The sequence below is a fragment of the Bos javanicus genome, chromosome 16, assembly GCF_032452875.1.
Source record: "Bos javanicus breed banteng chromosome 16, ARS-OSU_banteng_1.0, whole genome shotgun sequence".
Classification (NCBI taxonomy): domain Eukaryota; kingdom Metazoa; phylum Chordata; class Mammalia; order Artiodactyla; family Bovidae; genus Bos; species Bos javanicus.
In genome coordinates this window covers 1,382,467-1,526,645 of record NC_083883.1, presented here as the reverse complement: position 1 = coordinate 1,526,645, position 144,179 = coordinate 1,382,467, and the positions used below count along the sequence as shown (strand labels likewise).

The 144,179-nt window shown below is 44.7% G+C and overlaps 2 protein-coding genes and 1 non-coding gene across 20 annotated transcripts; 1 reads left to right on the top strand and 2 right to left on the bottom strand.

Moving 5' to 3' along the window:
• Positions 1 to 17,855: 17,855 nt before the first annotated feature.
• Positions 17,856 to 17,965, bottom strand: LOC133228332 (U6 spliceosomal RNA). Its single transcript, XR_009730184.1, has one exon. It is a non-coding gene; the product is annotated as a U6 spliceosomal RNA (small nuclear RNA).
• A 61,439-nt stretch (positions 17,966 to 79,404) lies between these two features.
• Positions 79,405 to 82,391, top strand: MYOG (myogenin). The gene is made up of 3 exons (XM_061381868.1): positions 79,405 to 80,035; positions 80,826 to 80,907; positions 81,505 to 82,391. Exons 1-3 carry the CDS (start codon positions 79,490 to 79,492, stop codon positions 81,624 to 81,626), a joined length of 750 nt encoding a protein of 249 aa, XP_061237852.1. The 5' UTR covers positions 79,405 to 79,489; the 3' UTR covers positions 81,627 to 82,391.
• Positions 82,392 to 88,665: 6,274 nt separating this feature from the next.
• PPFIA4 (PTPRF interacting protein alpha 4) lies at positions 88,666 to 141,157 on the bottom strand. Of its 18 annotated transcripts, none has more exons than XM_061381852.1 (30): positions 141,030 to 141,118; positions 125,845 to 126,248; positions 122,478 to 122,579; positions 121,930 to 122,094; positions 121,508 to 121,582; positions 121,232 to 121,321; positions 120,490 to 120,681; positions 120,049 to 120,195; positions 119,659 to 119,793; positions 117,738 to 117,821; positions 117,219 to 117,350; positions 116,833 to 116,895; positions 115,864 to 115,955; positions 114,164 to 114,272; positions 112,432 to 112,640; positions 110,745 to 110,985; positions 110,260 to 110,295; positions 109,906 to 110,039; positions 109,436 to 109,602; positions 107,560 to 107,656; positions 106,994 to 107,075; positions 106,244 to 106,444; positions 105,515 to 105,577; positions 104,904 to 104,930; positions 102,971 to 103,146; positions 98,350 to 98,447; positions 97,520 to 97,695; positions 95,307 to 95,375; positions 91,422 to 91,599; positions 88,666 to 90,568 (listed from the first exon to the last, which is right to left on the bottom strand). In XM_061381852.1, exons 2-30 carry the CDS (start codon positions 126,076 to 126,078, stop codon positions 90,357 to 90,359), a joined length of 3,786 nt encoding a protein of 1,261 aa, XP_061237836.1. In that variant the 5' UTR covers positions 126,079 to 126,248; positions 141,030 to 141,118; the 3' UTR covers positions 88,666 to 90,356. The 18 variants fall into 18 exon arrangements, 17 of the variants coding, with proteins under 17 accessions (XP_061237836.1, XP_061237841.1, XP_061237842.1 ...); XM_061381857.1 differs by having other exon boundaries at positions 88,666 to 91,280; positions 125,845 to 126,458; positions 141,030 to 141,116; XM_061381858.1 differs by having other exon boundaries at positions 88,666 to 90,917; positions 125,845 to 126,458; positions 141,030 to 141,116.
• Positions 141,158 to 144,179: the final 3,022 nt, after the last annotated feature.

Below are 144,179 nucleotides of genomic sequence, written 5' to 3'. Positions count from 1 at the left end.
AAAGCAGTCAGCAAGAAAAAAATATATAACCTTTAAATAAATGATACCTAGACTGACTCCTTTTTTCATCAACAGTGAAAGTTAGAGGATAGTACAATAATATTCTTTAATGTGATAAAGAAAATTAAATCTATTATAAATCTATTATATTATCATGATGCTGCTACTGCTAAGTTGCTTCAGTCATGTCTGACTCTGTGTGACCCCAGAGATGGCAGCCCACCAGACTCCCCCATTCCTGGGATTCTCCAGGCAAGAACACTGGAGTGGCTTGCCATTTCCTTCTCCAATGCATGAAAGTGAAAAGTGAAAGTCAAGTCGCTCAGTTGTGTCTGACTCCTAGCGACCCCATGGACTGCAGCCTACCAGGCTCCTCTGTCCATGGGATTTTCCAGGCAAGAGTACTGGAGTGGGGTGCTTCCTTCTCCATTATATTATCATATGTATGAAAATAACATCAATGACAGATATAAAAACATTAAATAACTCATGGAATAAAGACATTTTTAATTGAAATTTAAAATATTTAGAAAGCGTTACAGACAAAACATTACATGTTAAACTTGTGAAATACAATTAAAGTGGTACTTTAAAGAAAAATTATAGTCTTAAATGCCTATATTAGAAAATAAATCAGAAGGAGGATCAATATGGGTAGAGGTGTAGGATGTGGAGCTTACCTCCCACAAATACATCAAAAATACATCTATGTGTGGAACAATTCTCATAAAACATCTACTGAACACTGGTAGATGACCTCAGACTTCTGAAAGAGCAAGAAAACCTCCATGGAACTAGGTAGGACAAAAGGAAAAAAGGAGAGAGAGAGAGAAAGGAATCAGGATAGGACCTGTGTTCTTGGGCGGGAGCTGTGAAAGAAAAACGTTGCCATACCCTGGCAAGTCCCCAGCCAGGATGGAAGGGGAGCTTCAGAGACTTGGAGGACAGCACAACTGGTTTGTGTAAGGCAAAACAGAGAGAGACTTGCTCAGATGTTCAGTACCATCACCATGCACTCCCCAGTCTGAGATACTTGTCTGCCAGGGCAGGCAGGGACTGAGTGCCAAAGCTGGGGCTTTGGAGGTCAGACATGGGGATACAACTGGGATTGACTGCATAGAGACAGCCTGAATGGACAGGAGAGGGGTGCGGTTACAACCAAGGGTATATGCAGAAGAAACGTGGGCCAGCATCTCTTTCCGGAGAAGGCAACGGCAACCCACTCCAGTACTCTTGCCTGGAAAATCCCATGGATGGAGGAGCCTGGTAGGCTGCAGTTCATGGGGTCGAGAAGAGTCGGACATGACTGAGGGACTTCACTTTCACTTTTCACTTTCATGCATTGGAGGAGGAAATGGCAACCCACTCCAGTGTTCTTGCCTGGAGAATCCCAGGGATGGGGGAGCCTGGTGGGCTGCCATCCATAGGGTCTCACAGAGTCAGACATGACTGAAGCGACTTAGCAGCAGCAGCAGCCATTGAATTACCCATGACATTTTTCACAGACTGGAACAAATAATCCTAAAATTTGTATGGAATCATAAAAATAAATAAATAAATAAAAAAACCCAGAATTGCCAAAGCAATTCTCAGGAAAAAGAACAAGCCAGGAGAAATAACTCACCCAGATTTCAGACAATACCACAAGGCTACAATAATCAAAACAGTGCGGTATTGGCACAAAATCAACCATAAAGATTAATGGAACATAATAGAGAGCCCAGGAAAAAACCCACACACACGGATAATTAATATTTGACAAAGGAGGCAAGAATATTCAGTGGGGGAAAGACAGTCTTTTCAGCAAGTTGGGCTGGGAAAGTTGCACAACTGCATGTAAATCAATGTAGTTAGAACACATCCTCACACCATGCACAAAAATAAACTAACAATGGCTTAAAGACTTAAACATAAGTGGGAGAGGGAGAGGGTGGGATGATTTGGGAGAATGGCATTGAAACATGTATAATATCATATATGAAACGAGTTGCCAGTCCAGGTTCGATTCACGATACTGGATGCTTGGGGCTGGTGCACTGGGACGACCCAGAGGGATGGTATGGGGAGGGAAGAGGGAGGAGGGTTCAGGATGGGGGACACATGTATACCTTTGGCGGATTCATTTTGATATATGGCAAAACCAATACAATATTGTAAAGTTAAAAAATAAAACAAAATTAAAAAAAAAAGAGAGAGGGAAAAAAAAAGTCATGAGATTAAAAAAAAAGAAAACAAGACAAGACACCATAAGATTCCTAGGAGAGAACATAGGCAATTATGTTAATTATGTTTAACATAGGAAATTAAGTTTTTTTAGGTCAGTCTCCCAAGGTAATAGAACTAAAACCAAAAATAAACAAAAAGCACTTAATCAAACTTACAAGCTTTTTCATAGCAAAGGAACCCAGAAACAAAACAAAAAGACAGTCTATGGAATGGGAGAAAATATTTGCAAACAATGTGATTAACAAGGACTTAATTTCCAAATATACAAAGCTCATGCAACTGAACAACAGAAAAACAAGCAATCCAGTTGAAAAATGGGCAGAAGATATACAGATGGCCAATAAACACATGAAAAGATGCTCAACATTGCTAAAGATTAGAGAAATGCAAATCAAAACTACAATGAGGTACCACCTTATACCACTCCGAGCAGCATGATTAAAAAGTCTGAAAGTAACAAATGTTAGAGAAGATGTAGAGAAATGGAACACTCCTACACTGTTGGTGGGAATGTAAGTTGGTGCAGCCACTATGGAAAACAGTATGGAGGTTTCTCAGAAAACTAAAAATAGATTTACCATATGATCTGCAATCCCACTCCTGGATATATATCTGAATGAAACTATAATTTAAAGAGATACACATACCCCTATGTTCATAACAGCTCTATTCACAATAGCCAAGACATGGAGACAACCTAAATGTCCATTGACAGATGAATGGATAAGGAAGATATAAATGAGGGAATAATACTAGCTATAGAAAAGGATGGAGTAATGCCTTTTGCATTAACATGGGTGCAAGTAGAGATTGTCATACTAAGTAAAGTAAGTCAGTCAGAAAGGGAAAAACAAATACCATATGATATAACTTGCATGTGGAATCTAAAATATGAACCTGGATACAAAGCAGAAACAAAATCACAGAAAGAGAGAACAGATCTGTGGTTTCCAAGGGAGAGGGATGGGAGAGGATTGGACTGGGAGTTTGGGGTTAGTATATGTAAACTACTACATATAGAATAGATAGGCAACAAAGTCCTACTGTATAGCACAAGGAATTATATCAATGTCCTGAGATAAACCTTAATGGAAAAGTAATATAAAAAAGAATGGCTCAGTGGGAAAGAATCTGCGTACAATGCAGGAGACATGGGAGATTATTGATATTTCTCCCGGCAATCTTGATTCCAGCTTGTGCTTCTTCAAGCCCAGCGTTTCTCATGATGTACTCTGCATATAAGTTAAATAAGCAGGGTGACAATATACAGCCTTGACATACTCCTTTTCCTATTTGGAACATCTGTTGTTCTATGTCCAGTTCTAACTGTTGCTTCCTGATCTGCATATAGGTTTCTCAAGAGGCAGGTCATGTGGTCTGGTATTCCCATCTTTCAGAATTTTCCACAGTTTACTGTGATCCACACAGTCAAAGGCTGTGGCATAGTCAATAAAGCAGAAATAGATGTTTTTCTGGAACTCTCTTGCTTTTTCCATGATCCAGTGGATGTTGGCAATTTGATCTCTGGTTCCTCTGCCTTTTCTAAAACCAGCTTGAACATCTGGAAGTTCACATTGTATGTACTGCTGAAGCCTGGCTTGGAGAATTTTGAGCATTATTTTACTAGCATGTGAGATGAGTGCAACTGTGCAATAGTTTGAGCATTCTTTGGCATTGCCTTTCTTTGGGATTGGAATAAAAACTGACCTTTTCCAGTCAGGTGGCCACTGCTGAGTTTTCCAAATTTGCTGGCGTATTGAGTGCAGCATTTTCACAGCATCATCTTTCAGGATTTGAAATAACTCAACTGCAATTCCATCACCTCCACTAGCTTTGTTTGTAGTGATGCTTTCTAAGGCCCACTTGACTTCACATTCCAGGATGTCTGGCTCTAGGTGAGTGATCACACCATGGTGATTATCTGGGTCGTGAAGATCTTTTTTGTACAGTTCTTCTGTGTATTGTTGCCACCTCTTCTTAGTATCTTCTGCTTCTGTTAGGTCCATACCATTTCTGTCCTTTATCGAGCCCATCTTTGCATGAAATGTTACCTTGGTATCTCTAATTTTCTTGAAGAGATCTCTAGTTTTTCCCATTCTGTTGTTTTCCCCTATTTCTTTGCATTGATCGCTGAGGAAGGCTTTCATATCTTTCCTTGCTATTCTTAGGAACTCTGAATTTAGATGTGTATATCTTTCCTTTTCTTATTTGCTTTTCACTTCTCTTCCTTTCACGGCTATTTGTAAGGCCTCCCTAGACAGCCATTTTGCTTTTTTGCATTTCTTTTCCATGGGAATGGTCCTGATCCCTGTCTCCTGTACAGTGTCATGAACTACAGTCCATAGTTCATCAGGCATTCTGTCTTTCAGATCTAGTCCCTTAAATCTGTTTCTCACTTCCACTGTATAATCATAAAGGATTTGATTTAGGTCATACCTGAATGGTCTAGTGGTTTTCCCCACTTTATTCAATTTAAGTCTGAATTTGGCAATGAGGAGTTCATGATCTGAGCCACAGTCAGCTCCCCGTCTTGTTTTTGCTGACTGTATAGAGCTTCTCCATCTTTCGCTTCAAAGAATATAATCCATCTGATTTTGGTGTTGATTATCTCTAGTAATTTTCTGGCGGAGTCTTTAGGGTTTTCTTTGTAGAGGATCATGTTATCTGCAAACAGTGAGAGTTTTACTTCTTCTTTTCTAATCTGGATTCCTTTTATTTCTTTTTCTTCTCCGATTGCTGAGGCTAAAACTTCCAAAACTATGTTGAATAGTAGTGGTGAGAGTGGGCACCCTTGTTTTGTTTCTGACTTGAGGGGAAATGCTTTCAATTTTTCACCATTGAAGATAATGTTTGCTGTGGGTTTATCACATATGGCTTTTATTATGTTGAGGTATGTTCCTTCTATGCTGGCTTTCTGGAGGGTTTTTATCATAAATAGATGTTGAATTTTGTCAAAGGATTTCTCTGCATCTATTGAGATAATCATATGGTTTTTATCTTTCAATTTGTTAATGTGATGTATCACATTGATTGATTTGTGGATATTAAAGAATCCTTGCATCCCTGGGATAAAGCCCACTTAGTCATTATGTATGATCTTTTTAATATGTTGTTGGATTATGTTTGCTAGAATTTTGTTAAGGATTTTTGCATCTATATTCATCAGTGATTTCCATAAGCCTTTTATTCTCCATCAGAGGTCAGATAGACTGAAAACCACAGTCACAGAAAACTAACCAATCTAATCACATGCACTATGGAAGGGTCATGGTGGAGAGTTCTGCAAAACGTGGTCCACTGGAGAAGGGAATGGCAAACCACTTCAGGATTCCTGGCTTGAGAACCCCATGAACAGTATGAAAAAGCAAAAAGATAGGACACTGAAAAATGAACTCCCCAGGTCGGTAAGTGCCCAATATGCTTCTGGAGATCAGTGGAGAAATAACTCCAGAACGAATGAAGAGACAGAGCCAAAGCAAAAGCAACACCCAGTTGTGGATGTGACTGGTGATGGAAGTAAAGTCCAATGCCATAAAGAGTTATATTGCACAGCAACCTGGAATGTTAAGTCCATGAATCAAGGCAAATTGGGAATGGTCAAACAGGAGATGGCAAGAGTGAACATTGAAATTTTAGGAATCAGTGAACTAAATGGACTAGAATGTGTGAATTTAACTCAGATGACCATTATATCTACTATGGTGGGTAAGAATCCCTCAGAAGAAATGGAGTAGTCAACAAAAGAGTCCAAAATGCAGTACTTGGATGCAATCTCAAAAATGACAGAATGATCCCTGTTCATTTCCAAGGCAAACCATTCAATATCACAGTAATTCAAGTCTATGCCTTGACCAGTAATGCTGAAGAAGCTGATGGTGAATGGTTGGTTCTAAGACGACATACAAGACCTTCTAGAACTAACACCCAAAAAAGATGTCCTTTTTATTCTAGTGGACTAGAATGCAACAGTAAGAAGTCAAGAAACACCTGGAGTAACAGGCAAATTTGGCCTTGGAGTACAGAATAAAGCAGGGCAAAGTCTAATAGAGTTTTGCCAAGAGAACGCATTGGTCATAGCAAACACCCTCATCCAACAACACAAGAGAAGACTACACACAGACATCACCAGGTGGTCAATACTGAAATCAGATTAATTATATTCTTTGCAGCCAAAGATGGAGAAGCTCTATACAGTCAGCAAAAACAAGATCAGGAGCTGACTGTGGCTCAGATCATGAACTCCTTATTGCCAAATTCAGACTTAAATTGAAGAAAGTAGGGAAAACCTCTAGACCATTCAGGTATGACCTAAATCAAACCCCTTATGATTATACATTGGAAATGACAAATAGATTCAAGGGATCAGATCTGTTAGAGTGCCTGAAGAACTATGGATGGAGGGTCGTGACATTGTACAGGAGGCAGGGATCAAGACCACCTCCAAGAAAAAGAAATTCAAAAAGGCAAAATGGTTGTCTGAGGAGGCCTTACAAATGGCTGTGAAAAGAATAGAAGCAAAAGGCAAAGTAGAAAAGGAAAGATATTCCCATTTGAATGCAGAGTTCCAAAGAATAGCAATAGAGAGATAAGAATGCCTTCCTCGTGATCAATGCAAAAAAAAAAAAAAAAAAATAGAGGAAAACAATAGAATGGGAAAGACTAGATATCTCTTCAAGAAAATTAGAGATGCCAAGGGAACATATCATGCCAAGATGGGCACAATAAAGGACAGAAATGGTATAGACCTAACAGAAGCAGACAATATTAAGAAGAGGTGGCAAGAATACACAGAACTACACAAAAAAGATCTTCACCACCAGGATAATCACAAAGGTGTGATCACTCACCTAGAGTCAGACATCCTAGAATGTGAGATCAAGTGGGCCTTAGGAAACATCACTACGAACAAAGCTAGGGGAGGTGATGGAATTCTAGTTGAGCTATTTCAAATCCTAGAAGATGATGCTGTGAAAGTGTTTCATTCAATATGCCAGCAAATTTGGAAAACTCAGAAGTGGCCACAGGCCTGGAAAAGGTCAGTTTTCATTGAAAACCCAAAGACTGCTCAAACTACTACACAATTGCCACATACACTAGTAAAGTAATGCTCAAAATTCTCCAAGCCAGGCTTCAACAGTATGTGAATTGAGAACTTGCAGATGTTCAAGCTGGATTTAGAAAAGGCAGAGAAAACAGAGATCAAATTGCTAACATACATTGGATCACTGAAAAAGCAAGAGAATTCCAGAAAAACATCTACTTCTGCTTTATTGACTACAACAAAGCCTTTGACTGTGTGGATCACAACAAACTGTGGAAAATTCTAAAAGAGATGGGAATACCAGGCCACCTGACCTGCTTCTTGAGAAATATGTATGCAGGTCAGGAAGCAATAGTTAGAACTGGACATGGAACAACAGATTGGTTCCAAATAGGGAAAGGAGTACATTAAGGCTGTATATTGTCACCCTGCTTATTTAACTTATATGCAGAGTATATCATGAGAAATGCTGGAGTGGATGAAGCACAAGCTAGAATCAAGACTGTGGGGAGAAATTCCAATAACCTCAGATATGCAGAAGACACAACCCTTATGGCAGAAAGTGAAGAACTAAAGAGCATCTTGATGAAAGTGAAAGAGGAGAGTGAAAAGTTGGCTTAAAGCTCAACATTCAGAAAACTATGATCATGGTATCTGGTCCCATCAGTTCATGGCAAATAGATGGGGAAACAGTGGAAACAGTGGCAGACTTTATTTTGGGGGGCCCCCAAATCACTGCAGATGGTGACTGCAGCCATAAAATTAAAAGACACTTGCTCCTTGGAAGAAAAGCTAGATAGCATATTAAAAAGCAGAGACATTACTTTGCCAACAAAAGTCAGTCTAGTCCAAACTATGGTTTTCCCAGTAGTAACATGTGGATGTGAGAGGTGGACTATAAGGAAAGCTGAGTGCAGAAGAATTGATGCTTTTGAACTGTGGTGATGGAGAGGACTCTTGAGAGTCCCTTGGACTGTGAAGAGATCCAGCCAGTCCATCCTAAGAGATATCAGTCCTGAATATTCAATGGAGGGACTAATGCTGAAGCTAAAACTCCAGTACTTTGTCCACCTGATGGGAAGAACTGACTCATTGGAAAAGACCCTGATGCTGGGAAAGATTGAAGGTGGGAGAAGGGGACGGCAAAGGATGAGATGGCTAGATGGCATCGCCGACTCGATGGACATAAGTTTGACTAAACCCTGGGAGCTGGTGATGGACAGGGCAGCCTGGTGTACCGCAGTCCATGGGGTCGCAGAGTTGGACACGACTGAGTGACTGAATTGAACTGTACCATTTTTCTAGATTTCACATATAAGCAATATTAAACAATATTTGTTTTTCTCTTTCTGACTTACTTTACTCTGTATGACAGTCTCTAGGTCCATTGACATCACTACAACTGGCTCAATTTCTTTCCTTTTATAGCTGAATAATATTTCATTGTATACATGTACTACATCTTCTTTATCCATTTCTCCATTGATGGACATTTAGGCCACCTCCTTTTCTTGGCTATTTTTAAATGGTGCCACAGGAACATCAGGTGAATGCATCCTTTTGAATGATTGTTTTTTCTGAATATATGCCTATGAGTGGATTCGCTGGGTCATATGGTAGCTCTAGTTATAATTTCTTTTTAAGGCAGTTCCATACTGTTCTCCATAGTGGCAGTACCAAGTTACAGTCCCACCAACAATGTAGAAGTGTTCCCTTTTCTCCACACTCTCCAGCATTTATCATTTGTGGATTTTTTGGTGATACCCATTCTAACCAGTGTGAAGTGATACTTCATTGTAGTTTTGCTTTGCATTTCTTTAATAATTAGTGATGTTGAGCACATGTTCATGTGTTTGTTGGTCACCCATATGTCTTCTTTGTTGAAATGTCTATTTAGGATTTCCACTAATTGCTTTTTTTTTTTTTTTTTAGTTGAGCTGCATGTTATTTTTGTATATTTTGGAGCTTAATCCCTTGTCAGTTGCTTCATTTGCAAATGTTTTATCCCATTCTTAGGGTTGTCTTTTCCTTTTGTTTATGGTTTCCTTTGCTGTGTACAAAGTTTTACATTTAATTAGGTCCTATTTAGGGACTTCCCTGGTGGCTCAGATGGTAAAGCGCCTGCCTACAATGAGCGAGACCTGGGTTCAATCCCTGGGTCGGGAAGATCTCCTGGAGAAGGAAATGGCAACCCACTCCAGTATTCTTGCCTGGAAAATCCCATGGATGATGGAACCTGGTAGGCTACAGTCCATGGGGTCACAAAGAGTCAGACACGACTGAGCAACTTTACTTTCACTTAGGTCCTATTTGTTTATTTTTATTTTCATTACTCTAAAGCAGTGGATTGAAAAAGATCTTGCTATGATTTACATCACAGAGTGTTCTACCTATATTTTCGTCTAAGAGTTTTATAGTATCTGGCCTTACATTTAGGTCATTAATCCACTTTGAGATTATTTTGTTTACGGTGTTGGAGTGTCCTAGTTTTATTTTTTCATGTGTCCAGTTTCCCCAGCACCACTTATTGAAAAGACTGTCATTTCTCCATTGTATAGTCTTGCCTCTGTCAAAGATTAAGTCACCATATGTGCATGGGTTTTTCTCTGGGTTTTCCATCCTGTTCCATTGATATTTATTTCTGTATTTGTGCCAGTGGCATGTTGGTTTGATTACTGTGGCTTTGTAGAAGAGTTTGAAGTCAGGGATCCTGCTTCTTCCAGCTCTGTTCTTTCTCAAGACTGCTTTGGCTATTCGAAGCCTTTTGCTTCCATACAAATTGCAAACATTTTTATTCAGATTCTTTGAAAAAGGTCATTGGTATTTTGATAGGGATTGCATTGAATTTTTAGATTGCTTTGGATAGTATAGTCATTTTCACAATATTGATTCTTCTCATCCAGGTATATGATATATATTGCTTCTTCTGTTTGTGTCATCTTTGATTTCTTTCATCAGAGTCTTATAGTTTTCTGACTATAGGCTTTTTGCCTGCTTAGGTAGGTTTATTTCTAGATATTTTTTGTTGTTGTTGTTGCAATGTTAAATGAGATTGTTTCCTTAATCTCTCTTTCTGCTCTTTCATTGTTAGTGTATATAAATACAAGAGATTTCTGTATATTAATTTTATATCCTGCAACTTTACCAAAACCATTGATGAGCTGTAGAAGTTTTCTGATAGCATCTTTAGGATTTTCTATGTACAGTACCATGTCATCTGCAAATAGTGAGTGTTTTACTTGTTTGTTTCCAACTTGAATTTTTTTGTTTAACTTCTTTTCCTTCTCTGATATATGTGGCTAGGAATTCCAAAATTATGTTGCATAAAATTGGCAAGAATGGACATTTTGGTCTCATTCTTGGTCTTAGAGGAAATGCTTTCAGCTTTTCACCATGGAGTATGATGTTAGCTGTAGGTTTGTTGTATATGGCCTTCATTATGTTGAGGTAGGTGTCCTCATGGCTCAAATGGTAAAGAATCTGCCTGCAAGGCAGGAGGCCCAGGTTCTATCCCTAGGTCATTCTTGCCTGAAGAATTCCATGGACAGAGGAGCCTAGTGGGCTAGAGTCCTTGGGGTTGCAAAGAGTCAGGCATGACTAAGTGACTAACACTTTCAGGTTTCTTCTAAGCCCACTTTCTGAACTTTTTTTAAAATTTATCATAAATAACTGTTGAGCTTTGTTAAAAGCTTTTTTTGCATCTATTGAGATGATCATATGATTTTTATTCTTTAATTTGTTAATGTAGTGTATCACACTGATTGATTTGCATATATTGAAGAATTTTTGCATCCCTGGGATAAATTTCACTTGATCAGGGTATATGCTTTTTTTTAATGTGTTATTGGAGTCTGTTTGTTAGTATTTTTGTGAGGATTTTTACATCTATGCCCACAAGTGATACTGGTCTGTAATGTTCTCTTGTTTTGTGTGATATCTTTGTCTAATTTTGGTATCTCATGATGGTGGCCTTGTAGAAGAAGCTTGAGAGTATTCTTTCCTCTGCAAATTTTTGGAAGAGTTTCAGTAGGCTAGGTGTTAACTCTTCTCTAAATGTTTGATAGAATTCAGCTATGAAGCCACCTGTCCCTTTTTGTTGGAAGAATTTTAATCACAGTTTCAATTTCAGTACTTGTGATTAGTTTTTTCATGTTTTCTATTTCTTCCTGGTTCAGCCTTGGAAGGATGTATCTTTCTAAGACTTTGCCATTTCCTCTTCTTGCTGTTGTTCAGTTGCTCAGTCATGTCCAGCTCTTTGGGACCCCATGGACTGCAGCATGTCAAGCTTCTCTGTCCTTCACCATCTCATAGAGCTTGCTCAAACTCATGTTCATTGAGCTGGTAATGCCATCCAACCATCTCATCCTCTGTCATCTCCTTCTCCTCCTACCTTCTAACCTGCATCAGCATCTTTTCCAATGAACTGGCTCTTCATATCAGGTGGCCAGAGTATTGGAGTTTCAGCTTCAGCATCAGTCCTAATGAATATTCAGGATTGATTTCCCTTAGGATTAACTGATTTGATCTCCTTGCAGTCCAAGTGACTCTCAAGAGTCTTTCCCAACACCAGAGTTCAAAAGCATCAATTCTTCAGTGCTCAGCCTTCTTTATGGTCCAACTCTCACATCCATACATGACCATCGAAAAAACCATAGCTTTGACTATACAGACCTTTGCCTGCAAAGTGATATCTCTGCTTTTAATATGCTGTCTAGGTTTGCCATAGCTTTTCTTTGAAGGAGCAAGCATCTTTTAATTTCATGGCCGCAGTCACCATCTGCAGTGATTTTGGAGCCCAAGAAAATAAAGTCTGTCACTGTTTCCATTGTATTCCATCAATTTCTATGAAGTGATGAGACCAGATGCCATGATCTTAGCTTTTTGAATATTGAGTTTTAAGTCAGCTTTTCCACTCTCCTCTTTCACTTTGATCAAGAGGCTTTTTAGTTCCTCTTCACTTTCTGCCATAAGGGTGGTGTCATCTGCATATCTGAGGTTATTGATATTTCTCCTGGCAATCTTGATTCCAGCTTGTGCTTCATCCAGCCTGCCATTTCACATGATATACTCTGCATATAAGTTAAATAATCAGGGTGACAATGTACAGCTTTAACGTACTACTTTCCCAATTTTGAACCCATCTGTTGCTCCATGTCTGGTTCTAACTGTTTTTTCTTGACCTGCACACAGGTTTCTCAGGAGGCAGATAAGGTGGTCTGGTATTTTCATCCCATTTATTTCTGCTCTGATCTTTATGATTTCTCTCCTGCTACTATTTTGTGTTTTATTTGTTCTTTTGTCTTTAGTTGCTTTAGGTGTAAGGATAGGTTGTTTGAGATTTTTATTGTTTCTTGAAGTAGTGTTGTATTGCTATAAAATTTCCTCTTAGAACTGCTTCTCCTTATCCAATAGGTTTTGGATTGCTGTATTTTGTTGTCATTTGTCTCTAGGTATTTTTTATTTTCTCTTTGATTTCTTCACTGATCCATTGATTAATTAGTAACATATTGTTTATCTTCCAAGTGTTTGTGTTATAAATAGATTTTATTGTGTTGAGACATATTCTCCCTATATGCACTTTAAGAGACTTTACCATGAATGGATGTTTAACTTCTTCAAGTGCTTTTTCTGCATTTATTGAGATGATCATGTGGTTTTTGTCTTCTTTTGTTGATGTGGCTTATCACATAGATTGATTTATGCATGTTGAACCATCCTTGTGAACTTGGGATGAATCCCACTTAATCATGCTGTATGATCTTTTTTATGTGTTGTTGGATTCATTTTGCTAATATTTTAGTGAGAATTTTTGCACTTATATTAATCAAGATATTGGCCTGTAATTTTCTTTTTTCGATCAGATCTTTGGTTTTGGTGTCAGAATGATGATGGCTTCATAGAATGTCTTTGAAAGTGTTGCCTTCTCTTCAATCTTTTGGAAGAGTTAGAGAATGATTAGTACAAGTTCTTTTCTGTATGTCTCCAAGAATTCATCTGTAAAGTCATCTGGTCCTGGACTTTTGTTTATACAGAGTTTTTAAAATTACAGGTTTTAGTTCATTTCTAGTGATCAGTCTGTTCAAATTATCTACTTCTTGACTCAACTTGGATAAGTGTACGTTTCCATTGTCCATTTCTTCTAGGTAGTTGAATTTGTTAGCATATAACTGTTCATAATATTCTCATGTTTTTTTGTTTGTTTGTTTGCTTTTCTACAGTATTGGTTGATATTTTTCACGTCTTATTTTATTTATTTGGATTCTCTCTCTTTTCTCATTGGTGATTCCAGTGACGGGATTATCAACTTTGTCTACTCATTCAAAGAACCAGTTCTTGATTTTATCGATTTTTTCTATTTTTTAAAACCTATTTTACTTATCTCCACTCTGATCTTTATTATTTACATCCTTTTGCTAACTTTAGGTTTTAACTCTTTTTCTAGTATTTTCAGGTGGTTGTTTTGGTTGTTTGTTTGAAATTGTTCTTGTTTTGGAAGACAGCTTGTATTGCTATGAACGTCCCTCTAATAACTGCTCTGTTGTACCCCATAGGTTTTGTATGGTTGTGCTTTCATTGTCATTTATCTTAGGGAATTTTTTAATCTCATTATTGATTTTCTTTGCTGTCCCATTAGTTTTTTAGTTGCATTATTAAAATGAAATAACAGTCATGTAATTTCTTCCCCACCCTTATTTCTTTTTTTGTAGTTGATTTTAAGTTTCATGCCATTGTGCTCAGAGCAAATGCTTAAAATAATTTCTATACTCTTGAATTTTTTGAATACTGAAATTATATTGATTACATTCTTTGAAGCCAAAGAGAGAGAAGCTCCATACAGTCAGCAAAAACAAGACCTGGAATTGACTGTGGCTCATATCTTATTGCAAGATAAGATTGCACTTATTGCACTACCTCCTTATTGCAAAATTCAGACTAAAATTGAAGAAAGTAAGAAAAACCACTACGACATTCAGGTATGACCTAAATCACATCCCTTATGATGATACAGTGGAAGTGAAAAATAGATTCAAGGGTTTAGATCTGATAGATAGAGTGCCTGAAGACCTATGGACAGAGGTTCGTAACATTGTACAGGAGGTAGTGACAAAAGCATCACAAAGAAAAAGAAATGTAAGAAGGCAAAATGACTGAAGAGGCCTTATAAATAGCTGAGAAGAGAAGTGAAAAGCAAAGGAGAAATGGAAAGATATACCCAACTGAATGCAGAGTTCCAGAGAAAAGCAAGGAGACATAATAAAGACTTCCTAAGTGAACAACGCAAAGAAATAGAGGGAAAAAAATAGAATGGGAAAGACTAGGTATCTTTTCAATAAAATTGGAAATACCAAGGGAACATTTCATGCAAAATGGGCACAATAAAAGGCAGAAATGGCAAAAACCTAACAAAAGCAGAAGAGATTAAGAATAGTTGGCAAGAATACACAGAAGAACTGTATTAAAAAGATCTTAATGATGCAGTTAACCACAGTGGTGTGGTCACTTACCTAGAGCCAGACATCCTGGAGTGTGAAGTCAAATGGGCCTTAAGAAGCATTACTATGAACAAAGCTAGTGGAGTTGCTGGAATTCCACCTGAGCCATTTCGAAGCCTAAAAGATGCTGCTGTTAAAGTACTGCACTCAACATGCCAGCAAATTTGGAAAACTCAGCAGTGGCCACAAGGGCAGGAAAATGTCATTTTTCATTCCAATCCCAAAGAAGAGCAAAAAGACTGTTCAAACTACTATACAATTGCTCTCATTTCACATGCCAGCAAGGTCATTTTCAAAATCCTTCAAACTTAGCTTCAACAGTATGTGAACATTTAGAAAAGGCAGAAGAACCAGAGATCAAATTGCCAACATTTACTGGATCATACAGAAAGCAAAGGAATTCCAGAAAAACATCTACTACACTGACCATGTCTACTCCATTGACTACATTAAAGGCTACATTAAAGGCTTTCCACACTCTGGAAACTGTGAAATTCTTAAAGAGATGAGAATACCAGACCACCTTACCTGCCTCCTGAAAAACCTGTATGCAGGTCAAGAAGCAGCAGTTAGAATCAGACATGGAAAAATGGACTGGTTCAAAATTGGGAAAGGAATACATCAAGGTTGCATATTGTCACCCTGTTAAATTCTATGCAGAACACATCATGTGAAATGCTGGGCTGGATGGATCACAAGCTGGAATCAAGATTGCTGGGAGAAATATCAGCAACCTCAGAAATGCAGATGATACCACCCTAATGGCAGCAAGTGAAGAGGAACTTCTTGAGGAATTTCTTGAGTTTCTTGATGAAGGTGAAAGAGGAGAGTGGAAAAGCTGGCTCAAAACTCAACAATCAAAGAACAAAGATCGTGGCATCTGGCCCCATCACTTCATAGCAAATAGAAGAGGAAAAAGTGAAAACATAAAGAAGGCTGAGTGCTGAAGAATTGATGCTTTCAAACTGTGATGCTGGAGAAGACTCTTGATAGTCCCTTGGACAGCAAGGAGACCAAATCAGTCAATCCTAAAAGAAATCAACCCTGAATATTCATTGGAAGGACTGATGCTGAAACTGAAGCCCCAGTACTTTGGGCACATGATGAGACAAGCCAACTCATTGGAAAAGAACCTGATGCTGGGAAAGATTGTGGGCAGGAGGAGAAGGGGTCAACAGAGAATGAGATAGTTGGATGGCATCACCAAATCAATGGACATGTGTTTGAGCAATCTCAGGGAGATAGTGATGGACAAGGAAGCCTGGCACATTGCAGTCCACGGGGTTCCAAAGAGTTGGACAGGATTTAGCAACTGAACAACAAAATTTTTGAGATTTGTTTTGTACCCTAGAATGTGGTTAATACTAGTAAACATTCCACGTACACCTGAAAAGTATGTGTGTTCTGTTATTTTAATGTAAAGTGCTGCCAATATCAACTGTCTGTTTTATAGTATCATTTATGATCTCTGTTGCCTTATTTATTTTCTGCCTCAAAAATTTGTCCATTGATGTGAGTGGTATGTTAGTCTCCTACTATAATTGTATTTTTGTCAATTCTCCCTTTCTGTCTGTTAGTGTTTGTTTTATGTATTTGGGTGCTCCTATAATAGTTGCATATATGTTGACAACTCAGCAGTGGCCACAAGGGCAGGAAAATGTCAGTCTTCATTCTTGCTGGCAAGTGTAAAATCCTCCTTTTGTATTGATCTTTTATCATTATATAGTACCTTTCTTTATGCCTTTTTAAAATTAATTATTCACTGGCCTCAGGTCTTAGTTACACTATGTGCAATCTTCATTATGTCATGCAGGAATCATTTGTTTTCACACTTAGAGTGTCTAGCTGTGGCATGCAGGCTCAGTAGTTGTGTCACATGGGCTCCAGACTGTGTGGGCTTCAGTAGTTGTGGCACACAGGCCCAGGAGTTTCACCCACAGCCTTGGTTTCTGTGTGACATGTGGGATCTGATATCTCACTTTGGTTTTATTTATTTTTAATTGAAGGATAATTGGTTTAGAATATTGAGTTGGTTTCCACCTGACCTGCCTCTTGAGAAACCTATATGCAGGTCAGGAAGCAACAGTTAGAACTGGACATAGAACAACGGACTGGTTCCAAATAGGAAAAGGAGTACGTCAAGACTGTATATTGTCACCCTGCTTATTTAACTTATATGCAGAGTACATCATGAGAAACGCTGGGCTGGAAGAAGCTCAAGCTGGAATCAAGATTGCTGGGAGAAATATCAATAACCTCAGATATGCAGATGATACCACCCTTATGGCAGAAAGTGAAGAGGAACTAAAAAGCCTCTTGAAGTGAAAGAGGAGAGTGAAAAAGTTGGCTTAAAGCTCAACATTCAGAAAACGAAGATCATGGCATCTGGTCCCATCACTTCATGGAAAATAGATGGGGAAACAGCGAAAACAGTGTCAGACTTTACTTTTAGGGGCTCCAAAATCACTGCAGATGGTGATTGCAGCCATGAAGTTAAAAGATGCTTACTCCTTGGAAGGAAAGTTATGACCAACTTAGATAGTATATTCAAAAGCAGAGATGTTATTTTGCCAACAAAGTCTGTCTAGTCAAGGCTATGGTTTATCCAATGGTCACGTATGGATGTGAGAGTTGGACTGTGAAGAAAGTTGGGCACCGAAGAATTGATGCTTTTGAGCTGTGGTGTTGCAGAAGACTCTTGAGAGTCCCTTGGACTGCAAGGAGATCCAACCAGTCCATTCTGAAGGAGATCAGCCTGGGATTTCTCTGGAAGTAATGATGCTAAAGCTGAAACTCTAGTACTTTGGCCACTTCATGAGAAGAGTTGACTCATTGGAAAAGACTTTGATGCTAGGAGGGATTGAGGGCAGGAGGAGACGGGGATGACAGAGGTGAAATGGCTGGATGACATCACCGATTTGATGGACAAGAGTTTGGGTGAACTCTGGGAGTTGGTGATGGACAGGGAGACCTGGCGTGCTGCAATTCATGGGGTCACAAAGAGTTGGACACAACTGAGCGACTGAACTGAACTGAACTTCTGCAATACATCAACATGAATCAGCTATAGGTATAGGTATAGGTCCTCTTGAACCAAAAACACAGAGCTCTTCACAAACTCATAATTCATTGTCATCTTGTGCAGAGGCCATGCTAATTTTCTAATTCATTCCAATTTTAGTATATGTGATGCTGAAGCAAGCACCCATTTTGTTTTCAAGTTAATTTTGTCTGAATATTGTGACCTCTGCTTTTTTGTCATTTCCATTTGCATGAAACATCTTTTCCCATCCCCTCTCTTTCAATCTATGTGTTTCCTTTGCCCTAAAGTGGGTCTCTTAGAGGCAACCTATTGTAGACCCTTGTTTTTCTTTGCAATCTGCCACTCTATGTCTTTTGATTGGAGCAGTCTATTGACATGTAAGTTAAATATTGATAAATATGTATTTACTGCCATTTTAAACCTTTTTTTCCAGTTGATTCTATATTTCTCCACTGTTTCATCCTTTTGTTTTACTTTTTATGATTTGATGATGGTTTTATTGTATGCTTGTATTCTCTTCTTCTGTGTTTGTATGTGTGTGTGTGTGAATCTATTTTATGTTTTTGATTTCTGGTTACCCTGTTTTTCAAGTATATTAACCCCTTCATTGGAGAAGGCAATGGCAACCCACTCCAGTACTCTTGCCTGGAAAATCCCATGGGAGGAGCCTGGTAGGCTGCAGTCCATGTTATCACTTAGAGTCGGACACGACTGACCGGCTTCACTTTCACTTTTCACTTTCATGCATTGGAGAAGGAAATGGCAACCCACTCCAGTGTTCTTGCCTGGGGAATCCCAGGGACAGAGGAGCCTGGTGGGCTGCCATCTATGGGGTTGCACAGAGTCGGACATGACTGAAGCGACTTAGCAGCAGCAGCAACCCCTTCCTATATCTGCTTGCTTTAGACTGATAGTCATGTAAGTTCAAAGGCATTCTAAAAAAAAAAAAATTTACATTTTCTTACTCTCTTCCCCCACATTTTATGGTTTTGATGCCCTCTTTTACATCTTCATGTTTATCCCTTTGCTGTTCCATATGTGTATCATTGCTTTCACAAATAGTTTTTTTTTTTCTTTTTTGATTTATATAATGGCTAAGTGATTTATTTTCTAATTGTGATTTCTTTTTTCCTATGTCTTCTTCTTTTCTATTTAGGGAAGTCACTGAAGTCACTCAGTCATGTCTGACTCATTGCGACCCCATGGACTGTAGCCTACTAGGTTCCATCATCCATGGGATTTTCCAGGCAAGAATACTGAAGTGGATTGCCATTTCCTTCTCCAGTTTTGGGAAGACCTTTCAATATTTCTTTCTTTCTTTTTTTTTTTATCTTTACCAATTTATTTACTGTTGCTTCTTTTTTTATATATATTTATTTTTTTTAATTAATTATTTTTTTCTAAATTTTTAAAAGAAAATCCATCCTGAACCCTCCTCCCTCCTCCTTCCCCATATCATCCCTCTGGGTCGTCCCAGTGCACCAGTCCCAAGCATCCAGCATCGTGCACTGAATAGGATAGGTTTCATATTGCTATATTCTTTTCATTTTTGCTTGTCTGATAAATCCTTTATCTCACCTTACATGCTAAATGATAATCATGCTGGGTAGAATATTCTATGTTGCAGATTACTCCCTTTCAAGACTTTGAATGTATTTTCCTCTCCCTTTTGCCCTGCAATGTTTCTGTAGAGAAATCAGCTATCATCTTATGGAGATTTCCTTTTAATTAACTCTTTATTTTCCTCTTTCTGCTTTTGAATTGTCTCTTTAACTTTTGTCATTTTATGTATAACATGTCTTGGTTTAGGTCTGTTTGTGTTCATCTCCTTTGGGAACCTTTGTGCTTCCTATATCTTTAGGTTTGGGAAGTTTCCAGACATAATTTTTTCAAATACATTTTCAATCCCCTTTTCTTTTTCTTCTTCTGGAATCACTATTATGTGTAGATTGGCATGCTTTATGTTACCCTATGGGCCTTGTATACGGCTTTCATTTTTCTTCATTTGTCTTTCTGGTTGCCATGCTGACTAGTTAATCTCCATTATTCTATCTTCCAGACTACTTCTTCATTCTTCTGCATTATTCTCTCCAGTATGCATTGCTTTTAGCTCAGCTTTAATCTTGGAAAATGAACTTTCTAAATTTTCTTGCCTCTTTATTATAGTGTCTCATTATTTTAACAGTGATGTGCATTTCTGTCGATCAGATACGATCAGATCAGATCAGTCGCTCAGTTATGTCTGACTCTTTGCGACTCCATGAATCGTAGCACACCAGGCCTCCCTGTCCATCACCAACTCCCGGAGTTCACTCAGACTAACGTATATTGAGTCAGTGATTCCATCCAGCTGTCTCATCCTCTGTCATCTCCTTCTCCTCTTGCATCCAATCCCTCCCAGCATCAGAGTCTTTTCCAATGAGTCAACACTTCGCATGAGGTGGCCAAAGTACTGGAGTTTCAGCTTTAGCATCATTCCTTCCAAAGAAATCCCAGGGCTGATCTCCTTCAGAATGGACTGGTTGGATCTCCTTGCAGTCCAAGGGACTCTCAAGAGTCTTCTCCAACACCACAGTTCAAAAGCATCAATTCTTCAGCACTCGGCCTTCTTCACAGTCCAACTCTCACATCCATACATGACCACTGGAAAAACCATAGCCTTGACTAGACGAACCTTTGTTGGCAAAGTAATGTCTCTGCTTTTGAATATGCTATCTAGGTTGGTCATAACTTTCCTTCCAAGGAGTAAGCGTCTTTTAATTTCATGGCTGCAGTTACCATCTGCAGTGATTTTGGAGCCCAGAAAAATAAAGTCTGACACTGTTTCCACTGTTTCCCCATCTATTTCCCATGAAGTGGTGGGACCGGATGCCATGATCTTCGTTTTCTGAATGTTGAGCTTTAAGCCAACTTTTCACTCTCCTCTTTCACTTCATCAAGAGGCTTTTTAGTTCCTCTTCACTTTCTGCCCTAAGTATGGTGTCATCTGCATATCTGAGGTTATTGATATTTCTCCTGGCAATCTTGATTCCAGCTTGTGCTTCTTCCAGCCCAGTGTTTCTCATGATGTACTCTGCATATAAGTTAAATAAACAGGGTGACCATATACAGCCTTGACATACTCCTTTTCCTATTTGGAACCAGTCTGTTGTTCCATGTCCAGTTCTAACTGTTGCTTCCTGACCTGCATACAAATTTCTAAAGAGGCAGATCAGGTGGTCTGGTATTCCGATCTCTTTCACAATTTTCCACAGTTTATTGTGATCCACACAGTCAAAGGCTTTGGCATAGTGAATAAAGTAGAAATAGATGCTTTTCTGGAATTCTCTTGCTTTTTCCATGATCCAGCGGATGTTGGCAATTTGATCTCTGGTTCCTCTGCCTTTTCTAAAACCAGCTTGAACATCAGCAAGTTCACAGCTCACATATTGCTGAAGCCTGGCTTGGAGAATTTTGAGCATTACTTTACTAGCGTGTGAGATGAGTGCAATTGTGCGGTAGTTTGAGCATTCTTTGGCACTGCCTTTCTTTGGGATTGGAATGAAAACTGACCTTTTCCAGTCCTGTGGCCACTGCTGAGTTTTCCAAATTTGCTGGCATATTGAGTGCATCACTTTCACAGCATCATCTTTCAGGATTTGGAATAGCTCAACTGGAATTCTATCACCTCCACTAGCTTTGTTCATAGTGATGCTTTCTAAGGCCCACTTGACTTCACATTCCAGGGTGTCTGGCTCTAGGTCAGTGATCACACCATCGTGATTATCTGGGTCGTGAAGATCTTTTTGTAAAGTTCTTCTGTGTATTCTTGCCATCTCTTCTTAATATCTTCTGCTTCAGTTAGATCCATACTATTTCTGTCCTTTATTGAGCCCATCTTTGCATGAAATGTTCCTTTGGTATCTCTGATTTTCTTGAAGAGATCTCTAGTCTTTCCCATTCTGTTTTTTTTCCCCTCTATTTCTTTGCATTGATCGCTGAAGAAGGCTTTCTTATCTCTTCTTGCTATTCTTTGGAACTCTGCATTCAGATGTTTATATCTTTCCTTTTCTCCTTTGCTTTTCGCTTCTCTTGTTTTCACAGCTATTTGTAAGGCCTCTGTAGACAGCCATTTTGCTTTTTTGCATTTCTTTTCCATGGGGATGGTCTTGATCCCTGTCTCCTGTACAATGTCATGAACCTCCTTCCATAGTTCATCAGACACTCTATCTATCAGATCTAGGCCCTTAAATCTAGTTCTCACTTCAGCTGTATAATCATAAGGGATTTGATCTAGGTCATACCTGAATTGTCTAGTGGTTTCCCCTACTTTCTTCAATTTCAGTCTGAATTTGGCAATAAGGAGTTCATGGTCTGAGCCACAGTCAGCTCCTGGTCTTGTTTTTGCTGACTGTATAGAGCTTCTCCATCTTTGGCTGCAAAGAATATAATCAATCTGATTTTGGTGTTGACCATCTGGTGATGTCCATGTATAGAGTCCTCTCTTGTGTTGTTGGAAGGGGGTGTTTGTTATGACCAATGCATTTTCTTGGCAAAACGCTATTAGTCTTTGCCCTGCTTCATTCTGTATTCCAAGGCCAAATTTGCCTGTTACTCCAGGTGTTTCTTGACTTCCTACTTTCGCATTCCAGTCCCCTATAATGAAAAGGACATCTTTTTGGGGTGTTAATTCTCAAAGGTCTTGTAGGTCTTCATAGAACCGTCCAACTTCAGCTTCTTCAGCGTTACTGGTTGGGGCATAGACTTGGATTACTGTGATATTGAATGGTTTGCCTTGGAAACGAACAGAGATCATTCTGTCGTTTTTGAGATTACATCCAAGTACTGCATTTCGGACTCTTTTGTTGACCATGATGGCTACTCCATTTCTTCTGAGGGATTCCTGCCCACAGTAGTAGATGTAATGGTCATCTGAGTTAAATTCACCCATTCCAGTCCATTTGAGTTCGCTGATTCCTAGAATGTCAACATTCACTCTTGCCATCTCTTGTTTGACCACTTCCAATTTGCCTTGATTCATGGACCTGACATTCCAGGTTCCTATGCAATATTGCTGTTTACAGCATCGGACCTTGCTTCTATCACCAGTCACATCCATAGCTGGGTATTATTTTTGCTTTGGCTCCATCCCTTCATTCTTTCTGGAGTTATTTCTCCACTGATCTCCAGTAGCATATTGGGCACCTACTCATCTGGGGAGTTTCTCTTTCAGTATCCTATCATTTTGCTTTTTCGTACTGTTCATTTCTGTCGATAGCCATTCTTAATTCCTCAATATTTTCATTACCTCCTTTTGAACTCAGTGTCTATTAGACTGAAGAGGACTGTTTGGTTGTCAACTATGTATAAAAGTATGAAATTAGGAAACTTTCTAACACCATACACAAAAATAAAGTAAAAATGGATTAAAGACTTAAACATAAGACCAGAAATTAAAACTCTTAGAGAAAAACATAGGCAGGACACACTCTCTGATATAAATCACTGCAAGATCCTCTATGATTTACCTCCTAGAGTAATGGAAAACAAAAATAAACAAATGAGATCTAATTAAATGTAAAACCTTTAGCAGAATAAAGGGAACTATAAGCTAGGTGAACACACAAACCTCAGAATGGGAGAAAATAATAGCAAATGAAACAACTGGCAAAGAATTAATCTCCCAAATATATGAGCAACTCATATAGCTCAATACCAGAAAAGCAAACAACCCAATCAAAATGTGGGCAGAAACACCTAAACAGATGTTTCCCCAAGGAAGACGTACAGATGGCTAATAAACACATGAAAAGATGCTCAACATCACTCATTATTAGAGAAATGCAAATCAAAACCACAATGAGGCATCATCTCACCAGTCAGAATGGCCATCATCAAAAAGACTACAAACAATAAATTCTGGAGAGGCTGTGGAAAATAGGGAACCCTCTTACACTATTGGTAGGAATGCAAACAGATACAAACACTATGGAGAACAGTATGGAGAGTCCTTAAAAAACTAGGAATGGGAAGGTGGAAGAAGATAGTGGAGGATTAAGACAGGGAGATCTCCAGCCTCCCCACAAATACATCAAGAACTCATCAAGATACAGAACAACTCTTACAAAGCAACCTCTAGGTGACAGTAGAAGAACCCAGGCCTCTGGGGGTGGGTGGGGGGCAGGCTAAGCTCCCTGGAATGAGGTAGGAGAGAGGATAGAGACATAAAAAGGGAAAAGACAGAAAATTTCTGGATGGGAGATTTTGCCCTGAGGGAGGGAGGGAGGGAGGGAGGGAGGGAGGAAGTTGTAAAGCAAGACGAGTTCCCATGCACTGGAAGATCCCTCACAGGGAGGCTCAAGGGGGAGCCATGGAATCTCAGAAAGACAGGCAAAGCAGAGACTTAAAGGGCAGAAAACAGAGAAAGCTGCACTTCTCAGCCTATAAACAGCTCATGGACCATGACCTCGACCACACAGTAAGCTTGGGGTACAGAGAGAAGCCTACAGAAGGCCCACAGCAGAGAGGATAGGCCCAGCTTCCCAAGGCACATCATACAAACCTCTCCAGTACACAAAACCCTTGTGGCACAGAGGGTGGGCCTAGGGAGCCAAAAGAAGCCCCACAACATAGAGGGTGGGTCTGGTGAGACGAAGCAAGTGCACACAAGCCCTGCGATGTAGAGGGCAGGCCTGCAGAGCCAAGACAAGTGCACACAAGTGCCGCGATGCAGAGAGCAAGAACAGGGAGCTGAGACAAGTGTACATAGCCCTGTGACATAGAAGGCGGGCCAGTGAGCCAAAACAAGTGCACAGAAATGCTGTGACATAGGGAACAGGCCCAGAGAGCTGAGACAAATGTGCACAAGCCCCGCGGCATAGCAGGATGGCCTGGTGAGCCAAAACATGTGCACATAAGCCCAAGACATTCAATACCACGGCAATCCAAGTCTATGCCCTGACCAGTAACGCTGAAGAAGCTGAAGTGGAACAGTTCTATGACGACCTCAGCTCAGTTCAGTTCAGTCGCTCAGTCGTGTCCAACTCTTTGCGACCCCATGAATCACAGCACACCAGGCCTCCCTGTCCATCACCAACTCCCAGAGTTCACTCAGACTCACGTCCATCGAGTCAGTCATGCCATCCAGCCATCTTATCCTCCCCTTTTCCTCCTGCCTCCAATCCCTCCCAGCATCAGAGTCTTTTCCAATGAGTCAACACTTTGCATGAGGTGGCCAAAGTACTGGAGTTTCAGCTTTAGCATCATTCCTTCCAAAGAAATCCCAGGGCTGATCTCCTTCAGAATGGACTGGTTGGATCTCCTTGCAGTCCAAGGGACTCTCAAGAGTCTTCTCCAACACCACAGTTCAAAAGCATCAATTGTTCGGTGCTCAGCTTTCTTCACAGTCCAACTCTCACGTCCATACATGACCACTGGAAAAACCATAGCCTTGACTACACAGACCTTTGTTGGCAAAGTAATGTCTCTGCTTTTCAATATGCTATCTATGTTGGTCGTAACTTTTCTTCCAAGGAGTAAGCGTCTTTTAATTTCATGGCTGCAGTCACTATCTGCAGCGATTTTGGAGCCCCCCAAAATAAAGTTTGACACTGTTTCCACTGTTTCCCCAACCATTTCCCATGAAGTGATGGGACCAGATGCTATGATCTTCATTTCCTGAATGTTGAGCTTTAAGCCAAATTTTCACTCTCCACTTACACTTTAATCAAGAGGTTTTTTAGTTCCTCTTTACTTTCTGCCATAAGGGTGGTGTCATCTGCGTATCTGAGGTTATCCCAGAAATCTTGATTCTAGCTTGTCATTTTAGAACTAACACCCCAAAAAGATGTCCTTTTCATTATAGGGGACTGGAATAAAAAGTAGGAAGTCAAGAAACACCTGGAGTAACAGGCAGATTTGGCCTTGGAGTACAGAATGAAGCAGGGCAAAGGCTAATAGAGCTTTGCCAAGAGAATGCACTGGTCATAGCAAACACCTTCTTCCAAGAACACAATAGAAGACTCTATACATGGATATCACCAGATGGCCAACACCAAAATCAGATTGCTTGTATTCTTTGCAGCCAAAGATGGAGAAGCTCTATACAGTCAGCAAAAACATGACCAGGAGCTGTTTGTGGCTCAGATCATAAACTCCTTATTGCCAAATTCAGACTTAAACTGAAGAAAGTGGGGAAAACCACTAGACCATTCAGGTATGACCTAGATCAAATCCCTTATGATTATACAGTGGAAGTGAGAAATAGACTTAAAGGACTAGATATGATAGACAGAGTGCCTGATGAACTATGGACAGACGTTCATGACATTGTACAGGAGACGGGGATCAAGACCATAGCCAAGAAAAACAAATGCAAAAAAGCAAAGTGACTGTCTGAGGAGGCCTTACAAATAGCTATGAAAAGAAGAGAAGTGAAAAGCAAAAGAGAAAAGGAAATATATAAGCATCTGAATACAGAGTTCCAAAGAATAGCAAGGAGAGATAAGAAAGCCTTCCTCGGTGATCAGTGCAAAGAAATAGAGGAAAACAATAGAATGGGAAAGACTAGAGATCTCTTCAAGAAAATTAGAGATACCAAGGGAACATTTCATGCAAAGATGGGCTCGATAAAGGACAGAAATGGTATGGACCTGACAGAAGCAGAAGATATTAAGAAAGGTTGCAAGAATACACAGAACTGTACAAAAAAGATCTTGATGACCCAGTTAATCATGATGGTATGTTCACTCATCTAGAGCCAGACATCCTGGGATGTGAAGTCAAGTGGGCCTTAGGAAGCATCACTATAAACAAAGCTAGTGGAGCTAACTAGCAGTTGAGCTATTTCAAAGCTAGTGGAGCTAGTTAGCAGTTGAGCTATTTCAAATCCTAAAAGATGATGCTGTGAAAGTGTTACAGTCAATATGCCAGCAAATTTGGAAAACTTAGCAATGGCCACAGGACTGGAAAATGTCAGCTTTCATTCCAATCCCAAAGAAAGTCAATGCCAAAGAATGTTCAAACTACTGCACAATTGCACTCATCTCACACGCTAGTAAAGTAATGCTCAAAATTCTCCAAGCCAGGCTTCAGCAATATGTGAACCATGAACTTCCCGATGTTCAAGCTGGTTTTAGAAAAGGCAGAGGAACAAGAGATCAAATTGCCAATATCTTCTGAACCATTAAAAAAGCAAGAGAGTTCCAGAAAAACATCTATTTCTGCTTTATTGACTATGCCAAAGACTTTGACTGTGTGGATCACAATAAACTGTGGAAAATTCTGAAAGAGATGGCAATACCAGACCACCGGACCTGCCTCTTGAGAAACCTATATGCAGGTCAGGAAGCAACAGTTAGAACTGGACATGGAACAACAGATTGGTTCCAAATAGGGAAAGGAGAACATTAAGGCTGTATATTATCACCCTGCTTATTTAACTTATATGTAGTGTACATCATGAGAAACACTGGGCTGGATGAAGCACAAGCTGGAATCAAGATTGCCAGGAGAAGTATCAGTAACCTCAGATATGCAGATGACACCAGCCTTATGGCAAAAAATGAAGAACAGCTAAAGAGACTCTTGATCAAAGTGAAAGAGGAGAGTGAAAAAGTTGGCTTAAAGCTCAACATTCAGAAAACTATGATCATGGCATCCAGTCCTATCAGTTCGTGGCAAATAGATGGAAAAACAATGGCAGATTTTATTTTGGCGGGGGGCGGGGGGGGCTCCAAAATCACTGTGGATGGTGACTGCAGCCATGAAATTAAAAGACACTTACCCCTTGGAAGGAAAGTTATAACCAACCTAGATAGCATATTGAAAAGCAGAGACATTACTTTGCCAACAAAGGTCCATCTAGTTAAGGCTACAGTTTTTCCAGTGGTCATGTAAGGATGTGAGAGTTGGACTATAAAGAAAGCTAAGCATTGAAGAATTGATGCTTTTGAACTATGGTGTTGGAGAAGACTCTTGAGAGTCCCTTGGAGTGCAAGGAGATCCAACCAGTCCATCCTAAAGGAGATCAGTCCTGAGTGTTCATTGGAAGGACTGATGTTGAAGCTGAAACTTCAATACTTTATCCACCTGATGTGAAGAGCTGACTCATTTGAAAAGATCATAATGCTGGGAAAGATTGAGGGTGGGAGGAGAAGGGGACGACTGAGATGAGTTGATTGGATGGCATCTCCAACTCAATGGACATGAGTTTGGGTAAACTCCGGGAGTTGGTGATGGACAGGGAGGCCTGGCGTGCTGTGGTTCATGGGGTCACAAAGAGTCAGACACAACTGAGCAACTAAACTGTACTGAACACTGCCAAAGCCAGAAGAACTGCCCAAAGACATGCTGAACCCATAGACATCCCTGTGATATTCTCCTGGTTGGGGGAATTTGTGCCTTTTTTCTCATTGATAGAGCTGGATCTTGTCCATCTGAAAGGCAGTGTCTTGTCCTACTAGAGGACACTGTGTCCTACTACTGGACACTACACTGCCCTTCAGAGAAACGAGATCCAGTTCCATCAACCAGAACACAGGCACAAGTTCCCCCAACCAGGAAATTATCACAGGACACTATCCAACCCCATCGACGGGAGAAGACTCCACAACCAAGAAGAAGTATGACCTTGAGAACATTATTTTTTTCTTATAAATCACATTGTTGATTCCCTCTACATATTTCTACCTTTACATTATCCTTTTGTGGTATTGTGGAGTTTTCATTTTTGTTTTTCTTGTTTAAAAAATACCCTCTTTTAAAGATTTTTTCACCTTTTTTGTTATTTTTCTAATTTTACTTTTGATATATTTCTTATATTATAGTTATTCCTGAATATATATAAATCTTTTTCACATATGTATATTTATCCTTGCTGTTCTAGTTTTTCCTTTCCTCTTTTTCCCCTTTCTTCCACCCCTTCCTTTTCCATTTTCTCTCCCTTCTCCTATTTTTTTCTCTTCCTCTTTCTTCCTTCCTCCTTTTCCCTTCACTCTTTCTTTTTTCACCATGTAAGTTAAATTGTTGTGCTCTCTTTCTTATATTCTCCAATTGGCAATCTGCTGAGGCTCAGTTTTCCAGATTGAGCGTTAGCTGACTCTGTTTTTAATTGGTCAGTATTACTTTTGGTTTCCCTTGTTCACCAAGTCAATTTTCTGTACTCTATACTTTGGTTATAACTGTGTGTGTGGAAGTGTTGGTATATGTCTAATTATTTCTGTGATTATCTGCTTGATCTCCTCCCACTAGTGCATAGGCACAAGTCATCCCTAACAAGAAATAAACACAAACTACTCAACCAACCTTTCCCTCCGAGGGCAAAAACAAAAGGAATAAGGACTACAACCCTAAAGTTTGGGTAAAGAGGACCTCAAGCAGAGTAAAGTAGAAAAAAAAAATTAAAAGACAGAGAATACAGCACAAATGAAAGAACAAGGTATAAACTCACAAGACCAAATAAATACGGAGAGGAAATAAACAATCTATCTGAAACAGAATTCAGAATAATGATAAAGATATTCTGAAGACTTGAAAATAGAATGGAGATAATGCAAGAAACAATTAACACAGTTAATACAATCACCAAGGACATAGAAGATATATAGAAAAAGCAAACAGATGAATATCACAATTACTGAAATTAAAAGTACTCTAGAAGGGACAAATAGCAGCATAGCTGAGGCAGAAGAACAGATAAGTGTGCAGGAAGATAAAATGGTAGAAATAACTGCTGAAGAGCAGAATAAAGGAATAAGAATGAAAAGAATTGAGGACAGCCTCAGAGACTTTGGGGACAATATTAAATGCACCAACATTTGAGTTATAGGGATCACAGAGGAAGAAGAAGAAAAAAGAAATGCACTGAGAAAATTTTTGAAGAAATTATAGTTGAAAACTTTCCCAACAATAGTCAATCAATTTCAAGAAATGCAGAGTCCCTTACAGGATAAACCCAAGGAGAAACACGAAACAGATGTTAATCAAGCTAACAGAAAGAAAGCTAACAAACCAAGGGAAAAGCAACGAGTAACATACTAAGGAAAATCCATACAATTAAAAGAGGATCTTTCAGCAGAAACTCTGCAGGTCAGAAAGGAATGGCAGGATATATTTAAAATGCTGAAAGAAAAAAAAAAAATCTACAACCAAGATTAGTATACCCAGCAAAGATCTCATTCAAAATTGATGGAAAAATCAAAAACTTCACAGACAAGCAGAAGTTAAGAGAATTTAGCGCCATCAAACTGGTCTTACAACAAATACTAAAAGGAATTAGATAGCCAGTAAACACAAGAGAAACGAAAGACCTAAAACACAAAGCCAAAACAATTAAGAAAACGCCAATAAGAACATTATCAATAATTACCTTAAATTTAAATGATAAAATATACCAACTAAAAGACTGATTGAATGGATACAAAAACAAAACCCACATATATGCTGCCTACAAGAGACCCAATTCAGACCTAGAGACACATAGAGATTGAAAGTAAAAGGATGGAAAACGATGTTTTGTGCAAATGGAAACCAAAAGAAAGCTGGAATGGCAATCCTATTTCAGACAAAATAGACTTTAAAATAAAGAATATTATAAGAGACAAAGAAGGACACTACATACTGATCAAAGCATGAATCCAAGAAGACATAACAATTTTAAATATTTATGCACCCAACATTGGAGCACCTCAGTACATAAGGCAAACACTAACAGGCATAAGAGGGGAAATCTACAGTATCACAATAATAGTAGGGTACTTTAACACCCCACTTACACCAGTGCACAAATCATCAAAACAGAGACTCAATCAGGAAACAGAAACCTTAAGTGAAACACGAGACCAAACAGACCTAATTGATATCTTCAGGACTTTCCATCCAAATGTAGAATACACTTCTTCTCTAGTGAACATGGTACATTCTCTAGGATAGACCTCATCTTGGGCCACATCAAGCCTCAGTAAATTTAAGAAATTGAAATTGTATTAAGTATCTTCTCCGACCACAGCACTATGAGACTTGATATCAACTAGAGGAAAGAGACTGCAAAAAACACAACCTCATGGAGATTAAACAATACATTACTAAATAATGAAAAGGTTACTGAAGAAATAAAAAAGGAAATCAAAGGATTTCTAGAAACAATTGACAGTGAAAACATGACGACCCAAAACCTATGGGATTCAGCAAAAGCAGTTCTAGGAGGGAAGTTTATAACAATGCAATCCTACATCAAGAAACAAGAAAAGCATCAAATCGACAACCTAACTCTGCATCTAAAGCAGTTGTAAAAAGAAGAACAACAACAAAAAATCAAAAGCCAACAGAAGGAAAGAAATCATAAAAATCAGAGCAGAAATGAACAAAAAAGAAATGAAGAAAACAATAGCAATGTTAATAAAATTAAAAGCTGATTCTTTGAGAAGATAAAATTAACTAACCACTAGCCAGACTCATCAAGAAAAAAAGGAAGAAAAATCAAATCAACAAAATTAGAAATGAAAAAGAAGATGTTACAGAAGACAACAAGAAACACAAAGGATCATAAGAGACTATTATGAAAAACTATGTTCTAACAAAATGGACAACCTAGGGAAATGGACAGGTTCTGAGAAAAGTTCAACCCTCCCAAGACTGAACCAGGAAGAAAAAAATCATGAACAAACCAATTACAAATACTGAAACTGAAACTGTGATAAAAAATCTCCCCCCAAAAACAAAAGTCCAGGGCCAGAAGACTTCACAGGGGAATTCTACCAAACATTTAGAGAAGAGCTAATGCCTATTTTTTGGAAACTCTTCCAAAAAGTTGCAGAGGAAGGAACATTTCCAAACTCATTCTACAAGGCCACAATCACCCTGACATGAAAATCAGGCAAAGGCAACACAAAAAAAGAAAATTATGGGCCAATATCACTGATGAACATATTCAAAAATCCTAAAGAAAATTCTAGTAAACAGAATTCAGTTTCAGTTCAGTTGCTCAGTCGTGTCTGACTCTTTGCTGCTGCTGCTAAGTCTGACTCTTTGCGACCACATGAATCGCAGCACGCCAGGCCTCCCTGTCCATCACCAACTCCCAGAGTTCACTCTGACTCATGTCCATCAAGTCAGTCATGCCATCCAGCCATCTCATCCTCTGTCGTCCCCTTCTCCTCTTGCCCTCAATCCCTCCCAGCATCAGAGTCTTTTCCAATGAGTCAACTCTTTGCATGAGGTGGCCAAAGTACTGGAGTTTCAGCTTTAGCATCAGTCCTTCCAAAGAAATCCCAGGCTGATCTCCTTCAGAATGGACTGGTTGGATCTCCTTGCAGTCCAAGGGACTCTCAAGAGTCTTCTCCAACACCACAGTTCAAAAGCATCAATTGTTCGGTGCTCAGCTTTCTTCACAGTCCAACTCTCACATCCATACATGACCACTGGAAAAACCATAGCCTTGACTAGACGGACCTTTGTTGGCAAAGTAATGTCTCTGTTTTTCAATATGCTGTCTAGGTTGGTCATAACTTTTCTTCCAAGGAGTAAGCGTCTTTTAATTTCATGACTGCAGTCACCATCTTCAGTGATTTTGGAGCCCCCCCAAAATAAAGCCTGACACTGTTTCCACTGTTTCCCCATCTATTTGCCATGAAGTGATGGGACCAGATGCCATGATCTTCGTTTTCTGAATGTTGAGCTTTAAGCCAACTTTTTCACTCTCCACTTTCACTTAATCAGCTTTATTTTCATGAACCAACAAAAATGGATGAAGAATCTAACCTTTAAAGCTTGTTGTTCAGTCAATAAGTTGTTTTCAACTCTTTGTGACCACATGAATTGCAGAATGCCAGGCTTCCCTGTCCTTCACTATCTCTTGGAGCTTGCTTAAACTTATGTCCATTGAGTCAGTGATGCCATTCAGCCATCTCATCTTCTGTAACCTCCTGCCCTCATCTTTCCCAGCATTAGGATCTTTTCCAATGAATCGGCTCTTTGCATCAGGTGGCCAAAGTATTGGAGCTTCAGCTTTAGCATCAGTCATCCCAACGAATATTCAGGGTTGATTTCCTTTAGGATTCACTAGTTTGATCTCCTTGCTGTCCAAGGGACTCTCAAGAGTCTTTTCCAATGCAATTCAAAAGCATCAATTCTCCAGCACTCAGTCTTCTTCATGGTCCAACTCTCACATCCATACATGACTACTGGAAAAAACAAGCTTTGACTTTATGGACTGTTGTCAGCAAAGTGATGTCTCTGCTTTTTAATACTCTGTCTAGTCTTGTCATAGCTTTTCTTCCAAGGAGCAAATGTCTTTTAATTTTATGGCTGCAGTCATTGTCCACAGTGATTTTGGAGCCCAAGAAAATAAAGTCTGACACTGTTGCCACTCTTTCCCCATCTATTTTCCATGAAGTAAGCAAAAAGTTCCAGAAAAACATCTATTTCTGCTTTATTGACTATGCCAAAGCCTTTGACTGTGTGGATCACAGCAAACTATGGAAAATTCTTAAAGAGGTGTGAATACCAGACCACCTGATCTGCCTCTTGAGAAACCTATATGCAGATCAGGAAGCAACAGTTAGAACTGGACATAGAACAACAGACTGGTTCCAAACAGGGAAAGGAATATATTAAGGCTGTATATTGCCACCCTGCTCATTTAACTTCTATAGTGTAAATCATGAGAAACACTGGGCTGGATGAAGCACAAGGTGAAATCAAGATTGCCAGGAGAACTATCAATAACCTCAGATATGCAGGTGATACTGCCCTTATGGAAGAAAGTAAAGAAGAACTAAAGAGCTTCTTGATGAAAATGAGAGAGGAGAATGAAAAAGCTGGCTTAAAACTCAACATTCAGAAAACTAAGATCATGACATCTGGTTCCATCATTTCATGGCAAATAGATGGGGGAACAGTGGAAACGGTAGCAGACTTTATATTTTTGGGCTGCAAAATCACTGTGGATAGTGACTGCAGCCATGGAATTAAAAGATGCTTACTCTTTGGAAGAAAAGTTAGGCAGCACATTAAAAAGCAGAGACATTACTTTGCCAACAAAGGTCCATCTAGTCAAAGCTATGGTTTTGCCAGTAGTCATGTATGGATGTGAGAGTTGGACTATAAAGAAAGCAGAGTGCCGAAGAATTGATGCTTTTGAACTGTGGTGATGGAGACGACTCTTGAGAGTCCCTTGGACTGCAAGGAGATCCAACCAGTCCATCCTAAAGGAGATCAGTCTTAAATATTCATTGGAAGGACTGATGCTGAAGCTGAAACTCCAATACTTTGGCCACCTGATGCAAAGAACTGACTCACTGGAAAAGACCCTGATGCTGGGAAAGATTGAAGGCAGGAGGAGAAGGGGATAACAAGAGGATGAGATGGTTGGATGGCATCACTGACTCAGTGGACATGAGTTTGAGTAAACTCTGAGAGTTGGTGATGGACAGTGAGGCCTAGTACTGCAGTCTATGGGGTCACAAAGAGTCGGACACGATTGAGCAACTGAACTGAACTGAACTGAACTGATGGGACTGGATGCCACAATCTTAGTTCTTTGAATGTTATGTTTTAAGCCAGCTTTTTCACTCTCCTCTTTCACTCTCATCAAGAAGCTCTTTAGTTCCTTTTAAAACTAAAGCTACAGTCATTTGAAATAACATAAAAATATAAAGTAACTAGGAATAAATCTAACAAAAGATTGCAAGATTTTTATGAAGAAATATTTAAAACTTTATTATAAAACATTAAAGGAAAATTATTATTTTGTTTAACAAATACTTATGCAGAAGCCACTACTTGTTATGTAACTCTAATGTTTTACAGTTGTTAACCTGATAAATCCTCATAACCATTTCTGAGAAAGGTACTTTTATTATTAAAATAATCGCAGTCACAGTTAAGGAAACTAGAAACTATCACAAAGTTGGAAATCTACTGAGTGACAGAGCAGAGATTTGAACCAAAGCAACTTGGCTATGGAATCTCGTATTATGCTGCCTTTCTTGATGAATAAAATAAATGGAGAGAGACATTCTATTTACCATTTAGAATACACAGAATTATAAAAATGTCAGTTCTTAAAATTATAAAGGTATCAATTTCTCCCCAAAATTAAACTATAGTTGCAATGCAATTCCCATCAAAATTACAAGAGATGCCATCGTGGTTCAGCATGGATGGTGCAGCATCCAGCTGCGTTTTAAAGTTCACTAGAAATGTAGAGGACAAATCAGATAACTGCTGTGACCCATGTAGAAGCCAAGGACTGGGCCATCCATTTATTAAGCACCTACTGTGTTCCAGTTGGGCTTCCCTGGTAGCTCAGATGGTAAAGAATCTACCTGCAATGCCAGAGACCTGGGTTGGGATGATCCCTGGAGGAGAGCATGGCAACCCTCTCCAGTATTCTTGCCTGGAGAATCCCATGGACAGAGGAGTCTGGTGGGCTATATGAGGGTTTCAAAAAGTCAGACACAAGTGAGTGACTAACACATACACACACACATATTCCAGTCACTGCTCTAGAAACTAGGGTACAGTAATGAACAAGATAGACAAGGTTCTTGCTCTCATCAAGTTTTTAATCTAAGAGGTGCTTTTATTTCTACTTCTGAAAAAAATAATTGGCATCAGATTACTCCTCACACTGAGAATTTTAAATTCTGGGTAAAAGTATTTGAAGGCACAAAGCTGGTAGCAAGGACTCAATGGGCCAAGATCCAAAGAAAAGGGAAATGTGCTCTGATAAGTGCAACATCCTAAAGCCAATTTCCAATGACGACCTTTGTTTAAATTTTGCACGTGTGAGGCAATGCTTCAAGAAAGAAAGTAGGTGACATGGAACTCTGATCAACGTTATGTGGCCCCCTGGATGGGAGGGGAATTTGGGGAAGAATGGGTACACACATATATATACGGCTGAGTCCCTTTCAGTCCCTTCACCTGCAACTATTACAACATTGTTAATCAGCCATATCCCAATACAAAATGAAAAGTTTAAAAAGTGAAAATAAAAGAAAACAAGTAGAAATTTTGGCAATGTTTATGGATTAGGAGAGACAAAATTAGAGTGGGCCCCAGTTTAGCCACCAGATATTCTAGAAATAAGGGTAACAGAAACAGGTCTCAATTGGACCAAGTTATTCTGTTCATGGGGCTTCCCTAGTGGCTCAGACTGTAAAGCATCTGTCTGCAATGCAGGAGACCCGGGTTTGATCCCTGGGTTGGAAAGATCCCCTGGAGAAGGAAGTGGCAGCCCACTCCAGTAATCTTGCCTGGAAAATCCCATGGACTGCGGAGCCTGGTAGGCTACAGTTCATTGGGTCGCAGAGAGTTGGACACGACTGAGCGACTTCACTTTCACTTTTCATTCTGTTCATAACCTATCTGCCTACCACAAGACAATTAAAGCCTTATTTGGAGGAAGTTGCCATCAAGAGCTCCTAAAATTTTTGAGAAAAAAAAATATCCAGCAAGTAATTGAAAATTAACAACAGAAGAAAGATTAAAAGCCAAGAAAAAAGGCTCCTCCCCTCAAAAGGAAACCCCAGATCCATAGGTGATTCAGATTTTTTTTTTTTATTTACCAGATACACACTTTAAAATAACAATGATTAATGTATTTTAAAATAATTGGAATTGAATGGAAATCCTAGGACTGAAAAATACAATAGCATAAATTAAGAATTCATTTGATGAGTTTAACAGTAGATTAGATAAAGCAAAGGAGAGTATTGGTAAATTGGAAAAAGGAAACAATAGAAAATATTCAGGCTAAAATATGTACCCCTCCTGTCCTGTGTGCTCAGTCATGTCCAACTTTGCAACCCCATGGACTGTAGCCTTCCAGGCTCCTCTGTCCACGGAATTTTCCAAGCAGGAATACTGGAGTAGGTTGCCATTTCCTTCTCCAATGAGTGTGAACTCAGTGCAGAGTATGGAATTTTGCAGGCAAGAATACTGGAGCGGGTTGCCATTTCCTACTCCAGGGGATCTTCCCAACACAGGGATTGAACCAGAGTCTCCTGCATTGGCAGGCAGATTCCTTACCACTTGCACCACCTTAGAAGCCCCCACATGCCCCCCAAGAGAGTGGAAAATGTATGAGACATATAGTACATAGTTAAAATCCCAACGTACATGTAATTGTAGTGCCAGAGGAGAGGGAGACGAATAAGACAGATTCAGTATTTGAAGAAATACTTCACATAGAAATATTCTAAATTAGAGTATTTCAAAATGAAGCCACAGACTGAGGAATATCCACAAAACAACCCTCTTCCCCCAAATCTAAATACATCACAGTAATCTAGAGAAAACAAAGACAAAGAGAATACCTTACAAGTGAAATCATTTACCTCAGATTGGGACTTGAATCCTTGTGCTGGGACTCGAACCCAGCCAAAACCCAGTTTGGGACTCAAACCCATGTGGCTGGGACTCGAATTCAGCCAAAACCCTATTTGGTACTTGAACCCATGTAGCTGGGACTCAAACCCAGCCAAAATCTTGTGTGGGACTCGAACCCACATGGCTGGGACTCAAACTGAGCCAAAACCCATGGTACCTGGTTTAAGAACCTAATGAAGCTCAGGTTCTTGATGTCTATTCACAGAAAGAACTCAGTGAGAGACAAAGCGATAGGTGAGAAGTGGACTTACTCAGATTCAGAGAGAAGCACACTCCACAGACAGAGTGTGGGCCATCACAGATGTCAGTGTGCCACAAAATGTGGCACAGTTAGCTGTTACTGACTGGGTAATTTCATATGTTAATGAGTGGGAGGATTATTCCAACTATTTTGGGGAAGGGGTGGAGATTTCCAGGATTTGGGCCACCACCCACTCCTTGGTCTTTTGACAGTGCCTTGAAACTGTCATGGCACCTCTGAGTATGTCATTTTGCTTGCTGATTGAAGATCAAGATCTAGCCTTGTCTGCCACCTTGGTCTCATTTGATTCTAATTGGTTTATGTTGTGTCCAGGGCTATGTCATTCTTTGAAAAGTTGTGCCCTGCCCCTTTCCCTCCTGTTACAGAAGGAGGCAAGGTAAAAACAAACTTTGTTGCAATTAGTGAACTTTTGAACAGAAACAATGAAAGCCAGAAGACAAATGGAATAATGTTTTTAAAGTGTGGAAAACAACCACATGTAGCATTTTATAAACAGCAAAAATAGCCTTGGAGTGACATTAGCAAGATGGTAGAGTAAGAGGTAGGAGTACTTTTCTGTCAACGAACAACAGATGGCTATCTACAAATAAAAAATAGCTCTGGTATGCCCAAGAGTTTAGAACTTCAGCAACATAGTGGAAGAGAAAACAAAGAAGAACCACAGGAAGATGATTAGGGAGATTGGCTTAGCTGAGATGTCTAGAGATGGATAGGGATGAAGAAGGAGGGAAGGAGCCATCAGTATCAATATCATCACAGTTCCCAGTGGCCCTCTCCATGGAGATCTCTGGAAGACTTTGCCACTAAGGACCTCGATAGCTTCCATGACAACTATGGGCTCCCCACAACTTTCACAGCAGAGGACCCTATAGTGTTCCTTGGCACAGACATCCACAGTTCTTCTGAGGTCTGTTCCACAGAAGACCTGGACAGCTTTCACCACTGAGGTAACCAACAGCTTCCCATTACATACAAAACTCAGTTCCAGACAAAGAGAACTAATGTAGAGATAAAACAAGAAAATTTCTGGAAAAAATATAAAAGAGTACCTTAATGACCTTGAAGTAGGCAATATTTCTTTAATAGGAACTAAAAGCTTCAGCTCTAAAGCAAAAGAGGTGGAAAGACATCTTAAGAGAGTGAAAAGGCATACTGGAATGGGAAGAGACTCGTAATACTTGTATCTGACAAAGGACTCCTATTGATAATATATGAGAAGCCTTTACAATCAATAAGAAAATGACAAACAATCCAATAGAAACATTGGCAAAATACTTTAAGAGGAACTTCAAAAATAAATCTGAATGGCCAAAAAATATCTTAAAAAATAGCCATCAGGGATATGTAAATTTGAAACACAAAAGATATCAGTTTGTTCCCTCCAGATAAACAAAGAAAAATTAAGTCTGACAAATCATCATTAATGGAAGTATAAATTGGTATAATTACCTTGGAAAACAGTTTTTATGTTATCTAGCAAGGTTTAAGATGCATATACTCTGTAACCCACCAATTCCATTTCTATATATATCAGATCAGATCAGTCGCTCAGTTGTGTCCGACTCTTTGCGACCCCATAAATCGCAGCACGCCAGGCCTCCCTGTCCATCACCAACTCCCAGAGTTCACTGAGACTCACGTCCATCGAGTCAGTGATGCCATCCAGCCATCTCATCCTCTGTCGTCCCCTTCTCCTCCTGCCCCCAATCCCTCTATATATATAGCCTAGAGCAACTCTTCAGCACATACATCAAGAGACATGAAGAAGAATATTCATTGTAGCATGGTATTCAGTACTCTCAAACTGGGAAAGAAATACTTTTCATCAGCAATAGAATTGAGAAGTAAATTGTGATATACTCACACAATGGAATTCTGCACTACAAACAAAAGAAAATGATTTGCAATACACATAACACAGATGAAAGAAGTTAGTCACAAAATAAGATATTTACTTTGACTCCATTGACAAAATATTCAGAAACACATAAAATCAAACATTATGCCATTTAGAGATTTAAAATGTGATAAAACTGTAAAGAAAAGCCAAGGAATTGTAAGCACAAAATTAATGATGAGGATTAGCTTAGGTTGAGGAGGGAATGGATGAGATCAGGAAGGCATACAAAGGTAATGCTACCATATTCTCTTTGTTAAATTGGATGGCGGGAATACAAGTGTTTGTTAAATTGTTATTTTTATACTGCATGACTTATAAATAAATATTACTTTATAATCAATAAAATTTGGTACAATTAAAATTTTGTATCTTTTACATAAATATATTTACATGTAAATATATGTAAAATATAAATCTTAAATAAAGATTTATGGTCATGTTGCTTATGATGGAAAAAACATGGCTGCCTTTGTACTAGGTTTCACTAAAGAGTAGACCACAGTCATTGACCTTGTCTCCAGGAATTACCCTGTTGAAATGCTCTTCCTGAGCAGAGGGAATGTCCTAACCATTCTGTTTATATAGAGTATAACAATGACTTAGGCTGCCATAAGAAAATACATTGGACTGGGTGGCTCAAATAGCAGAAATTTACTTTCTTGCAGTTGTGAAAGCTGGAAGTCCAAGATTAGGTGCCAGCATGGTCAGATTCTGGTGAAGACACTTCCTGGCTTGCAGACAGCTGCCTTTTTGCTCTGTTTATATGGCCTTTCTTTGATGCATGTAAATAAAGAGTAAGCCCTCTGATGCCTCTTCCTAGAAGGGGCACTAATCCAGTCATGAGGGCCCCACCCTCATGACCTCATCTAATGCTTATTTCCTCTCCAAATATCATCACATTATCATATTCACATATGAACTTGGGGGGTGTGAGACAAACATTCAGTCTATAACATATAGTCACCCAGATTAGCTAATTACCACTTTGGCAGGTTGAGAGAGACTGAGGCACACAAGTCTTATACAGAATATATGGTTTTAGGGGTTGAGAATGAGTATGAAAAAAGAACCCAAGGACTTTCACTTTATTCCCTACATCAAGGTGAGGGCTTGCTTAGCTCTGGGGACTTAGCCACTGCTTCAGAACCCCTTTGCCATGGATGGTACCTATCTCACAGTCCCCTCGCATTTTCTGTGCACATTCCATCTGCCTTGCATCTGCTTGCCCAAGGGTTGAGGGGGGAGCACATTATGTCTATGCAATGTCCTTAAATGAGCACTTCCCTCTTAAGAGAACTTTTCCCCAGAGATTTCCTCAACATGTGCAATGACAGAGATTCTACACAAGGATTGGGGTTGGGGAAGAAGGCACTAAAGGGAAAAGATTTAAATTCTAAAACAGAGAAAATTAAAATCCTGCCAGAAGCAGAATAACATGGGGAAGCACAGGGAAGTTTTGTTTTTGGTCTCAGTATGGGAGTTTCAGAGAACAGATGGCTGGGGGTTATTTATAACTTATAACAGGCAGAACTGAGATCTGTGAAATGCCAGGTGGCTTGGCTGAAAATGAATAAGGCCAGGGTAAGTACTGAGACCTCCACATGGACTCCTAGAATGTGGGTATTTGCGGGGAGGGATGGTTCCGCCATAGAAAGGTTATGGAGCTGATCTCCATCCTCCAGGCTAGGTGAGAAACCCTCCAGAGAATCTCTGCTCTTAGGAATAATAACAGTTTCACTAATAATCATAGTTAACATGTTATTAGCTGACTAGATGTCGGGCACTAAGCTAATTATATATTTGTAAAATGAGAAAGCTGAGTCTTGGTGAAGGCAGGTAACCATCCTAAGACCCCATAGCTATGTGAAGCTCTCTGCATGGCACCCTGGCCTGTGTGGGAGTGGGAAGAGTGCCAAGTGTTTAGACAACTTCCCCTATCACTTCAGCCCTAAGTGACTTAAAGAAGCAAGATCACAGGGCTTGAAATATGGACCAGAAACTTTGATAGGGGTGGGGAAGGGGACAGGGAACTGGCACATTAAGGAGGAGTGCTGAAGGGCAGCTCTGAGCAGCGCATGTGTGTGTGAATATTCAGGTGATCACCCAGATAAAGGCAGTGTGATTATATGTAGAAGAGATTAGTTATTTATTAAATGCTTATTTAATAAATCTGGCTCTAGAGGACAAGGCAGGCAGGCACTGAAGTCCGATCTGGCTGATTCTACTCTGCCAAAGGGCTTATTCTACACACCTCTTAGGAAGGAAGGCAAGCCACTTCCTCTTCTCTAGTTCTCAGTCTCTCCTCTTTAAAACAAGACAGTTGTTCTAAGATTCTTCACAGCTCTGATCATCTATGCATCTATGATTTCACTGTAGTTAGCAAACGTGGAGAAGAGGATGGTTGGGGATGTCAAAAGTCAAGCTCTTGGCTATCAACTCCAAGGCCAAGAGCCAAACCTTGGCAAGAACAGTCAGCGAGGCAAAGCAAAAGGAAGAAAAGTCAGGAGGTGCCATCTGTGCCATGTGGCAGGGAGTGAGATGCTATAAGCACCACTAATCATGCCAACACCCACTCCCAGGGCTAGGTGCTGGTGCCAGCCATGCCTGCCAATGGGTGGATAGAATGCTTCCAGGAGCAAGGTTGTCTATCTCAGAATAAGTAAAGCCCTAGGCAACTTGATGCCTTCTTGAGGAATTCCCTTCTGGGAACTAGAGGACTTCCCTTGTGGCTCAGCTGATAAAGAATCCCCCTGCAATGTGGGAGACCTGGGTCCAATCCCTGGGTTGGGAAGATCCCCTGGAGAGGGGAAAGGCTACCCACTCCAGTATTCTGGCCTGGAGAATTCCATGGACTGTATAGTCTATGAGGTCACAAAGAGGCAGACACGACTGAGCGACTTTCACTTTCAGGCAACTTGATGCAGTTTATTTACTTTTCAGGCTGCAACAATCCTTTTGAAGGCCAAATGTTCGACTTCCTACCTCTATTAGTCTACAATTCTATGTCCCTCTGAAACACAACTTCATTTTTTCCCAGTGGGCATCATTATCGTCCAAAGATCAAGCATTGACCCCAGGTCACAAAGCATATAGGCTGTGATGTTCAGGTCAACCTAGGGAAGAAATGACTCTGAACTCTTACACTCTGTGCCATAGAAGCGACTTGCATTGATGATATGGGCTCCATTGTTTAGCTCAGCTAATTAGTAAGCATTTAGTTAACAGCTATTATGTGCACTTGCTGGGTACCTACAATATACCTAATCTGAAGAGGAGCTGGTTACCAAAGTCATCCAAGGCCTGAGTCTGAGATAGTAGACTTAAATGAAGATGATTGTCCACTGACATTGAGGTTGGTCAGGCTGGGTTCTAATCTTGCATCTGTCTTCAATTAGTACCATTAGAAAATTTCTTAACCAGAACTCCCAGTCTGAAAATTGTAGTAATGATGCATACCTCCAATTATTGAGGGCAGGTAACCATCCTAAGACCTCATTGTAGAGACAAAATAGTTAATGAGACATTGTAGAGACAAAATACTGTCTGGAAGACAGGAAAGTCCTAAATGCTGATGTAGCTGTTGATGATGACATGGTGATAATTGCCCTTCCCTGAGTCAATCCTACTTTAGGCCTAGAGTACTTCCCTATCTAACACCCACTGGCTGATATTAGATAGAGAATTCAGCTGGTTATGGGTTCAGGAATCCAAGAAAACATTGCCCTTCACTCCTGGACCAGGAAGCATGAGAGCCTCACTAGCAAACAAAAGAAACTGTTACTTTCAGAAATCTGGATTCAGTCAAGAAAGATGAAAAACAAGCAACTGGAGACTTGGGAAGCCACACATAGGGTTGTAAAAGTAGCCTTATGAAGAGACCAGGGAGGAAGGAACGGGTTAGGTGAAGGGCAGGTGCCTGAGATCCTATCCTGCTCTGGCCCCCTGACCCAAGGCCTTAACTTCCCCAGACATAAATGCAGAAAAGCAAACTATAGGCCGAGGTGAACTATGGCTAGAAATTTGAAGTCAGGGCTATGTCTCCACTGTTAAGGAGCTGAAATGAGGTAAGGACATGGAACATATGATTTGGTGAATGTTTGGGTGTGTGAACTCCATGGGTGGTCTGGGAGTGTGAGGACTGGAACTCTGGGGATGGAAACAGCCTACTGAGGAGAAGTCTCTGGACCCAGGAAGCAAGTTCACTCAGTTACACATTAATCACCAGGAGACTACCTGCTTTCAGAGGCAGAACAGCTCACACAAAGAAGGGAATGCAGAGAGGCAATATGGCTCAGGGAAAATATTCCAGGCAACAGGATCTGGAGAGTGGAATGCAGTGTTCCCACAGCTCACTACGCAGGGAACGCAGCAGATGCCCTGATTCAGGGGAACATTTGGTTTCTGTCTCACATCGACTCACTGGAGAGGATTGTGAGGAGGGCCTGGAGACAGAGAAACAAAAGAAAAGGTCAGGAAAGGGAAAGCCAGGAAGCTGTCCATAAGTTTCCTAAGATCCTTCCAGAGGCCTTGAACAGGTGGTGACAAAAGGTCAAACTGAATGAGACCTTCCACAACACAGAATCCAATTCTTTTATTTTATAGCTCAGGAACCTAAGGCCCTTGGAGAAGTTGGCATAGCACGATAGAAAGAGGCTGTGGAGTCAGGGAGACATGAAATCACCACTTAATAGCTGTGTGATTTAGTGCAAGTTTCTTAACTTCTCTGAGCCTTAGACTTCTTTGTAAAGGGATTATATCACTTTTAAGAAGTGAGTGAGGTAATTTATGTAGACCACTTATTATAGTGGCCAGTAGACAGAAGAGACTCAGTAAATATTAGCTTCGATTTCTCAGGGTCACACAGGGGTTAACAATAGACCTAGGACTAGAGACCAGGTGCCCTGACTTTTAAGCCAATGAGTCGGACATTCTACCACCCAGCTACAGAAAAGTGTCAAAGACAAAACATGCCTATGATGTGCCATTAGACATGGGGTAGGGAGGGGTTGAAGCAATGTTAGAAGGGATTTTCTCATGACCAAAGAACGGGAATGTATTACCAAAGGTTCCATTTTGGGAACTTATTTAATTGTGTGCTTGGAATGGATTAAAGGCTGGGAGTGAACTAAATGTCATCTCGATGAACTGTTAGGCTCACCGATGCAGGAATTCAATTTACCAGAGGCAGGGTTGGTTATACCATTCTCTAAAACTCCCAAAAGAAAGAAAATAAACATGCAATCATTTATTCAACAAACATTTATTAGGTACATGATATGCCCAAAGAAATAGGGTTTCTAATTACCATTTTGCTTATGAGGAAATGAACATTCCAAGATATTAAATGAAAAAAATGTCATACAACCAGCAAGTGTCACAGCTAGGATTTGATGCCATCTTGATTTATCTTTGTCTTGCACCACACTGCATTTCCTGTTTTCTGATAGAGAGAAAGGAGTAAAATTGGCTCTAGGGCTGATACCCTCAGAATGGTGTGCATGGAAAGAAGGTCTAAGGAGAATATTTGGCTTGCCCTTTACTAAGAGTAGAAGTAGTCCTTGGAGGCTGCCTTTTACATTGCCCCTGGAGTTTCCCAGCTTGTTCTGGGGGGCACTCTGCCCCTGGTAGGAATCTCTATCTAGGATCCCATGGCTGTCTCACCAGGACCAGACAATCTCCCAGGATCACTCCCCAAAATAGTCTCACTGCCCAGAAGCTTACAGGGACTATCATATTCACATCCTGAGTAATTAGAGGCAGAAGTATTCAGGCACAGACACATTTCCTGTGTGATGGGGGAGACATGAGGGAGCCCTGACTCTTTATGGGAGATGCAGCCCCTTTCCCCAGAGAGTTCCCAGGATGATAAAGTGATAGAACAAATACCACTTTTGCTCTTAAAGAGCTTCCAGCCTGATGGGGGACATGTAGACAAAGATTGCTATTGTTTTTCAGTCACTCAGTGATGTCCGACCCTTTGCAAACCCATGGATTGCAGCATGACAGACTTCCCTGTCCTTTACCATCTCCCAGAGCTTGCTCAAATTCATGTCCATTGAGTCGGTGATGTCATCCAACCATCTTGTCCTGTGTCATCCCCTCCTGCTCCTGCCTTCAATCTTTCCCAGCATCAGGATCTTTTCCAATGAGTCGCCTCTTTCTATCAGGTGGCCCAAGTACTGGAGCTTCAGCTTCAGCATCACTCCTTCCAATGAATATTCAGGACTCATTTCCTTTGGGATGGACTGGTTTGGTCTCCTAGCAGTCCAAGGGACTCTCAACTTCTCCATACCACAGTTCAAAAGCATCAATTCTATGGCTCTCAGCCTTCTTTATGCTCAAACATACTCATCCATACCTGTCTACTGGAAAAACCATTGCTTTGACTATACAGACCTTTGTCAGCAAAGTGATGTCTCTGCTTTTTAATATGCTGCCTAGGTTTGTCATAGCTTACTCAAGGAGTAAGCATCTTTTAATTTCATGGCTGCAGTCACCATCCGTAGTGATTTTGCAGCCCCAAAATATAAAATCTGTCACTGTTTCCACTGTTTCCCCATCTATTTGCCATGAAGTGATGGGACCAGATGCCATGACCTTAGTTTTTTGAAAGTTGAGTTTTAAGTTCACTTTCATCAAGAGTTTCTTTACTTCCTCTTCACTTTCTGCCATAAGGGTGGTGTCCTCTGCATATCTGAGGTTATTGATATTTCTTCCAGCAATCTTGATTCCAGCTTATGCTTCATCCAGCCTGGCATTTCACATGATGTACTCTGCACAGAAGTTAAATAAGCAGGGTGACAATATACAGCCTTCAGTTCAGTTCAGTTCAGTTGCTCAGTTGTGTCTGACTCTTTGTGACCCCATGAATCACAGCATGCCAGGCCTCCCTGTCCATCACCAACTCCCGGAGTTTACTCAAACTCACGTCCATCGAGTTGGTGATGCCATCCAGCCATCTTATCCTCCCCTTTTCCTCCTGCCCCCAATCCCTCCCAGCATCAGAGTCTTTTCCAATGAGTCAGCTCTTTGCATGAGGTGGCCAAAGTACTGGAGTTTCAGCTTTGGCATCAGTCCTTCCAAAGAAATCCCAGGGCTGATCTCCTTCAGAATGGACTGGTTGGATCTCCTTGCAGTCCAAGGAACTCTCAAGAGTCTTCTCCAACATCACATTTCAAAAGCACAATTCTTCAGTGCTCAGCTTTCTTCACGGTCCAACTCTCACATCCATACATGACCACTGGAAAAACCATAGCCTTGACTAGACGGACCTTTGTTGGCAAGGTAATGTTTCTGCTTTTGAATATGCTGTCTAGGTTGGTCATAACTTTCCTTCCAAGGAGTAAGCGTCTTTTAATTTCATGGCTGCAGTCACCATCTACAGTGATTTTGGAGCCCCCCAAAATAAAGTTTGACACTGTTTCCACTGTTTCCCCATCTATTTTCCATGAAGTGATGGGACCAGATGCCATGATCTTCGTTTTCTGAATGTTGAGCTTTAAGCCAACTTTTTCACTCTCCTCTTTCACTTTCATCAAGAGGCTTTTTAGTTATGGCCTTGACCTACTCGTTTCCCAATTTTGAACCAGTCCGTTGTTCCATGTCTGGTTCTAACTTGCTTCTTGACCTGCATACAGATTTCTCAGGAGGCAGGTCAGGTGGTCTGGTATTCCCATCTCTTTAAGAGTTTTCCACAGTTTGTTGTGATCCATACAGTCAAAGGCTTTAGTGTAGTCAATGAAGCAGAAGAGGTTACTTTTCTGGAATTCTCTTGGTTTTTTGATGATCAATCAGATGTTGGCAATTTGATCTCTGGTTCTTCTGCCTTTTCTAAATCCAGCTTGTACATCTGGAAGTTCTTGGTCCATGTACTGTTGAAGCCTAGCTTTAAGGATTTTGAGCATAATTTTGCTAAAATGTGACCAGTGTTTGTCGCTCAGTCCTGCCTGACACTTTACGACCGATGGATTGCAGCCTACCAGACTCCTCTGTCCATGTGATTTTCCAGGCAAGGATCCCGGAGTGGTTTTCCATTTACTTCTTCAGGGGATCTTCCTGACCCAGGGATCAAACCCGGGTCTCCTGCACTGAAGGCAGATTCTTTACCAACTATGTGAAATAAGCACAGTTGTATGGTAGTTTGAATATTCTTTGGTATTGCCCTTCTTTGGGACTGGAATGAAAACACCTTTCCAGTCCTGTGGCCACTGCTGAGTATTCCATATTTGCTGGGTAACTGAATGCAGTACTTTCACAGAATGATCTTTTAGGATTTGAAATAGCTCAACTGGAATTCCATCACCTCCACTAGCTTTGTTCATGTTGATGCTTCTTAAGGCCCACTTGACTTTACATTCCAGCATGTCTGGCTCTAGGTAAGTGATCACACCATCATGATTATTTTGGTCATGAAGATCTTTTTTTGTATAGTTCTTCTGTGTATTCTTGCCTCCTCTTCTTAATATCTTCTACGTTTTTAAAGTCCATACCATTTCTGTCCTTTATTGTGTTCATCTTTGCATGAAATGTTCCCTTGGTATCTCTAATTTTCTTAAAGAGATTTCTAGTCTTTCCCATTCTATTGTTTTCATCTATTTCTTTGCATTGATCACTGAGGAAGGCTTTCTTATCTCTCCTTGCTATTCTTTGAAATCCTGCATTCAAATGGGTGTATCTTTCCTTTTCTCCTTTGCTTTATCTTCTCTTCTTTTCTCAGCTATTTGTAAGGCCTCCTCAGACAACCATTTTACCTTTTTGCATTTATTTTTCTTGGGGATGATGTTAATCACTCCCTCCTCATGAACCTCCATCCATAGTTCTTCAGGCACTCTATCAGATCTAATCCCCTGAATCTATTTGTCACTTCCAATGTATAATTGTAAATGATTTGATTTAGGTCATACCTGTATGGTCTAGTGGTTTTCCCTACTTTCTTCAATTTAAGTCTGCATTTGGCAATAAGGAGTTCATGATCTGAGCCACAGTCAGCTCCCAGTCTTGTTTTTGCTGATAGTATAGAGTTTCTCCATCTTTGGCTGCAAAGAATATAATCAATCTGACTTTGGTATTGACCATCTGGTGACATCTCTGTGCAGAATTGTCTCGGGTTGTTGGATGAGGGTGTTTGCTATGACCAATGCATTCTCTTGGTAAAACTGTTATGCTTTGCCCTGCTTCATTTTGTACTCCAGGACCAGACTTGCCTTTTACTCTAGGTATTTCTTGACTTCCTACTTTTGCATTCCAGTCCCCTATAATGAAAAGGACATCTTTTTTGGGTGTTCTAAAAAGCCTTGTAGGTCATCATAGAGCCATTCAACTTCAGCTTCTTTGGCATTAGTAAGTGGGGTTTAGACATGGATTACTGTGATATTGAATGATTTGCCTTGAAAATGAATCAAGATCATTCTGTCATTTTTGAGATTGCACCCAAGTACTGCATTTCAGACTCTTTTGTTTACTATGAGGGCTACTCCATTTCTTCTAAGGGATTCTTGCCCACAGTAGTAGATATAATGGTCATCTGAATTAAATTCACCCATTCCAGTCCATTTTAGTTCACTGATTCCTAAAATTTCAATGTTCACTCTTGCCATCTCCTGTTTGACCACTTCTAATTTACCTTGACATTCATGGGCCTAACATTCCAGGTTCCTATGCAATATTGTTCTATACACTATCAGACTTTACTTCCATCACCAGTCACATCCACAACTGGGCACTGTTTTTGCTTTGGCTTCATCTCTTCATCCTTTATGGAGTTATTTCTCCACTCTTCTCCAGTATATTGGGCACCTACTGACCTGGGGAATTCATCTTTCAGTGTCCTATCTTTTTGCCTTTTCTAGGACTCACAACAGATTTCCCAGCCTGGAGATCTGGCAAAGGGAGAACCCCCAAGGAATTTGACTTTGGAGGCCAGTGGAATTTGATTACAGAACTTACACAGGACTAGGGAAACAGACTTTTGGAGGGCACAAACAAAACCTTGTGTGCACCAGGACCCAGGAGAAAGGAGCAGTGACCCCACAAGAGACAGACCCAGACTTCCTTGTGAGTGTCCAGGAGTCTCTGGCAGAGGCATGGGTCAATGGTGGCCTGCTGCAGGGTTGGGGGCACTGAGTGACCCCATGGGACCTTTTGAAGGAGGTTGCCATTATCTTCATTATTTCCACCATGGTTTGGTCTCAGGTCAAAGAAAAGGGAGGGAACACAGCCCCACCCATCAACAGAAAATGGGATTAAAGACTTACTGAGCATGGCCCTGCCGATCAGAACAAGACCCAGTTTCCTCCAGTCAGTTTCTCCCATCAGGAAGTTTCCATAAGCTTCTTATCCTTATCCATCAGAGGGCAGACAGAACTAAAACCTCAATCACAGAAAACTAATCAAACTGATCACATGGGCCACAGACCAGATCAGTCGCTCAGTTGTGTCCAACTCTTTGAGACCCCATGAATCACAGCACACCAGGCCTCCCTGTCAATCACCAACTCCCGGAGTTCACTCAGACTCACGTCCATCGAGTCAGTGGTGCCATCCAGCCATCTCATCCTCTGTCATCCCCTTCTCCTCCTGCCCTCAATCCCTCCCAGCATCAGAGTCTTTTCCAAAGAGTCAACTCTTTGCATGAGGTGGCCAAAGTACTGGAGTTTCAGCTTTAGCATCAGTCCTTCCAAAGAAATTCCAGGGCTGATCTCCTTTAGAATGGACTGGTTGGATCTCCTTGCAGTCCAAGGGACTCTCAAGAGTCTTCTCCAACACCACAGTTCAAAAGCATCAATTCTTTGGCGCTCAGCCTTCTTCACAGTCCAACTCTTACCCCTCTTCTCGCTCCAGGCCCATGAACCATGGGGGTTGCTATTTAATGAACTTTATCAGACATCTGGTTCTTTCTTCAGGGCCATCTCACCTAAAATCACCCACTCTTCCCTCTTAAATAAGACATCTCGATGGACTAATGACTGATCAGCCCATGCTCACACATAACTGTGGTGTCATACATTTGGTATTTTTTTATTTTTGGGGATGCTTGGACTCAGCTATGGCCGTCTGAGGCCCTGACCCAGAGCATCTATTGTAGCTGGACTTAACTGCATCTTGAGCACCACCATAATGGTAGGCATGGGCATTACAGTCAATGGTCACAGGACATAAATTATATTACACGTTCCCCCCTTCCATAAAAACTCCCCCTTAAATATTTACCACCACTTTTAACAGACTTTTCCCTAGTTACTTGTTTAAATTTTCCACGATTTCAATACTCAAATTAGCACTCCAAATAAAGTAAGTATATAAGCACCTAGTCCTTCTCCCCATTACCATAGTTGACGTAGCTTAAAATCAAAGCAAGGCACTGAAAATGCCTAGATGAGTCCCCAACTCCATAAACACATAGGTTTGGTCCCAGCCTTCCTGTTAACTCTTAATAAACTTACACATGCAAGCATCTACACCCCGGTGAAAATGCCCTCTAGGTTGTTAAAACTAAGAGGAGCTGGCATCAAGCACACACTCCGTAGCTCACGACGCCTTGCTTAACCACACCCCCACGGGAAACAGCAGTGACAAAAATTAAGCCATAAACGAAAGTTTGACTAAGTTATATTAATTAGGGTTGGTAAATCTCGTGCCAGCCACCGCGGTCATACGATTAACCCAAGCTAACAGGAGTACGGCGTAAAACGTGTTAAAGCACCATACCAAATAGGGTTAAACTCTAATTAAGCTGTAAAAAGCCATAATTACAATAAAAATAAATGACAAATGTGACTGTATAGTAGCTGACACACTATAGCTAAGACCCAAACTGGGATTAGATACCCCACTATGCTTAGCCCTAAACTCAGATAATTGTATAAACAAAATTATTTGCCAGAGTACTACTAGCAACAGCTTAAAACTCAAAGGACTTGGCGGTGCTTTATGTCCCTTTAGAGGAGCCTGTTCTATAATCCATAAACCCCGATAAACCTCACCAATTCTTGCTAATACAGTCTATATACCGCCATCTTCAGCAAACCCTAAAAAAGGAACAAAAGTAAGCACAACCATAATCCATAAAAACGTTAGGTCAAGGTGTAACCTATGAAATGGGAAGAAATGGGCTACATTTTCTACATTAAGAAAACCTAGTACGAAAGTTATTATGAAACTAATAACCAAAGGAGGATTTAGCAATAAACTAAGAATAGAGTGCTTAGTTGAACTAGGCCATGAAGCACGCACACATCGCCCGTCACCCTCCTCACATAAGCATAATGCACCCAATCTTATTTAAATGCACTAACCATATGAGAGGAGACAAGTCGTAACAAGGTAAGCATACTGGAAAGTGTGCTTGGATAAATCAAGATATAGCTTAAATAAAGCATCCAGTTTACACCTAGAAGATTTCATACATCATGAATATCTTGAACTAAACCTAGCCCAAAGACCCTACTCCAACTAAATAACCAAAGTAAAATAAAACAAAACATTTACTCCCAATTTAAAGTATAGGAGATAGAGATCTTAGATATGGCGCTATAGAGAAAGTACCGCAAGGGAACGATGAAAGAAAAAATCAAAGTACAAAAAAGCAAAGATTACCCCTTGTACCTTTTGCATAATGAATTAACTAGTACAAAACTTAACAAAATGAGTTTTAGCTAAGCAACCCGAAACCAGACGAGCTACTCACAAACAGTTTACCAAGAACTAACTCATCTATGTGGCAAAATAGTGAGAAGATTTGTAAGTAGAGGTGACACGCCTAACGAGCCTGGTGATAGCTGGTTGTCCAGAAAATGAATCTTAGTTCAGCTTTAAAGATACCAAAAATTCAAATAAATCTCACTGTATCTTTAAAAGTTAATCTAAAAGGGTACAGCCTTTTAGAAACGGATACAACCTTGACTAGAGAGTAAGATCTAACAGTACCATAGTAGGCCTAAAAGCAGCCACCAATTAAGAAAGCGTTAAAGCTCAACAACAAAGATTGTACAAATCCCAAAAACAAACAACCAACTCCTAGCCCTAATACTGGACTAATCTATTATAAAATAGAAGTAATAATGTTAATATGAGTAACAAGAAACATTTTCTCCCTGCATGACTTTAAGTCAGTATCTGATAATATTCTGACTATTAACAGTTAATAAAAATAACCCAACAATAAATAATTTATTAATTACACTGTTAATCCAAGACAGGAGTGCACTTAAGGAAAGATTAAAAGGAGTAAAAGGAGCTCAGCAAACATAAACCCCGCCTGTTTACCAAAAACATCACCTCCAGCATCTCTAGTATTGGAGGCACTGCCTGCCCAGTGACAATCATTAAACGGCCGCAGTATCCTGACCGTGCAAAGGTAGCATAATCATTTGTTCTCTAAATAAGGACTTGTATGAATGGCCACACGAGGGTTTTACTGTCTCTTACTTCCAATCAGTGAAATTGACCTTCCCGTGAAGAGGCAGGAATATACCAATAAGACGAGAAGACCCTATGGAGCTTTAACTAACCAGCCCAAAGAAGACAAATCAAACCACCAAGGAACAACAACACTCTCCATGAGCTGGCAGTTTCGGTTGGGGTGACCTCGGAGAATAAAAAATCCTCCAAATGATTTTAAAGACTAGACCTACAAGTCAAACCACTCTATCGCTTATTGATCCAAAAATTTGATCAACGGAACAAGTTACCCTAGGGATAACAGCGCAATCCTATTCAAGAGTCCATATCGACAATAGGGTTTACGACCTCGATGTTGGATCAGGACATCCTGATGGTGCAACCGCTATCAAAGGTTCGTTTGTTCAACGATTAAAGTCCTACGTGATCTGAGTTCAGACCGGAGTAATCCAGGTCGGTTTCTATCTATTACGTATTTCTCCCAGTACGAAAGGACAAGAGAAATAAGGCCAACTTAAAATAAGCGCCTTAAGACAATTAATGACCGCATCTCAATTAACAACACGAAACCCCGCCCTAGAAAAGGGCCTAGTTAAGGTGGCAGAGCCCGGTAATTGTGTAAAACTTAAGCTTTTATATCCAGAGATTCAAATCCTCTCCTTAACAAAATGTTCATAATTAATATCCTAATACTAATTATTCCCATCCTATTAGCCGTAGCATTTCTCACATTAGTGAAACGAAAGGTATTAGGCTACATACAATTCCGAAAAGGCCCAAATGTTGTAGGCTCATACGGTCTACTCCAATCCATCGCCGATGCCATCAAACTTTTCATTAAAGAACCACTATGACCCGCCACATCCTCAGTCTCAATATTTATCCTAGCACCTATTCTAGCCCTAAGCCTAGCCCTGACCATGTGAATTCCCCTACCCCTACCCTATCCCCTCATTAACATAAACCTAGGAGTCCTATTTACACTAGCCATATCAAGCTTAGCCGTATACTCCTCTGATCAGGCTGAGCCTCCAACTCAAAATACCCACTAATTGGAGCCCTACGAGCAGTAGCACAAACAATTTCGTATGAAGTAACACTAGCAATTATCCTACTATCAGTGCTCCTAATAAGTGGGTCCTTCACCCTGTCTACATTAATTATCACACAAGAACAAGTATGACTAATCCTTCCAGCATGACCCCTAGCAATAATATGATTCATCTCAACATTAGCAGAAACAAACCGAGCTCCATTTGATCTTACCGAAGGAGAATCAGAACTAGTCTCAGGCTTTAACGCAGAATATGCAGCAGGACCATTCGCCCTATTCTTCATAGCAGAATACTCAAATATCATCATAGTAAACATTTTTACAGCAATTTTATTCCTAGGAACATCTCACAATCCATATATACCAGAACTTTACACAATCAATTTTACCATTAAATCCCTACTACTCACAATCTCCTTTCTATGAATCCGAGCATCCTATCCTCGATTCCATTATGACCAATTAATACATTTATTATGAAAAAACTTCTTACCCCTGACACTAGCTTTATGCATATGACACATATCACTACCTATTCTTCTATCAAGCATCCCCCCACAAACATAAGAAATATGTCTGACAAAAGAGTTACTTTGATAGAGTAAATAATAGAGGTTTAAAACCTCATATTTCTAGAACTATAGGAATTGAACCTACTCCTAAGAACCCAAAACTCTTCGTGCTCCCAATTACACCAAATTCTAACAGTAAGGTCAGCTAATTAAGCTATCGGGCCCATACCCCAAAAATGTGGTTCATATTCTTCCCGTACTAATAAACCCAATCATCTTTATTATTATTCTATCAACTATCATATTAGGAACCATTATCGTTATAATGAGTTCCCACTGACTACTCATCTGAATCGGGTTTGAAATAAACATACTTGCCATTATTCCCGTTATAATAAAAAACCATAACCCAGGAGCCACAGAAGCATCAACTAAATACTTCTTAACCCAATCAACAGCCTCAATACTATTAATAATAGCTGTCATCATCAACCTGATATTCTCAGGCCAATGAACTGTAATAAAACTATTCAACCCAGTAGCCTCAATACTTATAACAATAGCCCTAGCTATAAAACTAGGAATAGCTCCATTTCACTTCTGGGTCCCAGAAGTAACACAAGGTATTCCCCTATCCTCTGGCCTAATCTTACTGACATGACAAAAATTATCACCCATATCTGTACTCTACCAAATCTCCCCATCAATCAACCTAAATCTAATCCTAATCTTATCAATCCTATCAATTATAATCGGAGGCTGAGGAGGACTAAACCAAACACAACTCCGAAAAATCATAGCCTATTCATCAATTGCTCACATGGGCTGAATAACAGCAGTACTACCATATAACCCCACTATGACACTATTATACTTGACCATCTACATTATCATAACTTCCACCATATTCACCATATTTATAGCCAACTCCACTACCACCACCCTATCACTATCACACACATGAAATAAAACACCCATTATAACCGTTCTAGTTCTTGTCACCATCTTATCAATAGGAGGACTCCCTCCCCTATCAAAATGAATAATCATCCAAGAGATAACAAAAAATGACAAGGTTATTCTACCTACCCTCATAGCAATTACAGCACTATTAAACTTATACTTCTATATACGACTCACATACTCTACCACACTAACAATATTCCCCTCTACAAACAACATAAAAATAAAATGACAACTCCCCCTTGTAAAAAAAATAACCTTTCTACCAACAATAGTCGTACTATCCACCATAACACTACCACTTACACCAATACTATCAGTATTAGAATAGGAATTTAGGTTAAACAGACCAAGAGCCTTTAAAGCCCTAAGCAAGTATAATTTAATTCCTGATGAGGATTGCAAGAGTATGTCTTACATCAATTGAATGCAAATCAACCACTTTAATTAAGCTAAATCCTCACTAGACTGGTGGGCTCCACCCCCACGAAATTTGAGTTAACAACTAAATACCCTAATCAACTGGCTTCAATCTACTTCTCCCGCCGCGAGAAAAAAAAAGGCGGGAGAAGCCCCGGCAGAATTGAAGCTGCTTCTCTGAATTTGCAATTCAACGTGTAAATTCACCACAGGGCCTGGTAAAAAGAGGAATCGAACCTCTGTCTTTAGATTTACAGTCTTATGCTTTACTCAGCCATTTTACCCATGTTCATCAACCGCTGATTATTCTCAACCAATCATAGAGATATCAGTACCCTATACTTCCTATTTGGTGCCTGAGCCGGCATAGTAGGAACAGCCCTAAGCCTGCTAATTCGCGCTGGATTGGGTCAATACCCGGAACCCTACTCGGAGATGACCAAATCTACAACGTAGTTGTAACCGCACACGCATTTGTAATAATTTTCTTTATAGTAATGCCAATCATAATTGGAGGGTTTGGTAATTGACTTGTCCCTCTAATAATTGGCGCCCCCGACATAGCATTCCCCCGGATAAATAATATAAGCTTCTGACTCCTTCCCCCCTCCTTCCTACTACTACTTCTAGCATCATCTGCAGTTGAGGCTGGGGCAGGAACAGGCTGAACCGTGTACCCTCCCTTAGCAGGCAATCTGGCCCATGCAGGAGCCTCAGTAGACCTAACCATCTTCTCTTTACACTTAGCAGGGGTTTCCTCAATTTTAGGAGCTATTAATTTTATTACAACAATTATTAATATAAACCCCCCTGCAATGTCACAATATCAAACCCCTCTATTCATGTGATCCGTAATAATCACTGCCGTACTACTACTCCTTTCACTTCCTGTACTAGCAGCTGGCATTACAATGCTACTAACAGATCGAAATCTAAATACAACCTTCTTTGACCTGGCAGGAGGAGGGGACCCTATCCTATACCAACACTTATTTTGATTCTTTGGACACCCCAAAGTCTATATTCTTATTCTACCTGGGTTTGGAATAATCTCTCATATTGTAACTTACCTCTCAGGGAAAAAAGAACCATTCGGATATATAGGAATAGTTTGAGCTATGATATCAATCGGATTTTTAGGGTTCATCGTATGAGCTCACCACATATTCACAGTCGGAATAGACGTTGATACACGAGCCTACTTCACACCAGCCACTATGATTATTGCTATCCCAACTGGAGAGAAAGTCTTTAGTTGACTAGCAACACTAGCAACACAACACGGAGGTAATATCAAATGATCTCCCGCTATAATGTGAGCCCTGGGCTTCATCTTCCTCTTTACAGTAGGAGGCTTAACCAGAATTGTCCTAGCCAACTCTTCCCTTGACATTGTTCTCCACGACACATATTATGTTGTCACACACTTCCACTATGTTCTGTCAATAGGAGCTGTCTTTGCTATTATAGGAGGGTTTGTGCATTGATTCCCACTATTCTAAGGCTATACTCAACGATACATGAGCCAAAATTCACTTTGCAATTATATTCGTGGGTGTTAATATGACTTTCTTTCCACAACACTTCTTAGGACTATCTGGCATGCCACGATGATACTCCGATTACCCAGACGCATACACAATATGAAATACCGTCTCATTAATAGGCTCATTTATCTCTCTAACAGCAGTCATGCTAATGGTTTTCATTATCTGAGAGGCATTCGCATCTAAGCAAGAAGTCTTAACCGTGGATTTAACCACAACAAACCTAGAATGATTAAACGGGTGCCCTCCGCCATACCATACATTTGAAGAACCCATATATGTTAACCTAAAATAAGAAAGGAAGGAATTGAACCCCCTACTATTGGTTTCAAGCCAACATCATAACCACTATGTCTCTCTCAATTAATGAGATGTTAGTAAAATATTATATAACTTTGTCGAAGTTAAGTTACAAGTGAAAACCCTGTACATCTCATATGGCATACCCTATACAACTAGGTTTTCAAGATGCAACATCACCAATCATAGAAGAACTACTTCACTTTCATGACCACATGCTAATAATCGTCTTCTTAATTAGCTCATTAGTGCTTTATATTATCTCACTAATACTAACAACAAAGTTAACCCATACCAGTACAACAGATGCACAAGAAGTGGAGACAATCTGAACTATTTTACCCGCTATCATTTTAATTTTAATTGCCCTCCCATCCCTACAAATTCTATACATAATAGATGAAATCAACAACCCATTTCTTACAGTAAAAACCATAGGATATCAGTGATACTGAAGCTATGAATATACAGATTATGAAGACCTAAGCTTCAACTCCTATATAATTCCAACATCAGAATTAAAGCCAGGAGAATTACGACTATTAGAAGTTGACAACCGAGTTGTATTGCCCATAGAAATAACAATCCGAATACTAGTTTCCTCCGAAGATGTACTACACTCATGGGCTGTGCCTTCCCTGGGATTGAAAACAGATGCAATTCCAGGTCGTCTGAATCAAACAACCCTTATGTCAACCCGACCGGGTCTGTACTACGGCCAATGCTCAGAGATCTGCAGATAAAATCATAGCTTTATACCTATTGTCCTTGAATTAGTTCCACTAAAGTACTTTGAAAAATGATCTGCATCAATACTATAAAATCACCAAGAAGCTATACCAGCACTAACCTTTTAAGTTAGAGATTGAGAGCATCATACTCTCCTTGGTGATATGCCACAACTAGACACGTCAACATGACTAACAATAATCTTATCAATATTCTTAGTTCTCTTTATTATTTTTCAACTAAAAATTTCAAAACACAACTTCTATCACAACCCAAAACTGACACCAGCAAAAATATCAAAACAAAACACCCCTTGAGAAACAAAATGAACGAAAATTTATTTGCCTCTTTCATTACCCCTATAATCCTAGGCCTCCCCCTCATAACCCTTATCGTATTATTTCCTAGCTTACTATTCCCAACATCAAATCGACTAGTAAGCAATCGTTTTGTCTCCCTCCAACGATGAATACTTCAACTTGTATCAAAACAAATAATGGGTATCCACAACACCAAAGAACAAACATGAACATTAATACTAATATCCTTAATCCTATTTATTGGGTCAACAAACCTACTAGGCCTGTTACCCCACTCATTCACACCAACCACACAACTATCAATAAACCTAGGCATAGCCATCCCCCTATGAGCAGGGGCAGTAATTACAGGTTTCTGCAATAAAACTAAAGCATCACTTGCCCATTTCTTGCCACAAGGAACACCAACCCCATTAATCCCAATACTAGTTATTATTGAAACTATCAGCCTTTTCATTCAACCAGTAGCCCTTGCCGTGCGACTAACAGCTAATATTACTGCAGGGCACCTGCTAATTCACCTAATCGGAGGAGCTACACTTGCACTAATAAGCATTAGCACTACAACAGCTCTAATTACATTCATCATTCTAATCCTACTAACAATCCTAGAATTTGCAGTAGCTATAATTCAAGCCTACGTATTTACACTCCTAGTCAGCCTGTACCTGCATGACAACACATAATGACACACCAGACCCATGCTTATCACATAGTAAATCCAAGCCCTTGACCTCTTACAGGAGCTCTATCCGCCCTATTAATAACATCCGGTTTAATTATATGATTCCATTTCAACTCAACGACCCTGATAATACTTGGCTTAACAACTAACATACTTACGATATATCAATGATGACGAGATATCATCTGAGAGAGTACTTTCCAAGGACACCACACCCAACTGTCCAAAAAGGCCTCCGCTACGGAATGATCCTTTTCATTATCTCTGAAGTCCTATTCTTTCCCGGGTTTTTCTGAGCATTCTACCACTCAAGCCTTGCCCCCACACCTGAACTAGGCGGCTGCTGACCTCCAACAGGCATTCATCCACTCAACCCCTTGCAAGTTCCACTACTCAATACCTCCGTCCTACTAGCTTCAGGAGTCTCTATTACCTGAGCCCACCATAGCCTCATAAAAGGAAACCGAAATCACATGTTACAAGCCCTGTTCATTACCATCGCATTAGGAGTATACTTTACACTACTACAAGCCTCAGAGTACTATGAAGCACCCTTCACTATTTCAGACGGAGTGTATGGCTCAACTTTCTTCATAGCCACAGGCTTCCACAGCCTCCACGTCATCATTGGATCTACCTTCCTAATTGTCTGCTTCTTCCGCCAACTAAAATTCCATTTTACTTCTAATCACCACTTCGGCTTTGAGGCCCCTGCCTGATATTGACACTTTGTAGATGTAGTATGACTCTTCCTCTATGTATCTATCTATTGATGAGGCTCATATTCTTTTAGTATCAATCAGTACAACTGACTTCCAATCAGTTAGTTTTGGTCTAACCCGGAAAAGAATAATAAACCTAATATTAGCCCTCCTGACTAATTTTACATTAGCCACCCTACTTGTTATCATTGCATTCTGACTCCCCCAACTAAACGCATACTCAGAAAAAACAGGCCATATGAGTGCGGATTTGATCCTATAGGATCAGCCCGCCTTCCGTTCTCCATAAAATTTTTTCTAGTAGCCATCACATTTCTTCTATTTGACCTAGAAATTGCACTCCTCCTACCACTACCATGAGCCTCACAAACAACTAACCTAAACACAATACTTACCATAGCTCTCTTCCTAATTCTTCTACTAGCTGTAAGCCTAGCCTACGAATGAACTCAAAAAGGACTAGAATGAACAGAATATGGTACTTAGTTTAAAAATAAAATAAATGATTTCGACTCATTAGATTGTGATTTAATTCATAATTACCAAATGTCCCTAGTATATATAAATATCATGATAGCATTTACAGTATCTCTTGCAGGACTACTAATATACCAGTTCCACCTAATGTCCTCTCTCTTATGCCTAGAAGGAATAATACTATCCCTATTCGTTATAGCTGCCCTAACAATTCTCAATTCGCACTTTACACTAGCTAGTATAATACCCATTATCTTACTAGTCTTTGCAGCCTGTGAAGCAGCACTAGGTCTATCTCTACTAGTAATGGTATCACATACATACGGTACTGATTACGTACAAAATCTTAACCTATTTCAATGCTAAAATATATTATCCCAACAATAATACTTATACCCCTAACCTGATTATCAAAAAACAACATAATCTGGATTAACTCCACAATACATAGCCTACTAATTAGCCTTACAAGCCTGCTCCTTATAAACCAGTTTGGTGACAACAGCCTTAACTTTTCATTAGTAGTTTTCTCCGATTCTCTATCCACCCCACTATTAATTTTAACCATATGACTCCTTCCCCTAATACTAATAGCTAGCCAGCACCACCTATCAAAAAAAAAACCTGACCCGAAAAAAACTATTTATTACCATGCTAATTCTACTACAATCATTCCTAATTATGACCTTCACTGCCATAGAACTAATCTTTTATATCCTATTCGAAGCAACACTAGTCCCAACACTTATCATTATCACCCGATGAGGGAACCAAACAGAACGCCCAAATGCCAGACTTTATTTCCTATTTTACACACTAGTGGGTTCCCTACCCCTATTGGTTGCACTAGTTTACATCCAAAACACAGTAGGATCCCTAAACTTCCTAATACTCCAATACTGAGTACAACCTATGTCTAACTCTTGATCTAACATCTTCGTATGACTAGCATGTATGATAGCTTTCATAATAAAAATACCACTATACGGCCTCCACCTCTGACTACCTAAAGCCCACGTAGAAGCCCCCATCACGGGTTCCATAGTCCTTGCAGCAATCCTGCTAAAACTAGGAGGATACAGCATGCTACGAATCACATTACTTCTAAACCCAGTAACCGACTTTATAGCATATCTATTTATCATACTATCCTTATGAGGTATAATTATGACCAGCTCAATCTGCCTCTGTCAAGCGGACCTAAAGTCACTTATTGCATACTCTTCTGTAAGCCATATAGCACTTGTCATCGCAGCTATCCTTATCCAAACACCTTGAAGCTACATAGGAGCAACCGCTCTTATAATCGCCCATGGCCTCACATCCTCTATACTTTTCTGTCTAGCAAACTCCAACTATGAGTGAATTCATAGCCGAACTATAATCCTAGCCATAGTTCCTCCCACTAATAGCCACCTGATGACTATTAGCAAGCCTAACTAACTTAGCCCTACCCCCAACAATTAACCTGATCAGAGAATTATTCATAGTAATATCAACCTTCTCATGATCTCACATGACCACAGGAAAACCCATAGCCTTGACTAGACGAAACTTTGTTGGCAAAATAATGTCTCTGCTTTTGAATATGCTATCTAGGTTGGTCATAACTTTCCTTTCAAGGAATAAGCGTCTTTTAATTTCATGGCTGCAGTCACCATCTGCAGTGATTTTGGAGCCCAGAAAAATAAAGTCTGACACTGTTTCCACTGTTTCCCCATCTATTTCCCATGAAGTGATGGGACCGGATGCCATGATCTTCATTTTCTGAATGTTGAGCTTTAAGCCAACTTTTTCACCCTCCACTTTCACCTTCATCAAGAGGCTTTTTAGTTCCTCTTCACTTTCTGCCGTAAGTGTGGTGTCATCTGCATATCTGAGGTTATTGATATTTCTCCCGGCAATCTTGATTCCAATTGTGTTTCTTCCAGTCCAGCGTTTCTCATGATGTACTCTGCATAGAAGTTAAATAAACAAGGTGACCATATACAGCCTTGATGCACTCCTTTTCCTATTTGGAACCAGTCTGTTGTTCCATGTCCAGTTCTAACTGTTGCTTCTTGACCTGCATACAAATTTCTCAAGAGGCAGATCAGGTGGTCTGGTATTCCCATCTCTTTCAGAATTTTCCACAGTTTATTGTGATCCACACAGTCAAAGGCTTTGGCATAGTCAATAAAGTAGAAATAGATGTTTTTCTGGAACTCTCTTGCTTTTTCCATGATCCAGCGGATGTTGGCAATTTGATCTCTGGTTCCTCTGCCTTTTCTAAAACCAGCTTGAGCATCAGGAAGTTCATGGTTACATATTGCTGAAGCCTGGCTTGGAGAATTTTAAGAATTACTTTACTAGTGTGTGAGATGAGTGCAATTGTGCAGTAGTTTGAGCATTTTGGCATTGCCTTTCTTTGGGATTGGAATGAAAACTGACCTTTTCCAGTCCTGTGGCCACTGCTGAGTTTTCCAACTTTGCTGGCATATTGAGTGCAGCACTTTCACAGCATCATCTTTCAGGATTTGGAATAGCTCAACTAGAATTCTATCACCTCCACTAGCTTTGTTCATAGTGATGCTTCCTAAGGCCCACTTGACTTCACATTCCAGGATGTCTGGCTCTAGGTGAGTGATCACACCATCGTGATTATCTTGGTCATGAAGATCTTTTTTGTACAGTTCTTCTGTGTATCTTGCCATCTCTTCTTAATATCTTCTGCTTCTGTTAGGTCCATACCATTTCTATCCTTTATTGAGCCCATCTTTGCATGAAATGTTCCTTTGGTATCTCTGATTTTCTTGAAGAGATCTCTAGTCTTTCCCATTCTGTTGTTTTCCTCTATTTCTTTGCATTGATTGCTGAAGAAGGCTTTCTTATCTCTTCTTGCTATTCTTTGGAACTCTGCTTTCAGATGTTTATATCTTTCCTTTTCTCCTTTGCTTTTAACTTCTCTTCTTTTCACAGCTATTTGTAAGGCCTCCGCAGACAGCCATTTTGCTTTTTTGCATTTCTTTTCCATGGGGATGATCTTGATCCCTGTCTCCTGTACAATGTCACAAACCTCCTTCCATAGTTCATCAGGCACTCTATCTATCAGATCTAGGCCCTTAAATCTAGTTCTCACTTCAGCTGTATAATCATAAGGGATTTGATCTAGGTCATACCTGAATGGTCTAGTGGTTTCCCCTACTTTCTTCAATTTCAGTCTGAATTTGGCAATAAGGAGTTCATGATCTGAGCCACAGTCAGCTCCTGGTCTTGTTTTTGCTGACTGTATAGAGCTTCTCCATCTTTGGCTGCAAAGAATATAATCAATCTGATTTTGGTGTTGACCATCTGGTGATGTCCATGTATAGAGTCTTCTCTTGTGTTGTTGGAAGAGGGTGTTTGTTATGACCAGTGCATTTTCTTGGCAAAATGCTATTAGTCTTTGCCCTGCTTCATTCTGTATTCCAAGGCCAAATTTGCCTGTTACTCCAGGTGTTTCTTGACTTCCTACTTTTGCATTCCTGTCCCCTATAATGAAAAGGACATCTTTTTGGGGTGTTAGTTTTAAAAGGTCTTGTAGGTCTTCATAGAAGCATTCAACTTCAGCTTCTTGAATGATACTGGTTGGGGCATAGACTTGGATTACTGTGATATTGAATGGTTTGCCTTGGAAACGAACAGAGATCATTCTGTCATTTTTGAGATTACATCCAAGTACTGCATTTCGGACTCTTTTGTTGACCATGATGGCTACTCCATTTCTTCTGAGGGATTCCTGCCCACAGTAGATGTAATGGTCATCTGAGTTAAATTCACCCATTCCAGTCCATTTCAGTTCATTGATTCTTAGAATGTCGACATTCACTTTTGCCATCTCCTGTTTGACCACTTCCAATTTGCCTTGATTCATGGACCCGGCATTCCAGGTTCCTATACAATATTGCTCTTTACAGCATCGGACCTTGCTTCTATCATCAGTTACATCCACAACTGGGTATTTTTTTGCTTTGGCTCCATCCCTTCATTCTTTCTGGAGTTATTTCTCCACTGATCTCCAGTAGCATATTGGGCACCTACTGACCTGGGGAGTTTCTCTTTCAGTATCCTATCATTTTGCCTTTTCACACTGTTCATGAGGTTCTCAAGGCAAAAATACTAAAGTGGTTTGCCATTCCGTTCTCCAATGGACCACATTCTGTCAGATCTCGCCACCATGACCCGCCCATCTTGGGTTGCCCCACGGGCATGCCTTAGTTTCATTGAGTTAGACAAGGCTGTGGTCCTAGTGTGATTAGATTGACTAGTTTTCTGTGAGTATGGTTTCATTGTGTCTGCCCTCTGATGCCCTCTTGCAAGACCTACCGTCTTACTTCGGTTTCTTTTACCTTGGGTGTGGGGTATCTCTTCATGGCTGCTCCAGCAAAGTGCAGCCAATGCTCCTTACCTTGGACGAGGGGTATCTCCTCACCACTGCCCTTCCTGACCTTCAACATGGGATAGTTCCTCTAGGCCCTCCTGTGCCCGTGGGGTTGGTCCTCCGGGGTTGCTCCTCCTGCCCGCCGCCCCTGGCCTCGGGTGCGGGGTAATTCCTGTCATTGCCGCCCTGACCTCGAACGCTGGGTATCTCCTCTCCGCCGCCCCCCCCCCCGACCTCGGACGCAGGGTAGCTCCTCTTGGCCGTTCCTGCGCCCTTGCAGTCTGGCACTGTCAGCCACTGCTCCTGACCTCGGACGTGGGGTGACTCCTCTTGGCCACCGCCCTTCGGGCATGGGGTCCTCCTGGCTTCTGCCCCTGACCTCGGACGTGGGGTAGCTCCTCTCAGCCACGCTTAGCAGGCCCGTTGCAGCCGCCTGTGCTTTGGACCACAGCCTTATCTAACTCGATGAAACTATGAGCCATGTCCCGTGTACGGTCACCCAAGATGGATGGGTCATGGTGGAGAGTCCTGACACAACGTGGTCCACTGGAGAAGGGAATGGCAAGCCACTTCAGTATTCTTGCCTTGAGAACCCCATAAACAGTATAAAGGGAGGGACTGGTGGTGGGGAAAAGTGGGTCTTGCTCTGGTGGACAGGGTCTTGCTCAGTAAGGCTTTAATCCAATTATCTGCTGATGGGTGGGGTTGCACTCCCTCCCTGGTAGTTTTTTTTTGGCCTGTAGCCCTGGGGCTACAGGCTCTATGGTCAGGTTAATGGTGACCTCCAAGAGTGTTTATGCCAAAGGGGACCTTCCCAGACAACTGCTGCCCATCTGCCCATCCCTGTGGTGAACCCCTGCTGACCCACACCTCCACAGGACCCCTCCAACACTAACAGGTAGCTTTGCTTCAGTTTCCTATGGAGTCACTGCTCCTTTCCTCTGAGGCTTGGTGCATGCAAGGTTTTGTTTGTGCCTTTGTAGCCTGAAGTCTCTCTTTCCCCCAGTCCTGTGGAAGTCTTGTAATCAAATCCCACTGGGCTTCAAGGTCAGGTTTCCTGGGATTCCTAGTCCTTTTGTTGGGTCCTCAGCCTGGGAAGCCAAAGTGGGGATCCAAACCTTCACAACAGTGGGAGATCTTTTTTGGTATTATTGTTCTCCAGTTTGTGGGTCACCCACCTGGCAGGTATGGGATTTGCCTTTATCGTAATTGTGCCCCTGCTACCATCTCACTGAGGCTTCTTCTTTGTCTTGGGGCATGGGGTATCTTTTTTTGGTAGGTTCCATGGGGTCACACAGAGTTGGACATGACTGAGGCCACGCAGCAGCAGCAGCAGCATCCTGTCAATGGTTGTTTAATAGCTAGTTATGATTTTGGTGCTGTTGCAGAAGGAGATGAGCGCAGGTCCTTCTACTCTGCCATCTTGAACTGGAAGTCCCTCTCAGCTATTTGTAAGGGCCTTCAGACAACCATTTTACCTTTTTGCATTTCTTTTTGTTGGGAATGCTTTTGATCACTGCCTGCTATACAACGTTACAAACCTCCTTCCATAGTTCTTCAGGCACTCATCTATCAGATCTAACCCCTTAAATCTATTTGTCACTTCTACTGTATAATCATAAGGAATTTAATTTAGGTCATACCTGAATGGCCTAGTGGTTTTCCCTACTTTCTTCAATTTAAGTCTGAATTTGGCAATAAGGAGTCCATAATCTGAGCCACAGTCAGCTCCAAGTCTTGTTTCTGCTGACTGTATAAAGTTTCTCCATCTTCAACTGCAAATAATATAATCAATCAGATTTCACTATTGACCATCTGTTGATGTCCATGTGTAGAGTCATCTCTTGTGTTGTTGGTAGAGGGCGTTTGCTATGACCAATGTGTTCTCTAAGAAAAATTCTGTTAGGCTTTGTCCTGCTTCATTTTGTACTCCAAAGCCAAACTTGCCTTTTACTTCAGGTATCTCTTGACTTCCTACTTTCGCATTCCAGACACCTATGATGAAAAGGATGTCTTTTCTTGGTGCTAGTTCTAGAAGGTCTTTAGGTCTTCATAGAACCATTCAACTTCACGTTCTTTGGCATTAGTGGTTGGGGCGTAGACATGGATTACTGTGATATTGAATGATTTGCTTTGAAAACGAACCAAGATCATTCTGTCATTTTTGAGATTACACCCAAGTACTGCATTTTGGACTCTTGTATGAGTAGTATGAGGGCTACTCCATTTCATCTAAGAGATTCCTGCCCACAGTAGTAGATACAATGGTCAACTGAATTAAATTCACCCATTCCCTTCCATTTTAGTTCACTGATTCCTAAAACGTTGATGTTCACTCTTGCCATCTCCTGTTGACCACTTCCAATTTACCTTGATTCATGGACCTAACATTCCATCCTATGCAACATTGTTCTAACAGCGTTGGACTTTACTTTCACCACCAGACACATCCATAACTTGGCACTGTTTCTGCTTTGACTCAGGCTCTTCATTCCTTCTTGAGGTATTTCTCTGCTCTTCTCCAGCAACATATTGGGCACCTACTGACCTAGGGAGTTCATCTTTCAGTGCCATATATTTTTGCCTTTTCATATTGTTCATGGGGTTCTCAAGGTAAGAATGCTGAAGTGGTTTACCATTCCCTTCTCCAGTGGACCACGTTTTGTCAAAACTCTCCACCATTGACCCATCCGTCTTGGGTGGCCCTATGTGTCATGGCTTGGCTCAGTAATAATCAGATAAAGCTTATTGAGTACATACTACATAAGAAGCATTCATATAAATATGAACTCATTTAATCCAAAAAAATAACTTTATGAGACAGGTCTTATTTTTATCCTTGTTAAACAGATGAAGAAATGGAAGCACAGTGAGGTCAAGCCACTTACACAGCTAGAAAGTGACGATGCTAACATTAAAATCCAGGCAGTCTGGCTAGTCTGGCTAGTTTGGGGATACTCTAACTCCTCAAGGGTCTAGGTGACCAGAAATGGTGGGTCTGGTCTGAGAAGGCTGTCTCAGGAACATGGGTAGTCTCAAGGCTTGTTTGGAGCTCAGGGCCTAGAGAAAAGGATCCAGAAAGCCCTGGGGCAGAAAGCGGGCCTGCTAAGATTAGGAAGTCATAAGTGAGAGCAGAGAAGGTGGACTCCTAGAGGAGGAAGACCAGGAAGACTTGTGAAGAGTTTATTTATCTATTTGTTTACCATCGCACTATATGGAATGTGGTATCTTAGTTCTGTGACAAGAGATCGTACCTCCTGCATTGGAAGTGCAGAGTCTTAACCACTGGACCACCAGGGAAGTTGAGTCTAGATAGACCACATGAGAAAGGCCTGTGAGCCTGCCATGGAGAAAGCTGGCTAGGCACAGAGGAGCCCTAAAACAGAGAGGAATTGGGGTGGGGAAAAACACAAGGAAACACCCAATGGGAGACTTTCCATAGGGAAGGGGCTTGAGCACCAAGTATGAGGGTAATACTGAGGGTGGGGAGTTGGTAAGGAGGCAAGTGGGAACTCAACAACCGAGGCACACACTCCCCTACCCATACACCCAACAGGGCTCTCTTTGGGACACCTGTCTCAAATGCGCTAACTAGTTGATTATTAAATAACATACTGATCATGACCTGGGCTTTGGCTTTAGATAGATAAGAGTTTCTGGTCCTAGCTGTACAACTCACCAGCTTTCTGAAAGTGAAAGTGAAGTCGCTCAGTCGTGTCCGACTCTTTGCGACTGCATGGACACCAGGCTCCTCTGTCCATGGGATTTTCTAGGCAAGAGTACTGGAGTGGGTTGCCATTTCCTTTTCCAGGGAATATTCCCAACCCAGGGATCGAACCCAGGTCTCCCGCATTGTAGACAGATGCTTTACCATCTGAGCCACCAGGGAAGTCCTACCCTCTCTGAATTCCGGGTCCTCATCTGTAAAATGGCGATAATAGTAGTTACCTTATGGAATGATTGTAAGGATTAAATGAATTACAGGTTATCCAGCACTTAGCATAGGGCCTAGAAGAAAGGGTTCAATAAATAATGACCCTTGGACAGCAAGGACATCAAACCAGTCAATCATAAAGGAAATCAGTCCTGAATATTCATTGGAAGGACTGATGCTGAAGCTGAGGCTCCAATACTTTGGGCACCTGATGAGAACTGATTCATTAGAAAAGACCCTGATGCTGGGAAAGATTGAAAGCAGGAGGAGAAAGGGATGACAGAGGATGAGATGGTTGGATGTCATCACTGGCTCAGTGGACATGAGTTTGAGCAAGCTCCAGGAGTTGGTGATGGACAGGGAAGCCTGGCGTCCATGCGGTTGCAAAGAGGTGGACATGACTGAGTGACTGAACTGAACTGAGTCATTTAAAAGCTTAATTTCAAAGCATTTTGGGATTTTCTAGAAATTTGTTATTGATTTCTAATTTAATCTCATTGCTTTCAGAGCACATGCTCTTTATTATCAGTATTTTTAAATGTATTTAGACTTGTTTTGTGGTACAGCATATCTTAACCATGTGCAGCTACTGTTGGGTGGAATATACTACAAGTGTCCATAGGCAAAATTGATTGATAAATTTTTCCGTGATTTTTTTTTTTTACTTTACAATATTGTATTGGTTTTGCCATACATCAACATGCATCTGCCACGGGCACCAGGATGATTGATAAATTTAAGTCTTCTATTTCCAAGTTGATTTTACCTACTGTTCTATGAATTACTGAAAGATGATTTTTAAAATCTCTAGCTAAAATTTTGCATTTGTCTATTTCTCCCTTCAGTTTGATTTTTGTGTATGTTGCTTTATGTATTTTTTTTAACTTTATGTAATTTAAAGGGGTTGTTATTAGGTACATATATATTTAAGATGATTACTTTTTGATAAATTGAGCCCTTTATCATTGTATAATGTATCTCTTTATCCCAAGTAACAGTTTTTGTTCAAATCTACTTTTCTGATATGAATATAGCCACTCCAGGTTTCTTATGATTAGTGTTCTCATTGTATATATTTTCCCATCATTTTACTCTCAACTTATCTGTGTATTTGTGCCAAAGTCTACTTATATTTAATGACGTTATAGATATGGTTGGATATAAGTCTCCCATCTTGGTAGTTGTTTTCAATTTATCCTATTACTCTTTATTCTTTTTTGTTTCTTTTCCTATCTTCTAGATTAACTGAGTATTTTTTAATATTCTAATTTATCTCCAGTGATGATGCATTAGCTATAGTTCTATGTTTTATGTTTTAGTAGTTGCTCTAGATTTAACAGTATTCATCTTTAACTTATCACAGTATACTTTCAGATAATACTGTACCGCGCTTATGTATAAGTAAGAACCCTGCAACAGTATACTTCTTTTCTCACCTCCCATTCTCTGTGCTATTGGCATCTTACATTTCATCTTTGTGTTATAAACTCTAAAATACATTCTTATTATTTTTGTTTTAAATAGATAATTATTGTTTAAAGAAATTTTACAGTGAGGGGTCTTTTTATATTTACCCACGTTTACCACTTCTGATGCTCTTCATTCCTTTATGCAAATCCGAGTTTCAATTTTGTATCATTTTCCATCTGCCTGAAGAACTTCCTTTACCATTTATTATAGTAAATACGTCCTGGTGATAAATTCTGCCAGCTTATTTTTGTTTGAAAAATGTCTTTATTTTACTTAATTCTTAAAAGATATGTTTTGTTGAGTACAGAATCTTGTTTGATAGGTTTTTTTTTTTCTTTCAGCACTTTCAAGAGGTTCTACTGTTTTCTGTCCTTCATGCTGCTGCTGCTGCTGCTAAGTCGCTTCAGTCGTGTCCTACTCTGTGCCATCCCATAGACGGCAGCCCACCAGGCTTTCCCGTCCCTGGGATTCTCCAGGCAAGAACACTGGAGTGGGTTGCCATTTCCTTCTCCAATGCATGAAAGTGAAAAGTGAAAGGGAAGTCGCTCAGTCATGTCCGACTCTAGCGACCCCATGGACTGCAGCCTACCAGGCTCCTCTGTCCATGGGATTTTCTAGGCAAAAGTACTGGAGTGGGGTGCCATTGCCTTCTCTGCTGTCCTTCATAGTATCCCTCATAATACTTAGCAGCTTTTAACAATCTTCATTCCTCTATACACAATAGGCCTCTTTTACTCTGACTGCTTTAAAATGTTATCACTGATTTTCAGAACTTTGATTATGATGCTCCTTGATGTGGTTCTCTTTGTGTTTATCCTTCATTAAGTGACTTAGATTTGTGAGTTCATAGTTTCTACCCAACTTGTAGAAATTTAGCCATTATTTCTTCTAATATTTTTCTGCCCCTCTCTGGAACTTTAATTACATGCATATTAATCCACTTGATACTGTCCCACATGTCACTGAAGCTCTTTTTAAAAAATTTTTTTGTTTCATTTTTCCTATTACTTTGTATTCAGATTCAATGAAATTTTTCTCTGCAATGTCTAATCTGTTATGAACTGAATGTATCCCCATCTTCATATGTTGAAACCCTAATCCCTCAATGTAATCAATGTAACTGTATTTGAAGATGGGGCTGTGGAGTTGGTAGGTATTAAGGGTGGGGGCCTGGTCTGATGGGATTATTACCCTTATAAGAAGAAATACAAGAGAGAGTGATCTCTCTTTCAAGGAAAAGCCATGTGAGCACCCAGCATGAGGGCAGCAACCTGTAAGCCAGAAAGAGGGCTCCCAATAGAATCCAACCATGCTGGTACTCTGATTTCAGACTTCTAGCCTCCAGAATGGTGAGAAAATAAAATGCTGTTGTTTAAGCCATCCAGCCTATGGTATCTTGTTATGGCAGCCAAAGCAGACTAATACATAATTCTACAAGTGAAATTTTGATTTATTTTTATAGCTTCTATTTTTTTCTTCATTATGCTCACATTTTCCTTTAAATCCTTAAGCATATTGAGCATATTTAAAAGCCCTTTTAATGGTCTTGTCTGTTAATTATATCACCTCTATCATTTCTGGGTCTATTCCAATTGACTGATTTTTCTCCTGATTATAGGAGAAATTTTCCTCCTGATTTTAGGTCACTTTTTTTTTTCTGCTTCTTTGCTGCCTACTAACTTTTAATTGAATAACTGACATGAATTTTATATAATTGAGTGTTGAATTTTATCATATTCCTTTGATGAGTGTTAGACTTTGTTCTGGTAGGAAGTTAGTTTGACTCTTTGCTTGAGGCTTGTTTTTAAACTTTTAAAAAGCATATTTAGAGTACTCTTTATTTTACTGCTAAAGTGTGACTCTTTTGTGAGGCTCTTGCTATAACTAGTGGAAATTTAAATAATTTCTGGCTTTGTGTGAAGCTAGGAATTGTTAAGATACAGAGGGGAGCAGAGATTGAGGGGTTTTTGATGAATTGGGTTTGGAAGGATAAGAGGTAGAGAGGAACTACTGAATGGTGGTGTCAGTCACCTACAGTTAATAGATGGCAAACTATTTACAGCTGGTGGGGAAGACATTACTCATCTTCCCCATTTTAAAGATAGAAAAGTGAATCCCAAAGGAGGAAAAAATTTGCCTCAAACCATAACAACCTGGGACTTGGCAGAAGAGATCCTGTTCTGTAAGAGATCCCTACACCTGGCCACCTGACTTCCTATCCTACAAAGCTCCCTCCATATCAGCCTACAGCCCTGGCCATGCCTGCAGGAACCTAGGAAAAGCTGGCGGACTGAGTTCCAGGGAGAGGAATGCAGGGAGGGTCTTACAGCAAATTCTGGGAAGTGGTGGCTATTGAAAGAGATATTGGGGAGGAGAAGATAGAGCTGAGAGAAAAGCAAAAGCACTTCCACCCAGGCAGCAGCTGCTCCCAAATATGTCACAACTCGTCAAAGAGGCAGAAATAGAAGCTGTCCAGGGAGTAGGAGGGGGTGGGGTGGCATGCTAGGACTCTTAGCCCACAGGGAGGAGAGAATTGAGTGGCTGGAAGAGAAGGGGGACAGGTGGGGTGTGCTGTTAGAGATGAGTATGACACACACATGCTAGGCAGTTAGGTAGGCTGAAGTGGGTCCACAGAACATCCCAGTTGTCCTTCAGTGAGCTTGAGTATGGGAACAGAGCGGAGACGGGAACAGGACAGACTAGCCAAGGAAACCTGCCTGCTCTGACCCTATGAATCGATCTTTAGAGCTGCATCTGATTTAAACACTCAAAACAGTCCTTCTACCCCGACCCCAGGAGTATTTCCTCGAGCCCCACATGCTGTGTCAGAAAAAGAATGTCACCTCTCAAAGGGCCACTGGAATCATTCAATCCAGCATCTTGATTTACAAACAGGAGAGTTCGGAAATGGGGACAGTAACGTGCCCTGACTCTGTATCTAGGGTTCCCTCTTCCTTTTTCCCTGAACTGTCTCAACTGGGAGCTGAAGGTCAAGCCCTCACAGAAGCATGAACTATTCCTAAGAAATCCTCACCTATATTTTCCCCAAGTTCCTCAGGTTTACACTGCCACATACTCTGCTAAGCCCTGTTCTGCTTATTTTAAAAAGTAGCTCTGCACTTTGTATCTACCAACCACCTCTCCATGACCCTCACTTCCTGAGGACCCTACCACCTCCAGACCTGCACTTCCCCACCCCAACCCCAGAGATTCTTGATGAATGAGCCTGACCCTGAGCTCCAGATTCCAGGCAGGGACGGATTTCCCAGTGGTAATTTGATGCTCTGTTCTCAGTGGAAACAATGTGCTGTCTCCGGAGGCCTGTAGCCCTCCCCTCCCCCTCATTTCTCCACCATGACTCCCATCTGCGTCCAAACCTCTCCTTCTTTCTCAAGACTTCAGGATTCCCTCTGGTCTCTCCAGCCAATTGTCTCACCCTTCTCTTGTGTCTTCTATTCATTTCTCCATCACTACCTCTCCCAATAGCTCTCTAAACACTCTATTTGAAACCTAGAGCATGTCCCATTCCCTTGCTTCCTCCCACCTATAGCCTCAGGCTTACCTGGAAAACATGTATTCACAGCACACTTCTTCACCTGTCAGCCTCAGAGAGGGAGAGGAAGCACCTTCATTCAGCTCCGAGGCCTAACTAAACTCAGGCTAAGAGCCAACACCTTTCACACTTCTGACACTAGTGCTCTGTGCACCCGATATATAAAAAGAATAAATAAGGTGCACTAGCTGATTTTTAGACTACCTCACCGTTTGGACATTCTATGATTCTGTGATCTTTTCTCACCCTGCTACAAAGTCCTAAAAATAATGCTGATTTGCATGCCATGTTCTTGCATCTAAGTCCTATTGAAATGCACATGTATTCTGCCGCCCAGCTCCCACCTGGTCCTCATTCATAATACCAGAGAACTAGCCTAGGCAAACAAAATGTGGGGCCTGTCTGGAGAAACCAGAGGCTCCCACCCTTCCAGAACCTCCTCCTTGATCCTTTATACCTACGCATGTGAGACTCTGGGATAGGAAACTTGCTTTGATGTAAGTCAAGCAAATTAGCAACCTAGGTCAGCCCCGCTGCGAGGTCAGTAGGGACTGGAAGATCCTGGGTATCAGACAGCTGGGACTGGGTATGCAGCAGATGCAGAAACAAAGAGTCAGGAGCAGGTGAAAGGGATCTCTGAGCATTTTGAAATTCAACCAGTACCATGCAAATGAGATGAGCCCAGCATGCAAATAGACAGAATCAAGTTGAGACAGTCAGGGTAGAGGCACAAACAGCCTGGCTCTGGAGCCTTGAACAGGGACAAGGACTTCCTCTGGAGGAAGCAGGACTGCTAGAGGAGGAGGCTACAGTCAGAGCAGGGGGCCCAGAGTGCCCACGCCAGCAGGGGTAGGGATTAAGACCTGACGCCCTGCTGTCAGGTTAGAGCTGATGGATCACCACTGGTGGCAGAGCACAAAGGCTGTTCTGTGCTTGGCACCAATGTGTTCCCATCCATCAGAGGGCGGTCAGCATGGAGCAGAGGAATATGCACGGGGGGGCCTCTAGGGGCAACTTTTCCACAGTTGAGCTCTGAGAGAGGAACAAGGTGAGAAAAGGGCCAGTCTCTCCATTAGGGTTCTGAAGTCAGAGACACTTGGGCCACCCTAATCTCTCAGTCCTGGAAGGGTCTGTGCCTCACAGCTGGGATTTAACATAGTCCACAAGCCACTTACTTGGACAGACATACACAAATACAGCCACAGACAGGGATTCATTGAAACCCAGACACAAGGTCACCCTCATCTCCCAGTCCTGTCCTCACATTTGGACAGAAGCGAGTGATACACAGACATAAGCCTAAACTCACACCCAGACTGAGGGCAGGAACTGACTTTATTTGCCACTCTTGCCAATGTCCAGTCTTGCCCAGGGAATGATAGAGAGTAGGCTCTCAGGAAACTGAGTTGAGCAGAGAAAGGGATAAATGAATAAATTCCTTCTCTGGATTATATTAAGCACTGTTTCTAGCCTACTCTATTATCACCGACTTTGTATAATCATCTTCCCATGGGTGAAGTGAAGATGGCAGAAAGACCACGTCTTATTCACATTGACACCCAGCACAAGGTACACATTATGTAATCTTTGAATGAAAAAGTGAATGAATAACTGTATACACACATGGCGTGGGGTCATGTTTTCCCTCTCTCATTCCTGTTGTTCTGGTCCTCTGGGGACAACGAAGACAACCAGAGAAATAGCCTGAGAGAGAGGCCAGGAGTGGAGGAGGGGATACAACAAGGAAGGGAATGAACATTTTAGGGGTGTTTCCACGTGCCAGGTGCCCTTTCATTAATACAGCAACGATTCCTCTAGCATGCACATGTACCATCTCTTTACCAGCTGAAACTTGCATCCTCTCCCAGTCGAACCCACCCTCTTATCTCTGAGTGGCTTCTGCAGGTCTTCAGCACTTGGCACTGCGTCATTGTCATGGTCTTCTATGTGGTCGCCTTGCCTCAAGTCCTTCCCTGCTGCCAGGTGGGCCTCCTCTCATCTTTGCAGCCTTGTCCAGTCATCCACTTACCTGAACCCTGAGCTCCATATACGCTCATCTACCCAATGATCTCCCTGCCTTCTTCTCCTCATCCAAATCCTACCATTTCTCCAAGATCCAATCCAGGGATCTCCTCCCCTTCCACAGAGACTCCAGCCTTTGGTGGTTTTGATTTTCTATAAACTGAAACATTCATTTGATGAACCCACTCATTTGCAATAGGTCATAACCCCACGTTTACTGCTGAATTAAAACATCTCTCTCTCTTGCACTGTAATTTAACATTTGCACAGTATCCACACTCACCAACTAGATAGTTCAGTTCAATTGCTCAATCGTGTCCAACCCTTTGCAACCCCACGGACTGCAGCATGCCAGACCTCCCTGTCCATCACCAACTCCCAGAGTTTACCCAAGCTCATGTCCATTGAGTCGGTGATACCATCCAACCATCTCATCCTCTGTCGTCCCCTTCTCCTGCCCTCAATCTTTCCCAGGATCATCTTTTCCATTGAGTCAGCTCTTCGAATCAGGTGGCCAAAGTATTGGAGTTTCAGCTTCAACATTAGTCCTTCCAATGAAAACTCAAGACTGATCTCCTTTAGGATGGACTGGCTGGATCTCTTTGCAGTCCACGGGACTCTCAAGAGTCTTCTCCAGCACCACAGTTCAAAGACATCAATTCTTCAGCGCTCAGCTTTCTTTATAGTCCAACTCTCACATCCATACATGACCACTGGAAAAACCACAGCCTTGACTAGATGGACTTTTGTTGGCAATGTAATGTCTCTGCTTTTTAATATGCTGTCTAGGTTGGTCATAGCTTTTCTTCCAAGGAGCAAGCATCTTTTAATTTCATGGCTGCAGTCACCATCTGCAGTGATTTTGCAGCCCCCCAAAATAAAGTCTGCCACTGTTTCCACTGTTTCCCCATTTATTTGCCATGAAGTGATGGGACCAGGTGCCATGATCTTAGTTTTCTGAATGTTGAGCTTTAAGCCAACTTTTTCACTCTCCGCTTTAACTTTTGTTAAGAGGCTCTTTAGTCCTTCTTCACTTTCTGCCATAAGGGTGGTGTCAACAGCAGATCTGAAATTATTGATATTTCTCCCGGCAATCTTGATTCCAGCTTATGCTTCATCCAGCCCTGCATTTTCATGAGGTACTCTTCGTATAAGTTATATAAGCAGGGTGATGATATACAGCCTTGATGTACTCCTTTTCCCAGTTGGAACCAGTCTATTAAGATCCTAGAAATAATCACAGAACAAGCTCAATTCTCCTGCTTCCATTTTTAGAGGGTGAGGTCACATTGTTTAAGAGTGTGGCAGACCGGATCCAAAAAGGACAAAACAGTGCAATTTCTGGGTTTCTATAGTAACTTCAACATCACTCTTTTTCTCAGCACTCAGAATTTGAGTGTAAACTGAGGCAAGGGTTTCCTTTTTTCTTTTCTTGGTGGGGTGTTAGAAATATTAATAGATTCTTCTTCAGCCTATCTGAAAGTGAAAGTTGCTCAGTCGTGTCTGACTCTATGTGATCCCGTGGACTATAGAGTCTATGGAATTCTTCAGGCCAGAATACTGGAGTGGGTAGCCATTCCCTTTTTCAGGGGATCTTCCCAATACAGGGATCGAACTCAGGTCTCCCACACTGGAGATGGATTCTTTACCAACTGAGCCATGAGGGAAGCCCAAGAATACTGAAGAGGGTAGATTCTCTCTTTTCCAGTGGATCTTCTAGACCTAGCAATCAAACCAGGGCCTCCTGCATTGCAGGCGGATTCTTTACCAACTGAGCTATCAGGAACCCCTCAGCTATCAGCCTATCTGGTCAGGATCAAAGCAAAGTTTACAACCCATAGCTCCTATACTGCCACTTTTTATCACACTAGTAAAACCAAAACCCAAATTAAGGCCTTGTTGCTTCCCCTCAACATGCTTGGGTTAAAAAAAAAATGTCTAGCTATGTACCCTCCTCATCTCTGTTCCTTATCTCAAAGGACACATTTTTGGGATAGCAAAATTTTTCTACTCCTCACCATAGACAAAGAGAGGGTGGAATGCTGCATTTTTCAAGCTCTATTCAGATCTCACCTCCCCTGTGAAGTCTTCCCCAAGACTCCAGCACAGTTCCTCTTCCTCTTATTATCCTTGCCACCAGCTGGAACTTGTAATATCAGTCTCATCTGTCATTTGAGAAGAAATGGGGCTAAGTCCAGAGTGTTTTAGGGGACAAAAAAACTGGGATCAAAGGATAGAAGATTCAGGGTGCAGGCTGCAGTTTAAAACCCAGAAGGGCTTCCTGCTCATCAGTGGAATGGGCTGCCTTAAGAAGTCAGCAGATGTTGGACAATGGCTACCTGGGAAGGGGATTCAGGCATCAGGGGTTGAGCAGAACTAGGTGGCCAACAGGGTCTACTAGATGGGAAGGTCCTCAAGGGTAGAGACACTGCCTTGGGCATCCCTGTGATTCTTCAGTCCTAAGACTGAGACTTGTTCGCTGCTGATCTCTGAGGCCTGCCTACTGTACTGGGATCATTGTTCCCTCAGACCCCAAAGCCTCAGCTGAGAGGTGATCACAGACTGAGAAGCCCAAAGATTAAGCAGTCCCTCCTCCACCTGACATTTGAGATCTGTGTGGTATATATAAAGCTGATGGCTCAGATGGGAAGACCAGAGCAACCCAGCCAAGTGGTCAAGGAGAGGGTATATTTAAACTGCATTTGAAGGTCTCTGCTTTCTCTCCTTCCCTCCTCACCCACATTAAGGAGCCAGGAAAATCCTGGTGTCTAAATTGGGTAGGAAACAAGTTGAAAAGATGACATGGGAAGACAGATAAATGATTCAGAGTCAGAAAGGGAGGAGACAGAGGACTGATCTTGACCTTGCCACAGTGGGGAAGATGGTGATGTGTAGACTGTAAATTCCAATCTCTGCTCTGACGCTGGTCAGCTGTATTAAAAAGAAAACTTCCACTGACTCCTACCAAAAAGGAGAAAACAAGACCGAAAAATTCCCTTTGCCTCATTTTATCCACAATCACATGAGACGTAAGAAATATATGATGTCAAAATTGCTTTGAAAACCTAAAAGTTGAATCCATCTGCCAATCCTTCTTACCCTGGACACTGAGTATCCATACATGTTCACAAACTGAAGTGCTGTCACCCTCTGGAAAGGGAATCTTTTGAAGATTTTGATCTCACCAATACAGTCTGGGTAAGGCGCTATGGGGAAGCAGGGAGATGAATAGACTGACTTCCCACGGCCCCTTCCAGCCTAAACCTGCTCCTTCCTTGGCCTTCCCCCACCCCACCCCTCTTCTTTGAGGCTAGCAGCAGGCAGGCCGCCCAGCTAGGAGTAATTGAAAGGAGCAGATGAGGGGAGAATGTGTGTCCTCCCCCAGCTTCCCGGCCCCCACGGGGGCTGTCGAGAAATGAAAACTAGTCAGATTACACCCGTGGCCTCCCTCCCAGTGCACGGGAGCCAGCTAGGGGTAGGCCGGCTGGGGCGGGGGCCGGGGTGGTGTGTGCAGGGGGAGAGGGAAGGGGAATCACGTCTAATCCACTGTAAACGTCTTGATGTGCAGCAACAGCTTAGAGGGGGGCTCAGGTTTCTGTGGCGTTGGCTATATTTATCTCTGGTTCCATGCCAGCGGGGAGGGTTTAAATGGCACCCAGCAGTTGGCGTGAGGGGCCGCAGGAGCTTGGGGGCTGGTGGCAGGAACAAGTCTCTTCTGACCCCATGGAGCTCTATGAGACCTCTCCCTACTTCTATCAGGAACCTCACTTCTATGACGGGGAGAACTACCTGCCTGTCCACCTCCAGGGCTTTGAGCCGCCAGGCTACGAGCGGGCTGAGCTCAGCCTGAGCCCTGAGGCTCGAGTGCCCCTTGAAGACAAGGGTCTGGGGCCTGCGGAGCACTGCCCGGGCCAGTGCCTGCCGTGGGCGTGTAAGGTGTGTAAGAGGAAGTCGGTGTCTGTGGACCGGCGGCGCGCCGCCACGCTGAGAGAGAAGCGCAGACTCAAGAAGGTGAATGAAGCCTTCGAGGCCCTCAAGAGGAGCACCCTGCTCAACCCCAACCAGAGGCTGCCCAAAGTGGAGATCCTGCGCAGCGCCATCCAGTACATAGAGCGCCTGCAGGCCCTGCTCAGCTCCCTCAACCAGGAGGAGCGCGACCTGCGCTACCGAGGCGGGGGCGGACCCCAGCCGGCGGTAAGTGGCCACCTCACCCGCCTGCCCGGGCAGGGGGCACAGGGGGCATCTGGACAGCCTCAGGGGACCCCATCGTGGGCTCAGTCAGATGGCTGGAGCAGGAGCCAGGCAGGGTCTTAGGAGGCTGCAGGATGCCTTTCCTTTGTTACAGCTGGACCGCCCAGCTGACCTCCGGTGTCCCCGTGTCCTTTCCAGATAAGACAAAGGCAACCGGGAGGAGAGGCATGTGGAGGGGGTGGCACAGGCCTTTAGGAGGGGTCCAGAAGCAAGTCCAGAGTCAGCTGGATGGGGAGGAAGGTTAACCCCAGCGTCTGGTGTTAGGGCCTCAAAGGCAAGGTCAAGCGTACCTCAGAAGACTGCTTCGCCCCTTAGCCAACCCCATCCTGGGTATGGCCAGTAGAGAGGAAACCCACTCGGCCTCCCTCACGGAACCCCAACAGGCCTGCGCAGAAGTCGGTCTAGTTGAGCCAGACACTCTGCCTCCTTCACCCCGATCCCAGAGTCAGGAAACCACAGAGCCCTCCTTAATCTGGGTGCCCTATAGGGGCAGAATCACCCCCCACCCCAGGATGGTGCTGGGAAAGGCCTTGAATCAGGGGTTCTGTGGCCAAATTAAAAGAGGTAATTTTGAAGATTCTGAAATAGGGGGTGGGCTAGGCTGGAGGGCTGCAGCTTGTGACCCTCCCTCCAACCCCACCACAGGCACTTCTTCTGTCCACTGGGACTGGACAAAAGAGACACTACCAAGAATGGTGGTGCCCTAACCCTGGGCCTCCGTTCTGTCTTGCAGGTGCCCAGTGAATGCAGCTCCCATAGCGCCTCCTGCAGTCCACAGTGGGGCAGCGCACTGGAGTTTGGCCCCAACCCAGGGGGTAAGTGAGACCAGGACTCTGCTTACTTTGACTCAAATCACACAGTCTGTCTCTAGGTGCAGTTCTTCCCTCTTCCCTTATTCCCTGCTCCAGTACTTTCCCCTCAGCCTCTCTAGGAGGTTTTTGAAACTAGGGCCCCAAATAGTGGGCTAGAAGGCCCTGTGCCTCTCTGAAGCTTTGACCTGCTAAGGAGTTTTCTAGGCCTCCTGCAACAGCCCAGCTGGGGCCTGGTGGCTGACCTTCCCCACAGAGAGGACAGTGTCCCTGCTCTGGGAATTGCTGAGTCAACGCTGCAAAACTGGGCCAGCAAAGGGCAGTTCCAGTCTCCCAGGATACACTATTCTGGCTCCACCTCAGAATAGCTGCTTCCAAATTCTAACTACATCGGGGATTTCAGAGGACACACTGGTGTTCAAACACACATACACACATGTGCGCACCTAGCATTAGGAAAGGCATGGACTGTGGAGTAGAACCCAAGCTTTTCTCACCCATCTGTCCTAGAAAACCTGTACTACTCCAAAGAGTTCAGCCCCTGACTCTGGTCATACGATCCTTTCATCAACCAGGTAACATCTGCTTACCTTCTCCTTATAGATCATCTGCTCCCAGCGGACCCTACAGACGCCCACAATCTGCACTCCCTCACCTCCATCGTGGACAGCATCACAGTGGAGGATGTCGCTGCGGCCTTCCCAGATGAAACCATACCAAACTGAGATTGTCTGCCGGGATGGGCATCCATGAGAGCCCCCCAAGCTGGCCACAGATGCCACCACTTCTGCAGCAGGGCTCTTCTAAGCCAGGCTTTCCTGATGCCAGGAAACCAGCTCTGGGGCTGACAAATGCCAGACTACCCCCTCCTCATCCACTTAAGGTTAACCTGCCACCCAGAGAGGGAAAGAATGCTCTCACTTAGCTGACTCCTTAGAGCAAGAGGGCAGTTCTGTTTCCAGGGAGATAAAACAAGGGACCAGAGTGCCCCCTTGTGTAAGCCCTCTGGTCAGGGGGCAACTCAGGAGCTGCCCTTTGATCGTTATGCAGCCTCCAAATCCACTCCCTGAAAAGATAGCTTGAGATATGAAGACAGTGTCTTGACCTGGACAAACCATGCACATCTCCTGTTCATCTCTTCCTATGCCAGTGGCTGGGCTGGGCCTGCCCTGAGTTGAGATGAGGGAGAGGAATAATCCAGTTCCCAAGTCACTGGGGGGGCCAAGCTTTTACAGTGAATCCTGGGAACCTTCCAGTAGTTTTATGTTTTGTTTTGTTTTGTGTGTTGTTTGTAAAGCTGCCATCTGACCAAGGTCTCTGTGCTGAAGTTGCCAGGGATAGGTGCGGGGCGGGGGGCAGGGGCTCCTGGGGTGATTAATTTTGTTAACTAAGCATTGTGTGGTTTTGCCATTGTTTTGTATATTTTTTTTGCTAACTTATTTGGATTTCTTTTTTTAAAAAATAAATAAAGACTGGGTGCTAGAAGAGTGTCTGTGATATAGAGGGAGGAGATGACTGATGCTATAGCCTCTTCCACCTCGGTGGTCCAGACACGTTGCAGGGCCAGGGCTTGTGAAGCAGATGGGGCTCCCAAAGCATCCGAGGCACGACACTGCTGGTGGTCACGAGGTGCCTGAACCCCTATTTCACCATTACAAAGGAAGCCATGTCTGGTTCATTGGCTGGGCAAAGACAAGATTTTATGGAAATCCTTGGGGGACACGCAGGAAATTTCATTCAACATTCTGTTGCACTCTAGTTCATAGGTCTCCTGCACTCCATCCCAATAGGTTCATTCCCTTTCAATTAACTGAGAATGCTCATTTTCCTAGCACTCAGAACACAGCCAGCAGACAGGGGTATAGAGCTGGAATCTGTGGGTTTCCCCTCTCTAATTCCTGCCTCTCCTCTAGTGCAACGTTAGGAGTCCTGTGAGGAAGTGGGAGGTGATCAAATCAGGGTGATTGGGGTCAGACACTATCCCTTTATTCCAAGCCAAATAGCATGCCCCCTCACCACACTCTTCTGATACTCCAGGCTGCAGGAGATTCTGGTCCCTGTCTACAGCTCAGAGGATGAAGCCAATTTCATTGGGGGTGGGGGGCAAGGGGTTTATAAAGAAGAATCAAAGGAAATGAAGCTAGGACTCTCTTCATATGGGATGCCATTTTCCAAAGACTAGCTTCCTGAAGGGAAGAAGGTGAGTGGAGAATTGAGATGAAGGATTTGGATAGAGATCACATAACGTTAACTGATAAAGCATCAGGAGCTAGAATTTAGTCCATTCAGACTAGAAACCTTATTAATTCTGACTGCTTCAGGCTGTGTCTGGTTTATTGCAAATTATAAGTTTCAGAATCATTACAGAAGTCAGGGGATTCAGAGTGCAGTACATTCTGGCCTCAGTTCTTCCGGGCCCTTCACAACAGACTTGACCTAGTTTTATCAGCCAGGTCCAGGGCCCGATGCCCCTTCTGCACTAGCTCTGGGCCCAGCTGCACCATCTCTACCACACCTATCTTCCTGACTTGTTCCTGGAGAGGGAAGACAATACACTGCTCCTGGAGGTTTCTCCAGGTTTCTCCTGTGTAAGCAACAGAAGCAAGTCTCAGAGCAGGCTCAAAGAACCCAGGTGAGAGCACAGAAGGTTGGGGGGAGGGTAGGCGGGTTCCCCCAGAGCTCGCTCATCCCAAACCACCAGGCAGGGCTGGGTCTACTGGGAAGCATAAACTGGCCTAATCTTTCCTCATTTGTGAGATTTTCTTTTTGGGTTTATGTCACTGCGTTTATGCTGTGGACAGGGGTGTTGTTCCGTTTGCTGTTCCATTTACTGGAATGTTTGCCATTCCAGTAAACAAAAAATGCTGCCTGCCATCAAGTCATCAGACACTGCAGTGGCAAGGTGCACCCATTTCCTGGATGGAGAAAATAACAGAAAGCATTATGTGGTTCAGATACTGGCCCTAGACTGATAAGATGCTTATGTAAAGAATAATGCCAATAAGTCTGGACTCTTGCATATTCCCATATATAGAAAGGCACTAAAATCATTAATTTGATATGCCTGTTTTTTTGTGATTATCAGTAATCTTTGACATTTGACTACATTTTTATTTTTAGCGTATGTCCTGGCAGAACAGTTCCTCAGAGCTATTTGAGAGGTTCTCCCCTGGGCTATAGTCCTCAGTAAGTTCCCCAAGTAAAACATACTTTTCAATTGTTAGGTTGTGCAATTTTCTTCAGTTGGACAGTCTTACCTCCTTGGAAAGACTGGAGAGGAATACTTAGGTCACTGCCACAACTCTTAGCTCTCCGTGGCTCACTGCCCTTGGAGATGAGGAGGGTAACACGTGTGGGTATTGAGTCAATATTCATTCTCTTATTATCCACCGCAAATATCAAACTACCCATTCAAGGAGTATCTTCTCCCATCAGATACATTTCCTCTGGCCCTGGCACCTTCGAAGCTCCTAGGGGGATACAATCCCACCGCCTTCAGTTGCCCAGTAAGTGGTAATGATCTAACCAAGAGAAAGGCACTCATTGCTACTAAGGAACTGATAGGTTCTTGGGTTGCTGGATAAGTTAATTTCTTCTCAATTATCATTTCAATTGGAATTTGAGGTTGATATTCATAATCTTACAAATGAACAGTTCTCAGCAATGGCTATTAGGGTTGATTGTCAAGTATGGTCATTGTATACTTATTTCTTTTTCAGTCTTTAAGTCCTTAAGCCTCCCACTTGGAAGAAACAATTTGCTGGAATTTCACATGTGCGAGCATAACTTTACTTTGAGCATTCTTTGGCATTTTCTTTCTTTGGGGTTGGAATGAAAACTGACTTTTTCCAGTCCTATGGCCTCTGAAGAGTTTTCCAAATTTGCTGGCATATTGAGTGCAGCACTTTCACAGCATCATCTTTCAGGATTTGAAAGAGCTCAACTGGAATTCCATCACCTCCACTAGCTTTGTTCATAGTGATGCTTCCTAAGGCCCACTTGACTTCACATTCCAGGACGTCTGGCTCTAGGTGAGTGATCACACCATTGTGATTATCTTGGTCGTGAAGATCTTTTTTGTACAGTTCTTCTGTGTATTCTTGCCATCTCTTCTTAATATCTTCTGCTTCTGTTAGGTCCATACCATTTCTGTCCTTTATCGAGCCCATCTTTGCATGAAATGTTCCCTTGGTATCTCTAATTTTCTTGAAGAGATCTCTACTCTTTCTCATTCTGTTGTTTTCCTCTATTTCTTTGCAGTGATTGCTGAGGAAGGCTTTCTTATCTCTCCTTGCTATTCTTTGGAATTCTGCATTCAGATGTTTATATCTTTCCTTTCTCCTTTGCTTTTCACTTCTCTCCTTTTCACAGGCTTTGTAAAGCCTCCCCAGACAGCCATTTTACTTTTTTGCATTTCTTTTCCATGGGGATGGTCTTGATCCCTGTCTCCTGTACAATGTCACAAACCTCTATCCATAGTTCATCAGGCACTCTATCAGATCTAGTCCCTTAAATCTATTTCTCACTTCCACTGTAAAATCACTGCAGATGGTGATTGCAGCCATGAAATTAAAAGATGCTTACTCCTCAGAAGGAAAGTTATGACCAACCTAGATGGCATATTAAAAAGCAGAGACATTACTTTGCCAACAAAGGTCTGTCTAGTCAAGGCTGTGTCATGTATGGATGTGAAAGTTGGACTGTGAAGAAAGCTGAGCGCTGAAGAATTGATGCTTTTGAACTGTGGTGTTGGAGAAGACTCTTCAGAGCCCTTGGACTGCAAGGAGATCCAACCAGTCCATTCTGAAGGAGATCAGTCCTCGGTGTTCTTTGGAAGGACTGATGCTAAAGCTGAAACTCCACTACTTTGGCCACCTCATGCGAAGAGTTGACTCATTGGAAAAGACTCTGATGCTTGGAGGGATTGGGGGCAGGAGGAGAAGGGGATGACAGAGGATGAGACGGCTGGATGGCATCACTGACTCGATGGACATGAGTTTGGGTGAACTCTGGGAGTTGGTGATGAACAGGGAGGCCTGATGTGCTGCACTTCATGGGGTCGCAAAGAGTTGGACACGACTGAGCGACTGAACTGAACTGGACACGTGTGAATGGCAAAGTTTTGTCAAACTGGAGCCTAGACTCATTTATTATTTTCACAAGATAAACATTTGTCATCAAAGCATAGAGACTTCCTTAAATTAACAAACACTTAACTTTCACACTGAATTACAGATAAAACTCCAATTAATGAGTAATGAATGATAGTTCTTTAGGGAAATTAGCTTAAATTTGGTCTCCAGTGGAAGCACCTGCAATAAATCAAACAGGCTTAATCAAATGCTACCTAATAATGAACTTTAGGGAATCTGCTAGAATATAAAGATAAGAATTATTTGAAGTCGATATACCAATTGACAGTGTGTAGAGAGGAACTTCTTGGAGTGTTTAGATAATTGGTGTGAACTGCGAAACACTTAGAGTACTATTTGCTGCACTTGAATAAACATCCTTGGGTATCTAACTTCTTAGAGTAACCTAGTTGGCAGTGAAACCCTTCAAAGTGCTGCAGGTGGTTGGACCAGCTGGAGAGGGAGGTAAAGGAGGTACAATGGAGGGTGAGAGCAGAGAAGCCCCCTCAGTTCAGTTTTACTATTTCATGGGTAAGAGCTAACATGCCACGTCCCCTGGCTTTGTCTGAATTCCTGGCTTCTGGGCTCCAGCCTAGGGCTGAGACACCTGGAGGTGAGCTAAGCTCAGGAAGAACTGAAGGGGTTGAGCTAGGGTCATGGCTAGGGGCGTACCACCTAGACCCAGATGGGAATCCCAAATGCCACAGTGATTATGGCTGTGCCTCACCCCTCAGCCACATGCAACCACCAAATCCAGATTCTCCGCCTCTCACTATGCTGGGTACATTCCTAAGAGGAGCAAAGAAAAGTGTCCAAGGGAAGAAATCTAGAGTCTTCTTTTTCACAAATGCTGAGAGAAACACGATGTCAGGGTCTCATCTCAAACGCAGCCTGTTCAATGTCAAGTTCACATTTCCACATAAGCCTGTTTCATCTACATTTCCCACCCCAGTGGCTGGCAATGTTGGGAAACAGCAGTTTTCCTGAAATCCTTCAGATCTCACCCCTTTAGCCAGCTGGTCACCAAAGCTGGTCAAGTCTGCTGCTGCTGCTGCTAAGTTGCTTCAGTCGTGTCCAACTCTGTGCGACCCCACAGACGGCAGCCCACTAGGCTCCCCTGTCCTTGGGATTCTCCAGGCAAGAACACTGGAGTGGGTTGCCATTTCCTTCTCCAGTGCATGAAGGTGAAAAGTGAAAGTGAAGTTGCTCAGTCCTGTCCGACTCTGAGCGACCCCATGGACTGCAGCCTACCAGGCTCCTCTGTCCATGGGATTTTCCAGGCAAGAGTACTGGAGTGGGGTGCCATTGCCTTCTCCGTGGTCAAGTCTACCTTTCATCATTAAGAGGGTAGTAGGCTTTGTCTTGCTCTCATCCTGCCATCTGTGCCCACAGACTCTGCCATCCCATATCATTGGTGGAATGGTTCCCCTTGAAGATTCAAGGCTGTATTATGCTGCCATCAGGGACTGCACCATTCCAGTGAACAAAGAAAGAAGTCTCCATGAAGAGCAGAGGAACCGAGTGCCTTAGGAGTGGCAGAGATGGGAGTCTGAGAAAGGCAGCTGAAGGGGGGTGGGGGGGGCACTTAGCCTCAAGGTAGGGGCTCAAGCTCACTCAAAAAAAGCATATATACTGGTAGTGGGTCAGAACTTTTAACAAATAGCTATATCATACCGGTTACATGGTCTCAGCTTTACAATTTTATGTTCTATAAAATGGTGATGATGATACATCATAGGGTTGTGAAGATTTAATGAGCTAATACATTTATCATGCTTAGAACAGTGTCTGGCACAGAAAAGTTCTCAATTTTTAGATTTAATAATAATCCTCATAAAAACCCTCTGAGATAATGTTGGCTCACTTATTCATTCAAGTATATTCATCTAGGGACACGTGAGATCAACTGGATTCACTTAAAGGAGCTTCCTCACAGCCCTGTGGGAAAGACTAGAGAGGACAATGACGAGGCAGCATCGTGGTGCGCACAGAGCGCCCGGGTCAAAAAGGGTTGTTGGTTACCTAATTCTGCTGAGAGGCAGGCAGTGCCCCCCAGGTAACGCTTGAAGTGGGTGTGGAGCGTTCACAGCTGCAAAGGCAAGAAACGTATTTGTGCTGCCTTCTGGTGACGGGGCTGGACAGACACATTTCTGAGTTAGGCTGACTCAAGACTGGTGAGAAGGGGAGAGGGTACGGGAAAAAGTCACGATAGCCTCTTGTCCTGCCCCAAGGACTTGGATCTCAGATCTAGAGGTGCGGGGGAGTTGCTACATAAGTGCACAGCAGAGTGATATGACTGAAGGGTGTTTAGGATAGAGTTACTTATCCTATGGCATCAGTGTGAAAGGCTATGAGGATAGTGAAGCAGGTGGGTACAGAGGAAGTGAAAGAAATAAATCAATCTCAGCAGTTAGGACTCCTCACTCCTTTTCCTATACTCCCTTGGCACAAGTAACCCAAACATTAACCTATCAATTCCATGGTTATATAAGTAAACAGAAGGTTACTAACTACAAGTTTGAAAAACTCTGATACTTACATTCCGGCATACAACAGCCCTTAGGACTGTGGAATAAGCTAGATGCATCAGGTAAGTTTGAAGTTTAAAAAAAAAAAAGACCAGAGCCATGTGTATGTTGTCTCAAGACCAGTTTATTTATTGGTATATACACACCCACACTCAACACTCACACACACCCATCCGCCCATTCTTGATGCACTGAGCCAGTACAGTGCTGAGAAGGGACCTGATAAGACACAGAAAGCTGATGGTGGGGGCGGGAAGGGTATGGGTCACTGGTGACTCTCCAGATAAAAAGTATATTGATGGTGAGGCAGAAGATACACCAAGACAAGAATCTTCCATCAAATACCTCCCAAGAAACCCTGAACAGACCTGGATCCTGCTAGTTGCTGCCTTATAACATAACCAATTAAGATAGGGTTAAGTTGCAGAGGAGAAGCTGGAACTGAATTTCCCATTTAGCTAGCCCATCAGAGTTCCCTGAAGGAATCAGATGGCCTTATGGTCTCTGATTGTGAGTTCATCAATCACAGGAATCTGGGGCTCCTCCATAATCTTAACATCCATTACCCAGAGACAGGGGCTCTTTCTCTCCAATCGACTCATTTTCTGCTCAAGAACTCCTCCAGCTCCATTGCCAGTGGCCTGACAGATAGGAAGGGCAGGTGAATATCTTGTCCAGATGCATGGAAGCCCACCCAGCCCCACCACTCTGCAGCAGAAGGCTGTAAGTGTGGCACTGCCCCAGGCTCCATCACTCCTTCTAGACAGGATTCTCTGACCCTTCATCTGACCTGCTAGCCTAGCCCCTACTCAGACCCAAATCAGCTTGCAAACTAGCTGCTCAGCCACCTGAAGGTTGGCACTGCACTGGCCCCTCTCCAGGTAATATGCCCCAGGTAACATGCCCCAGGTACTTTTCCTCTCCTTTCACTAGGAGAAGCTCTGGGTTCCATCAACTCACCCTAAGCTTGGGTTCCAAACACTTCCAAGCACCTTGGCAGGAGAAGTATGTGGATGAAGAAGGAGAATTTATTGGAAATGACATTCCTACCAAAGCAGGATCTATATCCCTCAGGCCTAGATGCAACCACGCTGTTGGGGAAAGCAACGGAAACTGGGAAGGTCTCAGGAATTTCTGGAGGCAGCCCCTAAACACCAAAAGCACCTTGAACAAAGAATGACAGTTTGGGGACAAGCAGGTGAATGACAGTCTTCAACAACACTGGATTTCCTGGACCTAGGACATGATTCACTAAAGGGGAAGCTTTATTTTCTTGCTAGGAGATCATGGGAAGGAAGCCTCAGATTACCTTTTTCCCAAACCAGATTTGAAGGTCAGTGTGTTAATATATACCCAATCCACTCATTAGGTACATTTTTGTAGGGCTGGGGTTATCAAAGGAGTGGGACAAAGGGGGACAGCAAGGCAAGAAATACTGGGAGCACAGCTGGCAGTGCATGGTTAGCTCTGTTCTGCCCCAGAGCCAAGATCCTTCTCCTTCCAGCCCAGCAGCAGCTCTACCCTACAGCTGGGGCAGGAGGTAATTCCCACTGCCACATGGGCTTAGAGCTACCGCAGGACATCGGCTCTCCCTCTAGCTGACCTGCCTGCAACCTCTCACTGGGCAGGAGGGCTGAATTTCCCCATGCTTATGCTTGACGTTTGGGATTCAACTTAAACCAGGGCCTAGAATCTCCACCTGAGCCTTCCTTCTTCCCAGGCTCATCATCCTGAGAAAGAATGGGGCCGTCTACATCTCCCAGCCCTCAAAGAGGTCCTGAAGGTGTGGCAGCAGCTACAAGGTGCGGGTGAGTCGGGGGAGGGAAAATGGCGGGGGGGGGGGGGATGCCAAAAGCAGACGTAGCCCATCTAGTGCAACCAAGAGACGGACAGAAACCAGAAGGCCAAATAACCCAAGCAAGGAAGTCTGAAGCGCCCTTTCCTTGGAAGGGCCACCCCAGCCCTTGGTTCTGCATCCTGGTCTCCGGTGGAGTGAGCGGTCCAGACCTGTTAGATGCAGAAGACGGAAGGCGGAGTCCATGTATCTCCGTCTGCTTTCCTCTCCCTGCCGCAGACCCACAAGCATGGACGACCTGGCTGCCTCACACAAGGAGACCCAGACACATCCCAGAGAGCCTTACAAGGGACACACAGTGGACTTGGGGTAGCGGGATCCTGAGGGGTAGACGAGTATATTCTGAGAGAGGAGACTAGGAGCCCTGGGAGTAAGGGGAACCAGAAGGACGGTAAGGGCTATCCGAGCCTGTGAAGCCAAGCAGGAGGAAGCTGGCCTTGCGGGGCTGTGGCTAGTCCCGGAAGGCGGAGAGCATGTGTCCGTAGAGATAGTGGGAGCGAGCTGAGAGAGAGAGAGAGAGAAAGGCATTTGCGCAGTGAGTTGGGAGCGACCCCCTGGGAGACGGGTTGCAAGGTATCTGCGGCGTGCCTGTAAGCTCGAAGCGCCCAAAGCCTGAGAAAGCAGTAAGGGCAAGCGGAACAGGGGGTGCGAGCAGCGCTGGAGCACCAGGGCCGGCCCGCCAGCCACGGGCGCGGGGAGGCCTTGAGCCGGCGGACGGCGGGCGCGGAGCGCCTGCGCCCCGGGCCCGGCCCCCTCACCCCGAGCCGCGGGCACAGCCGCGAAGGACCCGGGGCGGGAGGCGGGCTCAGCAGGAGTAGGTCCGCACTGCTGGAGTCTCCAGTCTCCGCGCCCCTGCCGTCTGGACTAGGAGTCGACAGCCGCCGGGGAACACAGAGCAACGGGTTAGTGAGCGTGAAGCTCGCAGGTGGGGCCCTCCCGCCCGCGGCCGCGTTAGCAGAGCCAGCCCGGAGCGGCGCGCCCCGCCCCGCCTTGCCTGCCGCTCACCTTCAGGCGTGATCTTCTTCCGCGGGGACGGTGGAGGCGGCACGGGCCCCACGGTGGACGCGCGGAAGGTTGCCGGGAGCGTGTCGGCCGCGGTGCTGAGCGAGGCGCGGCCGTGGGGGTCCCGCGGACGGAAGCGTTTCCTCCAGGAGGGCGCGCGGCGGAGCGCCTTGTCTTCCCCCTGCACGGGGGGCGCGCAGAGGCCCGGGGCTAGGGCGCTACGGCCGCCCTTCGTCCCTGCCTGGGAGGGCAGGTAGTGCCTGTTCTAGGGGAACTTTTCCCTTCAGAAACAACGGAGCAAGGTCACGTCCCATTTCCGGCCCTCAGCCTTTCCCTGTGGAAAATGACTGGACGAAGCGGATGGCTCCGGAGAGCCCTTGCGACTCTTAAGTCCCCTGTGCCTAGGCGAGGTGCGGTCCCCTCTGTTCGAATCTGACATCCTGCCGTTTAACTCAGTTTCCCTGTCGCCTCAATCATCTCAAAGTGGGCTTGGGATGCCCACTGACCTTTAAAATATCCCTTCTCTCAGCCTCATGCATGGGAAGTGGTCACCAGCCAGCCTCCATGCGCTCCTTCCTGCCCTTCTGGAGACTCAATATGGCTGTAGGCCCAGTGTCCTGGAGGAGTGCTGGGTCCAGAGCCAGGAGACCTGGCTTCCATTTTACTAGCTGTGTGACCCTCAAAGGTGATCTCTCTGAGCTTCAGTTTCATTATCTATAAATGTACAGGCTGCCTATCTGCTGGATCTGGGGAGAGCAGTGACAAGGGCAGGCAGATGGCCAATTTGAATAGGCTCCGCCAAAGAAGGCAGTGGACAGCCCCCTGCTATCTGCCTGCTGTATTGCCAGCCAGGCCTCCAAAATAACTCTCTCTGCCAAAGGGCACCCAGAGCCATAACCCTACAGGATGTCCCTCTGCACAAGCCTCCCAACCCACCCTTCAGAGTCCACATCCACCCTCCTTGGCGGCCATGCCTAAAACCCCTCAACCCATGTGTTGGCAGAACTGTCGCAGGTAGAGGGCTACCAGCGGGACTGAGAGACACCAATCCACCAATTCTCACCTCAACAACCTCTACCAGCCCCATTAGGGTTTGCTGCTCCTGCTCCGAGTAGGCAAATGTTCCCATCAGTTCTTAGCACCATGTATCTCTGTCATAGCATTTTTTAATGTACTGATGAGATTATCTCATCAATTTATTTCTCTTCTCGTCTTCCTTCTCTCCCCCACCTCCACTTTCAAATTCTAATCTTCATGGGGCAGAGATTTTGTTCTTTTTGTTTCAACCAATATATTCCCCAGCCTCTGAGTAGTGCCTGGGAACACTGTAGGTACTCAATAAATAATTGTTAAATGGCAGCTGGCCTCCTATGCACACATCCCATCCCTGAGTTTATGAGGAACTTTCCTCATCAGTTCTGTCTTCCCCATGACCCTATCCTTATCCTAGTTCTGAGACCCTTCTTTTCTGCATGCTTTCTCTCCATTTCCACCTTCAGCCAACACTAAGGTCTTCTTTCTGTTTTTCTCCCCTGTCCTCTAAGTCAGGTGTTCTTTCTGTTCAGCATCTCCTCATTTCCCTTGAGTCCTGCTATCCCTGTACAGGAGAACTGGATCTAGCCCTCCAGGGCCTTAAAGCTTGAGAAGGGAGACCGAGAACCAGAACTGTCAGAGAACATAGTTCCAAGAGACAACCCAAGATTGCTTATGATGTGCTTGATGGCTGGACAGGAGGCAGGCTCTTGGATCTCCAACCTCCCCCCTGCTACTGCCCCATAGCCCCAAATCTCATATTATTCATGGGACCTGGCCTTCTATTTTAAGCTTCCTTTTAAAAAATCAGTTCTCTCCAGCCCTGCACCCAACTGCATCCCAGAAAGACCACTACATTGCCAAGATAATATCACCTACTCAATAACTCCGCCTCAATGTCTGACACCTGGTATCTCCACTTTTAGGAGGCAATGTAATGTAGGAAAAAGAACACAGGAATCAGATACACTTTTGCTCCAGTCTTGCTCTGCCACATACCAGCCTATGACTGTAGATAAGTTACCTGTGACAGCAAGTTACCTCTTTGATCTTCAATTTCATCTGTAAGATGGGATAATAGCCTGTCTCGTGTGATTATTACTAGCATAAAATAAGATGTCTGCCATCACTTCACTACCATGCCTTGCCCCATGCCTGGCCCAGAATAGGCATTCAAAGACTGTTTTTGTCAGGACTGAAGGAGTAAAGAGCTTTCTAAATTACAAAGCACCATTCAAAGATTTATGAGAAAGCTCTATCAAAGAAAGCTTAGATCCTAGTGTATGGGAAATAAAGGAATGTCCTCCTTGTAGGGGCATTGGGAAGATTCAGATCTCAGAACGGGGACACCTAGTGGGGTTTGGCAGTTTATCTCCTTGACTGAAATACACACACATACATACACACACACACACACACATGTGTGTGTGTGTGTGTGTATGGTAAATAACATACTCCAAATTTCAAGGTACCTCTGTGAAGAAAACACCCCTTTACAAATTCTGTGTGTTTCTGAGTGTGTCCTATCCACCAAGGCAGAGTAGTCATTCCACAAACAGGTTTTATTCCTGTTAAACCCAACCAAGAAAAGATTAACTGATAAGTAGGTAACACTAATGGTGTCCCATAAGGAGGCCCAGAAGTCTAAAGAGAGGCACTGATGGGGTGGGGGTGCAAACAAAGGGAAGCTGCACAGAAAATGGGGATCAGCAGATCTGATTGAAGATGGAGAAACTAAAAATAAATAGTCTGGGCTCTTTTTTAACTCGTTTGGAACCAAGGCAGCTAAGGTGGACCTGACAGGGAGGGCAGGCAAGGCTGATGATAGGAAAGTGAGTAGGGAGGTGGAAGGGGAGAGAAGGCAGGCACTGAGGGGACTGTGTCCTCAGGAAACCCATGTGTTAGTAGGCATCTCTTACAGAAGTATTATGGCCAGAACTTAGGAGTCTTCCCAGAAACAGTCCAGCCTAAACTTGAGAGGAAGGCCAGACAAAATCTAGTTGGAAGGGACTGTTTCTTCAGTGACCAGGGCACATGAGTAAAACTAGAGGGGAAGCTGGGATGATAGCAGCCTGAGCCATGTGTGTAACTATGTCACACTGAACTGAGGAACATGTGAGCAAACCTGTCATTGAATGACCTCAGCGTAACTTCCACCTCCAAACAATCACACTGCTGGGCGGGATGGAAACTTTTGGACAGGTTGGAGATGTGCTTTGCTGACAACACTGAAAAGAGGAGGTCTAAGAGATACAGTCGGAGAAGGCAATGGCACCCCACTCCAGTACTCTTGCCTGGAAAATCCCATGGATGGAGGAGCCTGGTGGGCTGCAGTCCATGGGGTTGCTAAGAGTCAGACATGACTGAGTGATTTCACTTTCACTTTTCACTTTCTTGCATTGGAGAAGGAAATGGCAACCCACTCCAGTGTTCTTGCCTGGAGACTCCCAGGGACGGAGGAGCCTGGTGGGCTGCCATCTATGAGGTCACACAGAGTCAGACATGACTGAAGCGACTTAGCAGCAGCAGCAGCAGCAAGAGATACAGTAAAAGGTATGATCCCAAAGAGATTGCCTTTGGGGGAAACCTCTGAGCTTCTGTAGTTAGGGGGTTTGGGGCACAGAGTTCGAAAATGCTAGAGGTTCAAGGAAGAAGCTTCATAGAGACTTCTCTAGGCCTATTGCTAGGCCTGTTTCTGCCTCCTCAACCCCCTGACATCATCCCCATCCTCTGTGGCTCTCTCTTTTAGGTTACTCCACCAATCATCAACCCAAGGAAAGAAGAACTCATGAACTTCAATGAACCAGCAGTGACCACCAAATCTTCAAGGTCCCCAGTTAACAGCTAGGTACTCACATCATCCAGCTTCCGGTCTGTGCCCAAAGCCAACAGGTTGTTGAACTCTCTCTCCAACACTTGGCGTGCCTAGAGTGCACAAGGTGAGACAGGGAGAGTAGGGAGGGGCTATGGTTACTGACTTCTAATACCATCTTTCACCTGTTTTGTAGGGAGTACAAGGGTGGAGATGGGGTTTTCAGTTCATTTAACCCATTGGCCTTTGATACTGTTCCTTTAGGCCTGACCTTGGTGTCCGCCTACAGGTCAAACTGTAAACCTTAGGATTTTTCCATATGGAGCTAATTAGAAAACTATAATTAAAAAAAAAAAAAAAACAACTATAGAACACATGGATGGACAGGCTTCACTAACTGGGGGCAAAAACCAACAGTTTGTCTATAAGGGAATATCATGGCATACTACCTCTCTGAAGGGATAAATATGCATGGAGAACATGTATAATAAAGATTTATTTAGATTATATAAATGTATTTTATGAGCTTCCAAATAAAAATTTTAACTTAGGAGACTGCTCAGTCATGGATATTGGTAGCCCTTAGGCTGTGTGGGGCATAAAGGCCTTCTGTAGGCCTCCTAGTACTTTAACTCACTAGATTTGAGAAATGCCAGAAACAAGGAAATTTTCAAAATTGCCACCAGATATTTTTAACCATTTTTAGTGAAGGATTCCATATTGGATCAGATCCTACTTCCCTTAATAGCTAAGCTAAATGAATGGGTCAGAAAAACAAGAATGGTTAGAGAGCAACAGAGGGGTAGCCCTGCTACTGTTTACAGATGTATTGCTATCCACAAAAACTGGATGTATGTAGAGACAGGAAACAAGACAAAACAAGCCCATTTCTGAGTAGAAAATACTAACCATAGAATTCTGTGAGGACGGTCTTTGTTGGTAATGGGTAATATTTTTATAAATGATCAAAAGAGAGACGCACAGTTAATTTTCAAGTATCCAGATGACACTGTTCCCCTGGGTAGTGAAAAATGATTATGAAGCTGTGTAAGTGGGCAAGAAGGCGACCAATGAGGCTGGAGGTGGACAATCATAGAGATATTGCATTTTGTGGGGAAATCTCAGCTCTTCCTAGAGAACAAGGGGAATCTGTGCGATCCATTCTGACTGGTGGGGATGGGTCACTGTAAAGACACTACAGGACACCCTGGGCTTGTGTGCTGCCATCACCCCTAAAAGGCCAATACACCACCAAAATTACGAGACAATTCAACACTACCTTGCACAAGCAAAAACTTGTCTGTTCCCAGAATAGCTTGTGCAGCTCTGGTGGTTGAATTTCAGAAGATATATGACAGCTGCAAACAGTCCAGACAAGGGTAGCTAAAATGATCAGGGCATGGAAACAACTCTATATGAGAAAGGCTAAAAGAATTAAGACCACTCTGTCTGGAAAGACAAAGCCTCAGACCCAGAGGTAGCACAATCAGGGTTTATGAAATGACAGAAAGTAGAACTAGTCAAAAACAAACATCTGTACCAAATCACAGACAATTAGGATGAGGCAGTTGTTCTCCCCAGGGGGAGCCCAATGTGAATTACATTTAGGAGAAATAAAATCAGGAAGTATTTTATACAACAGGTAGTAATTCTAGAGTCCATTATCCACAGGAAGTTAAAAAGGTCAAACATAAATAAGTTCAAGAGAATTTAGTTATATTCTTAGATGATAGCTCCATAATAAATATGAAATGTAATGGAAGGAGATGTCTAATCTTTTGAGCTGTTGACAGGGAGACAAAGCTTTGGCATGGAGCATCTCTGGGCTGTGTTATTTGGTATATTTAGCTTTCTTAAACCTAGGGACCCAGGAGCAGATCCCTAAGATGGGAAACAAAGGAGATACAGGTTCTCTGGTCCTTTTGGGCCCTAGGGCTAGGGCTATTCATTTTTCTCAATGAATAGTCAGGTCAGAAAAGCAAGTTGAGGCAAAGTCTCAACTGCAGTGATGTGGCTGGGAGGAGATGGAGGTGCCCACTGCAGGGGCACCAGGCCTGTGCTGAGCATGTTCTGTTTGTGAGGAACACTTGTTTCCTAGGGAACTTGGTTATGCACAAGGACCACTTGGAGGTTTGAGGACATTTGTGATCCCCTCTAGGACAGGCCTCCCACCAATCCATAAACCTATGCATATCAGAGGGAAAGAAAGCAAGAGGAAAGGGAGACCGAGATTGAGACTGATGACAAGTATGCCCACCTGGGTATTTTGTGTGGGTATCTGGAGAACCAGGGCCAGTGTGTTGTGGTCAAAGTTCTCATCCAGGGCCAGCAAAGCGCCATGCACACCACTCTCATGGAGGTTTCCTGCATAGTCTCGGAGCCCAATAGATTGGACCCAATGAACTACCTGGTCATTGGTCCAGACCAGCACATCTGGAGGGTGGGGGCAGAAAAGCAGCAGAGACAGGTGTGGCCAAAGCCTCTCCAGGGACAGAAATGGAGGTCCCTGGACCCAGAGCTCCAGTCTACCCTGTTTGTCTTGGCTCCTACCCACTCCCACCCCCCTTAACTTTCCACATCTTCTTTCTGTCCTCCCTGGGACCTGAGCTCTTGGAGAACCAGCCCATACTACTCCATTCTTGCCAGCCTGCAGGTTCAGGCCAATAGGCTTTCTCCCCAGACCTCCTGTATCAGGGATCCCCTGTCCCTAGGCAGGAATGGCCCTTTTCTTAGTCTTTCTACATTCAAGGTCTCTCCTAAGACTTGCCTTTCTTTCTGGTCAAACCCCACCCACAGCACCAAGTTCTCTGAGCACTGTCTCACACCCTTGCATTTGTCTGGTTGGTGGCCCTGTCTTGTGTGTGGGGCGGGGGCTGCTTCTTCTCCAACAGGTGGCAGCATCCTCTGGGCGGAGCCTGTGTCTCCCTGCAGGCTCTGCCTTCCCTCTCAGATTTGGATCTCTGCTGTGGCGTGGGACACCTCTCCTGTCTTCCCTCAGCCGGAGGCAGGTCTGTGCGGCAGGCCCTCGTCCCCCCAGGCTGCTTCCACAACCCTCAGAGGAGGCTCCATCGAGCCTGATAGGCTTACCCTTGATCTCATGCTGGCTCTCCTCCCGCCGCTTCTCCAGCTCCTTCCGGTCATAATTCAGCCTCTTCAGGCACATGATGCCATACTGAAGACTGGTTCTGCAGGCACACAGCCCCCCTGAGCCAGAGCCTCAGTGGGGTTGCATTTCAACCTCATCTGCCCCATATCCAGCACCAGTCACAGCACATCAAGACCTACATCCTCCAGTACAAAGAGCGTCCCAGCCTGCTCCTTCTCCACCTTCCCCAGGGCTTAGATATGACCCATTCAAGGGTTACTACCCTACCCATCTTCCCTCTAAGCCAGGGTGTGGGCTTGACTGATGAAGGAAACTTCTTTGAATGATAGCAACATGTCCTTCCCTCTCCAGGGTCTGAAATGACAAAGACCCGTACAGATACTCTTTTGTGTGCCCATTTCATTGAGTCCCTAAAATGGCCTATGGTATGACCTGCCCCTATACTGACAGCTCCGCTGTTCCTCAGACACGGCAGGCATGCTTGGGCTCTGTGCCTTGGGGCCTCTGCAGTGGCTGCTCCTTCCGACTGTGACATCCCTCCCCCTTAGACTGCTACATGGCTCATCCTCCTGTCTCCTTTAAGTTTTTGCTCAAATGTATTTCAAGTTGAGTAGTTACCTTGTCCACCTGATTTAAAACTGCAACATCACCAGCATCACCCCCAGCCCATACTCCCAATCCACCTTACTCTGGTCTAATTTTTTTCCTACCACCTTTTATCTATTAACATTCTGTATATTTATAATTCCTTGCTATGTCTCCCAGTTACAATGTAACTGGAAGCTTTGTTTTGTTCACTGATGTATCTTAAATCCCTAGAATGGTGCTTGACACAGTCCATAAATGTAAACATCATAAATCCTAAATGGATTACATGAAATAATTCACATAAACTATTAAAGTACTTTAAACTGTACCAGGTACATAGTATGTACTCAGTAAAAAATGACTAAGCCAGGCCAAAACCCAAGGACTGCAGAAGGGACCCCACAGGCTATCAGTCCAAGTTCTGACCTAATGCAAGAGTCACCTCTTTGACAACCTTTTGAGTATTATGAACACCTGTGCCTGAACACTTCTGGTGACAGGGAACTCCCTACCTCTCAATGCAGCTCTTTCCACCTTGAGCAGCTTTCCTTGTAGTGTGCTTTAAACTTGAACACTACTGTGCCATTCAGCCTCTCTGGATTTTATCATCTATAAAGTGGAGGAATAGAATAGAAGGTCTCTCCCAACTCCAGCTGCTTTTGACTACCATTGAGGTCATTGCTTTGTGAGATTAAATCATGCTGGATTGCTCCCTACTTTTCTTACCTCAGTTCTACCCAGGTAGCCCATCTGCCTAGAAAAGAATCCCATATAGCTCAGAGACACCATTTCTAGGAACTGTTTTCTGGCTCACGACCTTTAAGCCTTTTGGTCCCTGGAAGGAGGGCAGATGCACACATACCTCCTAACTGGAAATGCCTCTAACTGCGATCCTACTATAATTTCAGTTCAGTTCCTATGACTTTCAAAAAGCTGTTGTATGGTATAGCAGAAATATAAAGCCCTTAATGTCAGATCAGTCTGGGTCTGAATGCCAGCTGTGCCACTCTCCAGCTGAGTGGCACTCGGCATATGTGAAACGGGGGTAGTGCCTCTCCTGCAGAATCACCATGAGCATTAAAGGTGATCCTGTATGACAGGGTTTAGTCCAGCCCCTGAAAAATAAGAGGCACTCAGTAATGGTGCCACTCTTAGGAGGACATTGCTGATTATTGTGTGTGTGTGTTCTCATATCAAAATCAGAGATGCTCATGGAAACCTGCTCAATAGAATACTATGGTCTAAGGAAAAGAGCTCTCAGTGAGGTGTCAAGAAAGAATGTTGGCCCCATTCTGCAGCCACTTGACTTGAGACCTGGTGACACTCAGTCTCTATTGGACTTGTTTTCTCCATCTGTGAAAGATGTTTTTAAATATCCCCTCCTCATCGTTAAAAAATTATAACTTAAAAAACATTTTTTAAAGATGAGAATATGCTCATGAAATACTGAGTGGAATGAAAGCAGTTATAGACATAACTGAGGTAATAGGAATGCAGAAATGCTTCATTAACACTGAAGTACTGACGACTTGGGGCTGCAGATGTGTATAGTCTGAGTCTCTCTCCTGGGACCTGGGCAAAGGGTCAGAGGAAGACTTCTATAATGCTGGGCAGGGCTGGGCTGCCAGATCCTGAAGCAGCCGAGGCACATCTCAGCTTGGTGGGCAGTGGCCCTTCTCTCCCCAGCCCCATCAATCACTCAGCAAGGACAGGTGCAGCTAGGTCTGGCAGCCTCCCAGACTGACAGAGACAAAAGAGTGCCTTTCAGCCCTAGCGGTGAGGGGGGAGGGCAGACACAGCTAACGGTTCCGGCACAGGAGGTTCTCCGGCATGGTGGTAAGAGAACTGGGTTTGTGTCAGGAAACTTGCATTCTGATAGTATCCTTGAGTGACCTTGGGCTGCTGCTCCTTCCTATCCCTCAGTTTCCTCACCCATAAAAATATAGAGGCTAACTAATCTATTCCAAATATAATTTGCTCTTTATGAGTTGGAGAGACCAAGGGACACCTGCAGATTCCAAATAGAACCTTGAAAAGCCACACACTCTCAGTTGTAACCTTTGACACATTAACCACTCAAGGCAAAAGAGCTGGCTCAGATAGTTGGTATGATGTGACGCTGAATGTTAAAAAGGACTTTCTAAAACCTATAAACTCCTGGAACTATTACCACCCACTTTACTCTCCCACCCAAACGCCAGCTGGGGTCAAGCACATATTTCAAATGAGTGAAGCAGGCTGGAGGGGGTAGGAGGACCTGGGGAATACCTATGTTTTAGGAGGGCTGCCTCCCTAGCTCCAGCTGGTTGTTTCCATGATCCTGTTTTTCAAGAGAAGCCAGACATCCAGAATTCTGTGTAATATTTCCTAGTGTTGAAATGTTGGCAACTAAAGTCATAATTTTAAAAATACAATGTAGGCCAAACAAAATACATTAGTGAGCCAAATTCTACCCTCAGGCTACCAGTTGGTGACCTCCACTGCAGACACTTTTGCACAGAAGATCTGTCAACAAAGAGAAGAACACTGGATGACTTTCTGTACAAAAAGGATGTATGTTTAAAGCTGAGAGGCTCAGATCTAGGATGTTAGCAGAGCAAGAATCCAGATAGAACTTTCCTCTGATCTTGTAAGGAATCAGGTACCTAAAATAGATGCTGGGTTCAGTATGAGTCTTCTCCGGATACATGTAGGGAATTCAGCAAGCCCCGTGACAAGAAATAAAATTCATATCTATGAGGACATTTTTCCAAGTGAAGCTAAAAAGAAATGACTGTGTCTTAAGAGTTGGAGGTGAGAGGATTGAGAGGGTAACAGGCAGGAAGGCCAGGGGTCTCCAAATGGAGGAAATAGGTTGCCAGTGTCAGACATTTTTCTCTCTCTTAAGCGGCAGGAGGAAACAAACTAGCGATTTTTTTCCTTCTCTGCTGCTGCTGCTGCTAAGTTGCTTCAGTCGTGTCCGACTCTGTGCAACCCCATAGATGGCAGCCCACCAGGCTCCCCCGTTCCTGGGATTCTCCAGGCAAGAACACTGGAGTGGGTTGCCATTTCCTTCTCCAGTGCATGAAAGTGGGAAGTGAAAGTGAAGACTCTCAGTCATGTCCGACTCTTCAGGACCCCATAGACTGCAGCCCACCAGGCTCCTCCATCCATGGGATTTTCCAGGCAAAAGTACTGGAGTGGGGTGCCATCGCCTTCTCCATACAAATTTAAAAGGAGGTTTCTCTTAAAATACTGTGTTGCCATCATGACACCTGGTTTCACCTGAAGTTAACTATTCTCAAACCTTGAGTTAACCAATGCATTTTTCTTATGGAAATATTTGTCTTAAACTATGTTAATGTACTATGCATTTACCCCAGATTCTGTCTTCAAGTCGGTTCCGCCTAATGGCTCAGAACGGACTTGACAAACCAGTATGTTATACTCAGACATTGTTCCCCTAATCTATGTAAATGAAACTATTTGTATGGCAATCTGCCCTTCTATAAGATTCAAGTCAATCGTTTTATGGCCCGGGATGAATCATCTGGTGCCAAGATTATCCCAAAATGCATCTTATGGATGAGGGGCCTGGTGCCATTCTGAGTTTTAAGACATTCCTTTCTTTCATTAACAGACTGCTAGTGACTATATAACATCCAGCTGAAGACTAACAGGGGGGCACTCTTTTTGCCCCCTTCTGATGCCTATGTCAGAAGCTTTCTCTATCTCCGTTATACTTTAATAAAACTTTATTACACAAAAGCTCTGAGCGATCAAGCCTCGTCTCTGGCCCTGGATTGAATTCTTCTCCTCTGGAGGCCAAGAATCCCAGCGTCTTTTCATTCAGCAACAACCTTTCAGGACTAAACCCTCAAATTGCAGTGGAGACAAAGATTTGACTTTCCCTAAATGGAGATCTGTCACTATCCCAAACTGGTAAAGAAAAAGCACCTCTATTCCTGGAGACAGACCCCCAGAACTGGGGCAGACCTGTGCTGGGAGGCGGCCGTGGGCTCCAGCCTGGCTCACCGGTGGGAGCTGTCCACCATCTTCAGGTGGACCCGCAGGTCCTTCTTGGTGAGGTGATCCAGCATGCGAGCGTCCACGAGGCACTCCATGAAGTAGCTGCGGTACTGGGGGAGCCCCAGGCTGGGGAGCCACTGGTTCCCAATCCACTCGTGGTTCATATCCCCATAGACCAGGGTCTGAGGAACAAGATGGAGGAGGATGGGGGCAAAGGCAGTGTCAGCAGGTTGCAGCTAGCATATTGTTGAAGAGAGAAATCTTACTCCAACATCCATGGCAATTCAATAAAATCGCAGCTTACTTTCACTGAGAGGCTGGGGAACAATGTCTGAGTATAACATAGTGGTTTGTCAAGTGGGAGGTGGGGATTTTTAATGAAATGTTTTAAATCCTGGAATGATGTATTTCTACTCACTTATCAATTATCTACAGTAATGAAAAGAAGCATCTATCTAGGCAGCAGATAATAGGAACTCCTTCCCATCAACTTGAAAGGCATTTGTGGTGCTGTAAGGCAGACTTGCCTTCCTGATTTCCAGTCAGCCACAAGCCTGCTGAGTCCAAGGGTCAGGCTGCTTTATAGAGGACCTGCAGAGTGGCTAAGAAAGCCAGTCTTTCTTGGGAAACTGTCTTCATATGGTCCACAAGGGATTGTGTTTGACTAAAGATGTAAAAAAAAAATGAAGTAAGGTGACCTGTGCCTGAATAGCCAGTGCTCTTCTCTAAGGCTTGGTGGTCTCTCCAGAAATCCTCTAGGTCCTTTGTATGCTGTCTCCCCACCCCCAACACAGCATGTGCACCACCCCCTACCCAGTCTGGTTCTGAGAGGCCTGCTCCAGTTAATCACTGCCTCCTATCTTGCAGGCAGGGACATCTCTGACCATCTATCCTTAAAAAGAATTTTAATGGCAACCCTCCATCACTCTCTTTCTTTACCTAATCTGATTTTTTAGAACTGAATATTTTATCTTATCTTTTAAAAAATAGTTCATACATATAAAATATATGCAGCGTATGTTCATTGTGAAGCATAAAGATGAAGTTAACATCTCTGGATGTCATCCACTGTGGCCTCCATCCCTGTGTCTTCCCCAGCTTGTGCCCTGCTCCCTCGAGAGGAAAAACCTCTCCTGAGTTTTCTATCATTCCCCTTCTTGAGAAAATGTTTTATTGGTTCTTATGGTCACTGATGCGTACTTCTTTAAATAATATAATTACATTTGCTTGGTTGAGAGTTTTAATAGAAAATCTTTTGGGACTTATAGCTTTCACGTTACATTATATGTGCGAGTCATTTATTTCCTCTGCTGAATAGTATTTTACTATGACAATATACTGTACCTGATCAGTCCAGTCTACTACTGCTGCTGTTGCCCAGTAAGTATAAACAGTGCTGCTCTGTGCTTCATTTTAATTCATGGCACTTATATCTATCTGCCATACTGTCCATTTATTTGTTTACTGTCTATCTCTCCACTAGAATATAAACCTCAGGAGGGCTAAGATTGCTTACTTCTGTAGAGCAAGGCCTAATACCTAGTAGCTGCTCAATAAATCCTTGTTAAGTGAATGAATGAAAGCCCTTTGCTAAGCTCGCCAGGGGTACCCCCGAGAGGGTCAGGAAGAGGAAGAGGATTCATACAAATGATCTCAATACTCCTGGGAAGAGTGTCAAACTGAGGGGAAGAGGCAGGCATGCTGGGGGCACAGCCATCCAAGGGTCCTCACCTGCCACAGTAAAAACCAGAGGTAATGAAAGGGGACTGAGGAAGGAATGAGGCAGGGCTTCAGCAGAGGAGAAACCTGTGCCCAGGGCTCTTCGTGTGAAGAGGGACCTAAAAGACCAGGGCTCAGAGTCCTCCAGGAGCAAACCTGCTGGGAGAACACCACCCCAAACTGCTGCGAGTTGGTTCTGAACAAGGGGACAGGGTCTTACCTGAGCCCAGCTGCCCTCCTCACTGTCCTGGGAACAAGTGCAGCATGTCAGGGGGAAAGAGGCAAAATCAAGAAACCTGGCAGCCTCCACCCAAGGCCCCATCAGGAGGAAAGAGCAGACACCCCAGCAGCGGGATGGGTGACTAGGGAAAGCTTGCTGGGATGGTTTCAGCACAGAAGGTGGTGCACATGCCTGGGTTTGCAGTGAACGGGGATCAAATGTGTGTGTGGCAGAATCACAGGCAGCCAAGTTCCCAGGTCCTCATCACCCTCCCTATTCCTTCCCCAAGGATCCAGCGCAAGGGCAAAGACTGGCTTCATGTCTGTAGCTGGGCAAGATGTTCCCAAGCCCTCCTCTTCTCTGCAGTACATTAGGAGCCTAGCGTGAGCCTGTGAGCCCCCTGGGATGCACCCCCACCCCCACGAACTGTTTCCATTCTCACTTCTCTCCCACCAACTCACCACTCTGAGAGCAGAACTCCATCAAACAGCAGGGATCCCAAGCTTATACTGTATCAGCTGCAACCCCCTTTGCCTTCCTATAACCTTCCCCTCATCCTCATGCAAGTCATCAGTCCTAACCCCAGACCCAGGACCCAGGGCCTGACTCACTGTTTTAGTGGACGTTGCCAGAGTTTCCATCTCTTCGTGGGTGACCCAGACATTCCCAGAAGACTGCAGGCAGAGAAGAAACCTAGCTGGTCCTGTGTTGGGGTGCCTAGGCTCCCTATCAGGCTGAGAGCCTCCAGGACAAGGACAGAGCTGCCTTCCCCAAGTCCCATCACAGGCCCAGCCCAGAATTCTGCAGTCTAGCTCTGAGCAGCTCTCTTTTATTACCGTGTCTGCACTGCTTAGCACGGTGTCTGGCACACAGAAATACTCAGCAAATTTTTCTGAATGAATATGAATAAATGGCGTGAATCTGGTATACGGACTAACCCAATCACAGAGATGGACTACAGTGAAAGATTTCCTCTGGGCCTCTATGGACAGGTTTACATTCTTCTGGAGAGGTTGGAGGGCCAGAATTTACAAATGCCCTATTTCCTCTGCTTCCCACAAAGGCCCTGTTTGCAAACTCTGCCCAAAGATCTAGAATTCCTGGCAGAGGGAGAACTGGGGAGATGGAGCTCATGGGCAGTATGTGGGAGGCAGGGAATTATACCTGCTGAGATCCTGCTGAATCAGTGCTACCACCTCTTGGAGGCCAGGTGGAACCCTCTGTGGGGACAGGAAGGGACAGGACTCAATGCTATCCTCTTCCCAATGACTCATGGGAAACTTTGCAGACACTATTCTGGGGCTTCTGAAAATATTCTAGGTGAGGGAGAGGCCACTCACAGTCCTGGAGGTGGGCGGGGCAGAGGGGCTGGTCAGCGACACCATCTCCTGGATGGCCAGCCGGAGCTTGAGCCGGTGCAGGGCATTGCTGATGCCAATTTCTCGCTGGATCTCTGTGTCCGATAGGGCTGACATGATGGCACCACTCTTGACGTTAGCCCGGCAGGCTGCCACGTACCAAGCAGGCATCCCCACCCAGAGCTGCAGATACGAGGCACAGAGGGTAAATTCAGACCCTTCCCCAAGATCTGGGTTTCACTCAATACTGAGAGGCAATGGTCAGGCCTCATCCATGGTCCCAGAATAGCAAATGCAGAGCAGAGGAATTTAGACATGTGGAAATGACCATCACCAAATGCTTTTTCTCATTTAACAGGAAACTCTGAGGCCTGGGAAGGTGAAGGGATTTTACCAACACAGCGTGGGTGATCAGCTCCTGGGGATAGCTATAGGAAAAGTGAAACCACCTGTGAAAGTCTTATGGCTCAATGATGATTAATTCCCAGACTTAGCCACCTGAGAGACATCAGAATATAACATCCATTATGTCCTCCAAAGTAACAGGTGTGTATGTTTGGGAAAGGGGGGTGTTGGCTAAGTGCTAGATATGGCACTGTGCACTTCGCAGGGGAGAAACATGCGGGGAAAATTTTAGAAATGCCACCCCTGTGCCTAAGGAGTCCTTATCCTTTCTCACTCATCCTTCCCACCAGACCCGAGTAGACTTGGACTCCCTTTGCCCAGGTTTACCTCTAGCCAGGAGACCACAGTAGGGCCGTCCCACTGGGCAAAGGGCATTCCTTTTCTCCGGGCATCTTCAAGCAGCTGGTGTCTTTCAGGAAGAACAACAACAGATTTACTAGTCCTTTTTTCTTTGTCAACCATGCTTACTCTCAGGGACCATGGGCTCTGCCAAGATGTGGGCTCCCACTACCCCAGCTCCTCACCACAGGACTGCGACCTTTGCTCTATGCCTGAAACAGTGTAACACGAAGCCATGGGGAGCAACACCTCTCCATTCCCAGAGGTGAGGGCTTTCAGTTTGTTTGCACAGACATTTTTGTCTGCTCTGTCAGAGATCCCAGGTGCTGGGTCATAGCACACTTGTCTCCTTCTCCCAAAGCGCCCTTGTCTCCTTCTTGCTCAGGTCATCCTCAGAACAATCTCCCAGCCCCCACTTAGACCAGGCCAACTCAGTTCAGAAAGGGCCTTGCTGGGCTCTGACTGCCTGAGCTCAGCCCCATGGCAGTCCTGGGGCACGACAGTGAGTGAAGGGCTGGACCCCACCTTGGCAGAGCCTAGCCTGTGGTTCTTACTTCTTCTTCAGCCTTCGGTCCTTTTCTGCCTGGGTTCCCAGCTTGCCAGGCACCATGGGCTCCTGCAGACCGAGCTCAGAGTCTGTTAGTAGTACAACTAGAATGGAAGAGACAGCGTATCAGCTAGGTCCTCTGCTTCTCCTCCCAAGGCCTGGGTCAGGACTGGAGAGCAGACCAGCAGGACGCGCCTCAGCACAGGAGAGCCTGCAGGCCTGAGGGGACCACCCATTCTTCCTGGAGCCTCCACACAACATCCCTACAACCCGGCGGTCCCACAGTGGCATCAAGTGGGTCACCCCCAAGCCCAAAGAGCCTTCCCCTGGGGGCCCCAGCTCTGTAAATGTTTTCCAGCCAGATGGCTAGAAGTTGTTCCACCCTAACAGCAGCAGAATCCTAGCAGAACTTGTCCCTCCTCCAGACCAAGCTGTGAAGGAAACTTGGAAAGCCAGACTGGGCTTTGGGCTCAGCCAGGATTAGCGTGGCCTGGGCTGGTGTGGGGAAACAGGCATGCTCAGAGATGTGTGTCTGGGCCCCTTTCTCAGGGCCACTCACTTGCACAAATCACAAAATGGAACATGCATGGCTCTGTCATCTTAAGGATCTCCTGAACTGATGCCAGAGTTCATGGCAGGGGCAGCATTGTAGAATTCATTTAAGTCCCAGTCACTCCTCACAAGTATACAGGGGGCAGAGGGTAATCCAGAAATCAATCTGCAATGCTGTTTTAGGTTTAGGTGCCAACATGGTGTGGGGAACATAGGAAATCATAAGGCTCCAACACAAGATGCCTCTTGCACTGCCAGACCTCCTCAGCCCTGGCCCCTCCCGTCTGTGGCTGGCTCCACAACATATTTTGCAAGGCCTCTGTGAGCTCACCCCAGCCTAGGATCTAAACCCACCTCTTCCATTTCTCCCACACCCTTCCCTATGCACCAAACTCTCATACCCACCCCGTCCCCCTTTCACACACAAATGCTTCTTCTTGGCTAATTCCCACTTAGCCTTCAAGCTTCTGCCCTGGTGTTGCCCAGCAGAGAAAGTCACTCCTGTCATTCCCAATGCTCCATAACTGACCTCTGAGTTCCAGAAGCACCCAGAGCATCTTGCTATTTTAATATTGTTTTGGAATCATCTCTTTTTCTTTTTCATTAGAAACTGAACTCCTTGAAGGAATGACTACTGCTCTGATACCTATTACGAAGCCTTGCTTTACTACAGTACTTAATAAATGTCTGTTGAGCCAATAACTGGATAGATGAGGGCAACGAAAGGAGGAAGGGAGGGAAAGGAAGAAAGGAAAGAAGGAACAGGGGAAGGACAGGAAGACAGCTCACATTTACGGTGTGCCTACCACATGCCAAGCACACACTGGAACTTTATATTATCATAGAGCTGTTAATAATGCTACCCTTGCCCAAGTACTTACTTGACTACAGTGTCTACCAAGTTATGATTAGGCATTAGGATATTTTGAGTCTTGGAGGCAAGGTATACTAGGAATTAACAAGTGACTCTCCTAGGAGAAAAAAACATCCAAAAAATTTCTCCTGAAGTCCTGAGCACAGTACACTAGAAAACCTCCAAACGGGAAGAAACCTCAGAGGTCCAACCTCACACTTGATACAGGAAGCCCTTCTACAGCATACCAAATAAACAGCCATTCATCTGATGCCTGACACTTCTCACGGCAGGAACTACCACCTCATGAAGCAGCCCTTCCAGCTGTGAAACAGCTCTGACAGAAAAGTGCTTCTCTGGAGCGGAATCTCGGTGTCTGTGGCTTCTGCCCCCTGGTCCCTGGCAGACAAGGCTGGATCCAAGGACACCCTCCTGCTTCTCCCCTACTCACACCCATTTACTAGGGTTAGACAGAGACCATGGCCTGTGGGTCCATCCCGGCTCGGCTGGATCAGCCTGCCTTTCTCCTTCTTCCCAAACAGGCGGCCGATGGATGATTTGATGCCCTTGCGCTTGGCACCCTTGTGCAAGGAGTCCTGGCTGCTGTTGCTGCTGCTGGGGTTGCTCCCTGGATCCTCCAAAGCACTACAGGATGACAGCCAGGACGGGGTGGGATGAAAAGAAATATACTTAAATTACAGCATGAGAGATGGGAACTAGACTTCAGGAAGAACTTACAGTAAATGTCAGGATTGAAAGGGTAAGGGGGGTATGATCAGAGCACGGGACCAAGAGAGACACGGAAATGTCCTTCTCTCATGGTGTTTCAAAGAGAAGTGAGATGTTCAGACACCTGGGACAGGTAAGGTTCAGCCTGTTCAGAGGCAGAGAGAGGGACGAGGTAAACTTGGGGATGGAGAGGCTTGAGATGGGGTCTGCTCCATTTACCTCTTGCCTTCTTCCTGGCTCAGGGCAGGGAGGCCAAGCTTTTCTAGCTGCAGTGTCCTGGGTGAGGAAGGAGGAGAAGTCTCACATTTTATGGTGGCTTTATCCTCTCGGTTCTCTTCCCAAGACACTGGTGACTGAACAGACAGTGGAGCCGTCAGGGGGTAGAGGGAGAGAGCGGGGGCTTGCTGACCCAGCCCAGATAGGCGGAGGGGCGTAGAGAGCGGCAGAGGGGAGGCCCTGCCGGGGCTTCTCAGAGTTCAGACTCAGACTCCAGGGCCCACGGGGGGAGAAATTGAAAGGGAAAGGCGGGGGAAAATTAACCTGTTAGTACCTGGGTCATCAGGCAGCACTCACCAGCAGCTTCCTCCTATGCTTTCTTAAGTCACTGGGCTGGAAGAGAGAGTGGAGGGTGAGCTTGGACTCACCTTTTGGATGCTTGAACGTCTACCCTAAGGGGAACCCAGTGGTCTTAGGATGAGAAGATAGGACTCAGCACCTTATACAGACCTGAAGAGAATATCACAGCAAAACAAACCAACAAAAAACTGGCTTGAAAAAAAATAAATCAGGGCTTCCTCTGAAAGAGAGAAAGACGTGTGGGGGCTGGGTGAGTTTCTTAAGCATTATCCAAGGGGACAGGGCAAGAAAGTGACCACGTAGCTCTTTCCAAACCCAGAACGATGTGCTGGTAACCTGGCGTGCCAAGGTTTATACACATCATAAGAAGAAAATGCTGTGACCCAACTGAGAGTGAGCCCTGCAGTCAATTCCCCTCGGTCAACCCTGAAGCAGAGCCTAGTGATGACAAGGTTGTTCATCAACTGCCCCAAGTCTCTCACCAAGGTCATGACCCCCATCCGATCCAGGTCCTGGGCAGCACTGCGGGAGGTAAGCTTAGGTGTGGCACGGCCGCTGAGTGGAGGGGATGCGCTGGCCAGGGACAGGGCGGTCAGAGAGGTGGGGATGGAACCGCGTTTGTGCAGCTGGGTCAGGTCTAGGGCCTCCATGCTGCCACTAGTCACTCGCGTTTCCAGCTCCTCAGCACGGAGCTCTGTGGACTCCTTCTCTTCCTGGATCATCCTGGGAGGTAGGCAAAATCGGGCCTCACTGTTAGCCCAGAGAGGACTGGCAGGAGGCACGTGTGGGCACTGCCTGAGTCACCACCCAGTGACCCAGGGTACAAGGTGATGCTCAGGTGTATCCCAGTGTTCGGGGGCATTGCAGGGACATACAAGGCCTTGTGGGCACAGCTGGTTCTATCCCACTACAACTTAGCAATTTTCTGTCTAGTTAACTGGCCTAATGTAACAAAACTCCCTAGTTTAACAAAAGCAGTTGCTAGGAAAGGAGGCAAGTCAGTCAGTGGAATATAAACCTTCCCGGAAGTTAGAATGCTTGACCTACCACCATCTACAGGGCCTCAGTTTCCCAATATACCCAATGTCAGGAGTGGTCTAAGTCAGTAGTTCTCAAACACAGAACCTTTAATTGATGCTGATCCCTGATGGAATGTTCCCTGTTCCACAGAAAAATTAGAGTAGTAGTGATAATGTTATGTGTATGGGGGAGGCACTCAGAGAGAAATGTGTGTATGCACACTCACACACACACACACACACACACAAATGTAACGACGTCAACTATCCTTTAGAAGTAGGACCTATCTTTATTCTCAGAGCATATCTTTCCAACTTCAGGGATATTAAAATATTCTTTCTTTGATAGAATGGTTATGATAGGAGACGGTAATTTCTTTACTGTTTCATTTTGCAGAATGTAAGTTGGCAGTACTATGTTAGTACCCTTCTCTGTGTGTGTGTGTGTCTGTGTAGTATTTTCTTTTTAGCTTGTCTGTGAAATTCAAAAGTGTGGGAACCACTGAACCAGATGACCCCTACAGCCCTGTAAAGCACTAACGTTCTTTGCTTTGGACTTTCCTTTTCCATTTGTCACAAACGTTAATAAACTCTCTATAAAAATGGAGTAAAGTGTGGATTTTGATAACATTCCCTGCCAGTGGTTTCTGTCTGATGCTTCATGAAGGATGGAAGGCATGACACAGTGCACGGAGTTTAGAAAATTTTGAATCCTGGCTCTGCCACTTACTGCACTGCTTTGGGCAAATCATTTAATCTATCTTATTTGTTTCCTTGTCTGTAAAATGGAAATAATGCTGTCTCCTCCAGTGACTGTGATAAGACTGACAAAAGCTCTCACCCTGAGTTGGCCTCAGTATGTGGGAACTACACAAAAGTGATTGTGTTTAGCTGTAGGAGGTCAGGAACACAGCCTCCGAAGACCTGGGAGGAAAAATGAAGCCTGAGAAGTCAATCTGAAGTCCTGCCCCTCTCCATCAGCGTTGTGCCAGAACCTTGCCTGATCCCCACACAGGGTCCCTAGACGATGGCACTCAAGGTGCAGCTGTAAGAGACAAGCAAACACATATAGAATCTCTCCTGCAGTGTTCAAACACAAAGAGCCTCTGTCCTTCAAGGAACCTCCCAGGCCCTCCACCCCTGCCCTAACCTGATCTCCTCGTTGATAGCATCCAGCTGCTCCTGCAGCATCATGGCCAGGGTCTGGGCATCTGAGTGACTGCTGGGGGAGACAACGTCCATGGAGCCCACCAGACCCCCTGGTTCATCCTCATCCACATCAGAGATCTCACGGTCACTGTCAAAGGCAGGGGTGGCTGTCGGGACCAGCAGCGCAGGCAGTGGAGATGGCTCCCAGTCCTTAGCAGGGAAGGATAGAGAGGTGGGTGAGACACACGCGATGGCTGAGGAGCAGGACCCTCCCCACCTACAGCAGCAGCACTGACATTTCCTGGGAGGTTGTTAGAAACGCTAAATCTCAGGTACCATCCCAGACCAGTAATTCAGAATCTGCCTTCTAACAAAATTCCTGGATAACTTACTTGTATGTTAAAGTCTAAGAAACACTACCCAAACTCAAGGAGGCAGAGAGCAGAATAGTTAGGAAAAGATTCCAGAAACTGCTGTGCTTTGAATGCTGGCTCCACCAAGTCCCAGCTATGAAAGAGCTGTTTAACCTCTCTGTGCCTTAGTTTCTTCATCTGTAAAGTGGGAACAGTAACAGTATCTACCTCATAGTTAGCTCTGAGGATTAAATTAGGAAATGCATGTAAGGCACTTAGCACAGTGTCTGGCACCAAGTAAGTACTATGTAAAGTCTATCCATTTCTATGCACACAAAAGGTAAAGTGAACAAGAGAAAACCAAGCAGGCCTAACTGTCTTGTGTCTCATAGACTTTTAGCACATTACAGAACCCTCTGGTCAACCGTCAGAGGAGGCAGCTTCTCAGAAATTGTCCTACAAACCTCTTTGGTAGACAAAGGCCTAGAAGTGCAAAGAGCACAGAACTGGGCTGGGAGAGTGAGATCGGGGAAGAAAAGGGAAGAGCCCATCTCTAACCCTATCTTCTGTGTCCCAAACCCCCCAGGGCTCTTTTCTCACTCCTGCAGCCTTTAGATTGAGCTCCTGGGCAGCTGCTGTGTTGTTATAAACAGAAGGAGGACAAGGAGACAGGGGAGAGAGAAAAAGAGATGATTTCAGACGTCAACTCCCCGCCTTAGGGGTTCCCCTAAGGGCGGAGATGAATCCTTCCCCATCAGATAGGAGTTCCCTCCTTCTCTACCTCTATCTTCTAGCGCCCTAGAGCATGTAGGGAACCTGCGTTCAAGACAGAGCATGGTTAACAATTATGAGCCTAGGAAGGAATCAGACTTCCCCAAAAGACTGCAGTCCTTTTCTGCCCCTAATCTTTCCTGTTTCCTCTCAGTTTCCTAGGCAGACCCCACAGAAACTACATGCTTCTCAGGAAACTGCAGGAGCCATCCCAAGGGTCAGTTAACCTGTTATCCCGCCCTCACCTCCCCCATAAACCACAGCTTTTGTTTCAGAGAGCTTGCCAATTCCATCTTGGCCCTACTTCCCCCACCCCCACCACTAAAACACCCAGGCACACGTGCACAGGCTTCAGCGGGGCCTCAGGGACTGGCTGGCCACCCACCAGCCCCTACCTCTTGCCCATCAGGAGGTCAAGGCGAAACACAGCTGTTGTAGCTGATGACGGCCTTAACCCCGAGGCTGCAGCTGTCACTGACATGGGGGAGGGTAGGGGGAGGATGTGCCCCGCACACCAGCTGTCTGTGAAACCAGAGCCAGACACGTGGCTGAACTGACCCCAGATTCCCCTGGGGAGACCCATCCACACTCACCCCTCCACCCCCTTACCTCGGCAGGCGGTTCCCGCCGTGCTGAGTGACAACGGCGCAGACCTTGAGATGCGTGGGCAGTGGTGCTCAGGGAGAACCGCACATCCGCTGCACTGCTCGGGTACGCCCTGGAGTGGTGGATGGAGGAGAAAAGGTGAGCCCTGAGGTCTGACAGCCCCAGCTCACACCCACTGGCCCCAAAGAGTTAAGGGCTCTTCAGCTTGGAGAAGAGAAGGACATGACTTTTGTAAATGATTTAAAGGTTTCCATGTAAGCAAGAGATTAGGTTTATTCTCTGGTGCTTCAGGAATGAGAATGATCCAGGTGAGTAAGTTCTAGGCAGGTAGCTTTTCATTTAATACAAGAAGAACCTTCAAACAGTACACAAGGTATCTGGAGGGAGAGGGGAGTTCCTGCTTATCCTCACTGCCACTTTTCTCCGCAACTCAGTTCCAGCTCTATGATGGGGTCAGTACTTCTATAGTCAAAGCCAAGAATCCTCAGTCACTAAGGAAAGCAATGCCACATAGCTCGGTGTGCTCAGGGCTGTCTTTTTGATTGGGGTAGGGGGTTGGTCTCTTCTTAGCATTCTACAGGAACGGAGGAGTAGGAGGAATTCCAACTACAATTTCCTGTCTCTATTCTCTGCTTCTCTCCATATGTGCTCTGTAGCTCAGTCGTGTCCAACTCTTTGTGACTCCATGGACTGTAGCCTACCAGGCTCCACTGTCCATAGAATTTTCCAGGCAAGAACATTGGATTGGGTTGCCATTTCTTTCTCCAGGGGATCTTCTAGACCCAGGAATTGAACTTGCATCTCCTGCATTGGCAGGCTGATTCTTTACCCACTGTGCCACCTGGGAAGATGCTTCCCTCCACACTCCTATACAATAATACCTAATAAACTTGAAATTGGTACCCAAGTGTCTACCACTCTAGAAACCTACAGACTTCTCTTCAACATCTCTTTTCCTAATTTATGTCCTATGCTACCTCTCTGCACATATACATACACACATTTACTTTTATCTCTCTTCAAAAAAACTGATCCCTATTCCCCTGATACAACAAGAGCATGACTATAGGGAACCTAATGAGTTCTGATCTAAGACATTTTGGTTTGTACAGAATATATCCAGAAGCCATGAACCTTGAGTAGCATCATCCACTTCAGTCTCCTCAATCATCACCCTGCCTCTCTGGGCAGAGAATTGAGTGCAGGCTTGATGTCTGAGTTCAATACCAAATGCTTCAGAAAATATGAAGAAAAACCCAGAAGTTCTCTAAAACATGGGCCTAATTCTAGCATTATGTTCAGAGCCCTAAGTAAGTTATCTCAAAAGAACTAGAGTGAACCAGATACTCCCCATGAGCAGGCCCTGTGGGACACAGGTGGGCATGTAATTCAGTAGACCCCTCTCAACAACATGCCCTCTGTCAAGGAAGCAGGAATCATGCCCTGTGTTTCATGACAGTGGGGAAGGATCATGCTGTGGTCTATTGGCTCTCAGCATCCTTCAGAGGACAGGTGCTCCCTTTTAAACTGCCCGAGTAAGCTGGATGACTTTACCAAGTTTTCTAAACCTCAGTGTTCCACCCTGAATAGGAGGAGGGCCCTGAGGTCCTGAGCATTCTTTTGTTGGGAGGAAGTCTCCTCCCCCAGGGTCCATCCAGGGCCATCCAGGACCCCGTCCCAGCGTGCCTGCCTCCTGAGCATACCTGGAGTGGATGCCATCCACAAATGGTCCTCCTCGACCCTTCAGTTGGTCCACCTCTTGGCGCAGTTTCTCAATCTCTTCAGACAGGCGGCCCTGTGCCAGGCAGACCCATAGTAGGGACAGCAGCAAGGGTAGGGAAGAAAGGGGATAAAAGGACAAGAGAACAGCAGAGTTGGGGAGAAGCAGAAGAATGCACTGCAAAGTCCAAACCCAGGGGCCCAAGGCCAAGACCACAGATGACACCAGAAGAGAAGAGGTCCAGCTGGAAAGTGAGTAGAAGAGTTGGCAGGGCAGGGCCAGAAGAGGGCTCTGTCTGGAAGGACTCGAGCAGAACAGGTCTGCTGAGCCCTCCCTGCCGACAAAGGCATGGCACATAAGGCCGGGTAGCAGAGGGGCCCGCACGAACTCCCAGGCCTCACAGACATTGCCAGGGCACACACAGTGGCAATCCTCCCCAGATCTCCAGAAAGCAAGAGCTTCACCAGGTTCGTGTGCTTGCATGCCCAGTTGCTTCAGTCATGTCCAACTCTTTGCAGCCTAGCAGGCTCCTCTGTCCATAGGGTTCTCCAGAGAAGAATCCTGGAGTGGGATGCCCTCCTCCAGGGGATCTTCACCCAGGGACTGAACCCGTCTCTTATGTCCCCTGCATTGGCAGGTGGGTTCTTTACCACGAGCGCCACCTGGGAAGCCCCACCAAATCATTTTGTCAAGTCCTTCACTGGGCCCTGTCTCTCTGCTACCCACTCTCTGCCCTAAGCTTATGGCTCAGTTTCTTCTTTATAGGTGGGTGGTGATACATCCACTGTGACAGGCTTTAGTGAGGATTAGTGGGGTAACATGTGAACACGGACTAACAAACTGGCTAGCACAGTGCTGGGTTTGAGAGCAGCTACGTGAAACACAGGTGTGTTCTTTCCACATAGCAAGCTCAGCCCTCCCAGGCTGGCAGGGCTGGCCAGCAACTGGGTACCTTGTGATGGTGCTGCTCTTCAATCTGCCGCTGGGAGGTCTCCAGCTCTTGGATCAACGTGTTCTGGGGGAGATCAGCTGTGAGCCAAGAAGCCTCCCTCTCCCTGCCCTGACTCCAACTCCAGCTCTGGCCACGCCGTCCCCTCCCAGGACCATCTGCGCTCGGCGTGCTCTCCAGTTCAGCCGCTCCTTGCCCACCTGACCCCCGAACCACCACCCCCCATCCCCTAGCTGCTCTTTCCCTTCTCTCCGGTCCACAGCCCACTGCTGCAGCCCCATCCCACCTGCTCGCGGGGCTCTCCCCACACCTTTGCCCTCCCCACCCCCCCCATTTCCACCAGCTCTGTTCCTCCCAGTAACCTGACCACCAACAGTGGTCTGCAGCACCTTCTCCTCCAGGGCCACCATGCGCTCCCTGAGGTGGAGCTGCAGGCGCTCCTTCGCCTCGATAAGCAGCCGGTCCACCGTGTCTGACAGGCGCTTGTTGTGGGCTTCATTCATCCTCTCCCGCTGGCGCACCTGCAAATGCAGCCTGCCTCACAGCAGGTCCCCACGGCCCTCCCTCCACAGCCCCAGCCTCACAGCAGGCCCCCGTGGCCCTCCCTCCACAGCCCCACGGCCCTCCCTCTACAACCCCAGCCTCACTGGTCCCCTGGGCCCTCCCTCTACAACCGCAGGGAAGCACCGTTCCTACTGTGGTTCTGCGCCCACCTGGCCACTTCCATCCTCTGGGGCCCCTCTCTCCAGTGCTCCTGCCCACGCCCCCAGCTCCTCCATGTGTCTGTCTCTGTCCTAGTTAGGTCCTTGTCCAGCTCCCAGTGTCCTCCTTTCCCTGTTCACAGACCATCCTGCGGTACCACCCTGGGGCAGAGAGGGGCGCCAAAGAGTCCTGTCTGGTGTTCTCACCCGCGCCAGCTCTTGGTTCTTCTCCTCCAGCTGTCCCTCCAGCTGTCGGAGGTGCTCCTCAGTGTTGCCATGTCGCTCTTCAGCCTGGAGGTAGGAATGGGTCGGTGTAGCTTGTAGATCATCCTTCCTCCTGCTCAGACCTTGCATTCCATGCTCCCCGGTGCCACAGGAGTCTTTGGGAATTAGGGCCTCAGGGAAAAGTGAAGCCAAGCTCTCCACCTACCATAGCGGAGCATTGTGTCCCCACCACTGCCATTCTTCCCATGTACGCCAACCCCTGCCGGATTCGCCCATCCACACCTCCTCCTTCCTGCTCAGGGCTAACCTTGTACTATCTCAGAGCTGGCAGCTCAAGAGACTGTAAATTCTCATGCCTCCAGAAAGAATGCCACTTGAAAGTATGAGCTACCATAAATCTCTGTGCCTCTAGATAGGAGCACAGACTCCAGCCAGAGTTCAAATCCTGGCTCCCTCCCGTCCCAGCTGTGTGATGTTGGGCAAGTTACTGAACCTCTATGAGCCTTTGTCTCCTCCACTGTGATAACAGTATCTATGCCTTTTGCAAGGACCAAAGGTCATAATCCATGGTAAACACTTAGGACTCAATGAGCACTCAACAAATAACTAGCCACGGTGATTACTTTTGCTGTTAAACCAGCCCTGGTAGAGTGGTCTCCCCTTCTGTTCATGCATCGTCAAAGATGGGGACCTCACTGTCCCTTTTGACAAGGTATTCAATATTATTACACATCTTCTAGTCAGGAAATCCCTTCTAAAAGTCCTTCTACAATGACTTCCTGAACACATTAATCACTTTGGTCTAGCCCTTGTGGTCAGTTTTTGGAGTGATGAAACCTGACTGCTCAGCATCGCACACACAATATCTTCTGCTGGACTTTAAACTCTGTTCTTCATTCCTAGGGGATATTTCCTGAAAAGCTTAGAGATCACCAAGTTCAACCCCATCATTATAGAGATGATGACTTCATCACAGAGATAATGACAGAGACACCCAATTATGGAGGGAGTGACTTTTCCCAGGTCACAGAGCCAGTCAGTGGCAGAAGTAAATCTGGTCCTGCGTGTATGAGGCACAGCCAGGCTGGAGGCTCCATCTGCAGAGCTCCCAAGCTGCCACACTGGCACAATGGCCAGCCTCTCACCTCCAGAGGTCTAGGGTCTGATGCTTACTAAATATTGGTTTCCTTCTCTTCACTGCTTGAGGGGGTAGCTATGGTGATCCCACATGGGGCACCCCTGAAAAGTCTTTCCCACTGTAAACACTCCTAAATTCTCCTGATTAAGCCACCACATGTCCATGCATTTACACAGCTCTTCCAGACCTAGGATGTTTTTAGCCATACACCTCCATAAAGTTAATTATCCTTTGGGTAAAATTATATTCCCTTTCATTTGTGCAAAAGTTGCAGCCTTCAAACAGCCAGAGGTGGTCCCAAGATCTAGAATGCTTCAATCTGACAAAAAATGAAATGCTTAGCCTAAACTCCCAGCCCCTTCAGAGATGTATAAACTCTGATCATATCTCCTCTCAAATTTCACTTTTCCAGAAATCAAAGTCCTATTTTTTTCCACTTCAGATTCCCCCAAAAGGAAGTATTACTATTAATCACAATGGTATAAATAATAATAAAAATACTTTGCATTGACACAGTTTCTTCTACTTCTTAAAGTACTCTTACATTCACCCTCATGAGGCTCACATCCCTGTGGAGTGATAAGGGCAGGGGTTACTCTTCCATCTGACAGAGACAAGAAAGTGTGCTTCTTGGAGCCATGCAATGAGCAGCAGCTTCCTGGCCCCAGCTGATCATACCTCCCACTGTCTCCACCCACTGCCTGGCTCCAGGAGAGCTCAAGCAGCAGCAGTCAGAGGCAGATTCCCAGGCCGGTGTCCACTTGCCTTAGTGAGGGCCGCAACTCTTTGGGCCAGCTCAGCCTCCACCTCTGGCAGCGTCTCGGCTTTGCGCATCGTCTGCTGAAGTTTCTGCTCGGCTACCTCCAGTAGCTCCTGCAGATATCGGGCTTTCTCCTCACACTAGCAGAGTGAGGGGTGGGAAGGAGAGTCAAGAAGGAGCACTGAAGTGTCCCCTACCCTTAGCTTCAAGAGAGAGCAGGTGACAGGCCAGGGATCATCTTCATTCCAGGATACCCAAAGACACCTGACTTCCCTCTCCCAAGGTGGCCTGCTGTACTTCAGTGGCTCTTGGGCCACCAAGGGGAGGGTCAAGCATGATCATCAGGACCTCCAGGTTCGAGTACAATGCCCCCAAACCCCAAATGCAGGAGTTACCTGGCGATGCAAGGATTCCCTATTGGCCAGCTCGTTCTCCAGTTTGTCATTGAGGTCATGGATTGATGTAGCCTCACGCTGAGCAGCCAGGTAGCGCTTCTCCAGGGTGGTGATCCGCTCCTCCATGTCCTCCTTCTGGGCTAGAGCCTGAGCAGGAGAGGACAGGGTGCCGGAGAAGGGCATCAGCTTCTTCCTGCCCCCACTCTGTCTGTGCCTACGCACTAGAATGGCTGTGTCTCCGCCACACTCCCCTACCAGTTTCTGACTCTGACCCATCCCTTCCACCACTCCTCCCCACACCGGACCCCCTGAGCATTCAGTCTTACACTCCTCAGCCCTCACTTGGCCCTCCCTCAATACCCAGGACATCCAACAGCTGCCTTCCTAAGTGCCAAAGGCCCGCACCCAGAAAGACAGTGTCAGGCCCAGGCCCCTGCTCACTTCCCGGAGGTCCCTCTGGTGTTTGCTGCTCAGTTCCTCAGACTTGATGAGGTCCCGGCGGGCTGTGCCCAGGTCCTCCTCCAGTTCAGCCACAGTTGCTGTCAGGGTGACCAGTCGCTCCCGGGCCTGGCTCAACTCAAAGTTCTGCTTCTCCAGAAGTTCCTGTAGCTCCTCAACCTGGCCTGCGTCCTCCTCCAGAGACATGGAGCTCTCAGTTAGCTGTCAGGCACCCCCTCCCTGCCCTGCCCCGGGGAGAGGGGCAGAAGGACAGCACATCCAGAGCAGGCCACAGCTCTGCCCCAGCTCCAGAGCACATGTCCCAGGAACACCCTTCGTCCTCTGAGCTCTAGGACCTCACGCCAAACAACAATCAAACACCCTCACTCTCCTGTGTCTCTCTTGAAAAGCAATCATTTCTAGTTTTACCTGCTATTTCAGTCTCTTGTAACCTAGAGAGGGCCATGACTAGGGGAACAGAGGCTCAGAAAGAGAAGTGATCTCTTAGATAGATGGCTCCTAACAATTCAGTTACATGCTTACCAGTGTACATACTGGGCACTACAAGAAAAACCTGCAGATTTCTTTGCAGATGGGGTAAGGGGAAGAAGGAAAGAGAGATGATAACCTTGGAGAAAGCTCCAAATTTAATTCAAGCAGTCGCTCTACTGCATGAAAGCTGGGCAGGGCCCACACCCCATCTGGGGTAAGACGTGCCCCCTCTGTGCAGCTCCCCGTGACCCACCTTCCACAGGCCTTTTGGTCCCAGCTCCACAGTCCCCTCCTCTTCGGCCACTCCATCCCGAACCCCTGACCCCTGCTGTAGGGAAGACACCTTCAGGGAGTCAAAGAGAAGAGAACCTTCTAGACCTTCCAAATCCCCCACCTCCCAGAGAGAGATGCCTCATGTTAGCTAACAATCTCCAGCTAAGACAGGAGGGAAAAGTCTGATGAGGACCAGAGTTGGGAACAGGTGTAACCCAGCCATGGCTTCCACATGAAAAGAGGGAAAGTAGCTTACCTGCTGGTGGGCACACGCCAGCTGTTCCTCCAAAGTGGTCACTCTCTCGAGGGCTGCCCGGAGCCGCTCTCGCACCTGCCCAAGGAAAGGGGAGATGGAGAAAGAAACAGGGACCCTCTGGACTTGAGCTGGAGAAGCCTGGGCTTGGTCTATCATCACTGAGCATGAGGCAAAGAGAAAGACCTACCAAAAGGCAAATTTCTGAGAGGGCACCTAATAGAAGGACCTGGAAATTGGACTAACGGTAGGAGTAAGCCAGTTAGGAAGCTAGAAGGCAGTTTTCCCTAAACAGAGGATACACAAATCTCAGAGAAGGGATGCATGGAGGCTCCAGGGAAGAGACTGGGGGTGGACTGGACTGTATTGTATTGTATCCATGGTTGCATTGGGGGTGGATGCAGGCTGTCGGCTAGCCTAGGTACCTTCTCATCCAGGGCCTTGTGGTGCTCAAACAGTGACTTGAGAGCCTTCAGCACCTCCACCTCACTGGAAACTCCTGATGGTGACTGAGCCTGACGCTTCACCACAGTCATCCTCAGTGACCGCTCATGGCGGGACACCAGGCACTCCAGATGTTCCAGAAGCAACTGGCAGAGAGAAGGCGAGGGTGCAAGGAAGGACTGTGAGCCTACGCCTCAGGGGCTATAAGCACGGTCCACACAAACACCCAGCAAGCCCGAGTCCTGCCGTGTGTACCACTGTTGGAATGCGGAGATACTCCCATGTGGGTAAATGGGCACTGCCCCAACTTCAGACCTGTCCCAGCCTCTCTCTCAAGACCCTGACTTTCCCATGGTCCCCCAGCTAGAGGTGAAACACCTAGGACTGATGGTTGAATACACTGACTATCATCCCAGAAGACAAGGCAAGAGGAGGTGAGGATGGGGCTGGATGTGCTGGCCATGCCTGCTCCCTCGGTCATACTCCCCACCCCCCAAAGCACAAACACACACCAGGTCACCCTACTTACCCTCGTGTTATTCCGCTCTGCTTTCAGCTCTGATATCTCTTCCTCCCTCTCTAGAAGCTGCTCTCGACACATACTCAGCTCCCGGGTTAAGGTGGTAAATTCCTGTAAATCCCCAAGGCCCCTCAGTGCTTAAGGATCCACCACTTACACAGTATCCTGCATGCCCAAGTCCGTGAGTGGTGGGATCCTGTCACTTGTCCCTTACTTCCACCAACTGTCCCCAGAAAAATCCCTACCCATCTACATGTGCTTAGTCTCTCAGTTGTGTTTGACTCTGCGACCCCATGGACTGTAGCCCGCCAGGCTCCTCTGTCTATGGGGATTTTCCAGGCAAGAAAACTGGAGAGGGTTGCCATGCCCTCCTCCAGGGGATCTTCCCAAACCAGGGATCAAAACCAGGTCTCCCACATTGCAGGTGGATTCTTTCCTGCCTGAGCCACCAGGGAAGCCCAAGAATACTAGAGTGGGTAGCCTATCCCTTCTCCAGGGCATCTTCCTGACCCAGGAATCGAACTGGGGTCTCCTGCATTGCCAGTGAATTCTTCACCAGCTGAGCCACAGGGAAGCCCTACCCATCCATACTATTAGCATATGTTTCTCCAGAGGGGAGAAGCATTCCACGTACATGCAAGGGAACACAGTTGGATATGACAGTGAGAAAGTCACCAAGTGTGCTCTGTGATTCCTTCCTCCTGCAGCCACCAATATAATCTGATTATGCTCCCCCCTCCCATTTTGCATTTGTTTCTCCAACAATCCAGTGACATTTCCCTGTAGAAGCGGGTGGAGGTGAGTTTCACTTCTGGTTTGCTGTTAGTAAGGTCCAAACAGAGACTGATGGATATTAAAGAAGGAAGAGAAGGGGGCTTTGAAGTGAGTGTTCTGGAGAGCTCTTTTCTACTCCCTTCCCAGAGTTTTGCAAGTTTCAGGTAGCAAAAAAAATGAGATGACTGAAGGGCCACCCTGCATAGAAACAAGAGTGTACAGATCTGCTGAATCAGCCATGTGGCTTCAGCTCTGGCTTCTAGGATCCCAGCTCACGCCATCCTGGGGCCTGATGCCAGGGCATTTGTCCTGGCTTTGCCGAATGCCCATGTATAAAGTATCCCTTTGAGGGGTCTTTTCCCACAATGATAGGCCCAGACACTCTGAGAGACATTTCCAGCCCACTCTCCTCCATGAGGCCAAGAACAGAGGGTGAGAGGCTGGCCCCAAAGACCCAGGCCTATCATATCTGTTTATACTTAGACATCAACTAATTCCAGAAAGGTGTTTAGTTAAGGGGTCCAAACTCTGTGGATGCTCAGGGTCTGGGAGTGACTGAATAGTGGCTACAGTCCCATCCCAACCTGCAGTCTCTCTCACACAGCACAGAATCACTACTGAAGGAAGAAATTCAAAGCAATCACCTTTCATCATTCCATATCAGGCCAAGGGGACAAGAGACACAGGGAAGAGACAAGGGACACAGAGAGATGCCAGAGCCTAAGAAGCCTCGGACGCGGACCCTGCTCATGATTCCTGCCTTTCTCTCAAAGCCACGGGCAACAGCAGTCAAGCAGCTCCCATCCCGGAGGCCAGGCCTGGCCTCATGCAGCTTCGCTATCCAGCTCACTCACGTGTGCATGGACACATTCTCCCACACACACACACACCTGAACACTTGACGGCATGCCCCCAGCCCCTAACTTGGCACTATCAGCTCTCCTACTTTATCCAGGCTCAGTCACTGCCTAGTCTTCCCACCACAGTGTGCCTCCTACTTCCCTCCCCAGCTCTTACCATCTGACACACTGTTGCCAGGGTAATCTCCCAAAGCAATGTTGTCTTCACCATTAAATACCAACTTCTTACGCTGGTTCCAGCTTCTCTCTCACAGTTCCTTTCCGAACACCCTAAGACCTAGTTAACCTGAGTAACCTGCTGTTCTCAATCACTAGTAAAGTCCACACCTTTGCTCAGTGGGCTCCCTCTCCCTCCCTCCCAATCCTCTGTCAACACCTGATTTTTCAAAGTCCATCGCAAAGGACACACTTCCTTGGGGTCTTCCTAGTGGAAGGCTTTTTCCTTCCACTGAAAACTGGAACAAAATTCTGGGAGTGCTGACCATGTACCAGCTCCTGTGTTGGTCACTGGAGACACAGTAACAAGATAGACATAATCCCTGCCTTTGTGAAGCTCCCAGAGCAGAATTAAGATCAATTCTCAGCTCTGCCCATTTGTGATCTTGGGCAAAATGCCGAACCTCTTTAAACGTCTAATCCGAAAGATATAGTCGTCCCTCAAGGGCTGCCATGAGGATCAATGATCTGGCCCCTATTTTACTCATTGATATGATTTTAACAGTCCTCTGGAGCCCCTCTTCTATTCCTCCACACTCTTCCTGTCGTTTGGGTTCTTGTCTATTTCCTTTTTAGTGTATGAGCTCCCTAGAGGCAGGTGGTTCCTTCATCCCAGGGCTTGCTCAGGGCTCCAAACACAGTGGGCGTAGGATGGGCCCATCTCTCACCCCAGTTCCTCACCAGGGCTCCATATTCTCATCTAGAAAGCATCATAATACTCTGCCCTGCGGACACTTCTGAAGCCTGGGCAGGAACCGTGCCCGCTCTGGCCCTTCTCCCTACATGCAAGGGGCAGAGGAGCACTCCAGCTCCTCAGGGCTGCCTCCTCCTCCACCCCGGCAGCTCCTCTACCGGCAGGGCGGTCAGAAGCAATTCACCAGTCTCCTCAAGGTTGAATTTCATCCTTTGTATAATAGAGGTGATGGTGATAATAGCACCAAATTCACAGTTGTGAGAATTCTGTTAGGGAAACCCCATGCAAAGTGCTCAGCATACAGAAGATGCCATAAAGGGTGACTATAATCGCTACTAGTTGTGTTGACGGAGGAGAATAAGAGAGGTGTCACAATTCTGTCTATAATTGTCCACGGGATGCCTCTTGTTTCTCTCATCCATGCAAAGAGAGATGAACTAGATTGTCTCTAAAGCTTCTCCCATCTTCGCTCTCTGTGGTTCCCACCCACCACTTCCAAGAACAGACCCTGGTGAAGAGCAGCCAAGGGGAAGCGTCCTGCCCAGTACCGGCTGCCACCTGCTGGCTGCCTGGGCTCACTGCAGCTGGCCACTAAGGCGGGGCTTTCCTGCATCAAAGGCCATCCTTTTCTCCAGGTGAAGCCAGTTTCAGCCTGAGGTGCTTGGGAGAAACAGGGAAAGGTTTTATGAAACAAGGCAAAGGAGAGGAAATGCTCTGTGAGTTCCATCTGTTGAGATGCTCACAGATGCAGAGCTGAGGGCTCAGAAGGTGTGGCTCTGCTGGGCTGGGTGAGGGGAAGGGGAGGAGAGAGATGCTGACGGGCAGGCCTTACCTGGGGGAGGGCAGAGTTAAGGTGGCGCTGGAGCTGGTCTCGCTCATGCAGGGCATCCTGGAGCCGGCTCTGTGTCGCCAGCAAAGTCTCCTGACTCTCCCGAAGGGACTCTAGCAACTTCTCCCGCTCATCCAGCATGTTCACCATCAGCTGCTCAAAGTTGGCGTCAGCATCGGCTCCATGGGGAGGCCCCAGGGGGTCTCCCTCGTTGATTGTGGGCATCACTTCACACATGGTGGGGGTGGGCAGGGGACAGGGGAGTGGCTCACAGGGTTGGCACCTCCGGGGGTCTCAGTGAAAAGGTCTCACAGTGGGCAGTACCAGGTGAGTGAAGAGGTGGGCAGGGGCTTCTCCATGGCATCAGTTGGTCTCAGTCTGAAAGGGGCCTGGTGCCCAGAGTGCCCCTGTGAAACGGAGTGAGAGGGCCTGGTTTAAGCTCTCTGGGCTGGGGCTGGGTACCCTGTGTCCCCAGACAAGGAGGAAGCAGCCGAGTGTGGCCATGACAGGCGGAGCAAGTAGGGCTCAGAGAGGACCCTTCTCTTAGACTGAGCACTGCAGCCTGGCAGAGTCCCAGCTGGGTCCACTGACAACCATCGTTTCTGGAGGGCCGTGGTCTGTTGGAGAAGAGACTACTGTGAGAAGCAGCTGAGCAGAGAAGGGCAGAGGAGGAGGCATGGGTGAGGGCAGAGAACGCAGGAACCTGGAGCAGAATGTGGGGGCGTGGGGGAGGAGCTGGGAAGGCCCCTCCTCCGGGTTTTCTCACTCAGATGGTGCCTTCCTTAGTTCTCCCTAGAAATGCACATGCCTGCTGCTGCAGCTTCTGCTGCCAGCTTTCTCCACCCCCAGCTGTCAGAAGGGCAGCCGCAGTGGAGTGGCTCCCCGACCCACATGGCTTGCTGGCCAAATATAGAAATGATTCAGTAAGTGGCAAGGGAGCAGCCAGAAAGCGGCCAGAGTCCTCCCAAGTGGGGTGGTGCAAGTGGGAGGGGGAGAAACAGGGTCCCTACCCCACCATAGGTTTCTTCTCCACATTCAGGCCAGGGTGAGTACAGAAGGGGTTAAAGAGTTCTTAGTGGATATGAGTCCCATACAGAATAGACTGCTGGGGTCACAGGAAACAGGGACAGAGTAGCTTTTACCCTGACCCCTGGTACAACATGGCTACCTGGCAAGGCCCAGGCTGGACACTGGGGCAGGCAGAGAACCCTGATCTGCTCCATGCCCATCATTCAGAGAAGTCTCTGGATCAAGTCATCCCCTACTCCTGAACCCTGGCAGACAGCAGGCTTCCACTCTGAACTCATGAACTGCCTCCTATGGGCTGGAGCAGGGACTGAATGAAGTGAAGGATCGGTGACGGGGAGTGGGGAGGGTTACCCTCCTAGGGCAGGGCTTCCAAGGTGGGCCTCTGCTCATGTCTGGGAATCTTTTCCCTCCAAGTCATTGACCAACGCTAGCACTGTCAGAAGCCACCGGCTAGGGTGGTTAACACGTGCACAGCCTGGCAGGAACACCTTGAGTTTTGCACAGGGATGCCCAGCGGTCAGAGCAAAGGAAAGGGAACTGAGGAAGGCGGCCAACAGCTGGGGATCTCCACCTGCCATCAGCTTTTGGTCTCCCTGCTCACTGCTGGAAGGCTACCACCTAATCAGTTTTCAGAGGAAGCTGTCTTCAAAGCTCCTGTTCTAGGACAGAAGGGATGTGAAACAGCCAGTGCGGTGATAAGGACTCAGAGAAACCTCATAAATGGTGCTTTCCTTCCTTCCTTACCCCTTCTACATCTGGGAAACTCAGAGACAGCTTCTTGTCTACCCCTCTGGTGGCAGACTGGGAGAGTCAGGGAGAGGACAGGCAGCATCTGGACCCAGTGTGAAGTGAAAAGGCAGACACAGGAAGTCAGACACCCTGTGGCAGGGCTGAACCTAGCAGGAGAACCAAAAAAGGGCCAAGCCTCTACCTGAATTCACCCTCACCCTCCCCAGCCCCCAGGAATGGGGGACAGAAAAAGTGATGCAGGGGAGAGACATGGGCCCGGATGAGATAAAAGTCAGAGCACTAACTAGAGAACTCCCAAGTCCACAGCCACGGCCATTCCCAGAGGACCCAATAGTTCAGGCAGCATGTGGGTGTGCCCATATATGCACACATATGCCCACATATGTATGTACACTGGCAGACAAAGGATTTGGAGCCTTAGGACATACACATGTTCCCAGACACAGAAAATGGAAACAAAATCTGACCCAGGGAGCCCTTCTCCAAACTGGATAGCCACTGTAAAAGGTGGGATCCCACGAGGTGAAAAGTAGCACCCTGGTCTGCACCCTACGTTACCCCAATATCCCTGCTCCACAGAGTAGCTGGGAGCAGAGCAGACAGGAGGAGCTACTGCCCCAGTCCTGCCAGAGCAGTGGTCTCACTAATGCTAATGACAGCAATTGCTCGGACTCGCTCACCCTCCTCACCTGAAACACTCCACTCTGAGATTTAAAGGCCACTGGCTTCCCTGGTGGCTCAGAGGGTAAAGCGTCTGCGTATAATGCAGGAGACCTGGGTTCGATCCCTGGGTTGGGAAGATCCCCTGGAGAAGGAAATGGCAACGCACTCCAGTACTCTTGCCTGGAAAATCGCATGGACTGAGAAGCCTGGTAGGCTATAGTCCATGGGGTCACAAAGAGTCGGACATGGCTGAGCGTCTAGTGGTTAGTGGCCCCACCATATCTCTCTAAGCTCATCAACAGCCAAGCCCAATCTCTTCCCACTCTCCTGCCCCCACCCGAAGAAGAAGTGTGAAGCCAAAGAGAAGGTCAGTCTGGGGAAGGGGCCTCTGTGGCAAAGGCTGTGCTTTGGAAAAGAGCACTGTGCTCAGGAGCACAGGGACTGAGTCCAGCAGAGCTCAGGCAGCCCACAGCATAACGCACAGGAAGGAGCCCAGAGCTAGGACTCTGGAGCCCTGAGCCGCAGTTCTGTCACAGACTAGCTGAGTGATCCTGGGTTTGTCTTGACTTACTGAGACCTCTGCTGTAAGACAGAACCCACGACCCTTATTCAGTCCATCTCAGGGGGATGACACCATAGATAAAGAGCCTGGGAAAGCAGAAAGCATCCCATGATTGTAGGGGAATTTGAATTATGTTAGTAGTGGGCAAAGGTGGGCCTGTGGGTGGAGTTTTTAATGGTTCCTTCTAGGAAAGGGGTTGAGAAGTTCTCAGGAAGGGAACATAGGATCTCAGGCTGCCCACAGTGACGTGCTGGACATTTGGTCTGATTTGGCCTACCGAAATCCTCCCAGTCATCCTGGCAACTGAGAAGCTGACTTTGGTACCATCATCGCTTCCCCAGGCTCCTTCCAATCCAAGAGCCAGGTAGCCACTCCACTCCCCCTAGTGAAATGGCATCCCACAGAGCAGGCTGAAGATGCGCCCAGAGGTGCATGGCAGGCGGATGCCTCTGAGATGACTGTCCAGGACTTCCTACGGCTGCCCCCACAAACTTCACTAGTGTGGTGAGCAGACGGGGGCTCGAGAACAGCCCTATCAGGACAACTGGCTCTTTCTGGTTCCATCGCCACCTTTAAATAGTGCAGTTATCATCTCAACCTAGCAGAAGCCTCAACTCCTGCACAATTTCTAAGTAACACTCACAGATCAAAAGCCACCAGCCCCTAAAGCAGACATATATGAGGAGCTGTGGCGGTGAGGAGTGTCGGCAGGCTGTGACACAACAGAGGAGTGCCCCCAACCAAGCTGATGTGTGTGTGTGAAGAGGGAGGGTCAGATGAAAACCAGGCCTCTGCGCTTATGAATACAGGAGAGGCAGACTCTGAAACCTCTCTGGCTCCCTAATAATCACCCCCATCTTTTCCTAACAAACAGGAGGGATGGGCGCTTGGATGTGATGCTCTGGGTGACCACACACACATACACAGACTGGCTTCCCACCGCCCTACCAGATGGCAGGCCCCACCATGGTGAGACAGCTCAGCAAGGACAAAGCTATTGGCTTCCATAGAGACCCAAGGGCCAGGGCAAAGCTTCCAGGAGCTGTGCCCAAGTGTAAGTGGGCCAAGAGCCAGGCAAAAGGGGAGCTTCAAGGTGAGAGCCCCTTTACCTCAGAGTAAAGAGCTAAAAAAGGAAGGTCAGATACCACCCAATTGGAGGAAGAGTGAAGACCTGAGGAAATGGGGGAGAGTCATCTAGGAAAACAGTAACAATTATGAAAGCAGCTATGATTTATTCAGAATTTACCATGTGCTAGACATTGTGGCATCAGTTGACACATAGTAACTTTAATTCTCCAGTTCCTTGCAAAGAAGACACAATTCTTCTCATTTCACAGATTTGAGAATTGAGACAAGTCATGCAATCAAGTCTATGTGGCTAGTAATAAAAAGAGCTAGGGTTCAATTCCAGTCTGTCTGACTCCAAAGAGGAGTAGAGGATGGAGGAGAGGGGAGTGGACACGACTCCTTCAGGCATCCTGTTTCTTCCAAGAAGCCAAGGCACTTGGGCCCCAGCCCCTTTCACCCTTATCCAGGAGACGGCAGCCTAAGGGTTCGCTTGCCTCAGCCCTCCTCCACCAACCCTCCTCTAGCCCGAGCGAAGGCCTCTGCACAGCGGGTACCATGGTCACGAGGTAGCCACGTCCCCACTGGAAGTGACCTGTCGACAGAGCCTCACCCACCACCTAAGCAAACCTCTCCCCCTACCTCTGGCTGGCTCTATACTGAGCTGTAAGGAGACTGCCTGAGTTTCCCGCACCACTCCATATTCCCTATTCCTACAGGAACTACAAAAGCAGACATTCTTCTGAGCCCTCAGCTTCCTCCCTCTGGGGCTTTCAGACACCATCCTCTCAGTGGAATGTAGTCCAGCTCCCCACCTCTCTTTCCCTCTCATGCAGAAGTCAATCCTCTCCCCTTGTTCCTCTTCTGATCCAGCTCAAAACCCCAAGAAGACTTGCCCCCACTCAGCCCCCTCTCCAAAGCCCCACCAAGCCCCCTTTCCCTGCTACTCCTTGTCTCTGCTCACCATCAAGCTCCCAGAATCCACCTATTGTTCACGAGCTTCTAGCACCTTATCCAGCCTGCCTTAGTCTCCTTTCCATATTAGTCTAAGGAACTTCTGATCACCCTTAAGCTCTTTTTAAGCACCACTTCCCCCACGGAACCTTTCTGATTCCCTCCACACATAAGATTGCCCCTTCTACTGACCCAGAACAGCTTTTTCTTCTATTTGTGGCACACCAACTCAACTGAAGACTCTTGAGTGAGAACCATGACCTAATTATCTTTGGACTCTCCAACACTTACCATGGGCCTGACATACACAGAGTTGAGTGGATACATGTGACAGAGTCATTCTAGGAAGTCCATCCCTGACCCACTTTAAAGAAGGGGAGTTCAAAATAGAAAAAACTTATCTTGCCCTCTAAAAAATTAAAACTTCTTTACAGCAAGATGGGGGCCATTCCTGCCTTAAAAGGCAGACTCTGGAGCAAGTTGATGGACTGGCTCCTCCACTAACCACTCATGTGACTCTGGAAAGATACCTAATCTCTCTGAGCCTTGGTTCTCCATCTGTGAAATGGGGATGATAATAATATTCACTTCAGATAGCAGATGTGAGAATTACTAGAGTTCAATAACATACACAAAGTGCTGACATCAGTGTCCATCAAACACGCAGTAAGTATTAATTCCTAGCATTTCAGGCTCCTGAAGCATCTTGAGGCTGAGCCCGCTCCAAATACAGTAAGAAAACTAAAAATCTGTATTAGCTAGAGGAAGCGTTCCCAGAGGAAAAAACTTTTGGAAAAGCTTTATTGATACTTTCTCACTGCTGGCCACAAATCCCTTCAAAAGCATCCAGTTCTCTGGGTCTCTAAAGGGCCAGCGATGAGACTTCCTCTCTCTGAGCTTCAGGTTCCCAAATCTGGGAAATAAAAGTCATAACATGTAACATGATCTAGTGATCTCACAGGTTGTCATGAGGGTCTAAGGAGTTAAGAGACATGAAACTGTTCTGAGAAGTATAAAATGCTACTCAAGCACAGGTTAGCACTGACTGCCAGCTTAAGACACTCAACTTCTGAATGCTGGCATAGTCAGCTGACACAGGAAGAGGCTGCTCTATCTGACAGGTTCCCCTGGGCCCATACCTGTGAAGCCCATCTCTCCAGCTGCTCCACAGGAATGAATTATAAGCCACCTCTTACTAAGACATGGCCTATCATTTGGGTAAGCAAAGAACTTGCTGTCCAAATCAGGACAGTGAATTCAGGCACCAGGAGTCAGATATAAAATGCCACTGCCCCAGGCATGTCGAACCACTTGGTCACTCTCACTGTCACCACCCAGGGGGGACTAACGGCAGAGGCTGGGGCGGAAAGGAGGCCTGCAGGTCTCTGTACATCTCCAAACTTCTAAAGTAACCACAGTTACAGCCACCACAGCTATCCATTTAAATTAAGCCAGGTGTTTGCAAACTGGGCTTTTTCATAGAGTATCTTCAGGGCAGCCTGGCATGAAAAAAAAAAAAAAGAGGAAAGAGGTAAGACAAATGCAAAGGGCTCTGAACTCTCTTTTCTTTTTTTAATCTCATCAACTCCAAATCTGTGAATTTTACTGGATTTCGGATTAAGGTTTCATTTGTATCAAAGGGTTCCGAGTCTAACAAGAGGTTAGAAGATCTCTGGTAAGTATTGTCTACAGAGACCTCTGCTAAAATAAACACACATTCTCTCAAAGAGGCAGCACATCAGTGCAATAGAACAGGACCTGGGAAGGCTACACAGGACACTCTGGGGGCCGCACCCTAAACGTCTAACGGTGGTGCTTTAGTTGCTCAATCATGTCTGACTCTTTGCGACCCCAAGGACAATAGCCCACGACACTTCTCTGTCCATGGGATTTCCCATGCAAGAATACTAGAGTGGGTTGCCATTTTCTTCTCCAGCGGATCTTCCTGACCCAGGGATTGAACTGGCATTCAATTCTTTGCACTGCAGTTGGATTCTTTACCGACTGGGTCACCAGGGAAACCCCAAATGTCTAATAGAGATAATTTATTTACAAAAGTTAAGATAGGCTGCACCACTGAACATAGCACCTGGCTTCGGCTGAATTTACATCATAAGTACAGCAACCCCAACCATCTTCTGCTAATCAGAGCCACTGATTAACGCATATATGTCCTCAGTCCACCCTGGTGGCTCAGTCAGTAAAGAAGTAGGGAGCTACCACATAGCAGAAAACAACTGTCCAGGGGTAATAAGGAACATCAGAAGGGAGTACTGTCAGATGCTGGGGTGTGAAAGATCCAGAGCACACAGAACTGCCCAGAGAAATGTAGGCACAATAAAAAGTGTGCATTGCAGGTGGTCACGAAAGTGTGTGTGGGGTTGGGGGTATGTGCAGATACAAAATAGAATATGGTGGGGGGAGGCATGTGTATTCAGACAACAGAGTGTGTAAGTGTAGTCATGAGAATTTGTGGTGTCCATGTATAATATTGAAAGAGATATGTGCTTGTGTGTATGTGTGTGTATATGAGTATGGTCGTGAGAATGGGGTCCTGAGTTCATGTGCATGAGAGAAGATGAGTGGGCATGTAAAATGGTGAGACTGTGTGGATGTGTGTGATCACGAGTATATGTCAGGGCTCATGACTGGTCATGAAAATACATGTGTGTGCAATCATGAGAATGCATCTGGGAGTCATGAAAGTATGTATGTTCATAAGAGCATACAGCTGCCGTGAGAGTTTTGCATGCGTGCATGATCGTGAAAGCATATCGCTGATCATGAGAGAGTATAAGTATATATGTGGTCTTGAACTTCAGTGAGAATGTATGAGAGGGAAAGGAGGGAAGGATGAGAATAATAATGAAGGAATAAAAATTGTACTTGTTCGTGTGCTCTGCCCCAAACAAGGACCAAAATTTTAGGGTATTCCACAACTGGCCTAGTGTGAGTTCAAGGCAAGGAACTAGGCTCAGCCCATCCTTCTACTTACCACGAACCATCAGAGCTTCACTGCCTAGCCCCCCAAGCCCAGGGCATCAGATATGGCAGCAGTCACCCACTAAGTCTTCCAGAATGCTCACTCCTGAAGGAAGAGCCCAGGCCAGACTCCTTGTCTGACCTTCCTCTTAGCAGCTATCCTCGAAGCCAAACATAGGAAAATCCTCTTCCACAGAGTGGTGAGCGAGGCTGCGTGGTGGTGGAGTGGGAAACGGCTGAGAGGTGATACCCCACGTCTGAGGTACGAGAAACCCCAGTAAGACGGTAGACACTGAGAGAGGGCATCAGAGGGCAGACAGACTGAAACCACAACCACAGACAACTAGCCAATCTAATCACAGGGACCACATCCTTGTCTAACTCACTGAAACTAAACCATGCCATGTAGGGCCACCCAAGACGGGCAGGTCATGGTGGAGAGTTCTGACAAAATGCGGTCCGCTGGAGAAGGGAATTGCAAACCACTTCAGGATTCTTGCCTTAAGAACCCCATGAACAGTATGAAAAGGCAAAATGATAGGATACTGAAAGAAGAACTCCCCAGGTCGGTAGGTGCCCAATATGCTACTGGAGATCAGTGGTGAAATAACTCCAGAGAGAATGAAGGGATAGAGCCAAAGCAAAAACAATACCCAGTTGTGGATGTGACTGGTGGTAGAAGCAAGGTCCGATGCTGTAAAGAGCAACATTGCATAGGAACCTGGAATGCTAGGTCCACGAATCAAAGCAAATTGGAAGTGGTCAAACAGGAGATGGCAAGAGTGGATGTCGACATTTTAGGAATCAAAGAACTAAAATGGACTGGAATGGCTGAATTTAACTCAGATGATCATTATATCTACTACTGTGGGCAAGACTCCCTTACAAGAAATGGAGTAGCCATCATAGTCAACAGAAGAGTCCGAAATGCAGTACTTGGATGCAATCTCAAAAACGACAGAATGATCTCTGTTCATTTCCAAGGCAAACCATTCAATATCATGGTAATCCAAGTCTATGCCCTGACCAGTAAGGCTGAAAGAGCTGAAGTCGAATGGTTCTATGAAGACCTACAAGACCTTTTAAAACTAACACCCCGAAAAGATGTCCTTTTCATTACAGGGGACTGGAATGCAAAAGTATGAAGTCAAGAAACACCTGGAGTAACAGGCATATTTGGCCTTGGAGTATAGAATGAAGCAGGGCAAAGGCTAATAGAGTTTTGCCAAGAGAATGCGCTGGTCATAGCAAACACCCTCTTCTAACAACACAAGAGAAGACTCTACACATGGACATCACCAGATGGCCAACACTGAAATCAGACTGATTATATTCTTTGAAGCCAAAGATGAAGTCAGCAAAAACAAGACCGGGAGCTGACTGTGGCTCAGATCATGAACTCCTTATTGCCAAATTCAGACTTAAATTGAAGAAAGTAGGGAAAACCACTAGACCATTCAGGATGATCCAAACCAAATATGACCTAAATCAAATCCCTTACAATTATACAGTGGAAGTGAGAAATAGATTTAAGGGACTAGATTTAATAGAGTGCCTGATGAACTATGGACAGAGGTTCGTGACATTGTACAGGAGACAGGGATCAAGACCATCCCCATAGAAAAGAAATGCAAAAAAGCAAAATGGCTGTCTGAGGAGGCCTTACAAATAGCTGTGAAAAGAAGAGAAGTGAAAAGCAAAGGAGAAAAGGAAAGATACCCATTTGAATGCAGAGTTCCAAAGAATTGCAAGAAGAGACAAGAAAGCCTTCCTCAGTGATCAGTGCAAAGAAATAGATAAAAACAATAGAATGAGAAAGACTACAGATCTTTTCATGAAAATTAGAGATACCAAGGGAATATTTCATGCAAAGATGGGCTCATTAAAGGATAGAAATGGTATGGACCTAAAGGAAGCAGAAGATATTAAGAAGAGGTGGCAAGAATACACAGAAGAACTGTACAAAAAAGATCTTCATGACCCAGATAATCATGATGGTGTGATCACTCACCTAGAGACAGACATCCTGGAATATGATATCAAGTGGGCCTTAGGAAGTATCACTATGAACAAAGCTAGTGGAGGTGATGGAATTCCAGTTGAGTTATTTCAACTCTTTAAAGATGATTCTGTGAAAGTGCTGCTCTCAATATGTCAGCAAATTTGGAAAACTCAGCAGTGGCCACAGGACTGGAAAAGGTCAGTTTTCATTCCAATCCCAAACAAAGGCAATGCCAAAGAATGCTCAAACTACAGCACAATTGCACTCATCTCACATGCTAGTAAAGTAATGCTCAAAATTCTCCAAGCCAGGCTTCAGCAATACATGAACCATGAACTTCCTGATGTTCAAGCTGGTTTTAGAAAAGGCAGAGGAACCAGAGATCAAATTGCCAACATTCACTGGATCATCAAAAAAGCAAGAGAGTTCCAGAAAAACATCTATTTCTGCTTTACTGACTATGTCAAAACCTTTGACTGTGTGGATCACAACAAACTGTGGAAAATTCTTAAAGAGATGGGAATACCAGGCACCTGACTTGCCTCTTGAGAAATCTGTATGCAGATCAGGAAGCAACAGTTAGAACTGGACATGGAACAACAGATTGGTTCCAAATAGGAAATGGAGTATGTCAAGGCTGTATATTGTCACCCTGCTTATTTAACTTATATGCAGAGTACATCATGAGAAACGTTGCGCTGGATGAAGCACAAGCTGGAATCAAGATTGCCGGGAGAAATATCAATAACCTCAGATATGCAGATGACAACACCCTATGGCAGAAAGTGAGGAAGAACTAAAGAGCCTCTTGATGAAGGTGAAAGAAGAGTGAAGAAGTTGGCTTAAAGCTCAACATTCAGAACTAAGATTATGGCATCTGGTCCCATCACTCATATCAAATAGATGTGGAAATAATGAGAGACTTTATTTTCTTGGGCTCCAAAATCACTGCAGATAGTGACTTCAGCCATGAAACTAAGACACTTGCTCCTTGGAAGGAAAGTTATGACCAACTTAGACAGCATATTAAAAAGCAGAGACACTACTTTGCCAACAAAGGTCCGTCTAGTCAAGGCTATGGTTTTTCCAGCGGATGTATGGATGTGAGAGTTGGACTGTGAAGAAAGCTGAGCACCGAAGAATTGATGCTTTTGAACTGTGGTGTTGGAGAAGACTCTTGAGAGTCTCTTGGACTGCAAGGAGATCCAACCAGTCCATCCTAAAGGAGATCAGTCCTGAGTGTTCATTGGAAGGACTGATGTTGAAGCTGAAACTCCGATACTTTGGCCACCTAATGCAAAGAGCTGACACATTGGAAAAGACCCTGATGCTGACTGAAGGCAGGAGGAGGAGGGGATGACAGAAGTTGAGATGGTTGGATGGCATCACTGACTCAGTGGATATGAGTTTGGGTAACTCCGGGATTTGGTGATGGACAGGGAGGCCTGGTGTGCTTCGGTCCATGGGGTCGCAAAGAGTCGGACACAACTGAGCGACTGAACTGAACCGAACTGAAGACTCTCTATCATCCAGTGCCCATGCCTACCTCCACTCCTGCCCCCACTTGGAATTGTAGGTTCTTATTTGAAAGGTTCTCTCAGGCCATGCAGGCCAATCTCCCATGCTGGAAGTGAGTTCCTCCCAAAATATCCCTGACAGGTCAGTCTTTCTTTGATTATCCTTCAGGAATACAGAGCTCACTACTAAATGAGGAAGCCCTCATTGTCTTAAGGAAGTTTTTTCTTAAACTGAATGGAAACCTATCTCTCCTTTAAAATGAAAGTTATCTATCAAAGGACAGTGGCTATGAAGTCACATCAGACATGCATTTATGAGAATAAATTTATCAGAATAAATAAAACTACACTGGCTGGGCAAAGTGAGCAATTGTTGTTTAGCTGCTAAGTCATGTCATACTTTTGCAACCCCATGGACTGTAGCCTTCTAGGCTCCTTTGTCCATGGGATTTCACAGAAAAGACTACTGAGCCACCAGGGAAGCCCAAGTGAGTGACAGAGGTCTCTTTGCAAACCAGCTATTTTCATCAGAGACTTAGCAACAAAATTATACTTGTAACTAAGTATTCTTTTAAATCACTGTATACATTATACATTTTTATAATTACTATATAATGTATACTGTATCTGTATATTAGTATTATTATTCAGAGATATAAACCTAAACCACCTACCATGCTTTATGGGAGATTTAGGAATTTTCCCTTTACTGACTATAGAATCTAATTCCTCCACTAATGTAACACCACTGTATTGGGTGCCCAGAGAATCTTCTGCTCCTGGTTAAAAATATCTAGTTGCAAGGCTTCACTGAACCCAGGGGATCTGCAGATAGACCTCTTTAATTCAATCCAATGATTACTATGAGTAGATTTCTTATTCTGCAGTAGATTACTTTTTGTTATGGATACAAAAGGCAAATAAGATACAATCTAAACCCTTAAGAAATTCACAGCCTACTTGGAAGAAAGGAAAACATATGGAGTAGCATGCAATCAAGTATTCAGTCTCCAGCACATCCTGGGCTTCAGCACTGAGCACCACCTGCAGTGACCGAGTTCACCAGTGATGGTTTCTCCCTCAGCTCTTTGGGAAGGAGACAACCCCAGCCAAGGCCTCTAGACCCCTGACTGACATGCAAGATGCTTCTCTGGACTAGAACTGACTTCACCTGGGGGAACAGAAGGTGCTTGAGGGAGGTGGGGCCGCAGCTCCCAACGCTCTCTGAAAGCAGAGCCACAAGCTGGGCAGCCATCATGCTTCTTGTGTGAGTGGTGAACCAGCAGCCCAGATCCTCAGGCTCTGCCAGCCCTGGAGTTTCATACGAAGCTGGCTTAGAGCTCCTTCCCTCAATGCTATTTCCCCATGACGTTCTCAGTTTCCACAGGCCCCTCCCAGTTCAGCAAATTCCTCTAGAAGGACCCCTTCTCAGAGTCCACCCAGCATCAGCACCCCTCTGAGTACTCTTTACTCTGGTGGCCATCTCAAGTGCAACACTCCTGGGAGCCAGCACCGCATGTCCCCCAGAGCTAATTATACTTAGTGAGCTAGCAGCCAGAGGGGGACACATGGTGACTTCATGCGGCTGCAATATATATTTGTCCCTCCCTCTGACCCCACTCCCTTTCCTCTATTTCTCCCAATTCCCTACCCAGAACCTAAACTCTGAGGCAGCTCCCTGCTCCCTACCAACTCCTCCTCTCCAGCACACACACACACACACACCCCACACATAACTTCATACCACTTAGAAACCACACCTTGTTTCTATATCAACTCATCCAAGGGCATATAGCCACAGAGTACAGTATCCCTGGCACAGAAAGACCTCAGTTGTCTCCCCCATATCCTAAAGCCCCGTTGACCTCCACCTCCCTGGCCCTGCTGAGTTTTCACCATGCTTCACTGCCCCCAAAGCTGACTACTCTCCCTCTTCCCTAGCTCTCACCCTGCTGTCCTCAGTGGCTCTGAAAGGACCCATAAGCAATCCCTGACAACTATTTCCAGCTCTAAGATTTCAGCAATCAACCTAGAGAGGAGACCAGTGTCCTGGCTGCCTGCCCTTCCCTGCCTATCCAATCCCTCCTTATCATCCAGCTGCAAGACCTTCCTTATACATGCCACAGTTCTAGCATCATGACAAGCTCAGCAGCACATGCCCTGATACCACTGGATGAGATTTCCTTTTCACATCCCCACCCTCATCCCACACCCATTCTTCTATCTTTCAGAGATGGTGTCTCTCATTGTGGAGGGTGTCTAGTGCATTCTTGGCCTTCAATAACCATTGTGCCATTCATTGTCTCATCTCCCGGTACCTCTTAATCCAGGCAGCCTCCTCACATCTCAGGGCAAAGTCCTAGAAAACAGCCAAAGGAAATCATTCAAACACTTTTTTAAGGTAGCTTTCCTTGGGACTGCCTGGCTAATTATTAGTGGCAGAGAGTGGACAGGTTGGAATCCAGGTAGGACAGTTATTTAAAAGGATGTGGACCCAGATATTTTCATAATCCAATAGCAGTGTAACAAAATTGGTGCTGGTGGTGGGGGAGGAGGAATGGATCTGTTAACAGGGTGTCTGCTGTGTGTACCTTTCAGGTGCTCCATGGCCCTAAATTGCCTTCAGAAGACTTAGCACCTAGCATGGTGTCTGGCATTACAGTAGATGCCCAATTAATATTTGTTGGATGTTGAACAAAGTACTAGGTGCCAGTTCCAACTGGGAAGATTGAGGGAAGAACCCAAAAGGGGCTACTGGAGGCGCCCCTTAAGATCCCACCAGGAGAGGATCTCCATGCTAAGGACAGCCTCATTAACCACTTGCTCACCAGAGGACAGCAGTCTCAATACCCCTACCCCTCTACCAGCATACCTCTCCTTAAAGGTGACATTGGCACCCCCTTCTCAAAACAAAACAAAAACCCAGCCACATCACGTTTCCAAGTCCTTCAATCAGACCTCTCTTTTCCCACTCACAACCAAACTGTACTGGAAAACAGCTCAACTGCGTAGTGGAAAGTCAATTCCCCACTCCTACTCTCCCCGCTCAGGAATCTCTACCCAGCCCTATTTTATGGTTGCTCCCATCCTGAACCCCACCTTCAATAGACCTCCAATTGGCTGCTCCTTCCACTCCACCGCCCCTGGCACTGCAGAAATGTGGGCATCTCTGGCACAACCTGAGACTGGCAGTTCGAGGAATGGAGAGTGAGCAATATTAAGAACGGCTGTTATGAGCAATGTGTGAGGGGATAAGAACCCCTGGAAGAACGAAGACCGTGCCAAAGCAGCGGAGCTGGCCCCGGCGCTTCTTCTCTGACTCTTCTGCATGGGAAACGGGGGCGCGGTCCACCCAGCTCCCCCTGGGAGACTTGCCAACTCAGACTCCCCGCCCCGAGCTGATGGAGCTGAGGGCGAACTCCAAGCACTCCCCACAAATCGGGCATCGTCCTCTCATTCTCATCCTCAAGGGCACAGGGCGCTGCAAAGGCTGGTGAGGGGCGGCAGGAAAAGTACCGGAGAGACACGTTTGAGTAAAAGGTGCTGTTTCCCAAGAACCGCTAGACTGAGACCTCCTTCCCAAACTGTGAGGGGAGCTGGAGGTGGGAAAAACAGAAATCCCTCCCGCACCCCGGGCTCTGGAGGCTCACCTGCCTGCACTCACCGAAGGCCGGGCAGCTTGGCTCTGCGCAGGAGGCGGCCCCGGCCTGGAGGCGCCGGACTTGGCCTCGCGAGCGGAGCAGGCGCCTAGGCAGCCGCAGCCTTCCCGAGCCGAAGCGCCCCGCCCTCGCCTTCTGCGGACGGCCCCCGGCCCCACCTCAAGGGCGGGGCTAGCCGGCCCCCTCGAGGCCACGCCCCTGCCCCGGCGCTCCCTCCCTCGTGACGTGGAGCCGCTTGGGGCTGCGCGCCATCTTGGCTCGGCCGGGAGAGTATCTCGTGAGGTGGCGGGGAGCCAGATTTTTACCCAACGCCAGTCAAGTTTTAGGGCCCAAGGGAGCCCTGCCTCCATCCCAGTGAGGTGCAGCACGTACCCTTTGAACCTACGTTTGTCTCTAATCACCTCCTCCCTAAATTGGTCTCAGTACTGGCCTTGTAATTGTTTGCCAATGATTTGTTGCCTTTCACACTCTGTTGCCCATTTATTATTCGTCCTTCGGTTGCGCCCATTTTTTAAGTGGAGAAACTTGAAAGCAAGATAAATTTCCATACTGCAAGCTTAAGTGAATTGTGTCGCTTGGCTGTGCTAACACTGTTACTATAAAATGAAATGTTTGTCTATAGTATGTACAGAATAGTAAGACAGTTTTAAATGCCAAAATTCATGCCAAATTTTGGTTAAATCTGACCATTTTCTTTTAATTGCACCGTACCCTGTACCCTGTGACAATTAATGCATCTTTCCCATCTGGTTTGTGAAGTTTCATCACAGTATCTATTCAGTCCTTTACATTGCCCAGTAAGCACTGCTAGAAATGTAAGGATTTTACATATTCAAAAGCAGAGACATTACTTTGCCAACAAAGGTCCTTCTAGTCAAGGCTATGGTTTTTCCTGTGGTCATGTATGGATGTGAGAGTTGGACTGTGAAGAAGGCTGAGCGCCAAAGAATTGATGCTTTTGAACTGTGGTGTTGGAGAAGACTCTTGAGAGTCCCTTGGACTGCAAGGAGATCCAACCAGTCCATTCTGAAGGAGATCAGCCCTGGGATTTCTTTGGAGAGAATGATGCTGAAGCTGAAACTCCAGTACTTTGGCCACCTCATTGGAAAAGCTGACTCATTGGAAAAGACTCTGATGCTGGGAGGATTGGGGGCAGGAGGAGAAGGGGATGACGACAGAGGATGAGATGGCTGGATGGCATCACTGACTCGATGGACCTGAGTCTGAGTGAACTCCGGGAGTTGGTGACGGACAGGGAGGCCTGGCATGCTGTGATTCATGGGGTCGCAAAGAGTTGGACACGACTGAGCGACTGAACTGAACTGAACGTGTACAGACTTATAAACACACAAGTTCTATATCAGCAACAAATGCTGTAGTTGACATCAATGGCATGTATAACCATTTTTTTTCTTTCCTCCAATATATTCACCATTTGGCTTAATTAATTCTATGTCATTGGTAGAAGGAAGGAAAATCTGAGTAATTCTGACTTACTTGAGGGGTAAGAAATGAACCTGAATATTTTGTTTGTCTGACCCTCCAAGCAAATTCAAGGTACATATTTAAAGAAGTGGAAAGTACATAGCAGTTTTTATAAAAGCAGTCCAGAAAGTTCCAACTCTTCTCCAGATGGTTTCGGTTCCCATCAAAAGGAAATCCCTGAGACACTTTATATCCTTTCACTAAAACGCAACTCAGTCAATGCAGAGGTAAAGTATAACCTACTTTACCAAGTGTTAATGTTTTACTAAGAGAAAAGCTGAGGCAATGTTTAATGTTGTATCTATCATACCATGGAGTTTGATACAAAAACCAGAAAGTTCAGTCAGGACACAATTATTAAGCCAATTTTACTTCACTCCCCTTTTAAAAGTAACTCCTAAATAGGGGACACAAAATTCACTAGACATCTCCCTTCTGCTCCATGGCATTTTATAAGGACACTAGGAACTGTGTGTTTCTCTCCTTCTGCCTCAGAGGCAATTTTTGATTGTAGAAATCTCTAAGGTGCTTATTGTCCTTGGGTTTTTTTTTTTTTTTATCATTTAAATGCCCAAATTCTGTTTTTCACTGACCTAGCTCACTTTCTGCATGAACAGCTTTAGTACCCACTTCACTGTGGGGTAAGGTTAGCTATTAGCACCAGTATTAAGCAGATCCTTCCTAAGAACACTCTGTAAATAGCAGGGGGTAGGGAGAATGGTAAGGAAAAAACAACACTCATTTAGCAGTCAAGCGCAGGACTGTACTGCCCCCGTGGGATTTTCATGTTTAAGGAATATGGTCTTAATGCCCACCTTGTGGCAATATCTAGCTAACATCCATTCCCTCCCCCAGCTAATTTGGGTAGGGGGCGGGGCAGGAGACAAACAGCAAAGTTATCTTGTTAGCAAAAAACAAAACAAAAACATGATCTTCTTCTCAGAGTACACAGGCTATAGCAAGTCCTCTCACCAAGAGGACATTAGTTTTTCTGCAGGGATGAAAAGACCAGGCTCTGATAGGTAGCACAGGGCAGAGCACAACAAAGGAGGCACTAAATCTTAGAGTGCTGAAGTCTGGTTCCAATATGGGAATGCATTTTTTAAAGGACCTTCAGCATAATAAATGCCTTTTTAACAATTTAATCGCTATTCTTCCTGCAGTAACTTAAATGGTTTTACATTTTACTTAGAAACATATATTTATAAGATTCTTTCATGAATCTTATATACTATTTAGGCTGATTAGGGATACGGTTTACCACAATCACCTTTTTATTCATCCTTTTATTTTTTCCATCTGTGTTCACTTGCCTGCTTCCCTTTGCTGACATCTACCATAAAAATAATGAGACTGACCATTCTAATTGTGGCATAGCAAAGGGTCAGAGTCCTGGCTCTGCCATTTATTGGGTATTATGGCTTTGGTGGGCTTCCCTGGTAGCTCAGGTGGTAAAGAATCTCCTTGCAATGCAGGAGACCTGGGTTTGATCCCTGGGTTGGGAAGATCCCCTGGAGGAGGGTACGGCAACCCTCTCCAGTATTCTTGCCTGGAGAATCCCCATGGACAGAGGAGCCTGGCGGGCTACAGTCCATGGGGGTCGCAAAGAGTCAGACACAACTGAGCAACTTAAGCCACAGCACAGGATAGCTTTGGGTAAGTCACTGATT

Excerpts from the sequence above, each read along its gene's own strand:
- MYOG (XM_061381868.1), top strand. The coding sequence starts at position 79,490 with ATGGCACCCAGCAGTTGGCGTGAGGGGCCGCAGGAGCTTGGGGGCTGG. Across the intron at positions 80,036-80,825 it reads GGGGCGGACCCCAGCCGGCG|GTGCCCAGTGAATGCAGCTC; the intron begins GTAAGTGGCCAC and ends TCTGTCTTGCAG. Across the intron at positions 80,908-81,504 it reads GTTTGGCCCCAACCCAGGGG|ATCATCTGCTCCCAGCGGAC; the intron begins GTAAGTGAGACC and ends TTCTCCTTATAG.
- PPFIA4 (XM_061381852.1), bottom strand. The coding sequence starts at position 126,078 with ATGTGTGAAGTGATGCCCACAATCAACGAGGGAGACCCCCTGGGGCCT. Across the intron at positions 117,822-119,658 it reads GAGTTGCGGCCCTCACTAAG|GCTGAAGAGCGACATGGCAA; the intron begins GCAAGTGGACAC and ends TCCTACCTCCAG. Across the intron at positions 115,956-116,832 it reads AAGAGCAGCACCATCACAAG|GGCCGCCTGTCTGAAGAGAT; the intron begins GTACCCAGTTGC and ends TGCCTGGCACAG.